Source organism: Aotus nancymaae, unplaced genomic scaffold (assembly GCF_030222135.1).
Source record: "Aotus nancymaae isolate 86718 unplaced genomic scaffold, 86718_ANA_hifiasm-v0.15.2.pri h1tg000020l, whole genome shotgun sequence".
Classification (NCBI taxonomy): domain Eukaryota; kingdom Metazoa; phylum Chordata; class Mammalia; order Primates; family Aotidae; genus Aotus; species Aotus nancymaae.
In genome coordinates, this window is record NW_026988432.1 from 31,413,123 (window position 1) to 31,535,018 (window position 121,896).

Sequence of the window (121,896 nt, forward strand, 5' to 3'; positions counted from 1 at the left end):
GGAGGGTGATTCCAGAAAGTACTTTTTCTGGAGGGTGATTCCAGAAGTGGGGATACAAGATAGGGAAAGGAAGGAAGGCAAAAAAAAAAAAAAAGCATGCATTATCAAGCAAGCTACATGGCAGGCAGCTGGAGCTTACTCCTGTTGAAGACTAGCGGGAAACAGTGCAGAACACACAATTAGGGCCGGGCGCGGTGGCTCACGCCTGTAATCACAGCACTTTGGGAGGCCGAAGCAGGTGGATCACCCAAGGTCTGGAGTTTGAGACCAGTTTGGCCAACATGGTGAAATCCTGTCTCTACTAAAATTAAAAAAATTAGCCGGGCCGGGCGCGGTGGCTCAAGCCTGTAATCCCAGCACTTTGGGAGGCAGAGGCGGGCAGATCACTTGAGGTCAGGAGTTCAGACCACCCTGACCAACATGGAGAAGCCCCATCTCTACTAAAAATACAAAATTAGCCCAGCGTGGTGGTTCATGCCTATAATCCCAGCTAGTCAGGAGACTGAGGGAGGAGAATTGCTTGAACTTGGGAGGTGGAGGGTGCAGTGAGCCAAGATCGTATCATTGCATTCCAGCCTGGGCAACAAGAGCAAAAAGGTCTCAAAAACAAAATAAAATAAAATAAGAAAGATGTTGCGTTAGCTTTTCCACTTGTTTCACCCAAATTCACCACTGGTGAGGCCTCATTAACTGTGATTCTGCAGCACAGTTTTTTGTGGCTGCCTGTGCCTCTTTGATCATGACATCACATTGAGACTGAACCATAAGGGTTTGGCGTTCTAATGGCTTGCATTACATATGAACATAATTGAAATGCACTGTGGTAATCCAGGCATTTACAAAGACCTGTAAAGTTCAAAGGAAAAATAGTTATTTCTCATGAATGGGTCAAAGAGAATGAAGCATTTGAATACTGGTAAAGTGGTATCACAAGGGTTTCTTGTACAGATTATTTCGTCACCCAGGTACTAAGCCTAGTACCCAATAGTTATTTTTTGAGATAGAGTCTCATTCTGTTGCCCAGGCTGGGGTGCAGTGGCATGATCTCGGTTCACTGAAACTCCACCTCCTAGACTCAAGTGATCTTCCCACCTCAGCATCCTGAGCAGCTGGGACTATAGGCATGTGTCACTACTCCTGGCTAATTTCTGTGTTTTTTATAGAGACAGGGTTTGCCATGTTACCCAGCTGGTCTCGGACTCCTGGGCTCAAGCGATCCTCCAGCCCTCAACCTCCCAAAATGCTGGGATTAGAAGTGTGAGCCACAGTGCCAGGCCTCAATAGTGATCTTTTCTAATCCTCTCCCTCCTCCCACCCTCCACCCTTAAATAGGCCCCAGTGTCTGTTGTTCTCTTTTTTGTGTCCATGTGATCTCATCATTTAGCTCCCACTTATAAGTGAGAACATGTGGTTTTTGGTTTTCTATTCCTACATTAGTTTGCTAAGGATAATGGTCTCCAGCTCCATCCATGTTCCCAGAAGGGACATGACCTCCTTCTTTCTTATGGTGCAGCACAGATGTTATCACCATTTCATTTCACCCCGATTGAGACTGCCTTTGCAAAAATAATAACTGAGAAGATTATGACAGTGAAAGATATCAGACCTAACTGACCCCCTCTTGCTTCTAACCCCTAAACTGTCCTTGTTCATTCCTAGGCATAGGCCGAACGAACTTTCGGAAGGAATTTAGTGTATAGTTTATATGATAGCCCTTCCCAAAAGGCTAAATTGTTCTTGTAAAATGGGCATCAGCCACCAAGTCAAGATGAGAAGGGCTGGGATTCTTTTTTTTTTTTTGAGACGGAGCTTTGCTCTGTCACCCAGGCTGGAGTGCAGTGGCACAATCTTGGCTCACTGCAACCTCTGCCTCCTTCACTGCAACTTCAACCTCACTGCAACTTCTGCTCAAGCTATTCTCCTGCCTCAGCCTCTTGAGTAGTTGGGATTACAGGCACCCATCATGACACCCAGCTAATTTTTGTATTTTTAGTAAAGACAGAGTTTCACCATCTTGGCCAGGCTGGTCTTGAACTCCTGACCTCGTGATCCACCCACCTTGGCCTCCCAAAGTGCTGGGATTACAGGTGAGTCACCACGTCCGGCCTTTTTTTTTAAAGATGGAGTCTTGCTCTTGTCACGCAGGCTAGAGTGCAATGGCGCAATCTCAGCTCACTGCAACCTTCACCTCCTAGGTTCAAGTGATTGCCCTGCCTCAGCCTCCCGAGTAACTGGGATTACAGGCACGCACCACCATGCCTGGCTAATTTTTGAACTTTTCGTAGAGATGGGTTTTCACCAAGTTGGCCAGGCTGGTTTCGAACTCCTAATGTCGTAATTCGTCTGCCTCAGCCTCCCAAAGTGCTGGGATTATAGGCATAGCCAGGGTGCCCATGGCCCAAATTCCATGTTTCCTTAAGGACAACAGTGGTATTGGATTAGGGCCTATCCTTCTGACCTCATTTTAACTTGATTACCTCTCTAAAGAGCCTGTCTCCAAATAGGGTTACATTCTGAGGTACTGGGGGTTCGGACTTCAACATAAGAAGTTGCAGGGAGGGACAGAATTCAACCCACAACTGTACACATATGCAGCTCCCATCCGTCATTGACTGAGGGTTGCTCTCAGTTTGGGGGAGTGCGCTATTTCCCTGGCACTTTCAGCCTACTGAACATGGACGCTCTGAGGCAAAGAGATGCTAGTTATTGGAATTTAGGACTGAACATTCAGAAATGGTAAGTGACAAGGGATACAAGTGGGACACCAGCAGTGTCTGGTGCTCTGAGGGTGCAAATAACTACAGTTGACCCTTGAACAACACAGGTTTGAACCATGTGGGTCCACTTATACACAGATCTTCTGCCTCTGCCACTTGAGAGAAGAACAACCCCTCCTCTTCCTTCTCCTCCTCGCCCTACTCGACATGAAGATGATGAGGATGAAGACCCTTTGATGATTTACTTTCACTTCATGAACACTAAATATATTTTATCTTATGATTTCCTTTTTCTTTGAGATGGAGTTTTACTCTTGTTGCTCAGGCTGGAATACAGTGGCCTGATCTCGGCTCACTGCAACTTCTGCCTCCCAGGTTCAAGCCATTCTCCTGCCTCAGCCTCCCTAGTAGCTGGGATTACAGGCGCCCAGCACCATGCCCAGCTAATTTTTTGTATTTTTAGTAGAGATGGGGTTTCACTATGTTGGCCAGGCTGGTCTCGAACTCCTGACCTCAGGTGATCTATCTACCCACCTCAGCCTCCCAAAGTGTTGGGATACAGGTGTGAGCCACCGTGCCTGGCTTATAATTTTCTTAATAACTTTTTTTTCTAGTGTACTATAAGAATACAGTATATAATATATATAACATACAAGATATGTGTTAATTGTTTACTTTATCAATGAGGCTTCTGGCCAACAGTAGGCTATTAGTAAAGTTCTGGGGTGCCAGGTGTGGTGGCTCATGTCTGTAATCCCAGCATTTTGGGAGGCTGAGGTGGGTGGATCACCTGAGGTCAGGAGTCCGAGACCAGCCTGACCAACATGGTGAAACCCTGTCTCTAATAAAAATGCAAAATTAGCTGGGCGTGATGGCGCATGCCTGTAATTCCAGCTACTTAGGAGGCTGAGGCAGGAGACTCGTTTGAACCTGGGAAGCAGAGGTTGCAGTGAGCTGAGATCATGACATTGCACTCCAGCCTGGGCAACAAGAGCGAAACTCCATCTCAAAAAACAAAAAATAAAGTTTTTGGGGAGTCAAAAGTTATATGCAGATTTCAAGTTTATGGCATATCAGTGACCCTAACCCCTGCATTGTTGAAGGGTCAACTGTACTTGTATGACTCATTTAATGTTTGGAGATTATAAGAGGGGGAATAATAGGAAAAAAAGGACAAACGTTATATGCTTTGCTGCCTATGGAAGTAGAGTCTGCTAATGGAAGAAAACTCACCTATGGAAAGGAGTTTATTAGGAAAACATAGGTTGTATATTTTTGGTACTTACTTGCTCTGCGAGCTAATTGTCTCAAGAAACTGAAATAATTTAGAAGTAACCTGATTCTTTTGCAATTTTGCAAAATGTATTTAGTAATGCAGAATGATGAAATAATGCCTTGTGCAGTTATGATATACAGAAAGTAACTACTTTTAGCATGAATGACTTCTCAGAAATCATATGTAAGAGGTTTCACCAATCGGGCATTGCCACCAGATGGCAACAGAGACTCGGGAATGGAATTTTGCAGGGGGGTTTAAGAAGGGTCAACCCAGCGTACCTTCCAGAGTTCAGCAGCTTTCACTGAACCCTGTTTTTACCCTGTTCTACATGCTGGCTGACTTATGAATCATAGTAATATTATAGTATGAAATGCCATAACAGAATATGTGAGTTACAGTCTTTTTATGAATGCCTTGTTCTTGTTTTTTTTTTTTGAGACAGAGTTTTGCTCTTGTTGCCCAGGCTGGAGTGCAATGGCACAATCTTGGCTCACTGCAACCTCCACCTCCTGGGTTCAAGTGATTCTCCTGCCTCAGCCTCCCGAGTAGCTGGGATTACAGGCATGCACCACCACACTGGCTAATTTTTGTATTTTTAATAGAGACAGGGTTTCTCCATGTTGATCAGGCTGGTCTCAAACTCCCGACCTCAGGTGATCCACCTGCCTTGGCCTCCCAAAGTGCTGGGATTACAGACATGAGCCACAATGTCCAGCTGCCTTGTTCTTGTTTTTAATTGATCAGGATTTTAATCATGAGATTAAAAACTATTTTAAATTCTTAAAGCCACAGTGAAAATTAATACAGCCTATTAGAGGGAAATCTGATAAATATTTATCAAAATTAAAAATGAGAATGGCTCTCTGATCAGCAATTTTAAATCTAGGAATTGATTTTATAGAAATAAACATGCATACGAATATATTAGTGATCATGTATAAGCACTGTTTTTAATTGTAAAACATTGAAAACAACTCAATGGCCATCAAAAGTCTGTTTAAATACGTTTTAATAAGTTTATGGAATATTTTATTAATTAAAGGAAAAATGAAGTGGAGGTATCTGTTCTTACAAGGAAATAGCTCTAGGATTCATTAATTAAAAGGTCACGATCTATACATAGACATGGAGTATTTGAGAGTGTGATTTTGCATATGGGCAGAGAAAAGTCTTAAAGGACGTATGCTGAACTGTTAATGTTAACTCTGGGAAGAGGAGTATTAATTTACTATCATGGGTACTTCTATATTGTTTGCAGGTACAGTTAGAAAAATAATTTAATACAAAAATTAGCTGGGTGTGGCGGCACGTTCCTGTAGTCCCAGCTACTTGGGAGGCTGAGGCAGGAGAATCACTTGAAACTGGGAAGTGGAAGTTGCAGTTAGCCGAGATGGAGATCGCTCCATTGCACTCCAGTCTGGGTGTCACAGCGAGACTCTGTCTCAAAACAAACAAACAAACAACAAAAAGAAAGATTATAATTTAAAACGATTATAGACATTTTTGAAGATAAGAAAAAATACATAACCTTGACATCCAGCAGTCAACTCTGTCACTATTATGATGAATACAGTATCTTTTAAATGAAATATTTCTGATAGTAATCTTGGCCCCAGTGTATAAGTATTGAATATTGCAAACATGGAGATAGTAAGCCTGGCTTCCTCTTCGAAGTCCATTTATATCGTATAACTGCCTTCGTTCAAATCCCAGCTCCACCTCTTACATAAGCTGTGCGACCTTAGGCAAATAATTCAATCTCTCTGAGTCTTAGTTCTCTTTTTATAAAATAAAAACAATAAAATCCCCAACTTTGCAGGGTTGTTGGAAGAATCAAATGAGTTAATATGTGAAAAGTACACAGAACAGTGCCCAGCAGAGAGTAAGAGCTCAGGAAATGTTAGTGATAATTATTATAGCCCAAAGTAGCAAACCTTTCTCTGATAATAATGCCAGTGATGAACCTTGCTTGCTGTCAAGGTGGATTTCTTTAGTATCTCTGCAAACAGTACTATGCAGAGAAAAGACATTTGTTGTTATTTTGCTTTTTGAAATTAATATTTTAAATTATTTAAAATTAATCTTAAATTTATTAAACCCATACACATTCTAAAATTAGTTTCCGTTAAGTGTTTTTTTTTTGTTTGTTTTTAGACAGGGTCTTGCTCTGTTGCCCAGGCTGGAATGCACTGGTGTGATCTCAGTTCACTGGAACTCTGCCTCCCAGGTTCAAGCAATTCTCACGTCTCAATCTCTCAAGTAGCTGGGATTACAGGCATTCACCACCTCACCTGGTTAATTTTTGTATTTTTAGTAGGGACGTGGTTTCACCATGTTGGCCAGGCTGGTCTCGAACTACTGACCTCAGGTGATCCACCCACCTTGGCCTCCCAAAGTGCTGGGATTACAGGCATGAGCCACTGTGCCCGGCCACAAATTCTGTTTATAAATATGATAGATCTCAGTTTCTTAGAGATATTCCATGATTATGTAAGCTGTGTAAAATTATCTTATTTTTTACCTAAAAATATATATAATCTAAAATCAGGTGGTAAAATACATATTTTAATTTGGAATCACAAGGTTTGTATCCTTTAATTTCCCAAATTACCTTAACCAGTGCAAGCACTTTAAATACAAAAAGACACAGTTTATTCCCAATTTAACACAAAAGGATTATGTTGTTGGCTTTATTCACTTTGTATTTGATTCTAAACTTTCCTGAGATGATACTTTACTTCCAGGAACTGGTTTACTTTTTTTTTTTTTTTTTTAAGATGGGATCTTGCTCTGTCGCCCAGGCTGGAGTGCAATGGCACCATCTAGGTTCACTGCAACCTCCGCCTTCCAGGTTCAAGTGATTCTCCTGCCTCAGCTTCCCAAGTAGCTGGTATTACAGGATGTGCCATGATGCCTGGCTAATTTTGGTATTTTTTAGTAGAGATAGGGTTTCGCCATGTTGGCCAGGTTGGTCTCCTGACCTCAAGTGATCTACCCCCCTCTGCCTCCCAAAGTGCTGGCATAACAGGTGTGAGCCACCACTGGTGCCCAATTTACTTTTTCAAGCTACTGCCTCAACAAGTTGGGTTTAGCAGCCCTGGAAACTCAGATTGCTTATCAGTCAGTTTTCTAGCTGAGACATGAAATCCTTGACTGCATATGTTCAGGAACTTTTCTGAGTCCCTACTCCCCTTCTCCCTTTTAAAATTATTGCTGTGGCAACAGAGACTTAGAGTCTACATCCTTCAAAAGGAGTCGTTTCAAAACCACCTTCTGGGTTCAAATTACATCACTACCCAATTGATTGTTGCTTTATCGTTTGTTTGGAGTCTACTGATCTCTTTGCTTCCTGATTGAATTTGACACTTTCTCTAATATAGAACTTGAATTGTCTGGCTGTTGGGTCCACTATCAGAAATTATTCCAATGACAGATAACCTCATGATGGAAAATGTACGTCTCCTTAGTAGTTAGCCCTCTGCCGGGCGACTGAGTCCCCACCTCCTCTTGTCTGGTTCCTAAATCTCCGCTTATACAGAGCAATTTTGTTCTCTCTGGCCTCTTCAGTCATCATATTCACATTCACTATCTTGAGAAGTGCAGTAAGCCACATAAACGCAGCAGAAGTACCTTAATGCAGTTCTGGGAGGTTGCGGTGGTGGCTTTTAGTGCCCAGGGTGGTTGTAATTTTTACTTAGTTACAGACTAGCTTCTTTGAGTTCCTTTTTAAATAACCTCCATTTCTTTCCTTCTCCTCTTTTTGCTTGTCGAGCGCAACCCAAGACACCTGCGCGCCGGGCGGAGCCAGGGCTAGGGGCGGGGCCTGGGCTCCGGGAAGGGGGCGGGGCAGCCGTCCTCCAGGGCAAATACGTCCCGGAGTGATTTGTCCTACGTTGCGGCCCGTAGAGGCTTCGAGTCACCGCCTCTTCTCCGGGAGTGGCGGAGATTCGATCATGTGACAGTCCGGAGGCCAGAACTGGGCAGGTTGCGTGAAGCGCAAGGGTTTGACAAAAACAAACGGTGACTGCGCCGCGGCAGGGTCTATGGCCGAGGCGGTGAGGCCCCAGCGCCGGGCCAAGGCTAAGGCCAGCCGGGCTAAAACAAAGGTGAGGATCTCCCCACCCTCCCGAGGCTCTGGCGGTGTGCTCTGTCTTCCTGCTCCCCTCTTCGGCCTCCCCAGCCAACTCAACTCCCGTTCCCTGAGCCATCTGCATGCTCTGCCTCCATCTTCCAAGTATTTGATCCTACCACCCGTTGACACCAGCCCTTCTCCATTCCTTCTCCACATCCCCCTGCCACACTCTGTGAGGAGCCCATTTTCCCTTCTCCCTCCTGTGACTTCACTGGCCTCTTCTTTTTCTGCTTCCTTCTTGGTTTTCCTTATCTGGGTCAGGTTTCCTGCCGTGAAGTAATTTTTCTCTTTCCAACCCCATCGGTGACTCTCACTCCTTTACATCCTAGGAACATTTTCAGTCCCTGCCATGCATAAAGAGGGAAGGTTCCTCTCCACGCGGAGAAGGTACCTTTGGCAAAACTTTACGGATAGTCACAGATGTAAAGTAGACTAGTGATGTGCCGTTTCTCATCACTTTGAAAGTTCAGGATGACAGTGGTGCTGCCTGTTTATTTCTTATTATCTTGATTGTTTATATGGGGCACGAATGGCTAGAAATCAACCCAGAGTGGATCTCACACAGTAGGGACGTATTTCAATTTTCTGGGTTTCCCGTGAGTGATTTTAAGTTGATTTGTTTTTAAGTGCAGTCTGAATATTCATTTTATTTATATATATTTTCTAAGATGGACAGATTAAATGCTGCTCCCAGATGGCCAGACCCCATAATTTTGGCTTACCTGAAACAGAGTTTACATTTGGGAAATATGGAGGATGGTATTATAAGTACAGGAAACTTTTTCCCCAAGAAGTGGATGATGTTCCAAAGCAAGTGTAATTTAAACATCCTATAATCTGATTTTCTCATCGGAACAAGGTTTTAACAGGAGGCTAGTGTTCATAGGTACCATTTTTAATAGACTGTAATTGACTTATGTGGATTCCTTTCATTATGATGCTTTTTTTCTTTCCAACTTTTATTTTAGGTTTAGAGGGTATATGTGCAGATTTGTTACATGTGTAAATTGCATGTCTTGGTGGTTTGCTGTACAGATGATTTTATCGCCCAGGTAATGGGCATAGTACCTGACAGGTGTTTTTTTTTTTTTAATCCTTACCTTCTTCCCATGTTCCACCCTCAAGTAGGTCCTGGTATCTATTATTCCCTTCTTTGTGTCCCTGTGTACTTAATGTTTAGCTCCCACTTATAAGTGAGAACATGCGGTATTTCGTTTTCTGTTTCTGCATTAATTTGCTTAGGATAATGGCCTCTAACTGCATCCATGTTGCTGCAGAGGACACAATTTTGTTCTTTTTAATGGCTGTATAGTATTCCATGGTGAATATTTACCATGTTTTCTTTATATGACTTTTTAAAAGGCGGTAGTGGAGTTAGACACATTGGTGCATCCAGGTCTGCGAGGAGTTATTCTGGTGAGAAAGTAATTTTGGTACTGAATTTCAGAAATATTTTCAAGAGAAATGCTTTTGCATTGTATTGGGTTGGTGAAGAACCATCCAGGCCCAGGAGAAAGAAAAAAGCCATTGACCAGTTATAAGATCCCTGAACCTGCCTAACAATGAGGCTAAAAAAAAAAAATCCCTGAACCTAGAATGCAGTAGTGCATGACACATAAATGTTAGTTGTCTGTCTATGGAGAGCAGAATCTTAAGTCTTTTTTTTTTTTTTTTTTTTTTTTTGGAACGCAGTCTCACTCTGTTGCCCAGGCTGGAGTGCAGTGGCACAGTCTTGGGTCACTGCAACCTCTGCATCCCAGGCTCAAGTGATTCTCCCACCTCAGTCTCTCTAGTAGCTGGGACTACAGGTGCCTGCCACCATGCCTGGCAAATTCTTGTAATTTTTTTTTTTTTTTTTTTTTTTAGAGACACGGTTTCACCATGTTGGCCAGGCTGGTCTTCAACTCCTTACCTCAAGTGATCCTCCTGCCTCAGCCTCCCAAAGTGCTGGGATTACAGGCATGAAACACTGCACTTGGCCAGAATCTTGTCTTGATCTCTAGTTTTTTTTCCCCCAAGATGATGAAGAAACTAAAGCCTCCAGAGGTTAAATATCGCACAATGTCATGCAGTTTATGAGAGAACTCAGGTTAAAGCCAGAAATCCTGACTCTCAATCCAGGAGCTTAATAGTTATTTCATATATCTATATGTCTTTGCTTTTCCACAGATAGAATGTTACAAATGCTTAAAAAAGAGTCTGTTAAGGGGATTCTCTCTTAAGTTATTTTGTTTAAAACAGAATTTCTAAATTAAAAAAATTAAAAATCTTAAGCTTTTAGATCCATGAAAAGCCAATTGATTATATTTTTTATCTTAGGCAACTTTTCTGTACAAACGTACATTAATTTTTTTTGTTCGAGTTTATGAAGAGGCCTTTATTTCAGAGGCATTTGGTCAAACCAAAAATTTTTGACATCTACTTTTTCTTACCCACTAAATCTAATCATTCACGAAGTCTTGCCAATTGCATTTTCTAAATATTCTTTTGATTCTGTGCATTTCCTCTCCATCCTAACTACTACGACCTTCCTCCAAGGGGGGGATTTCTTCTAAACTGGCCTCTTTACATTCATTCTTGCTGCCCATTCTCTAAACTGAGCTGGTTATGTATTTTTCAAAACAAAACTGATCACGTTACTCTCCTCAAAACCTTTCAAAGGTTTCCCATCACCCAGAGGCTAGAGTCCAAAGCATGGACTAAGTGCTTTGTATGATCTTGCCTCTGTCTTCCTCCTCAGCCTCAGTTCTACCACCTTTCCTACCACTCTCTCTCTCTGTCTGTCTCTCTCTTTTTGAGACAGAGTCTCACTCTGTTGCCCAGGCTGGAGTGCAGTGGTGCGATCTCAGCTCACTGCAACCTCCGCCTCCCGGTTCAACCGATTCTCCTGCCTCAGCCTCCCGAGCAGCTGGGATTACAGATGCCCACCACCATTTGGGGCTAATTTTTGTGTTTTTAGTAGAGACTGAGTTTTACCATGTTGGACAGGCTCTTCTCAAACTACTGGCCTCAGGTGATCAATCTGCCTCAGCCTCCCAAAGTTCTCTTTTGATTCTTTTTCTGTTTTGTTTTTGAGAATGGAGTTTCGCTCTTGCTGCCTAGGCTAGAGTGCAGTGGCGTGATCTCAACTCACTGCAAACTCTGCCGCCCAGGTTCAAATGATTCTCTTGCCTCAGCCTCCTGGGTAGCTGGGATTATAGGCACCTGCCACCTTGCCCGGCTAATTTTTTATAGTTTTTAGTAGAGACAGGGTTTCACCATCTTGGCCAGGGCGATCTTGAACTCCTGACCTCTTGATCTACCTGCCTCAGCCTCTCAGCCACCGCGCCTGGCTCTCATTCTTAACCTTTATGTCCTTTCCTGCTTCAGGGCCTTTCCCTGTGTTGTTTCCTCTGACGCCCCTTTCTGTCCCTCTTTACCTAGCCAACTACTCATTTATGAGGTGTCAGCTAAACAGTACCTTGTCAGAGAAGCTTTTTCTCATCACCCTCACGTCACTACCCCCTCCAGTAGCACTCTGCTCCCTTTTCTGCCACTCATTTCATTTGAAGTTATTCTGTCAACATTTTTCTTCTTCCTTAGATTTTGAACTCACTGAGGGTGGGACCTGTCTTGTTCTCAGTACCCTTCACAGCCTTTTTATCACTGGATAATGTTCGTTGAATGATGAAATAAATGCCAGTAATGAAGAATATTTCCAAGCTTTGTCACTCAGAAGAATTTACTCTAGTAAATTTCCTCTGATTAGTATGAGAAAACTAATCGAAAAAGTCCATGACATTAGCAAGGTCCCCATCCTTGTCAATCTAGAAAGTTAATTCTTTTAGAATAAAACCATCTAGATAGAAAGTTAATTCTTTTAGAGTAAATCGATGCACTTCTTAGTGCTGTTATGGTTCGGTTATGGTTATAAAGTCCTACATTAACAACACCTTTACCATCTGTAGTATAATTTGGCAATTATGTAGGGAACTACAAACTGGTTCAAAGGCTCAGTTGAGGAAGTGGATAGTGTCATGTGCTGTTGGCTTCAGACAGTTTGAGTGGCTTCTGGATTTAACCCAGCAGCTGACCCGCATTCCTCAATGTTAATCATCTGGTAGCTAACCTCAGCTGCTAGGTTATGGTTGGGCATCTGGTGCTTATTGCCTGATGCCTAAGAGATAGTCCCAATGTTTTCATTCTTTTAGTATCATTCTCTGCTATAAAATCCCCCCACTCTGAGGACCCTGACTTCATTGATCTTGATAAATTACGCGTTTAAATACAGTAGATTCTTAGATTTGGACTTACTTTGCAGAAGAAGTGCATTTTATAGTGTTTTTTAAAAGTTAATATTAAATTCTGAATTCCAGCAACTTATTAATAGTGAGAGTATCTGGTAATTGCTAAGGACAGGCAGATGTGTCCCAGAAGGTCACAGGAAAACCTTTTCAATCTCCATCCCCTCTTGTGCCATGCCTAGATGATTGATTTCTCCCTCTAGTCCCTTTCCACCAGGAGTGGTTTGGTGTGAAGTTAGAGGGCGCTGCATAGTATTATTTAGCTTCTTTTGTGCTTCCTAAGAGCAAATTCATTTATTAAACACTCACTGATCACCAGTTGTGTTCTAAAAACTATTCTAGGTACTTGGGATGTAAAAGAGAAAAAACCCAAAGATCCTGGCCTTAGTGGAACTTAACGTTCTAGAGGGAGAAGACAAAAAACAAGCAAGCTAAACAAACAAAAACCCATGAAGAATAAAATATATCATGCTTTGTAAGTGCTATGGAAAAAAGAAAAAGGACAGGTTAAAGATTTGGGGAAGGCAGGGCACGGTGGCTCACGCCTGTATTCCCAGCACTTTGGGAGTCCGAGGCAGACAGATCACCTGAGGTCGGGAGTTCGAAGGCAAGCCTGACCAACATGGAGAAACCCCGTCTCTACTAAAAATACAAAAATTAGCCGGGCGTGGTGGCGCATGCCTGTAATCCCAGCTATGCGTGTGGCTGAGGCAGGAGAATCACTTGAACCCAGGAGGCAGAGATTGTGGTGAGCTGAGATTGCGCCATTGCACTCCAGCCTGGGCAACAAGAATGAAACTCCATCTCAAAAAAAAGCGGGGGGTTTGGGAGTACTGTTGAGAGGTTAGGTTGGGTGGTCTGGTTAGTTCTTATTGAAGGTGACATTTAAGTAAAGACATGAAATGGAAGAGGGAGTTCACTATGTGGTTATTGAGGGAAGAGTGTTTCAGGCAGAGGGACTAGCCAGGAAAAGGCCTTCAGGCAGTGGCATGCTAGACCTGTTCTAGGAACTGCAAGGGGGCAGTGTGGTTAGGGTGGAGTGAGTGAGGGAGAATAGTAGGGGGTGAAGTCAGAAACATAGCAGAGCCAGATCATGTCGGGCTTTGCATAAGCTTTTACCCAAGTGACGTATGGAATCAACACAGGGTTTTGAGCAGAGGAGTGACATGATTCCACTTGTGCTTTAAAGGATCACTGTGCCTGCTTTTTGGAGAATAGACTGTAAGGGGGCAAGGGTAGAAGCAGAGACCATTGGAGGCTATTGCGGTCATCCGGGCAAGTGGTGATGGTGGCTTGAGCCAGGGTTGTCAGAAAGAAGGTGGTGAGGAGTGTTTGAAGTCTGAGAGCCAAGAGGGTTTGCTGAGGTTTGGATGTGAGATTTGAGAGAAAAAGTCAAGGAAGACCCTAAGAAGGGGAAAGCTATAGGTGGAACGGGTTTCAGGGGGAAAATGAGGAGTTTGGTTTTAAATATGTTAATTTTGAAGTAAACACGTAAAGATGTAGAATAGGCTTGGACATGTGAATCCAAGCCTGCTCCACATCTCTACATGTCTATTTCAAGTGATGAATAGAAACTTCCCATTTATTTTCCAAAACTTGAGAAAACTTTTATTTTTAAATGATTACTTGCTGATTCCTCATTGCTTAAAGTGTGTATGAGGGCACACACACACACACACACACACAGCACACACACACACTCTGTACAACCCAGAAATGAAATGCCCAGAATTCTGGCTCCTGGAAATAACTGTTGGTAATAGTTTGTTGTATTTTTCTTTAGGTTTCCCCCCGTATACCCACACTCTAGGGCATATTTACTGTAATTTATAGTTAAGCATGTTTTTCTGTGTTTATCAACTCTTTCTGTATAATTTACTGGTTATTATTTCTTCATTTTGAATGATCTAAAAATTGGTATTTTACCTGTATGTAACTTATGTAGAGATCAAAAATAAAGAAATAGATTCTTCTTAATCTGCCTGGCCATTTTTATTGTAAGAAATTTCTTTTGTCAGTGTGATGGTACCAGCCCGTAGACCCAACTACTAGGGAGGCTAGGGAGGAGGACTGTTTGAGCAAAGGAGTTCAAGGCTGCAGCATGCTATGATTGTGCCTGCAAGTAGCCAGTGCACTCTAGCTTGGACAATGTAGTGAGACTCTGTCTCTAATTTTTTTTTTTTAAGATAGAGTCTATCTCTGTTGCCAGACTGTAGAGCAGTGGTGCGATCTTGGCTCACTGCAGCGTCCGCCTCCCGGGTTCAAGTGATTCTCTTGCCTCAGCCTCCCAAGTAGCTGGGAATACAGACACGCACCACCATGCTCAGCTAATTATTTGTATTTTTAGTAGAGATGGGGTTTCACCACGTTGGCCAGGATTGTCTCAAACTCCTGACCTCATGATCCGTCTGCCTCAGCCTACCAAAGTGCTGGGATTACAGGCGTGAGCCATCACACCTGGTCCTGTCTCTAATTTTCTTTGAAAAAGGAAATACCTTTTGCTTAAATTATGTTACTTGATACACATGGAATTGATACACATAGAGTCGTCTGAATTTTATTTTGTGATCTATAATGATTATTATATATACATTATGTCCTCCTTCTGTGTCTTTATTTATTTTTATAAAAACAGAGATGGGATCTCCCTGTGTTGCCCAGACGGGTCTCAAACTCCTGGGCTCAACAGAACTTCTCGCTTTGGCCTCCCAAAGTGCTGGGATTACAGGTGTGAGCCACTGCACTTGACCTTTATTTCTTTTTAACTGAAGTAGGTAGAGTAATTGGAAGCTGGCTTTCTTTTTTATTTTATTTTATATTTATTTATTTTGAGACAGAGTTTTGCTCTTGTTGCCCACGCCGGAGTACAGTGGCACAATCTCAGCTCACTGCAACCTCTGCCTCCCGGGTTCAAGTGATTCTCCTGCCTCAGCCTCCCAAGTAGCTGGGATTACAGGCATGCGCCACCACACCCAGCTTATTTTTTGTTTTTAGTAGAGATGGGGTTTCACCGTGTTGGTCACGCTGGTCTCGAACTCTTCACCTTAGGTGATCCACCCACCTTGGCCTCCCAAAGTGCTGGATTTACAGGTGTGAGCCACCACGCCCAGCCTTATTTATTTATTTTTTGAGATGTAGTCTCACTCTCTTGCCCAGGCTGGAATGCAGTGGCCCGATCTAGGCTCATTGTAACCTCTGCCTCTCAGGTTCAAGCAATTCTCTTGCCTCAGCCTCCTGAGTGTCTGGGATTACAGGTGCCAGCCACCATGCCTGGCTAATTTTGTAACTGCCCAAGGGTTCACCTTGTCTTCTGCCTAGACAGAGCTGATTCATCAAGACAGGAGAATTGCAATAGAGAAAGTAATGCATGCAGGGCCAGCTGTGCGGGAGTCTGGAGTTTTATTATTACACAAATCAGTCTCTCCAGCATTCAGGGAGCAGAGTTTTTAAGGATAACTTGGTAGGTGGGGGGAAGCCAGTGAGCCAGGAGTGCTGATTGGTTAGAGATGAAATCATAGGGAGTCGGAGTTGTCTCCTTGCGCTGAGTCAGTTCCTGGGTGGGGCCACAAGATCAGATGAGCCAGTTTATTGATCACCTGGTGCCAGCTGATCCATCAAGTGTAGGGTCTGCAAAATATCTCAAGCACTGATCTTAGGAGCAGTTTGGGAGGGTCAGAATCTTATAGCCCCCAGTTGCTTGACTCCTAAACCATATTTCCTAATCTTGTGGTTAATGTTAGTCCTACAAAGGCAATCTAGTCCCCAGGCAGGAAGGAGATCTGCTTTGGGAAAGGGCTGTTATTGTCTTTGTTTAAACTATACATTCCTCCAAAGTTAGTTCATCCTATGCCAAGGAATGAACAAGGACAGCTTGGAGGTTAGAAGCAAGATGGAGTCAGTTAAGTTAGATCTCTTTTACTCTCTGTCATAATTTTGCAAAGGCAGTTGGAATTTTTGTATTTTTACTAGAGATGGGGTTTCACCATGTTGGCCAGGCTGATCTTGAACTCCTGACCTCAAATGATCTGCCTGCCTTGGCCTCCCAAAGTGCTGGGATTACAGGCATGAGCCACTGCGCCTGGCCTCTTTTTTTTTTTTTTTTAAATGAGATGAAATTTTGTGTATTAACTATAAGAATAGATTCAGACTTGAGCATGAAAGTGTATTTTCTTCTGAATTAATTGGATTTTTCCCTCTGCTTTTTGACATGCATATGAAAATAAAGTTTTGAGTGTGCCAGAGCTTTTGGTAAATATACATATTCTTTTGATGATTCAACAGTTTCTTTACCTTAAAATTCTAGTACTTAGGACAAATTTTAGCATGGACTTGTTACTCACAGGTCATCACTACTGCCTCAAGAAACACTTAATAAACACAGAGCAGATCAGCTCCAGACAGGCATAAGGTACAGCCCAATGTACTTGTGGTCTATTTGGGAGACAGAACATAAAGATAAATAACAATGAGGTGGCACCTGACCAGGGCCTGATGACAAGTACCTGTTGCAGAGCTCACAGGAAAGCCCATGTGGAAAGGTTTGTATTGGGACAGGATCATAACTGAGTCATCGAGGGCACCGAATGTCAGAGTTAAGAGTCAGTCATTAAGTGAAGAGCTGGGACTGCTTTTGTGGTGTTCCGAGCAGTGATTTAGGGAGACCAGTCTTACAGTGATGTTTGGATTGAATTGGTGGTAAAGCAGAGGCTGGAGACTTAGAGACATTCAGGACCTGTCCCCTATTCTGTACTTTAGAGAAGTGACGTGAACCACAGAGAGGCTTCACCACTGCTCTTGGTGTTCCGTGACCATCCACAGGCGCTCCCTCTTTCTGTATGCATCCCAGAGCTCCTGTTCCTATCTCAGATTTGTAAGGGAGCAGGAACAGGCCTGTGCCACCTGCTCAGACAGTTGTGCTTCCCCCAGCTGTCCACCCCTTCCTCCCGCCTGCCTCCCTTAGTATGGCTAGTCCATTCTTTGAATTAAAGCATTAGCTTCTCCTTTTTCCCTGCCTGCTTCCCTGAGGCAACTCCAGATTAATTCCCTTATTAGATCTAACTTCCTTTGTTGGACCTAATTCTAATTAATTCCCTTATTGGACCTAACTTCCCTATTGTTAGATATAGCCAACGCCAGGTTTCTCTTCAGAGAATTGGTATGTCAGTATGTTCAGCTTTCTTATTCTTTACTTCTCCATTTTAAAGTTTAACTTCAGTAAACAACCTTTTCTACCAGTTCTAATTAGTAGTTCACATCTGTTCCCCTGGTCCCCTGCTCTGTCCTGACTCATTCTGGTCACCTGCTCTGGTCACCTGCCCTGGTCACCTGCTTTGACCTGAGTCACCCCTGGTCACTTGCTCTGACTTGTCCTGTAACCGTCCTTCCTGCCAAACTACCCACCCTGCCACTCTAGCTCGTACCCTGCTCTCTTTAAAATAGCCATTTGGAATTAGTTTAGACTGTGTGCTGTAACCCTATCCAATAGGGTAATGGCACAGCAGTAGGGGCTACCCGCATCAGGAATAAGAACTCCTTCCTCTCCCCTGTTCAGGTGTGCACTTGCCATTGTTCCATCTGTGAGCTGCACCCTTCTATAGAAGTAAATTGCCTTGCTGAGGAAATTTATATTTGAGTGCTGCTACTTTTGTGCCACTGAAAATTTACATATAACACTAACAAACTCAGGGGTAGGAAGTTTTCTTTGGTAACACTTTTGAAACCCTGGGAAGTGAGTTCCACCCTTAGGGAAAATAAAAACCTGAACAGGCTTCTGTGTTCTGCATGGAGGGAGTAGGAAGGTTAAAATAGTCTTTATTGATTATTTAACCCCCCAGCTGTTGCTATTATTATGGTTATGATGATTCCTGATAGGGTAAATCTGCAGGGTGTGGGAAGACAAGTTTGGGAGTTGTAGCTGGTGAAGGGAAAGTGTGAAATTTTAAGGCCAATCTTGGTGTGGGGAGAGGAAGCAAAGAGATGGGTTGGGGTGAGGTGGTGAGAGGGATAAAGGGAAGTTAAAAACTGTCTGAGGGACAGGCTGGGGAAGAAGCTTTGGATTGGCTTGAGGGCTTGTTTGCCATGCCAGAATCCTGTGGCCCAGCCTGTGATTGTCCCCTGCCTTCTGTCTTTCCCCTAGTTAGCGTTTAACATCTCAGAGTTCTCCTACAGCTTAAGAAAACAGAAAAAAAATTTCCCTCTGTTCCACATTCCACCCTCTACTTCCTTTTCATTCATTCATTCATTTTTTTGAGATGGAGTGTTCCTCTTGTCATTCAGGCTGGAGTGCAATGGCATAATCTTGGCTTTCTGCAGCCTTCGTCTCTGGGTTCAAGGTGCTACCTCAGTCTCCCTAGTAGCTGGGATTACAGGCATGCACCACCACTCCCAGCTAATTTTTGTATTTTTAGTAGAGACCAGGTTTCACCATGTTAGTCAGGCTAGTCTTGAACTCCTGACCTCTGGTGATCGACCTGCCTCAGCCTCCCAAAGTGTTGGGATTACAGACATTAGCCACTGTGCCTGGCCCTTTTCATTCATTTCTTAACTCACTAAATACTTGTAATCTTTGTTTTAACAGCGTTATTGAGATATAATTCATAAACTATGCAGTTGACCTTAAGTGTATAATTCAGTGGTTTTTCATATGATCACAGGGTTGTGCAGGCATTACAACCTGTTTTCCATTGTGACTGCATCATGTTACATTCATTTCTACCAGCAGTATTCCTTCTAATTTTTCTATGGCCTTGCCAAAACTTGTTATTATTTGACTTTTTAAATAGTCATCCTAGTGGATGTGACATGGTATCTCATTGTGGTTTTGATTTGCATTTCTCTTTTAATGTACCATTTGTTTATCTTCTTTGGAGAATTATCTATGCAGATCCTTTACCTGATTTAAAATTCAGTTGAGTATCTTTTTATTATCGAGTTAAAAGAGTTGGTTGTATATTCTAGATGTAAGCCCCTTATAAGATATTTGTTTTGCAAATATTTGTCTCCATTCTGTGATCTTTTTACTTTTTTTTTTTTTTTTTTTGAATGGAGTCTTGCTCTGTTGCCCAGGCTGGAGGCAGTGGTGCAATCTTGGCTCACTGCAACCTCTGCCTCCTGGGTTCAAGCGATTTTCCTGCCTCAGACTCCTGAATAGCTGGGATTATTGGTTTGTAGCACCAGGCCTGGCTAATTTTTTGTATTTTTAGTAGAGGCGGGGTTTCAGCATGTTAGCCAGGATGGTCTCAATCTCCTGACCTCATGATTCACCTGCCTCGGCCTCCCAAAGTGTTGGGATTACAGGTGTGTGCCACCGTGCCTGGCCCTTTTTACTTTCTTGATGGTATTTGCAGCATGAAAGTTTTTAATTTTGATAAAATCCAGTTGATCTTTTTCTAGTGAATCTCCAGATTTAACACACTCAATATTGGACAATACGACATATGAAACACATTGCTTGCAAAGTGAATTTAGGTTTCATTTGTTAAATGGAGAAATTTAGATTTTATATACAGCTTTAAAATTCCTCCTGCTGAAAGCCTCAATTATTGTTATAAATTATTTCACATTATATATCTTGTTTTTAGGAAAAGAAGAAATATGAAACCCCTCAGAGGGAAGAGTCCGATGAAGTCTTCCTTCCAAAAACCTCCAGAGAGCAGGAAATCTCTTCTCCAGCCTGTGAATTCAAAGGAGACCATCTGAAGGTGGTAACTGATGCCCAGCTTCAGGATGATGCCAGTAGACAAAATGAGAGTGAAATGTTTGATGTACCACTCACCTCCTTAACTATAAGCAATGAAGAGTCCCTGATGTGTAACACAGAGCCCTCAAAGGAAGGGGAAGAGGCCAGATCCTGTGTGGGGGACAGTGCAGTCAAGCCAAAGATTGACCCTGGAGGCAGTGTTGGAACTAAAGTAGAAACCCCCAAGAACTTTACAGAGGTAGAGGAAAATAAATCGGTACGATGTGGACTTTCAGAAAGTGTACCCCAATCGAATTCTTATACTCAGCCAGAAATGGAAAGTGTACAAGTCAGGGAAACTCAGAATAGCAAAGAAGACAAACAATTCCTGGTTTGTTCTTCAGAGGTGCCACAGAATGTTGGCTTGCAGAGTTCCTGCGAAGCCAAACATGTTTTTCCGACACCTAAAGTGAAGAAACTGTATCCCCAGTTGCCAACTGAAATTGCCGGAGAAGTACCTGCTTTGGTGGCAGTGAAACCCTTGCTTCGTAGTGAGCGACTCTACCCAGAAATCCCATCTCAACCAGAACTAGTACCATTTACTAAAGAACAGCTAAAAATCTTGGAGCCTGGTTCATGGCTGGAAAACGTCGAGTCATATTTAGAAGAATTTGACAGCATGGCTCACCAAGATAGGCATGAATTTTATGAGTTGCTTTTGAACTACTCACGATGTAGGAAGCAACTGCTGCTGGCCGAAGCTGAGCTGCTCACTCTGACGTCTGATTGCCAAAATGCTAAAAGTCGGCTGTGGCAGTTTAAAGAGGAACAAATGTCCGTACAGGTATTTTGATCAGAAGTCTGGGATATTTGCAGTGGAGCTGCTATTCCTGGGATGCCGTCCAGGTCTGGAGTCTGTTCCTTACACTCACACTGACCCTGCCTCAGCCTATAGTAGCACAGGGCAGGGATCACAAAGTCAAATGCCTGCAGGAGCCAGGTGTATAACCTGGAGGAGTGAAGCAGGCTGAGTGGCACAGTGGTCACTGGGTCAGCCCATGCCTGGTTTAGAGGGGACAGCCGTTCTCGAGTTCTGCTTGATTGTTGCTGTGAGGTTGTGATGGTTCAGCATTGCCACATCTTATGATTTTCCAAGAAAAACTAGAAATCTGGATTTTTGTGTGAGGAATACTAATGTGCAAATGTTAGCAACTAATCCGACACATGCACACACATTATAGGCTATGCAAATCATGTCTCCAGCTGAAATTCAGCCCATGGGCCATTAGTTTGTGACCTTGGGCATAATGCCACCAACATCCAGTGGGTAGAGAGTGTCAAGGTTGAGAGGGGAAGAGGAAACTGAAGGTGTTATGATCACTTTGGCCTCCATGGGGTTGCATCTAATGGTCTTCCCCCTCCATTGAGAGGGGATAAGGAATCTGAAGGTAATAACTGATCCCCAGCTCCAGGATGATGGCAGTGGACAAAATGAGAGTGAAACTCACCTCCTGATCTATAAGCAATAGAGAATCCCTGACGTGTAACACAGAGCCCCCAAAGGAAGGGGGAGACATCCTCTCAAGGTTGAGAGGGGATGGGGGAGACTATTAGATGCAACCCTGTGGAGGCCAAAGTTATCATAAGCCATTTCATAGTGGCTTGGGAGAGATGGCAAGGAAGATGAGGTTACTCTTGACAAGTTTTGCAGTGAAGGGAAGCTGGAGGAGATACTGGAGAGAAACATGTGATTCCCCCATCCCTAATCCTTGTTCATTGGCAGACCTGTATATCTCTGTAGATAGGAAAGAGGGAAACATTTGGAAATACTGTATTGAGGAAAAGAGGACAGAATCAAGAACACAGCTGAAGTTAGTATTGGAGAGGAGAGGTTTTTCCTTCTTTTGAACAGAACTACAAAGAATGATGAGGGTAGATTCAGAGGTGTTTTGAGGTACCGTGAAGTTTAGGGAATATCACATTGGCTTTATGTTCATAAAGTAGAAGGCAAGATCATCAATCTGAGATGTTCTGTTATTTGCTTGCAGCTTTCACTGCTGACTACTTCTTAAAGTTATTCTTCCGTCCTCTGAACTTGTGATGTATTTGTGATTGGTTTTGTTCCTTAGCACCTGATCATATATTTGCTGGTAATGTTCTCTACACATTAATATCTCCCCTCACCATGATTATAAGCTCTTTGAAGATGGTACTGAAGCCTGTGTATCTTATACTTGCTGCCTGCTTACTTCAAATGGAAAGAGTAACTGATTTCATACAGTACCTTTTTGTCCACCGGTAGGGTATCTGTGCAGATCAAGTGAAAGTTTCCAGCTATCATCGCTACCAAAGAGTAGAAATGAATGAAAATGCACTTGGGGAGCTGAAGAAGCTATTTGATGCCAAATCTGAGCACCTTCACCAGACCCTGGCCCTTCATTCTTATACTTCTGTGCTCTCAAGGTTGCAAGTGGAGTCTTACATCTATGCATTGCTCAGTAGTTCAGCTGTTCTGAGATATTTAGTAATTCACCAGCAAGGCCGAGGTGTGTAAGTAATGAAGATCTCACTCTTTCCTGTGTTTTGAAATAAAAAAAAAATTGAGGGATGTAGTCTGGTTGAATTGACTGTGTAATAATTGGTCTTATAAGGTGCTATTTGTGCTTGTAGTTTTACCACGCTTCCCTCAGTGTAAGATTGAGATCTGCCTTCATGACATTTCTTGGGAACGTTGCCAGGTCTCTTTTCTCTGTGGCTTTCTTTCTCTGCTTCTCTAGGATGCCAGAAAGCTCACTGTCTATCATTAATGTCCTTTGCTGTCCTAGTTTATGTGCTTGTTACCAAGTTGAGTCCAAATACAGGTTTTGATTATAAAACGAATCATCAGAATACTTCTTCACCCTTTATCTTTTGTGCTTTGTTTGGACTGCTTTTTTTGTAGGGCTGTTTTGTTTAATTTTCCAACAGAGGATTAATAATGTTCTGAATTTTTCATCTTATTTTGAATTTTAAGAAATCAGCCTTAACGACACAATATTAACTATTAAGTATGCTTATTGAATTATGCAGTTTTTATTTCTGGGGGATATATTAGGATACTTTAACATAAAAGTCCCCCTCCCCCATTTTCTTAACAAATCAAAGAACTAGGGGTAAGACAGAGATCTACTGATTTTCAAATAAAAAATAATGGATTATGGCCAGGCATGGTGACTCATACCTGTAATCCCAGCACTTTGGGATGCTGAGGTGGGTGGATCACTTGAGGTCAGGAGTTCGAGACCAGCCTGGCCTACACTGTAAAGCCCCATCTCTACTAAAAATACAAAAACTAGCTGGGCATGGTGGTGGGGGTCAGTAATCCCAGCTACTCAAGATGCTGAGGCAGGAGAATGGCTTGAACCTGGGAGGTGGAGGTTGCAGTGAGTTGAGATCATGCCACTGCACTCCAGCCTGGGCGACAGAGTGAGACTCTGTCCCAAAAAGAAAAAAAAATGAATTGTGATGAGGTTGATTTTTCCCTCATTTTGAAATACTTCAGTGTTAAATACATTTTTGTCTTGGCTGTTTATAAAAATTTAAATATTTTGATATAACTTTTTTCCTTTTATTTTTTAAGGTTTTTTTTTGTTGTTGTTGGTTTAAGTGAAGACACTAAAAATTCCCCCAAAAACACCATTTATGAGAGACTCCTTTAATCTCTTTCATTTACAGCGTCTAAGCAGACAGAAAGCATTCCCTCTGATCTGTGTCAACTAAAGGAATGCATTAGTGTCTTATTCATGTTCACCAGGAGAGTTAATGAAGATACTCAGTTTCATGATGATATTCTTCTCTGGCTACAGAAATTGGTAAGTAGACAGAAATATATTCAGTGGTCTGTTTTATTTCTCTTATAATTTAGGAATTATCTGTTATTTCATCATATTTGGACTTCAACAGCTTTAAGGGGACAGAAATAAACACAGTAGTCTTTGTTTTATTTCTCTCACAATTTAGGAATTATCTGTTATTTCATCATATTTGGTCTTCAACAGTTTTTTTTCAGCTAATTTATTTAATGAGTTAATTAGTGACTTTGATCATGATACGTGGTAGTAAGTTATATAGTGCATTATTGAGCACAAAGTATGTTTCTCTCTAAAAAACATGTTGAATGAACTCTGGACTTCAACTTTGGAAGAAATGGAAATGCAGAAAGTTTGCTAAATTGAAGACTAGATGTATATTCAGAATATAGGCACAGGTTGAGCATTCCTAATTTAGAAATCTGAAACAATCGAAAATTCCAAACTTTTTGAGTGCTGATATGATGCCACAAGTGGAAAATTCCACACATAAGTACTTAATGGAAACTTTGTCTGATGTACAAAATTACAAAGAATTTTGTATAGCCTGACCTTCAGGCTGTGTATAAGGTATATATGAAACAAATGAATATTGTGTTTAGACTTGTGTTTCATCCCCAAATGAATTAATCCTTTTTCACACTGATGTTAAAGACATACCCGAGACTGGGAGGAAAAGGAGGTTTAGTCTGACTTACAGTTACACATGGCTGGGGAGGCCTCGGAATCATGGCGGAGGGCAAAAGGCATTTCGTACATGATGGCAGCAAGAGAGAATGAGGAAGAAGCGAAAGCAGAAACCCCTGATAAACCCATCAGATCTTGTGAGACGTATTCACTGTCACGAGATTAGCATGGGAAAGACCAGCCCCCATGATTCATTTACCCCCCACTGGGTCTTTCCCACAACACATGGGAATTCTGGGAGATAAAATTCAAGTTGAGATTTGGGCGGGGACACAGCCAAACCATGTCACCAAGATATCTTATTATGTTTATGCAAATATTCCAAAATCTGAAAAAATCTGAAAAATTTCTGGTCTTGTGCATTTTAGATAAGGTATCTGATCAAAAAATTTTCTATATCTCACTCTTTTTGTCAGTTGATATTTAATGTTGTGCTTTAAAAAGTTTCTTTTAAGAGAAAGAAGAAAGGCATAAGGATTTGGAAAACTTAGGGAAGATGTTAGGTGTGTCATGGGAAGAGGGGTGTTTGTTTATTGGTTATGTTTCTCAATGGGGCTGCCTTGGGTGCTTTTTTTAGATTTGTACTAGAGTTCTTAAATGTAGGGTAATGTTTCAAGCATACTTATTTGGATTTAAGGAACTACTAAAAACTAGTTTAAATTATTTGACTTATATATCTGTTCACTTGTGGCCAGGAACATTAGTGATTTATAATTTGCCAGAGAAGAAAAATCTAGATTTGTAGAGAAACTACTTGTGATGTTATCATAATACTCATAGATTCATAGGCCTCTGGTGTGCCTCTATGGTGGAAACTCAGCCAGTGAATAGTATATCTTGTGTTTGGTTACTCTTTTGAAAGATTGCATGTATTTAAGCATTGGATACATGACTTTACTAGACCCCTAGATAAATTATTCTTTATTTAAAAAATAGATCATATGACCTTTATTGTTTAGGTATCAGTCCTACAAAGAGTTGGCTGTCCTGGAGATCACCTCTTCCTTCTAAACCATATTCTTCGATGCCCTGCTGGTGTTAGTAAATGGGCTGTTCCTTTCATCCAGGTATGATGAATGGTCATTTCTTTCTGAGGGGTTGGGGGAGAGCTTTTAATTAGACATTTTTCCTGAAGAAATTGTGAAAAAAAAAAGACTTTAAAAAATAGTAATATTTTAAATAAAATTCTTAAAATATATCCAGAATACATTTATAAAAATTCTAATGCTGAAACTTGTTGGGCCACCCATAATTGACAGAATTGTACTAGTTTGCTTGTAGTCTGGCTGGGTAGATTCAGTCGTATTTAATTCTACACAATTTCTGTGCAGGAAGGCTCACCAGGACTTTTTTCTCATGGTATTCAATATAGCTTCCTAAGTCAATCTGTCTTATGCCACAGTTGGTACAGGTCAAACAGAAGCCTCCGCATCTCAGAGTTCTTTAATACTAGCAGAGATCTCAGGTCTGTGTGATCAACTCTTATATACTTAGGAGTTGACTATGTGGTTTTTAGATACTCCTCTCTGCTGTTGCCTTTGGGTCAATTTGTTACTCATAGCAACCACTTAGAATGGGTAGGACCAAAATGTTTCCCAAATTCAGCTTCTCCACATCTCCTTTTTTTTCAGTATTTCTAGTGGCAAGAAGTCTGAATCTTATTAGGTAGAAGGAGGATTTTTTTGGTTTTTGTTTTGTCTCTCTTTGGATTAAAGTAGCAGTAATGTCCTTCATCCCATGTTGTTATGGATAATTGATGGAACTGCCCAGCTACCTCTGTTCTTTGAGTGCAGCTGACTCAGTGCTGTCAGGTAACCCATGGGCTGTGCTTTACTTTTGTGTACTAGGTACCAGTGCCAGCCTTGTTCTCTTAACAGCAACTTTGGTTAGAACACTTGTGAACCAAGATTACAGACACTTGGTTTATTTGTTTTCTACAGTATGCTTTTTGCTTTTCTGATTTCAGATCAAAGTGTTGCATAACCCATCAGGGGTCTTTCATTTTATGCAGTCCCTTGCCCTGCTGATGTCTCCTGTCAAGTAAGTGTGGAAGAGCTTTGCAAAGTAGAGATTGAAATGCTTCCTTCTTCTAAGGGATTGGCTTCTGAAACTGCCTAGATCCAAAGAAGAACAGCTAAGGGAAGTTTGGCTTTCTAGAATTTAACATTGCAGATTTTCTTTGGGTTTGATACTTCTTGTTTCAAAGCGACCCTTCAACTGCTTCTATGCAAACAACCATTTTTATGGGTTCCCCATTTTAGTGGGTTTGCCTCTCTTGTCGTATATACTATTGTGAAAGGTGCTACAGACAAAAAGGTGATCTGTTTCTTGGAAAAAGAGGTTTAGTGCCAGAAGAGAAATAGTACAGAGAGATTTAAGTGTTAAATTGTGAAGCTATGCAATAGAAATGAAGAGAATAAAGAGTTGAGTGGAGGAGTCAGAGAGGGTTTCATGGTAAATGAGCTATGTTTGGAGAATGGATTGGACTGGACATGGTGGCTCACGCCTGTAATCCCTCACTTTGGGAGGCCGAGGCAGGTGGATCACCTGAGGTCAGGAGTTTGAGATCAACCTGGCCAACATGGTGAAACCCCATCTCTACTAAAAATACAAAAAATTAACCAGGTGTGGTGGTGTAATCACCTGTAGTCCCAGCTGTAATCACCCAGCTACTCGGCAGGGTGAGGCAGGATAATTGTTTGAACCCTGGAGGCAGAGGTTGCAGTGAACCAAGATCATGCCACTGCACTCCAGCCTGAGTGACAGAGTGAAACTCCATCTGAAGAAAAAAAAAAAGAATGGATTGGATTTCAGTAGGAGAAAAGGACAAGGGAGAACATGTAGGTGGGAGAACAGTGTGAGCAAAGGCCGCAACACAGGTTAGGATAGCTGTGCAGAGCACAGGTAGATTAGCGTGGCTGAAGCTAAGGTGTGTGCAGGAGCTGGTAACAAAGGTGAAGAACTCGGGTGGGTTTGATTATAGAAGTCCTTGAAATTAAGATGAGGAATTTAGATGTGATGATTCCTTTCCCTTACTGCCTTGGATACAAGGGGCTGCTCCTGCATGTGGTAGATTATGATTTGACTCACAAGTATTTTTGCATTTATATCTATGTTTTGGCCCTAAAGAAGCCTCTCTATTCCCCTTTTTTCACTCAGTAAGTCATAGTTGCTAAAATAGTTTCCCTGGCAACGCTTTGGGAGCCTGGTTTGAGTTAAGGTCCGCAGCATATGTATTGAGGTCCTGCGTCATGCAGGGAGCTGTGCTAGTGTAGCTGCTTTTCTGCAGTTACTCATCATTACTAATTCAGAATAGTTGTATTCTCCACCAAAATTAGTGCAGTTTTAGTAGCCTTGGTTTTTGGCCAGTTCTTATTTCTTATGTATTAATTTAAACCATTTGAAGATGGGGTTGATGTGTGGCTCTTCTTCAGGGTGAGGAGATACTCCAGAATACACTCACGTGGGGCTTCATGTAAGTGATGGGAGTGATTATTCTTGTCCTTTAGAAATCGAGCTGAGTTTATGTGCCACATGAAGCCCAGCGAGCGGAAGTCATCCTCCTCAGGGCCTGGATCTGGGACCTGGACGCTAGTAGACGAAGGAGGAGAAGAGGTAACTTGTCATGTCCGCATCATTTTGATGAATCATTGTGAACCCTTCTTATGCCCCAGGTATTGTTCTAAGCACTTTTTACATAGTAGCTCATTTAACACATAGTATCTCATTTAATTCTTCCAGCAACCCCATGAGATAAAGACTTATGATTCCCATTTTATAGACGAGGAAACTGAGGTGCATGAGTTTGAAGTATCTTCTCTCAAACCATAGAGTCATTAAATGCAGAGCCTCTAGAGCTTGTGCTTTGAGCCAGTGTGCTGTGCTGCACCCCTTCTCTAGAATACCATTCTGTTCAGCTGGGAGAACTTGGCACCTGGAAGTTAAAGTCATATTATGTTAGATGTATATGAGGAGTTTCTTTATGTAGTAACAAGTTTCTGGGGTTCGAGCCTCACCTACAGATGATATGAATCTGAATAATAAAGAGCTGGAGCTTAGCAAGATTTTCCTTTAACTCATAAACTTCTTATCCAGAAATTCTCAATTGAAAGGTAGAAGATTTTCCTTTTGTGGTGAGAATTTAATGATCAAAATCCAGCTTCCTGAGATCACCCTTGTTAATTTTCCTTTCTACTATACCCCTCATGAGTATGTTTATAAGCAGTTTTGTTCTCCAGCTAATTATCAGTTCTAGTCTTTTGTTTTGGTCTGAATCATGATTTGATGTTCTGGTCTAGGATGCTGAGTGACCAGATTTGTTATAATCCCTCTCTTAAAAGGAGATGAAAGTGTGCAGCAGACAGTACTCAGAATGACAGCCATGGCAGCTGTGGGATCACGTCTGTGTATCTCCCAGAGTGCTCCTTTAGAAGTGAGGATCCCCCTTCACAGTTGTTTTTCTCTTCCCGAAACTTGCAGGAGGAGGTGGTCAGGCGGTGGGAAATGATGTGGATGTGCAAGCGTCTTTGCTAGAAACTGAGGAGTCATTCTGAAGCAAGCTTCTCAGGAGCCAGTACAGATTGGTCTTTTAAAGATTGTAGTGGAGCAATATTTTTTTTTTAGAGTGGTCTTTCTTGGGGGAGAAGTCTTTTTTTCTGGTAGGTTTCCTGCATTTAATCCCAGACGGATAATGATTAAGAAGCATTATAAATACTTGTATTGTTTAGTTAAATCATTACAAGTTATTGGAAGTGTTTTAAATACTTCCAGTCAAAGTATTTGATTAATTATCTCACCCTGCGTTGGGTGCCTGGCTCCTGTTAAGCACTCCCTGAATATTCAGTGAATTCAAGAACATGGGGAGTAGATGAGAAAGTTGGGAGTGCCATTGCTTCAGAAAAGCTGTGGGGAGGAAGGCGCTCTGAATTATCCACATCAGTGGTTTCTTGATACTAGCCATGTACTAGAATCACCTGGACAACTAACAAACCTTGCCCAGGCCCATACCCAGACATCCAAATATTTCAAAGCCTCTTTGGGGATTAAATGTAAGGCTGAGTTAAGGACAGCTAAGTTGAGATCTACTGCCTTAAGTAGAGTTCCTAAAACTCTTGTTTGTTAGCCATTTTAGATACATAGTAAGAGGTAAAAATTGAGTGGCTTAAGAAAATTATGAATGACTGGCATCAGTCCCTCGTTGAAATTCAGGTGATATATTCTTCAGGCTCTCAGGATCTTTTTACTTCCTTCGTTTTTTCATGTAGCATATCTCAGGACATAAATCAACTTGGTTTTAAGGTGACTTTAGTGCACTGTGCCAAACAAAAAGACCACGAAGATTTCCCCTATGTAATCATTTTATATGACCTCAGTTATATTATACTGCTTTTCACAGCACTAGTTGACAACAGAACTTCAGTCATCCGTAGCAAATGTCAACTGCTTCCTCTGAAGTCTCTTGAATATTACATAGACCTTGATTTTGGGGGAAGAGAATTGTAGCTAGCACAACTTGAACTCTCATCTATGGTTCTTTTTTTTTTTTTTTTTTTGAGATGGAGTTTCGCTCTTGTTACCCAGGCTGGAGTGCAATGGCGCGATTTTGGCTCACCGCAACCTCTGCCTCCTGAGTTCAGGCAATTCTCCTGCCTCAGCCTCCTGAGTAGCTGGGATTACAGGCACACGCCACCATGCCCAGCTAATTTTTTGTATTAGTAGAGATGGGGTTTCACCATGTCGACCAGGATGGTCTCGATCTCTTGACCTCGTGATCCACCTGCCTCGGCCTCCCAAAGTGCTGGGATTATAGTCGGTTCTTTTTTTTTTTGAGATGGAGTCTCGCTCTGTCATCCAGGCTGGAGTACAGTGGTGCAATCTCTCAGCTCACTGCAACCTCTGCCTCCCAGGTTGAAGCAATTCTCATACCTCGGCCTCCAGAGTACCTGGGATTACAGGCGCACACCACCATGTCTGGCTAATTTTTGTATTTTTAGTAGAGATGAGGTTTCACCATGTTGCCCAGGCTGCTCTTGAACCACCCGCCTTGGCCTCCCAAAGTACTGGCATTACAGGCATGAGCCACAGCGCCGGGCCCATCTGTGGTTCTTTAATTGGTGTTATCAAAGCACTGATCCCTATAGTAAGGTCCTCACTCTACAGAATTTCTTTTTTTCTATTTTCTTTGGGATGGACATTTAATGAGAGCAGTTTCAGTCACTGGCTATGACCCAGTTACATATAAAATTGTGCTTGCAATTTCAGGGGATTTACTGTGGAACGATCTGTGGAACTGAGACTATAAATTTCTGTCCTGGAGAAAAGGTCCATGAAGACTCATGAGGATATCACATGTATACCATTGAGACCTGTGATAATTTAGCTCCTGTAACTCTAGACCATAGTGTGATCTGATCAAACCAGCTGACTTGATTTTTTTGTCTTTTCCCTTAGGATGAAGACCCTGAGACCAGTTGGATTCTCCTTAATGAAGATGATTTGGTGACCCTTTTAGCACAGTTCCCGTTTCATGAACTCTTTCAGCATCTTCTTGGGTTTCAAGTGAAAGGTAGACTAATTTGTCTTGTCATGTGTAAAATGTGGTAGTGGCAGGTGCAAATACAGTAACTCTGCATCGAGTCTTACTTCTTGTGCAGGCTCTAACCCAGGTTTCTTGTGCCGAGCTGTTCTAGGCTTCTCTTGTGCTTGTCATTTCCCACTTGATGTTTAGATGTGAGAAGGCTAACTAGCTTGCACATTGCCCAGCTTAAATAAATTGTTTCTAATTTTCATGAAAAAACTTTGTCTCAAGTTTTTTCCCATTTCATGTTAATATGGGAGCCAGGGTAATAACAGTGTCAGTTCTTCTCCATCTTGGCTTTGGGTGTTCACTAAAATATTTATATAGCTGTATCTGTTCACGTTTTTTCATAGTAATTATGATGTTTTTCTTTTATCTGGTTAACTTCTAGGTGATTATTTACCTGAAACAACAAGACCTCAAGAGATGATGAAAATTTTTGCCTTTGCCAACTCACTAGTGGAACTTCTGGCTGTGGGGTTAGAAACCTTTAATAGAGCACGCTATAGGCAGTTTGTGAAGCGAATTGGTTATATGATCAGGTAATACTGCTGTTGGTCTATCTTTCTCTGTTACTTTCACCCTGGTCAGATGCAGATACTGTATAATTGGGATGATGGACATTTTAGTTGTAAACCTCAGGTCTTATTTTTTATAAAAGTTAAGATTTTTTCCTTCACTATCTGTAAGATGGAATTTCATAAGTGCTTCCAGTCAGAATATTTTGTGAATTATCTCAAATTTAACTGGCTTGCCAGATGATTGCTCTTGGAGTCGAGATCCCCAATGCTGCTGCTGGGTTGAAGTCCAGGCGAGAGAGAAGGTATCTAGGAAGATGCAGGCTCTTAGTGCTTCTGATGTTTTAATAAATTTAGAGAATATGTACTGCTTTTCTTTGAATTAATTTTATACTCCTTTTTTTCTGCTTTATTTTTCTGTCTTTACTGGATTATTTCCTACAGCATATACAGATGCTGTTATTCAACTTCCTTCTCCACCCAAAAGAAACTCCAGAATATAGCTGCGTCTTCCCGTCTTCACTGCTCACATCCCATTTCATTCCTAAGTCTCCTGACTTATCTTCCTGCTTCTGACTGCCCACCGCCCCCTTCTGCCCATTTCCCACTTCACTGTGTTCTCAAACAGCCAGTATTCCTTATGAGTCTTGAGTCAGCCCAGTCACTGTCTGCCCAGAACCCTACCGTGCTCCCCACTGCACTCAGGGAAAAAGCCGAGGTCCTCACCGTGGACTGCCGGGCCCTCCACAATCTGGTTTCCTGCCATTTCTTTGTTTCGTCTCCAGCCAGTCTCCCTCTCCCTCGCAGCACGCTGCCCACTGGCCTCGTTGCTGTTCCCTAAACATACCTGACACCCCTCAGAGCTTTTGCATTGGCCGTTTCTTCTACTTGGGCACTCTTCTCATAGACACTCTTGTGACTCCTCACTGTTTTCCAGACTATCAAATGTCCCTCTTTTTTTTTTTTTTTTTTGAAAGGGAGTCTCACTCTTTCGCCCAGGCTGTAGTGCACTGCTGCAATCTTGGCTCACTGCAACCCCCGTCTCCCGGGTTCAAGCAGTTCTCTGCCTTAGCCTCCCAAGTAGCTGGGATTACAGGTGCGCGCCACCACACCCAGCTAATTTTTGTATTTTTAGTAGATACGGGGTTTCACCATCTTGGCCAGGCTGTTCTTTAACTCCTGACCTTGTGATCTACCCACTTTATCCTCCCAAAGTGCTGGGATTACAGGTTTGAGCCACCATGCCTGGCCCAAATGTCCCTCTTTAGTGAGGCCACTTGTGCTCCCAACCCACCTCCTTACCCTGCCCACCCCTCCATCTCCAGACATACCTTATTCTCCTCTCTGGCTTTATTTCTCTCAGTGTCACTTACAACCATGTGACAGACTATATATTACTTTATTTGTTGTCTCTTTGCCCTTCACCAAATGTAAGCTCCATGAAGGTAGGATTTTATTTAATTTTTAAAATTTATTTTTGTTTCTATTTTTGGAGATGGAGTTTCGCTCTGTCACCAGGCTGGAGTGCAGTGGTGCCATCTGGGCTCATTGCAACCTCCACCTCCTAGGTTCAAGTGATTCTCCTGCCTCAGCCTCCTGAGTAGCTGGGATTACAGGCATGCACTACCACACCCAGCTAATTTTTGTATTTTTAGTAGAGATGGGGTCTCACCATGTTGGACAGGCTGGTCTCGATCTCTTGATGTTGTGATCAGCCTGCCTTGGCCTCCCAAAGTGTTGAGATTACAGGCGTGAGCTACTGCACCTGGCCGAAGGTAGGATTTTATTTTTTCCATTTCATTATCTTCAGACCCTGGACGATAGTAGGAGCTCAATAAATATGTGTTGAGTAAATGAATGTTGTAAATGTAATAGAAAGGTGCAGCTATTGAGCTAATGAAAAGTACTGTATTATCTTTCCTCATGCTCAGGATGACCCTTGGTTATGTAAGTGACCATTGGGCACAGTATGTGAGCCATAACCAAAGCTCAGGATTGGCCCAGCAGCCCTACTCTGTGGAGAAACTACAGGTTGAATTTGATGAGCTGTTTTTGAGGGCTGTCCTACATGTGCTGAAGGCCAAAAGGTAAGACATATGATGATATTTAGTGAGAAGGAACTTCCTCACTAGTGAGAATATTCGAGTGAAAGCCACTGAAGTAGGTCTTTTGTAATAGTTTTTTCAGTGTATTTCACCTATTATCTAGGGCAAATTCTTGGGCCTTAGTTTCCATATCTGTTAGTATCCCCCTGTTGGCTGAAATGATCTTCCTCTCAATTCTTTCTGTTAACACTATTCTGGTGTCTCAGTTTTTTGCCACCTTGAACTTTTGGGGCAGCCTTGAACAGGGGAAAACAAGGATAGATTCTCTCTTTCATATTCCCCCTGCAGTGCCTGCAGTGAGACGCAGCAGGTGTGCAGCATGTGGTACAAATGATTGGCTGATTTTATTGTTCAATTTGCCTTCCTGCAAGGGTTTTAAGTTCTGGGAATATCATGGATCTTGGTCCTCTGTCTGGGCTTTGTAAATGCTGTCTTTGGATCATGCTATCTGTGCCACTGCTTACAGCCTAGGACCTCTTTGAGGCATAGGTAGGGGCACAGCGATGCATCCTGTTTCCCTTCCCTGAGCCACTGGCCAGGTTGAGGAGTGGATTCTGCTGCAGGATTATGCCCTTCACTAGGAGATGCAGGCCCACCTCCACTGCCACCCAGCTCGGCTTATAAACTGCTGGCTCTCCCCAACTTTGGCCATCTACTGAGCTAGCTGTCTACACTCCCTCTTGCCATGTGACTCTTCTCCTCAGTCCCCGATTTCTTCTGCGTTGTGTAGTAAGTTTGAGTCTTGGTCTGCCATTTACTGTTACCCTGGAAAAGTCACTTAATATTTGTGATCTTACTTTCTTCATTGATAAAACAGAGATGGTGATAATAATACTACTGTTCCATTAACCTCATGGATATGTGATAAGGGTGAATTGTGGTAATGTGAGGAAATATATTTTAAACCATAAAGAACTTTTCAAATATGACTAGGAGTTGTTCTTACGTGGTTTCATATGGGGAATAGAATAATCTAGAGACTTAAAGACTAAGATCAGGATTTCTTAGCTAAGTGTTAACCACTTTTAGATACTGTGAAGGTGTGAGTCTAACTTAAATAGAACTTTGGTATAGAAATTTATCTTTTTTATTTTTATTTATTTTTTTGAGACAGTCTCACTTTGTTTCCCAGGCTGGAGTGTAGTAGCATGATTTTGGCTCACTGCAACCTCCACGTCCCGGGGTTGAAGTGACTTTCTCACCTCAGTCTCCTGAGTTGCTGGGATTACAGGCGCTTGCCACCATGCCCGGCTAAATTTTTGTGTTTTTAGTAGAGACAGGGTTTTACTGTGTTGGTCAGGTTGGTCTCAAATTCCTGACCTCAAGTGATCCACCCTCCTCAGCCTCCCAAAGTGCTGCGATTACAGTTGTGAGCCACCACACCCAGCCTTATCTTTAGATTCCTCCTGTTACATGGGTACCATAAATTTGCTGGTCTCATGAGATGCACCAAATCCTGTTGGGAACGGTGTCAGGGCATCAGTGTGGTCGCACCTGCCCACTGACGCCAGCCTGGTGCGTGGAGAGTCTTCCTTCTCTATCTCCTGTCACTTGTTCTTGACCTTGCGTAGGTGAGAGGCAAAGCTTTCATCCTAGTTACTTACTAGGGCTTATGTATTGAGATGTGAACCCTTCCTGTAACATTATGTATATAATCACAAAGATACTTGTTTTAAAATGTTGACAGCCATTGTTCTTGAGTTTATTTTAGGAAACAAATTATATGAAAACCAGATATTTAAAGCTATGAAATTTAAATTTATTTGGGACTCAAATGGAAATTTCTGACAATAGCTATCCCTTCAACCTAAAACAAAAGTAAACTATACTAAAAACAGACAACAAAAATATAAGCTATGGCTGGGCACGGTGGCTGCCGCATGTAATCCCAGCACTTTGGGAGGCTGAGGCAGGCGGATCACCTGAGGTCAGGAGTTCGAGGCCAGCCTGGCCAACATGGTGAAACCTCCTCTCTATTAAAAATACAAAAATTAGCCAGGCATGGTGGCAGACTCCTGTAATCCCAGCTACTCAGGAGGTTGAGGCAGGAGAGTCACTGGAACTTGGGAGGTGGAGGTTGCAGTGAGCTGAGATCGTGCCACTGCACTCCAACCCGGACAGCAGAGCAAGACTGTCTCAAAAAAAAGTACGTATATATACATATATATGTTTTATAAATTCGTGTATATATATATCTATATATATATTTGAGATGGAGTCTTGCTCTGTTGCCTAGGCTGGAGTGTGATAGCACAATCTCAGCTCACTGCAACCTCCACATCCCGGGTTCAAGTGACTCTCCCACCTCATATATTTATATATATGTATATATACCAGACTACCCTGAATGCCTGCCATATAGGGAATTTTATAGCCTGAAATATACCCTGTTTGTGATTTTACTTTTAAGTCCTCTACAATTTCCCTTTATTTTTTTGGGGTTATAAAACAGCATCAGGTCCCATGTGAAGTGTTAGGATAATTAATTTATAAGATAGAAACCTGGCCCACCTGACCTTAGAGAATTTTCTTAATCTCTTGGTCAGGAGTCTAGCTGGTGGTGTTTTCAGAGTCTAGGTCAATGTGGGTTTGGCTGCCAGTTGCCTGTTTAGGTTCATAGATGTGAATTAGGCATACACTATTCATTTCTTTCTTAAATTTGGTTTATTTGTAATTAGATAATTTGTAACTGGATAATTTGTAGTTGTGCCTCAAATATGGCAACAGCTTTGAGTGCCTCATATATATATATTTTTAATTTAACAGTTGGTAAGTTGCTATACATGCCATAGCAGACTTTATTTTATTTTGAAATGGAGTCTCACTGTTTCCTCCAAGATGGAGTGCAATGGGCAACCTCTGCCTCCCGGATTCAAGCAATTCTCCTGCCTCAGCTTCCTGAGTAGCTGGAACTACAGGCATGCACCACCACGCCCAGCTAATTTTTGTATATTTAGTAGAGATGACGTTTTACTATGTTGGCCGGGTAGTCTCGAATTCCTGACCTCAAATGATCTACCTGCCTTGGCCTCCCAAAGTGTGATTACAGGCATGAGCCACTGTGCCCGGCCATTCCTTAGCAGATTCTGACTTCCATGACCGCCATCCTGCTACAAGTTTTTTTTTTGTTTTTTTTTTTAATTATGATGACATTCACATGCAATTTTAATTGAGTGCTGAATGTTTTTGAGATACTGGTTTAGATAGCAGATAATTAAAATACAAGGTTCTAGTTATAAACTGGTTTATATAAAAATGAACAAGACCTGGTTTCTGCTCTCAAATTGCTGTTAGGCTAGTATGTTATATGTAAATTACAGTACCTTGAAGTGTTTCTCACATTGTAGTTTAAGAATCACTTGAGTTCGAGTCACCAAGGGTAACTATTAAAAGGCTCAAATTCTTGTGCGCCAGCTGTGACCTACAAAATCAGGGTCTCTATAGGTGAGGCTTGGGAATCTGCATTTTCTGCAGTCTCCAGGTGGTTTTTCTGCCACTACAGTGTGAGGATCACTGATGACGCCAAAGTCAGGTACGGATAGAGTTTTGTAATAGCGCAGAGGAGGAAGTCCAAGGAGGGCTTCACCCATGGAAGGAGCCAGCCTGGAGGTGTGGGGTCTCTCCAGGCTTGTTGGATTGCAGTGGTAACTGAAGGAAGGCAGAGAGGGCTCTGGTTGGAAATACGGGCCAGAGCCGTACTGTGGAAGCCTTTGAGTGTGGACTGAGGAGTTTGAACTTGGTTCAGTGCTCAGAGAGGAGTTACTGGATGGATTTGAATTTTTCTTCCACCCACTGCACATGTGTCTGTGCGCGTATGTATACCTGTATGTTTGCTCAGACACACACATCCACAGCTGGCCTCTTTGCCATCCACTACTGTCTGTGCCTTAGTAGCTTGTGTGAGTTGGGGCTAATATCCATAATAATAATAATAATTTTTGAGACAGAGTTTCGCTCTTGTTGCATAGGCTGCAGTGCAGTGGTACGATCCTGACTCACTGCAACCTCTGCCTCCCAGGTTCAAGCAATTTGCCTGCCTCAGTCTCCCAAGTAGCTAGGATTATAGGCATGCACTGCCACGCTTGGCTAATTTTGTATTTTTAGTAGAGATGGGGTTTCATCATGTTGGTCAGGCTGGTCGTGAACTCCTGACCTCAAGTAATCCACCTGCCTTGGCCTCCTAAAGTGCTGGGATTTCAGGCATGAGCCACCACGCCTGACCATATCCATAATTATTGTGTTGGTTTTTGTGAGGATGGATTGAGTTCATATTGTACTTATATGTATGCACACACACATGCACACATTGTAGTGGTTAGAACAGTACCTGGCACAGGCTGAGTGGTTTATATATGCTGTTAATGTTATCCATCCTTGAGGTGTTTATGACTAAAGCATATTAGAAAAATCATAGTGTGATTTAAGAATCTTTTTTTCCATGAGAGCCAATGGTTTGTCTACTTTCTTAGTGTAATGAAGCTGACTAATACATAAAATGATTCCTGCTTACATGCAGACTTGGCATTTGGCTGTTTATGTCGGAGATGCCCTTCGGGACGCTGTCTGTGCAAATGCTGTGGAAGCTCTTCTACCTCATGCACCAGGTGGAGCGCGAGAACCTGCAGCAGCTCTCCTCCTCCCTGCAGCCCTCCCAGTGCAAGCAGCAGCTCCAAGGTACGGCCCCTCCGAGCGGGCGGCGTCCAGCAATCCCTGTCATTGGGTGCTTCTCTTTATAGCTTAATTTTTACTTTTAGAAGGACTAAGAGAAAATATTATACTCTACATACTCAAGTGTAATGATTTTGAAATTCAAGAGACTGCTTCACAGTTTCGATGTATTAAATAGCAACTAGCCTATCTGAAATCAAAATTTGGTGAGTCCCAAACAATATGCCAGTGAACACAATATTCTGACTTTTAGGAAGCACTTTTTTGTATGTGTGTGTGTGAAATTATTCTAGTTGACAATTGTACTAACAGAAATGTATTAATTGTCTAGAAATTTGTTAAGGCTTTGTGCCCAGCCGTTCCACTAATATCTTTCTTTTATTGCTGTTTTTTTTAAAGTTGTATTGTTTTTATGAACTAAAGATATCGACAGGTATACTTTAAAAATTAATTTTGTTGAAAACTTAAGTTTTAGCATCATACCACCTCTAAACTATAGGATATTGATTTATTTTTATTTTTTATTTTTTTTTGAGACAGAGTCTCACTCTGTCACCCAGGCTGGAGTGCAGTGGTACGCTCTTGGCTCACTGTAACCACCACCTCCTGGGTTCAAATGATTCTCATGCCTCAGCCTCCTGAGTAGCTGGGCTTACAGGTCCATGCCACCACACCTGGCTAATTTTTGTATTTTTAGTAGAGACAGGGTTTCATCATGGTTCCCAGGCTGGTCTTGAACTCCTGACCTCAGGTGATCTACCCACCTTGGTCTCCCAAAGTGCTGAGATTGCAGGTGTGAGTCACTGTGCCTGACCATGATATTTATTTAAAACAAAATTATAATGTTCAAAATGAAAAACACTATTTAATTGGATGTATGTTGTAGTGATTTCTAAAAGTTACCTTGTACGTTAAAAAATGATAGACAATATACTGAAATACTAACAAGATTAAAAACAAAAACAAAGATAATTATATTTTTGAAATTTTTTCCCTTAACAACAGGAAGTAAAGACTGTTTTCCAAATTTTAAAATGTCTATATCACTTATAACCGTACGCTTTAAAAACTATTGAGCCTCTATTGTTTGCAAAGTAGTTTCTGCAGACATTTGGTATTTGTTTTTTATTTCCTTTTTTTTTTTTTTTTTGAGAAGGAGTCTTGCTCTGTTGCCCAGGCTGGAGTACAGTGGTACAATCTCGGCTCACTGCAACCTCTGCCTCCCAGGTTCAAGTGATTCTCCTGCCTCAGCCTCTTGAGTAGCTGGGATTACAGGTGTGCACCACCACATCCAGCTAATTTTTATATTTTAGTAGAGACAAGGTTTCACCATGTTGGCCAGGCCGGTCTTGAACTCCTGACCTCAAGTGATTTGCCTGTCTTGGCCTCCCAAAGTGCTGGGATTACAGGCGTGAGCCACCACACCTGGCTTCCATTTCTATCTCTCTAGATTGATGTTTTTATTCTTCTGTTTCTTTTTTTTTTTCTTTTCTGGTGCTCTGCATGCATCCCCTTTTGTCTCTTTCTGTTTTTCTTTTTACCTTTTTAGTGACAGCTGTGGACTCCTTTACATATGTTCTGCTTTGTAAAATGCTTCTCCACTGTTCTAGAGGCAGTGCTTCTGTTAGACCATTGCCATGGTTGGACCTGGGCTTACAGAGTGAGCTAGGTGAGAGGTTTCACAGCCATTGTCTGTCCTCTGGCAGCTATTTCTGTGGGTGAAATAGCTAACACAGAAGACAGACATTTCCTTTGGAAGTGCCTGGGATGGTCAGCAGCACTTCTTTGTATACGTGAGTCCTGGGAGGTCTCCTTTGTAGAGTCATCTCCCTTCATTTTGGACTTACTATCTGCCAGGCTCTGTGTTAGCACATGTGGCAGATGGAGCTGGTGTCGAACAGCTCAGCTCTGTAGTGAATGTGATTCCAGACCCTGAAGTGACAGTACCAGCCTTGCCTCAGCCTGGAACTTTGGATTCTGGGGCTGGAGTTTTCTGTCTGGACTCCAGGCTCCTACGGCACTTTTTATCTTTATCTCCCTTGGGGCCTGTATCACCTGACACGGGAGTTACTGTGCCACAGCAGAGAAGTTTCGTTTGCCTTATTACGTTCTAATCTTGAGAGTGGAGTCTTTGCAAACTTTAATCCGCCTGCTCTAATTTGCTGTTTTTTCATCTTCTCTTTTGCTTAATCTTTTATATACCAATTTTTTTAGGAGGCTTGATTTTTATTGTTAATAGAAGAATAAGGCTTCCTAATATATTCGACCTTCCTAACATTTTATATTTAATAAATGCCAGAAGTACTTATTCTTCACAACCAATTCTTACTTATCTGTGGTAATGTGGGTAGGGTGAGCCTGAAATCAGTTTCCAGGGAACAAATTTTAACTAGTTTTAACATTTCCTAACTAGCAGATTTCTCAGCAGTGATTGTTCAAAACTGGTCTGTTTTAATTTGGCTTCTTTTTGTTTGTTTATTTCTAATCTGATCAACATTCTGGCTACTAGTAAAGTGTAGCCATAAGCAAATTTGATGATAAATAAATGTAGAAATGTGTTGATCTTGTTTGTCCTTATAGTTAATATTTTAAAACCTAATTAGAAAGTTATTTCACTTTCCCATTGTTTTTCCTATAGAGTTATTTAAAATATAAGGCCTTTTCCTTGATTTGTACCTTAAACATTGTAAGTTTAAATGATAATTCTTTTTTTTTCCTTTTTAAATATCTTTTCACAATGTAAGTTAGAATAGTCATGGCAATTTTCATTATTCTGGGAATGCTCTGTGTAATAATTTCCACTACAAATCCAGTTTGGAGATGGAAAATGAAAATTGGTTTGGTAAATGTCCCAGAGTTATTTTGAAAATGCAGATTTGGTGAGCTACCTTGGTTTCTCAAATGTGTAAATGTGAGAATGATTTTTGGCGTATTGCCTTCTTACTGTGAAAAGTTCCCTCATATATTTTATATTTATATATATATATATATTTTTTTTTTTTTGAAAGGGAGTCTTGCTCTGTTGCCTAGGCAGGAGTGCAGTGGCATGATCTTGGCTCACTGCAACCTCCACCTTCCAGGTTCAAGAGATTCTCCTGCATCAGTCTCTTGAGTAGCTGGGACTACAGGCATGTGGCACCACGCCAGCTAATTTTTGTATTTTTAGTAGAGACGGGGCTTCACCATGTTGGCCAGACTGGCCTCAAACTCCTGACTCAAATGATCTGCCCACCTCGGCCTCCAAAAGTGCTGGGATTACAGGTGTGAGCCACTGCGCCTGGCCGAGGACATATATTTTTAAAATGGGCTTTTTTCCCTTTCCACTGTAGAACTTTGCAACATCTAGTTTACTGTCATGTATATTTGTGAATATTGCCTTCTAGTGGCAGAATTTAGTATTGCTTACACAGTATCCTTTGCCATATAGGCAAAACATATCACATTTATTATATTGTTTATGACATTCATCAGTATTTCAGTTATGGTTATAACTAATTTCTTGCCCCCAGTTTTTCTTTATAAGCAAATCTCTTTTTTTGGAATGACTTGTTTGCCAAGTAGTTTTCTAGCATTAGCAGTTTTCATTAGTCAGGTCTTTATTTGTTTGTCTGACGGTTACCAAGTAGCTTCAAGTGTGCCTTTGAAGTTGGCAGTACTGCCTTTGAAGGTGACTGCCTAGTGACAGCAGCACTGCTTTTCAGTTAACAAAGTACGTCACCAGTGACATGCTATTTAATCTTCTTATTAAATAACCTTTTGAGACAGAGGTGGGAACTGAAGCTTAGAGATGTTAAATGTCTCCTGTGAGATTACATTATGTTTAGAGTTTGTTGGAATTTCAGAGGCCGTCTGGTCCAGCCTTCTTCCTGATGCCTGCAGAAATCTATTTTGGAACAAAGAAAGATCTTTTGTATCTTTAAATATTCCTAAATCTTTTTCTCTAGAAGAGTGATTAAAGGTATACATTTATTCTTTCCCTACTTTAATTTTCTTGATATGAATTTTCAGACCCAGAACATTTTACCAACTTTGAGAAGTGTCTTTCTTCTATGAATAGCTCAGAAGAGATTTGCCTTCTGACTACCTTTGCTCAGATGGCTCAGGCCAGAAGAACCAATGTGGATGAAGACTTCATAAAAATTATTGTTCTGGAGATATATGAGGTTAGAATGTGAAGTTTTATAAATCAGCTAAAAAGTGTTTTCTTTTGCATCGTCTAGTGATTTTTGGGGGGATTGCTTTTACAAATTGTGACTTATTTAGCTACCGCCTACACTTTTGAGAAGGGATAGAGAATCAGCGGAACATTATTTTGCTATAGGGAATATTGAAAATGTGAATTATATCCATTCCATTCCCCAATACTTATTATCTTTTGAAATTTGTTGCACCAGTTTCAGTAAGGAAGAGACAATGTAGTACAGCCTGATAAAGTTTTTATGCGGTATGTTTTCCTCGCCCCACCCCTTAAACTAAACTCTTCCCCTCCTGCCAGTAGCAGGAACCTAGCTTCCAAGCCTGTTGAAATGAGATGATGGGAAGAATATTGAACCTGGAGTTAGGATACCTGAGTTTTAACTCTGCTATTAATTGGCCATCTCACATCAAAAAAAAAAATAACTTACCACCCCAGGCTTCATTTTCCTCATCTATAATACGAAATTACAGGCTGGGATGAGATCTTTGCTCTCTTTACCTTTTCACTGAAACATCCTTGATGGTGGAAGGGAGTGAAATTTGGACCCCTGAGCATCTCAGGACTAGCCCACAGTGGTTACCAAAACATTCATTGGAGTTTTTTGTATATTTAAACAGCCCTGTACATTTTACACTTTAGGCTGTCATTGATCTGTTGCTCTGCGTACAAAGTATGTCCTCCAAAATATTCAAGTATACTAAGTAAAATTATGTTTGAAGATGATTATTTAGGTTTTATTACCTTCCCTTAATAATCCAGTTTGACAGTGACAAACTTGGATGTTCTTTCCAGGATCAAATACTTGATTCAGCTGTTCCTATACCAAAACTTCATAACCATGCAAAAAGTTAAGATATTGATGGATCTGGAATTCAGACCATTGTCACGATCTGAAAAATCTGGGGAGAGAAGACATATTTTCACATACATTAAGTGACATTCTCAAGATCTATTGCTAAAGTAATATTTATGCTCTTGAGTAATGTTTCCAGTGTTTTGACCAGGAGTCACAATAAAAATTACATTCTACATTACATTCCGATCCTGTGTGTGTACGTACAATTGAAGCAATACTTACCCTTCCTGTGATGCACTATTACATTTTTCTATTTTATTCTCTCTGCTATTTTTCTGTTTATTCCGTTGTGTTTAAAAATACCATTGGCATTAATGGATTGTAACATATACTTTGAAAGACGTAATTCAAAAGGAGTTGGTAAACATTAATGTTTTAGAAGATCTTATAGTTTAGGGATCTTATTTTGTAGGGGAAGATAGGCATTTCCATGAAATGCGTTCTGATTTTCATCATCGTAGTGATTTCCTCAAATTCAGAAAAGTTTTGAAACTGTAGGAACTGTTTTATTGCTACTGACAAACTTTGGGATGTATTTTTTGAATCCACACTTGAAGTCATTGTTGTAAAAAGCTGCCATTCTCTTATATTCCCTCTCCCACCACCTTTCAGCCTGAGTAGACAGTTGCCTATATGAAGTTTTAACATTTTTTGGAAGATAGTGTCAACTAAAGCTCAGTGTAAGATTCTTTCTGTTTTGCTTGAAAAAAAAGTGTCTTTTGACTGATAATTGGTATTAAAAGTGCCATCTTCTTCCCCCTGACCCCCATTTAGGTATCTTATGTCACCCTGTCTACCAGAGAGACTTTTTCAAAGGTTGGTCGAGAGCTTTTAGGGACCATCACAGCTGTTCACCCTGAGATAATTTCTATCCTTTTAGATAGAGTTCGAGAGACCATTGACCAGGTTGGAATGGTAAGAGCACTGATTTTGTTTGTTTTTGTTTTTCTCAATCTTGGGGTAATGGGACATTGGCAAAAATAGGAAGGTTCTTGGGAATTACTTTGTCACTTGGGGGAATAACAGGATGAAAGGAACTAACATTTATTCTGCTGGATTCTGTGCCGTTGACCATGCCAATTTGGGATTAGCTGCTGCTTATAAAAAGCTGTGATTATTTCTCTCAAAATCAAGGTTGACTTGTCCACCTCCTTCAATAACATATCTTTACTTATGACCTATAGTTAATTAACAATTTTTATTTCATAGTTTTTCTGTTTTATACTGGCAGAAACAACTGACAAAGAAGGTCCTATTTAAAGTCAGTCAAAAGCAAAATAAATAGTATGTAGTAACTTAAGTTGAGGACACAGATTTAATTTGTTTCTGTCATTCGTCACAATCCCTTTTGCAATCTTCATATTTTTCAGAAGTTTTCTTGAGATACAATTCTCATACCATACAATTTACCTACTTAAAGTGTGTAAGTCAGTGGTTTTTAGTCAATTCACAGATATGTACAACTCTCACCACAGTCAATTTTAGAGCATTTTCACTACCTCAGAAAGAAATCCCATAGACTTCAGCTATCACTTTTTTTTTTTTTTTTTGAGACATAGTTTTGCTCTTGTTGCCCAGGCTGGAGTGCAGTGGCTTGATCTCTGCTCACTGCAACCTTTGCCTCCCAGGTTCAAGTGATTCTCCTGCCTCAGCCTCCCAAGTGGCTGGGTTTACAGGTGCCCACTACCACACCCAGCCAATTTTTTTGTATTTTTAGTAGAGATAGGGTTTCATCATGTTGGTCAAGCTGGTCTCAAACTCCTGACCTTAGGTGATCCACCTGCCTTGTTTTCCCAAAGTGCTGGGATTACAGGCATGAGCCACCGTGCCTGGCCTAGCTATCACTCTTACTCTTCTGTCTCTTTCAGCCCTAAGAGCTTTCTTAGATTAGGGCCCTAAGCAGCTTTCATAGATTGGGGCCCTATGCTGTCTCTAGATTTTGCCTATTTCAGACATTTCATATTAATGGACCTATATAATATGTGGTCTTTGTGACTGGTTTATTTCACCTAGCATGATATATCCTCAAGGTTCATCCATGTTGTAATATGAGTCAGCATTTACTTCGTTTTTAAGCTTGTATAATAATTCCTTTGTGTTTGTGCGTGTGGGTGTATGTATATATATAACTTTTTGTTTATCCATTCATTCGTTGATGGGGACTTGGGTTGCTTCTGCCTTTTGACTATTGTGAATAATGTTTCTATGAACATGGATATACAAATACCTCTTTGAGGTCATGCTTTCAGTTCTTTTGGGCATATTCCCAGAAGTGGAATTGCTGGATCATGTCATAATTCTGTTTTTAATCTTTTGAGAAGCCATCATAATTGTTCTCCGTAGTGGCAGTACATGGGACATTTTCCTTTTAAGAAAAACATTGTATGCAACTGCAAGATGATTATATTGGGATAAAAAGCTTTTCATATACAATTCAGTAAAGTAGGAAGTTTTCTGTTGCTCCTACTTGAGTGATTATCTAGTGGATGAATTCCAGAGAAATGTACAGTGGATCATATAATTCTTTCAGTTTGAGTTCATGACATTTTTTTCTCAAGGGTTTTCTTGTTTTTGGCTACATTTTTTTTTTTTTTTTTTCTGAGACAGAGTCTTGCTCTGTCTCCCAGGCTGGAGTGCAGTGGTGCAGTCTAGGTTCACTGCAACCTCCACCTCCTGGGTTCAAGCGATTCTCCTGCCTCCCGAGTAGCTGGACTTACAGGCATATGCCACCATGCCCAGCTAATTTTTGTATTTTTAGTAGAGATGAGGTTTCACCATGTTGGCCAGGCTAGTCTCGAACTCCTGACCTTGTGATCCACCCACTTCAGCCTCCCAAAGTGCTGGGATTACAGGTGTGAGCCACTGAACCCAGCCCTACATTAATTTTTTTACTTTGGCCTTTGGCCTTAATACTTCTAGTAGTAAATTGTGCCCAGAGATTTGCTTAAAGTTAAGTGTGAAAATTGAAGCCACAATGTTTTAATGTAAGTTGCCTCCACTCCTGGTTTATACATATGTTTCCATTGTGCTCTATGAACTTGTAAGGTTTTTGGAGGAAATTGTTTAAGCCCCCATGTCTTCAGATGGATATGATGGCTTTGAATATTTTCACAGTGACCTTGGGCTAATCTGGAATCAGACCCTAGCTCCAGAGTTGGAATGTGCTATGACTGGGGGCTCTGAACTTTCAGTGACACACTTAGAGTATGTCTGAAGAGAACTTTCTGTTCTAGAGGCGTAGCATAAGAGGCACATCCTATGTAGAAATTGCTGTGGGATAGGATAATTGTTGATAAGGACAAAACCTTTTGGGAGATCCCAGAGTATAAAATGCAGAAATTTATTTGGTAACAACCTGCAAATTGATGTCAGATTTTTCTTTTGGCCTATTGTATAATTTCACAAATTGGCTCACTTCAGAGGACACATTCTACTTTCAATGGTGAAATCCATGCATCTTTCCTTTAACCTCTTCAAGTAAAATTAGTGATACTTTGACTTTCAGTGAAAGCATAAATATATTATAAAATGTACTAGGTAAATCCTGTTTTGTTGAGAACTCTTAACTAGAATTCTTAATTGGATTTTCTAATTGTTATGCCTTTAATTTCTTTTTCTTGCCTTAGTGCATTGACTCTAAGTGCTTTATTACAATATTGAATAGAATTAGTGAGAATGGACATACTTGCCTGATTTCCTATCATAGAGGGAAGGGTTTAAAAGTTCACTCCCAGCCTGGAGCACAGTGGCACAATCTCAGTTCACTGAACCTCTGCTTCCCAGGTTCAAGTGATTCTCTGGCCTTAGCCTCCTGAGTAGCTGGGACTACAGGCACCCACTACTGTACCTGGCTAATTTTTATATTTGTAGTAGAAATGGGGTTTCACCATGTTGGCCAGGCTGGTCTCGAACTCCTGACTTCAGGTGATCTGCCCGCTTCAGCCTCCCAAAGTGCTGGGATTACAGGCGTGAGCCATCATGCCCCACCCAGATTTATCTTAATTTGCACACTTGGATGTGTTATTTTAAAAGTAGTGCTGTAGACTTTTTGTAAATAGGATTTAAAAATGTTTTATTGTGGATTATCTCAAATACATATGAAAATAATGAGAATAGTGTGGTATAATGACCTATCATCAAGTTTTAACAGTAACTATCAACTCTTGGTCTCTTTATTAATCTTGTTTCATCTTACCACCCTTCCCCTAACCCCACCCCTGGCCTAAATGGCTTGGAAGCCAATAGAGTATCTTTTCAAATGCCATAGAATAAATAATTACTTAAAGTGCTAAATTGTTTTGCACTTTAAGTAATTAAAGTGAATAGCTGTCCCCTGATTTACCATGACTTTAAAAATGTGCATTAGTATGGTGATTTACCTAAATTGAGCATGCCAATTTGAATATTTTAAAATGATTAATCTTTACAAAGGATTACAAAATATACTTTTGATGTATCATCAATTTTAATACCTACTTGATTTGGTTGGCCATGATTTCTATTTCACTTGTCTAAAAATCAAATAAAACCCCAGTTCCTTTTGGAGAATATTTTTTTTTTTGAGACAGAGTGTCCCACTGTTACCCAGGCTGGAGTGCAATGGCGCGATCTTGGCTCACTGCAACCTCCGCCTTCTGGGTTCATGTGATTCTCCTGCCTCAGCCTCTCGAGTAGCTGGGATTACAGGCTCACACCAGTATACCCGACTAATTTTTGTTTTATTTTTAGTAGTGACAAAGTTTCACTGTGTTGGCCAGACTGGTCTCGAACTCCTGACCTTGTGATCTGCCCGCCTCAGCCTCCCAAAGTGCTAAGATTGCAGGTGTGAGCCACCACACCCGGCTGGAGAAAATTTTTTACAAGCAGTTTAATAATATAGTATTGTAGTAATATAGTATTGTTCCTAAGTCTTAATTTTAATGATTATTGTTTTCTTTTTAATAAGGTTTCTCTATACTTGTTTAAAGAACTGCCTTTGTATCTTTGGCAACCTTCTGCATCTGAGATAGCTGTGATTCGGGATTGGTTATTGAATTACAACCTGACAGTGGTGAAGAATAAACTGGCCTGTGTTATTCTTGAAGGACTGAATTGGGGATTTGCTAAACAGGTATGTGTTCAAACCATTCCCTGGAGACTGGAGGTTGTACATGCATCAGTTTCAAAGAGTATCATTTGCAAGGTCCACAAATTCTTTTAGCTGTGTCAGAGTTAGGATTTTCTCTTCAATTCTCTTTTGTAGAATGAGTAACTGAAATGAAGATAAATTTTTCCACGTTGAAAATCTTCCCTTTTTCCTTATGCACTTGTATCTGTTTGTATGTATGTATGTATGTATGTATGTATGTATGTATGTATGTACGTATTGAGATGGAGTCTTGCTCTGTTGCCTAGGCTGGAGTGCAGTGGTGCAATCTTGGCTCACTGCAACCTCTGCCTCCCAGGTTCAGGCAATTCTCCTGCCTCAGCCTCCCAAGTAGCTGGGATTACATGTGCATGCCACCACGCCTGACTAATTTTTGTCTTTTTAGTAGAGACGAGGTTTTACCATGTTGGCCAGGCTGGGTTCTAACTCCTGACCTCAAGTGATCTGCCTGCTTCGGCTTCCCAAGGTGCTGGGATTACAGGCATGAGCCACCACGCCTGGCCATATCTGTTGTTTTGTCTCTAGCTAGTTACTTTTAACAAATGATAGAACAAGAAAAGAGAATGCAGACATAACTTATTAAATATCTTTCTTTCTTTTCGTTTTTTTTTTTTTTGAGTTAGAATCTCTCTCTGTCACCCAGGCTGGAGTGCAGTGTCATGATCTTAACTCACTTCAACCTCTGCCTCCTGGGTTCAATCTATTCTCCTGCCTCAGCCTCCCAAGTAGCTGGGACTACAGGCATGCGCCACCATACCTGGCTAATTTTTGTATTTTTAGTAGAGATGGGATTTCACCATGTTGGCCAGGCTGATCTTGAGCTCCTGACCTCGTGATCTGTCCGTCTTGGCTTCCCAAAGTGCTGGGATTACAGACGTGAGCCACCATGCCCAGCCAGTTTATTAAATATTTTTCTGTTTAACTAAATAAGCATCTTCCTGGTTTGTGGCATTGCCCTTAACCAAAAGTGTTTGTAGAGATTCTTGGGTGGAATGCAGAATGACACTCAAAAGATACCTTTTTTGGCTGAAGTTGGGGTTAAATCACGTTCAAACCTATCTAGGTACAGGTTCAAACCTATCTAGGCTCTTGACAGTTATTTGTCTGTTGTCATTTTATAGCTTTACTGTGTTGGATGTGATTTTTGGAACATTTAGCTTCTGCATCAAAGATTCTTTTTTACTCTTCTGCCTTCTGTACCTTGATTGAAACATATGAAAACAAAGCAAAACCAAGGTTGTATGTTTGTGATTATTCTCTTTAAAAGGGTACGCTTCATCTGGATCAAGCAGTCCATGCTGAAGTGGCTTTAATGGTTCTTGAAGCTTATCAGAAGTACCTTGCTCAGAAGCCTTATGCTGGGATTCTTTCTGAAAGTATGAAGCAGGTATTTCTTTCTCTTCTGTATTGAGAACATGAATCTTTATCTTCCCAAGACATTTAGAGATAAAGATGAAAAACTTATATTACTGACCATTAGGTGTCCTAAGAACATTTCTGGCAATTTAAGATATTATAATTGACTTCTATGGTTTGATAAGATTCTTCCTTAATAAATAGCCTTTATATAACTATTCTAATATTACAGAATTTGAGTTGAACTACAGGGTGTGCTCCAGCTTGGCTGTACTGGCTCTGGAGAACTGACTTAAATTTTTAGGAACTTTCCAAGCCAGGTCATTAAGCTGTTGGTAGCTTAAAATTGACCGTGGCAGGAAATTTTATACCGCCAAAATTGGCAAGTGCTATAAATGAGACTCCTGTCCTGATTTCCTGATTGTTAAATGTATTTATCAGCACACCATTTGTTGAGTATCAACTTTTATGTTACTTTTCTTTTACATGAGCTAAGATCAGGTTCACAAAGTGGCTAGTAAGTAAGCAGAAGGTGTGAGTGAGAAATCACTTCGATGTAGTGCAATAAACATTAATTGGAGACCAGCAAGTAGAATATCTCTCTCCTTTGAGGACATTGTTGGTCACAAAAGGAGATGAGTGTTTGAGCTTACTGATTTCATTTGTGTGTGACTAATGTGGCTTAAAATAAATAATTGTTTTAGGTTTCATATTTGGCCAGTATTGTTCGATATGGAGAGACGCCCGAGACCTCATTTAACCAATGGGCCTGGAGTTTAATCTTGAGGTTAAAACTGCACAAAAACGATTATGGAATACAGCAGAATTGTCCAGCTGTTCCCTTCTCCAGCACTGTGCCCGACATGACAGAGTCACCCACGTTTCATCCTCTCTTGAAGGCTGTGAAAGCAGGCATGCCCATTGGCTGTTATCTAGCCTTATCTATGACAGCTGTGGGCCACAGGTACAGTGTTGGGCTGAACTTCTAGGGTTGCTGAACCTTGTAGATAGTTCTAGAATTTTATCTTTCATATCCCAAGCTCTGGACATCTGTCAAACCTATTGAGGAGTAATTAGGGCCCAATAATAATCCTTGATTAACAGCTTATCAAGGGGAGATGCTGCCCAAATTCACATACTTCAGATTTGTACAAGCAAGTCACCTTGTTGTGTTATGAAGAGAGTTCTGCTTGTCTCCTGGAGTGGAATGTTCATGTAAAAAAAATGTTAGTAATCACATAAAAATAATTGATCACCTATAGTAAAAATTGTGAAAAATTGATGGCAGCCCAACTCAGCCTTCTTAACCAGAGGTCTCCTTAACTGTCCAGAAGAATGAAATGCCTGACCAGGTCATGTGCCTCTCTGGTATGAACCCAGAGCTGTCTGTATTTCTTCCACTGGAGCATTTATCACACTATATCATTGTTAATCTGTTTAATTTTCTCAGAGATTCAGTTATATATAACTTCTATGAGAGAAGTGTCCAGAAATGGCATTTAGCTTGTGTTACCATTTTATCCCTAGTGATGAAGACTGTATCTGGTGCAGTAAATAATTGAATGCATGAATTACTTCTCAGTTGATTAAACATCCTTTTCTTTAAAGTTTCTTTTCTTATGCATTATTTTTCTTCTAGCCTATTCATTTTTCTTCAGACTCTTTGACCTCTGCTTTCTGATTCTTGTGTTTGAGACTCACTGTCTAAAACACAATTTAGCATCCTCATTTCAACATCTTGTTCCACAGTTATTGTAATTTCAGTGGGATACCAGTTGCAATCAGCTGTAGTGTTCAGCCTTGTGTTATGAAGTAGGAGAGATACAGAATTGTTTGATAGCTTCCCTCGGGTTGTTGACAGTTTAGTGGAGATGATAGACGTAAGACAATCGGCAGTACTATAGAATGTAATCGCAGGCTGAATGATATGTGGAGAGCAGTGGTTCTCAAATTCTACTCTTCTTTAGATTCACTTTTAGAGCCTTTAAAAAATCCCAGTGCAGGGAAAAGGGTGAGAATCCTGGCCTAAGTGGGCTGGGGGCCAGTTCTCTAGATATCTTTAAAGTACATCCTGGATTGAGAGCCACTTAGAAGCCGAGCAGAAAGAATGTAAAGGAAGGAGAGATGAGTACAGTGGGATACCTTCATAGAGGAGCCGAGGTTTGGAAAGGAGACTTAAATTAGACAAGACATCTGCTGTAGTTTGCATGTTTGTCCCCCTAAACCTCATGTTGACATTTGATCCCCAGTGTTGGAGATGGGGCCTAATGGGAGGTGTTTGGGTCATGCAGCCTGATCCCTCATGAGTGTTTTAATGCCATCCTCTCAATAACAAATGAGTTCTCGTTCCCTTAGTTCCCATGAGAGCTGGTTGGTAAAAAGAGCCTGGCACTTTGCCTCTATCACACCATGTGATCTCTGTACCTGCTAGCTTCTGTTGGCCTTCTGCCACGTATGGAAGCAGCCTGAGGTTCTCACCAGATGCTCAGTCTTCCAGCCAGCAGAATTATGACCCAAATAAATCTTTTTTCTTTATAAATTGCGCAGTCTCAGGTATTCCTTTATAGCAATGCAACATGGACATCCTAGGCTAATGAACAGAGTGATGATGCATTTCTTTCACAGTTATTTAGTGCCCACAATTTGTTGAAGATTCAGCTCAAGGGCCATCTCCTGCCACCTGCAGCCCCTGTATATTCTGAACAGCATGCTCACTGTGTTTTACTGTCATTGTAATCTCCCCTGCTCCTCATGGACTGTTTAGGAAATTAGGAAAGTGGAGAAAAAGCCACTCACTTCTGCCACTCTTGTACAATGAGTATTTTGTTGTGACATCGTCCCTGTAGTCCCCTCTCTAGTAGTTATGACGAGTATAAAATTTTATGTTTTATTCCCTAGTATCTTTATAGCAGACATGTTTTTCCATATGGCCTTTGGTCATCTTGTACGTTATTTTAAAATGATGCAATAACATTTCCGATTGAATGGATTTTTCTAAAATTTCCTTAAGTCTCTGAGTTTTAGAGTTAAAAATAAACCTGAAAAGCACATCTTTACATGGATCATCTTTTATATTTTTTTCCATACTTGAGATTATTTCTGAAGGATAGATTCTTTGAAGTGAGGCAGAGAATAAGAAAAGTTTTCTGCCAAATTGGTTTTAGCAGAATTTTGCAGTTTATTCACGTCAAGTATCCCTAATCTGAAAATAAGCTTTGAAATGCTCCAAAATTGGAAACTTTGAGTTCTGATATTGCACTCAAAGGAAATGTTCATTGGAGTATTTAGGGTTTTTGACTTTTGAATTAAGGATGCTCAGCTTATAAGTATGATACGAGTTCTCCAAAATATAAATAAGTTCGAAATCTGAAGCGCTTTTGGTCTCAAGCATTTCATATAAGGGATAGTCAACCTGTACTGACAGATTGAGCTCACTTTTGAGGCTTCTCTTTGCTGCGATACCTTGTGGGAATACCCAGATGAGGAGAGCCCCTGTGACCCTTAGGAGAAGCTCTGTTTGAGAAACAAAATATGGTAGTGGAGAGTGCTGTGGATTAGAAATTTGCAAACTGGGGTTCTCATTTTGACCTTACCCTAGGAAATTATGTGAATTTGGGCATGATACTTCTCCTTCCTCATCCACAAAATGAAAATGTAGATTAACTTTTAAGTTCCTTTGTAATTCTAGAATTCTGGGTCTAGTATTTCTGTGTGAAGATTGGGTATAAAACATGTGTTGGAGACCTGAGACAACCCAAGGCATTGAAGGCTGATAACTCACTGGGAGAACAGGATTTTATGAACCAGCTACCTTGTATATTCATTGCCTTTCTCTTTTTTCATAGCATTGAGAAGTTCTGTGCAGAAGGCATTCCACTGTTGGGAATTCTGGTCCAGTCGAGACATTTGAGAACAGTGGTCCATGTCCTGGATAAGATTCTACCTTTATTTTACCCTTGCCAGTATTACCTTCTGAAAAATGAGCAGTAAGTGTGTTCCATCTGTGGCAGGAGACACTCTTTTAGAAACAGTCCAGCAAGTACAAATCACTGTGTCTTCTGGTTTCTTAAGTAAAATAAAGGGAGTGCTATTTCAACAGTGTATTATGGGGCAAAAATATTCTGCAACCCAGTTTAGAATGCAGGTTGATGAACAGTGATTCTAATAATGTCTCCAGTTTTATTACCATAAAAGATATTTGCTTTTCATTTATTAGAACTTTGAATTGCTTATTAAAGCTTATTAGTATATGAAGGAGCAGTTGTTTCCCTGAGATTCTGGGAATCACACTTCTGATATTGAGCAGCAAATGGCTTTGCCATTGTAACAATAGAAAACATTGTTTTTAATTGTTTACATTGTACATAATGCAGTGTTGCAAACAGATAAGATGTGTAGGAAGGTGGGAAGAGAACAGCCTGTCTATGGAGTAGGGAGTGGAGCATCTGGCTGGGGCCTCTTGAAGAGTGATGAAAGGGGAGATGAGACCTCACCCCATGTGGAGGAACCCTGTACAGTGGGGACACTTTGTACATCCAGAAGCACAAGGGGAGATTACAATTTTCCTGTTGTGTGTCTTTTCAAGCAGTATGTCTCTAACTTGCCCAAAAGAGCTTATTAAATATGGATTCCCCCTTTCTCCTTTGGAGATTTTACTTTAGTAGGAATGGGTTAGGTCCTGGGAACTACTCACCCAACCCCCCAACCCTCTTTTTAAGAATCAGCACCCTGGGCATGAGGCAAGTTTGGGAACAGTTTGGAAACATCTCTGCCTTTATTTGTGGAGGTGGGGAGTGTGGAGGGGAGAGTGGCACCTTTGGGTGTTTTTCTTCTAATGCTCTTTAACTAGCATGTGTTTGTGTGCTGTGGATCTGTTCTTAGACCTCTGCGGGTAGACAGAATTCCTCTTAACCCATGTTAAATGTGAAAACTTTATTCTTCTAGAGGCCCTTCTTAAATAGTGCTTTGGTCTAAAAATGAGACCAATTTTGGAGCTTTCTGTTTCCTCATAAGTAATTAGGGAAAATTCTGTTGACTCCTGATCAGAAAGTAAAGTATGGCCTACTGTGTGCTTGGCAGGTTTTTGTCCCACCTTCTCTTGTTCCTACACTTGGACAGTGGTGTCCCTCAGGGTGTCACACAACAGGTCACCCACAAGGTGGCACAGCACCTAACAGGAGCCAGCCATGGGGACAATGTGAAGCTTCTCAACAGCATGATCCAGGTGAGGGCCCTTGCAAGCCCCTAAATACACTCTCGCCTGTCTTCCCAACCAAGACCTCTAGTGTTAGTGCACTTACGCTTTAGTCATTTCAGATCACTTGGCTCAGTGTGCTTTTGGGCAAGAAAGGCAACAGATTTGGGCTTGTAATGGAGGTAGATATTTTGTTGCTATTTAAAAAATGAGAGGCTGGGCCGGGCGCAGTGGCTCACGCCTATGATCCCAGCACTTTGGGAGGCCGAGGCTGGTAGATCACGAGGTCGAGAGATTAAGACCATCCTGGCCAACATAGTGAAACCCCGTCACTACTAAAATACAAAAATTAGCTGGGCATGGTGGCACATGCCTGTAGTCCCAGCTACTCAGGAGGCTGAGGCAGGAGAATTGCTTGAACCTGGGAGGTGGAGGTTGCAGTGAGCCGAGATCATGCCACTGCACTCCAGCCTGGCGCCTGGTGACAGAGCAAGACTCTGTCTCCAAAAGAAAAAAAAAAGAGGCTGGTTGTTACCTTTCCCATCACATGAGCCTTTTCTCCGCAGGCACACATCTCTGTAAGCACTCAGCCCAATGAAGTGGGCCCCGTTGCTGTGTTGGAGTTCTGGGTTCAGGCTCTCATAAGCCAACATCTCTGGTACCGAGAACAACCTATCCTCTTCCTCATGGACCACTTGTGTAAAGCAGCTTTTCAGCTGATGCAGGAAGACTGCGTACAGAAATTACTCTACCAGCAACATAAGGTAGAAAACCTATTAGAGAATTCATCTTTCAGTGATTGATAGTTGCTTTCTAAAAAGATTCCCCCAAATGCAGTTTTCAGAACCACTCTGTGGCCATTGGCTTCTGTAAGCTTTGCCTTAATGGTATTTTATCCCAATAATCATAGTCTACTAGCGTAGGTCCCAGGGAAGTTAAAGGAAAGGACTCCCCAGGAAGAGTCCTGGTCATTATATTTGGTTATAATGCTCTGCCTTGGACTGTTGCTGCTGGTGGACTCATCCTTGAAATCTCTGTCTTCTCAGTCTTATGTTGTAGTAAGACAGTTGCTGATACTCTTGTAAAGGTCATTGATAAGATTTTTCTTAAAGCCTCCTCTCTGTACTCCACATCTCCTGGTGTAGAATGCCTTGGGTTACCACTGTGATCGGAGTCTGCTCTCGTCTTTGGTGAGCTGGATTGTGGCAGGCAACATCACTCCTTCCTTTGTGGAGGGCTTGGCCACGCCCACTCAGGTAGGAAACTGACTGAGAGCCGTTTGTTATCTTTGTGAACTTTAATCTCATGATTATCCTTATAAGAAATTACTAACAGTTTAAATTAACTTGTATTTCGCACTTATTCTAGTATAAGTATACTTTTTCATTTAATCTTCACAGTAGCCCTTTGCTGAGGTTGTGCTATTGCCATTCCTATTTTATAGAGGAGTTAACTGAGTTTTTTTTTTAATTAAAAAATTTTCTGGAGACAGAGTCTCACTTCGTTGCCCAGGCTGGTCATCTCAATCTCCTGTTGTTAAGTGATTCTCCTGCTCCCAAGTATTTGGGAACTACAGGCACACACTACTGTGCCTAGTAAACTATGACTAAGGTTCAGTGGACTTAAGGGCTGTCTCAGGAATAGACAGCTCTTGATCAGACTCCAGCCAGCTGATTGCAGAGACTGCCCCGCAGCACTGCAGAGAGGTTTGGTGTAGGCACTGGAGCCAGACAGCCTGGGTTTCAATCTGGGTTCTGCTGTTTGTTAGCTCTGTGCCTTGGGCAGCTTGCTGCCTACCTCTCTGTCCTCAGTTTTCTCCATTGTCAAATGGGAATAATGATGGCACCTATGTGTAGAGCATTTAGAACGGTGCTTAGCACATAGCCAGTTCTCGCTGTGTGTTGGCCATTGTTATTGTTGTCATCATCATTATCAGCAGCATTATTTTTATCATTACCACCTCTTAGACTTTGTGTATAGAATTATGTCTGTTTCATCACTTCGGTCAGCAGTAACATTCTTCAACCTCCTATCCCTCTTACTTCTTGCCCTTCTTCCCACCTGAGTCTCATGGATTGAGCTGTAACAGATTCCTTGCTGTTACCTAGACACATCCCTGACTTTTCCTCTTTTTGTCTCTGCCTAGCAGATTCTCTGACCAGCATTCCTTTCCCTCTGATCTCTACATAGAACCATCTCTGATATAGCACTTCACCTTGACTCAATCCTCACCACTGCTCAACTTCACATTTTGGTTACTTTCATATTAGTCTTGTCTACTCCAGTAGATGGAAAAGTTCTTAAAGACAGAGCCTCTATCTGGTCCTCTTTCCTGTCCCTCTTGCACACAAATGTTGCCCAGTAAATATGGAGAGATTGAACATCTTGTACTAAAGTAGCCTTTCCAAAGGAATGTAATATTTTCCGGTGATCTATTTTATTTAAATTTATATCTGTGACAAGAATATAGCTAGGTATAAAAATGTGTTAATTTGGCCGGGCGCGGTGGCTCAAGCCTGTAATCCCAGCACTTTGGGAGGCCGAGGCGGGTGGATCACGAGGTCGAGAGATCAAGACCATCCTGGTCAACATGGTGAAACCCCGTCTCTACTAAAATACAAAAAATTAGCTGGGCACGGTGGCGCGTGCCTGTAATCCCAGCTACTCAGGAGGATGAGGCAGGAGAATTGCCTGAACCCAGGAGGCGGAGGTTGCGGTGAGCCGAGATCGCGCCATTGCACTCCAGCCTGGGTAACAAGAGCGAAACTCCGTCTCAAAAAAAAAAAAAAAAAAAAAAAAAAAAAATGTGTTAATTTTAGAAACTGCAAATATTTGCTGATTGAGATTGAGATAGGAAGAGAGTTGAAATTGTGGAATATCAGGATGTGTTTTGTCAGTAGGTTGAGCTGCTCATTCCCCTCCCCTTTATCTGGTGTCATGGCAGGTCTGGTTTGCATGGACAGTGCTGAACGTGGAATCCATCTTTGAAGAGGACTCCCAGCTTCGGAGAGTTATTGAAGGGGAGTTGGTGATAAACTCTGCTTTTACCCCTGACCAAGCTCTGAAGGTATAAATAGCAGTTCTGCATTTGTGTGGTAGAAGGTGGCTTAGACTTTGATGCTGATTGATTCACCCGTAGCTTTTGGGCTTTTGTGTTTTCTTTTGTTGTGAATGTTTGGAAAGCTCAACAACCAAACCAATACTTAAAACTGTGCAATTGAAGAATACTTGCTTCTCAATGTTTGTTTAACGAGAGTCTCAGCCTAATATTTGCAGACTGGATCATTGCACATGTGACAGGACTTGCCATTGCATCCCACATATGTCAGAATCCCCTGGAGAGCTTGTTAAAAAGCAGATTCCTAGACCTCACCTTCTGAGATTTGGAGTCTCTGAGTCTGGAGTGGGACCAGGAGTTTATTTTCTAAAACTCCCTAGCTGATTCTTAGGCTTACTAATGTGTGGGAAAGACTGGAATAAGTCTTTAAAGACCTTCTATCTTAGTATAGATTTTGCTTTTGGGTTTCAAAGTCTGTCAAATAATTCAGCATTCTTGAATGTCCTTTTGAAATCTGAATTTTCAAAAGATTGATAAAGTTTGACAGTCTCATAGTCACATTTACTTTTTTTTTTTTTTTGAGACGGAGTCTTACTCTATTGCCCAGGCTGGAATGTTGCAGTGGTGCTATCTCAGCTCACTGCAACCTCCATCTTCCAGGTTCAAGCGATTGTCATGCCTCAGCCTCATGAGTAGCTGGGATTACAGGCGTGCACCACTACACCCAGCTAATTTTTGTATTTTTAGTAGAGACAGGGTTTTGCCATGCTGGCCAGGCTGGTCTTGAACTCCTGACCTCAAGTGATCCACCCGCCTTAGCCTCCCAAAGTGCTGAGATTACAGGCATGAGCCACTGTGCCTGGCCTTACTTCTGGTTTTCATATTATTCTACTCCCTTGCACTACAATGTTGTATTTGCAAAGGAATTTTGGAAATGAAAATGACGTTAGACTAGATGACTTTTAAGACCAATACCCCATTCTGGGGTCTGTGAAATGTTTTGACAGAAAAACGGCTGCCTTACATGTCTTGCTACCAAGGGGGTTAAAACATTAACTAGTGGATAGGAGAAGTGAGTTTATATGACTTTAAAAAATTATCATTGAATTGAAAACAGAATGTTGTGTGTTTCATTTGGATCACTTAGAGCAAACGTTTGCATTTGTGTTTATTTTGTGGTAACTCAAAGCCCTTCCTTTTCTGTAGAAAGCCCAGACCCAGCTGAAGCTCCCCATCGTGCCATCCCTCCAGAGGCTGCTGATTTATCGCTGGGCCCACCAGGCTCTGGTCACGCCTTCTGATCACCCTCTCCTGCCACTCATTTGGCAGAAGTTCTTCCTTCTGTATCTTCACCGCCCTGGACCACAATATGGGTATGGAACCCAGTATTGTAGTAGGTTTCTGTGAATCCATTTCTGCCTTTGCACTGCTCTCATTCTATGTGTTCTTAGACTGTGGAGTGTGAGTTGGAATAATTCTTTGGTGATCTCTGGCAAGGATTCTCTCTGTCTCTCTTTAACATTTATTAGACTGGACCTTTTTTGAGTTGGCAGTGTCTTATGACAGCTTCTCTTTACCATCTTCCATAACCAGTGTGGTAAAGACGACACTCTGGAACTGGGCAAGGCTTCACATAGAACGTCTGGAGATGCAAAGGGAGAACAACCACCTCAAACTGAGGCTTTCTGTGTGACCGTCATGGGTCTTGTGCGAAGGGACTTTGTGATGAGTGGTTCAGGTGTGAACAAAGGCCAGGTGTGTCTGATACCTGTGGGTTGTGCTTGGGAATATTCAGCATATTCGTATGAAGATACTCCACCCAGCCAGATGCATCCACTATTACCAACCATTGCTCTCTAGCTCCTGCCTCAATTCCTCATTCCCTTACCTCATTCATTTGAAATATATAGATATTGGCCAGACATGGTGACTCACGCCTGTAATCCCAGCACTTTGGGAGGCCTAGGCAGGTGGATCACTTGAGGTCAGGAGTTTGAGAGAATCCTGGCCAACATGGTGATACCCTGTGTCTACTAAAAATACAGAAATTAGTCCAGTGGAGTAGCATGTGCCTGTAATTCCAGCTACTCTGGAGGCTGAGGCAGGGGAATTGCTTGAACCTAGGAGGCAGACAGAGGTTGTAGTGAGCCAAGATTGTGCCACTGCACTCCAGCTTGGGCGACAGAGTGAGACTCTGTCTCAAAAAGTATATATATAATATAAAAAATATATAAAATATACATAAAAATGTATATATAAAAATATATAAAATATACATAAAAATGTATACGTATAAAAATAGATTCTTAGTCACTTCAATTTTTTTTTTTGCCAGATTGCAAGTTCTTCAAGAACACAGACCATCTTTAGTCTATGCTGTACCTCTGAGTAGTGATGATGTCTTAAATTTGTGCAGCATTTCACACTTTTAAAACTACTTTCATATACACCATCTTGTTGGATCATCAAAATAATCTTTGAGGTAGAAATAATAGGTATTAATATAATGGTGTATATACACAATCACAATAAATTATCTTGATAATTGACAGCTATTTTATGCCATACAGAAAGTGCATCTTGTGTCGAAAGGTTATAGATCTGTGCTTGTGTTTTTTAAGGTTACCCATAGATGGTTGTATTGGGAGAAGGTTTTTTCAAAGTCCTGCATATATCAGTTTGTTGAAAGAAATGAAGAGACGTTTGACGGAGGTGGCCGACTTCCACCATGCTGCAAGCAAGGCCCTCCGCGTTCCAGCAGAGGGCAGTGAAGGGCTGCCAGAGAGCCAGGCTGGCACCCCTGGTTACCTGACTTCACCAGAACTGCACACGGAGCTGGTGAGGTGAGTATGGTTATTTAGCCACTTACATTGTTGTTTACAGCACAAGTACTGTGCTGGCACAGTAAACTGTGTTACAAACTGCTAGATGTTATTCTCTTAACACGGTTAGATTGAATATGCAAGGTGGCTTTGATATAGATTTGCATCTTGAAATGTTTCTCTTTTATGTTCCTCAAGAGAAGTGAATCAACAGTTTGGATGTATTTGTATCGAGTGGCTGGAGTCTAAGTGATAAATCCTCTTCTATTTCTTTATGTAAAAATAGAAATAAACCAAATTTTATCATAGCAGGTAAACAACTATTAAAGCCTGCTAGACAGCCTGGGCAACATAGTGAGACCCTGTCTCTAAAAAAAAAAAAAATTAGCCAAACCTGGTGGCATGCTCCTGTGATCCCAGCTACTTGGGAGGCTGAGGTGGGAGGATCCCTTAGGTCAGGGGAGGAGGTCGAGGCTGCAATGAGCCATAATCATGCCACTGCACTCCAACCTGGGCAACAGAGTGAGACTGCATTTCAAAAAAACCTTGCTGAATAGTTCTTTTTACTTTTTTTAAGAAGGAGTGTCTCACTATGTTGCCCACGCTGGAGTGCAGTGGGTTTTCGTAGGCACAATCGTAGTGAGACGATTATAGCACACTTCAGCCTTGAACTCCTGGGCTCGAGTGATCTTCCTGAGCAGTTGGAACTGCAGGTGTGTGCCACCACACCTAGCTTAGAACAGCTCTTCAAAGGAAACACTTGACCAAGGCAGGGCTCTTTAAGTGTGGTTCACAGATCCTCCACGGGATTCCGGGATCCACCTGGGATGGGGGTTTAGTGATCTTCCCAAAATATGTGCCCTATAAAATCAGGTTACAATATTTGCCTCCTCTTAAAGGTTAAGAACGCTGAAGTAAGTTTGGATTCTTTTCACACTATTCCTTCACCTTTCATTTATAAGTTTGGTATAAACCAAATACTAGTCTTACAAATAAGACTTAATAAAAATGGCTCTTAATAATTGATCCTGAATACACAATAGCTTGGTGAGGCCTGCATTTCATCTAGCACTGAGGCCTCAGGCTTGCTTGCCCTCAGCCTCTCAGGGCTCTCTCTCAGCCTCCAGAATGATTTCTCCCCTTATTTTACTTGTTGAAGGAAAGCTTATTTTTAACCAGCCTTAACCTGTGGAAGGCTTTCTCGGTGAACATTTTAGATAAGCCAAAAAAGTCTTTGATATTCCCTTCTGCTTCTCTTATATTCCCCTTCCTGGGATGTGTTCATAATGTGGCCGTCTGTTTCACTGAGTCAGAAGCTGTGGGAGAGAACTACCTAGCAGTCTCTTCCCTGTAAGAACCCCAAAGCCCTCTCCTTGTCTCTCTTCCTGGGCTGGCTGTTACAGAGGTAAAGGAGGAAATTTTCCACTTTATTAAGTAAAGTCACGCCAGGCCACCTCCCAGTCCCCCACGCAGTAATTTGTGTATTCCCGACTATTTTTCTGGTACTGCTGGTAAAAACAAAATAAAAATGAAGGAAGTATCATATTTTTATGAAAAGTTTTTACTGGAAAATTGAACTCTTTTTTTTTTACTTTTTTTTTTTGAGACAGAGTCTCATTCTGTCACCCAGGCTGGAGTGCAGTGGTGCAATCTAGACTCACTGAAACCTCCACTTCCTGGGTTCAAGTGATTCTCCTGCCTCAGCCTTCTGAGTAGCTGGGATTACAGGCACATGCCACCACACTCAGCTAATTTTTGTATTTTTTTTTTTTTTTTTGAGACGGAGTTTTGCTCTTGTTACCCAGGCTGGAGTGCAATGGCGCGATCTCGGCTCACCGCAACCTCCGCCTCCTGGGTTCAGGCAATTCTCCTGCCTCAACCTCCTGAGTAGCTGGGATTACAGGCATGCGCCACCATGCCCAGCTAATTTTTTGTATTTTTAGTAGAGACGGGGTTTCACCATGTTGACCAGGATGGTCTCGATCTCATGACCTCGTGATCCACCCGCCTTGGCCTCCCAAAGTGCTGGGATTACAGGTGTGAGCCACCACGCCCGGCCCAATTTTTGTATTTTTAGTAGAGACCAGCTTTCATCATGTTGGTCAGGCTGGTCTCGACTTCCTGACCTCGTGATCTGCCCGCCTCGCCTCCCAAAGTGCTGGGATTACAGGTATGAGCCACTGTGCCCGGCCAGAACTTTTATTTTTTTAAGTCTGATTTTATTTTATTCCTTCTTGATAAGAGCAGGATACACACACGCTGTGAGATTTATTTGCGATTCTTTGAGATGGGAGATGGTTCTGGAGCCTAAAGCTGGAAAGTTCCTACAATGCATAAGTTTAAAAGAACTCTTAATATTTTCTCTGAAAATGTTTTTATTTGAATGTTATTATGTTATTTTTGCTTTTCTAAGCAAAAATAACTGTGACTGAATTGCCCAGGAAAGAAAAGCTCCAAATTCAGATCCTAGGTCTGGTAAAAATCACCTTTTCCAGTTATTTCCTTCTGTGTGCTGTGTTTAAATCAACTTTAAGAATGGTTGGTAGAGCTCCTGCTTCAAACGCTTTGTTTGAGCAGTTATCGTATCATATTTGAATGATACATGAACATGCCTCCCCTGCTGGACCAAGAGTTCCCTGGGAGCCGTGGTGTTTGTTGGCCACATTTTCTGTATTATGGGCTTTCTTTACTCTCACGTAGTGGTGCCAGTGTTCCTAGAGATGTAAGAAACTTCATTTGCATGCTCATCTTTTTATATTTCATATAATTATGTTTTTATCTTTTAGGCTCTTCAATGTATATATATTATGGCTAGAAGATGAGAATTTTCAAAAAGGAGATACCTATATCCCTTCTCTACCAAAGCATTATGATATTCACAGGCTAGCAAAAGTGATGCAGAATCAGCAGGTGAAACTATGGCACTGTCTTTCTTGTAATTTGAACTGATCATATTCATAATGGTAAAACCGTTTATTGATAAGAAAATGGATAGTCACTCAGATGGTCATTGTTTCTGTGGGTTTTGTCAGTATCTAAGTGATTATATTGAGGGAATATTCCCTTTTGAATTTCCTGCCTCGCTGTGTCTTCTACCTGAAGGCTTAAAGCTTGTTCTAGGGCTTTTTACAACCTCATAAACATAACCTTCCTCTGACTGTGTTTTTAATTTGAAGTTGTTAGTAGCTGAACACCTTTAAGCAATTATCTCTACTCGCATTCTTACAAGCAGTGTAAGAATTTGTAAGGCTCCAAATGTGATGCAGGAGGTCAGTTGCATGGAGGAGATCAGGAGCTCACCTTTGATTGGCTTTGGAGGTGCTTACTTGTCATTGTCACAGTTCTGGCGTCTCTTCTGGAGTCACTCGATTTCAGTCTCCTAAGCTGTTCTCTCCCAGGCATTCAAAGATGTCTGTTATCCTTTTTCAGACCAAAACTTCTTGTAATCTCAGTTTTCTCTAAGCTTCTCTAGCCATCTTGGGGATAGGGAAAAGGGGTTGGGAAAGACAATTCTCTTCTATTCTAGTTCTTTTTTTTTTTCTAGGATTGCACTCTCTTGAGCATTGTCCACCATCAGGGTGGGATTTAGGACTCTCTAAAACTTGAGACACTTTTATTTGGATCCTTAAACCTTCCTACTTTCTCATTGTGTGTATATTTCATCTCAGTAGGTATCTTTTTCTTGTTTTGTTTCTTTCTTTCCTTGCCTTCTTTCTTCTTGCTTTCCTTTCCTTTTGTGAGTATTTATTGAGTGTCTTCTAAATGCCAGGTGCCAAAGATACAAAAAGAAATCTGATACAGTCCCTGCCTCCAAAGAGCTTATTGTCAAGCAGGAGACTAAACAAACAATTATTACATTTTGTGATCAAGATTGTGGGCTGGGCACATGGCTCGTGCCTGCAATCCCAGCACTTTGGGAGGCCAAGGCAGGTGGACCACCTGAGGTCAGGAGTTTAAGACCAGCCTGGCCAACATGGCGAAACCCCGTCTCTACTAAAAAATGCAAAAAATTAGCCGGGCATGGTGGTGGGCGCCTGTAATCTCAGCAACTTAGAGGCTGAGGCAGGAGAATCGGTTGAACCTGGGAGTCAGAGGTTGCAATGGGCCGAGATTGTGCCACTGCACTCCAGCCTGGGCAACAGAGAGACACTCTGTCTCAAAAAAAAAAAAAAAAAGGATTGTGAGAGTGGAATGCACAGGGTACTGTGGGAACATAGAGGAATAGCCCCTGATTTGGATTGGACCTGGAGTGGTGACCTTTGAGCTGACCCCTGAAGGACATATCGGAGTTGGGCAGGTGGAAAGAAAAGGCATGGTGTTAGCGAGTGGCAGAGAGGATGTTAATGGGCAGAAAGACCAGTGTGTGCAGAGACATAGCAGGTGAGAGAGGTTAGGGCATGTTGACAAAGGTGCAGGGTAGGGCAAAGCACCTGAGGTGGGGCAGATGAAACCAGAGAGGTGAGTAGGAGTGAAATCCCTAAGGGCCATGTATGCTTTTCTAAAGAATTTGGATTGTATTTTGAAATCTTTGGAGAGCTCTTGAAATAGCAGCAGTTATTAATTAAATGGATGAATTAAAATATATCAAGGAAGAATCAGATACCCAAAGACTTCCACATTTCTAACTTTGGTCCCCAAAGATAAACACTGGAAGAGGAGGTGTCTGAGGGCCTTCAGAGAACTCTCTATCAAGGAGTTGGTCAGAAGGGTGATAGAGATCTAGAATTCAGGAATGAGGCAAAGAAAGGTATATGGATTTAATGGTAAGAGAATACGTAAACAAAGAAGAGGACTGAAGATGGAACCCTGAGAAATAACAACATTTAAGGCATGGAGAAACAGGACTGAGAATATAGAGCCAGAGGAACGAGAAAAATAAACAAGAGACCTTGATGTCCTGACATTCTTTAGTGCAGTTCCATCCTTATCTTTTTATACTTGACTCATCCTTATCCAAGGCTTGTACATTGTAGGTACTTGGTTAGTGTTTTTTTTTTTTTTAATTCAGCCATAGCTTTCTTGGTTCTCTGAGATTTATCCTGGTTCCTCAGCAGTTGCAGAATTAATTGCTCTCTTTCTCCCTCCTTTTCTTTTTAAGTCAGTCTTTGCTTGATGTTTGAAGTCTAATTTCTTGATCTGTAATTCAAGCTTAGGGTTGTTTTGTATTTTTATGGTGTCTAAGACATCTCTGCTTACCTATCATTAATTCCTAGTATTTGCTCTAATCATTAGCCTCTGTTAACAGTTACTTAGCATAGAGGCAGAGAAAGTGACATAGTGACCCTCTTTAAAGGAGTGTGTACACAATAGGAGGATCTGGCCCAGCACATTGAACAGTCAGCTGCATGTAGGATTCAGGATTATGATCAGGATTATTACATTGGAGCTGCTCCTCTGAGTCTGGAATGCCTTGCACTGTGGGATTGGTTTGGAAATAATGATTTGGGACTTCACAGCAGCGTGCTTATTGAAAAACGAGGGACATTTTTTGTTTTAGACGAATTCTTGAGCCTTTAGAACACTTAAAATCCAAAAAAAAATTGTAGTCTACAAACTCATAGTCTCGTTTGCTCACTTGCTATTACTATTTGAAGTTCATTGACAATTTGATTTTTTTGTTTTTGTTAAAGGCAGTCCCCCATTCTAATATGTAGTGATCACCAAGTGAAATAAATATAATTCAGAATATATAAGACAGCCCACAGGAGTGTAGGGAGAGGATACTAGGGCTGCTATATTTATTTTTTTCTCATTTATTCACTTGTATGACACCTGTTATTATGAAAAAATACAGGAAAATAGGCAGACCAGTTAATGGGCATGCTATTCTCCCCGTCTTCGCACGTACCATGTGTCTAGTTTCGTCTATAGCCCATCCACTTCCTCCTCCATATTATCTCGGAGGTAATCCCGATATTATTATCCAGAGAGCACTTGATACATGAAGATTTTAAAAGATAAGGTTAAAAAATGATATAACCCAATAGCATACCTAAACATATTAGAAATAATTTCTAATGTCAAATATTTAGTCAGTGTTCAAGTTTCCAGCTTTCTCTTAAATGTCATAAAAGTTTTATTTTTATTTATTTTCATAGTTTGAATCAGGATCCACATGTGTGATTGGTTGATATGTCTTATAAATCTATTTAATCTTCAAGTCCTCCCCTATCCCTTTACTTTTCCTTGCAATTTATTTGTTGCAGAAACTGAGCAGTCTGTCCATAGAGGTTCCCCACAGTATGGATTTTGCTAACTGTATCTTCATGGTGTAGTTTAACATGTTTTTCTGTCTCCTGTATTTACTGTAAATTGATAGTTGCATTTAGTGTCTTGATCTAATTCAGATTTGATTATTTTTAATATTTTATTTTTTCTCTCTTAAAGATTTGCTATTTTTTACCTATGTCTTATAGTATATGTAATGTATTGGCTGTATAATGTATGTATGTAATTTATAAATATACATATGGGGCTGTTAAAATTTTTTCTAATCATGATACACAATCAAAAAAGTTTTATAGCTACCTCGGAGATTGTTAGAGTGGTCATTTTCATGGCAATTTATCCTAATCTTGGAGAACTTGGAGTAGGCCACTTCATGTTGAAACTTACTGGTTCAGTTTATAGTTAAATATATAGTTTTATATGTGAATCTGTGACTTGTCTGTCAGAGTTAAAATACTGTCTTTCTGTTCTAGGATCTGTGGATGGAGTATTTGAACATGGAGCGCGTCTATCATGAGTTTCAGGAGACTGTTGGTCTGTGGATGCAGGCCAAGCTTGAGTCCCATTCCATACCCTGCAATTTGTCAGTGCAGCTGGACTTCACTGATCCTTTGCTGGGTGGGTCCTGTGAGCACCTGCCTCTTCCGTTGAGTGAATGAACGATTGAATCAGAGCCATTGAGGGTTGAGGCTGATATACTTTATTCCTCCAGTGTCCCTTTTTTCCCTGGTGCTTTCAGTTTACTTACACAGTGGTGTAAAATGCAACTGTAAATGCCATTTCTTTGGGTTTGCAGTTTTAAAAATCAGAAGTCTGTCTTTTTCTTTTATAAACTCTTTTCTTTTGTACCTGGAACCCTTACCATACAAATGAATCAGATTCGTGAAGTTTTTAAGGTGCTTGTTTCTCCCAGTACATTTTTTTTTTAGAGAAACAGTGTTATAAATTATCAGTTAGTTTTCTCTCAGGCCACAAAAGCCCATTTAACCCATAAAGTTGCTGATATTTGGGGTCACCTATTAATTTTAATACTGAATACATTTCAAAAATATGAGACCTACAGTTGTAAATTCAATTGTTGACCAAAATATTTATTATAGTATATAGTGTAATAGGACCCTGAAGTGATTCAGAGAAATGCAAAAATACCTTCTTATTGCAGCTTGCCACTAACCAATGCATTAGTTGTATAAAGAGAGAGAAGTAAGAACTTCTGTGGACCTCACATCATTTATCTGTAAAATGATGCTGACTGGTCTCTTCTAAGGCTCTAAAATTTTTCCCTCCAATGTTCCTCTCCCTGCATTTTTTCTTGAAACAATAATAACTTTTTCTGATTACAAAAGTTATATATATTAATTTAAAAATTAAATGATATAGAAAGGCATATAGAGGAAGGGATGAAAATTGCCCTCAAGCCACCTACATAGATTCTCATTTTTCTATTGCTAAAAGTTTGTTAAATGAGAAGAAGAAATATGTGAGTAGATCTGGGAACTATTAAATGCTTTCTGTTCATGCCCTTTTATTTGTAGTGTTTCCACGTTGCCTGAACACTGCCCTAAAAGGCGAATTGTTTTCACCAGAGTTAAGCTAGTAGTTTATGAAGCCCTTAGTTTGTTCCAAGCACTGTCTCAGTGCTTTATATGCATAAACTCAGTCCTCACAAAAACCCTATGTTGTGAGGTTATCCCAACTGAGCAGATAAGAAACCCAGTTTGTAAGCTGGTTGGCTGACCTGCCTGCATGGGCCACATAGCTTGTTGTTGGGCAGAGCCGTCTGACTCCAGAGCCCTGCTGTTCACCACTCAGTATTCTACCTCTTGGGTCTGGCAATCGCTATACCTTGCACTTCTAAACAAAATTAGGGCCTGATTTCTAAATAATGAGTTTCAGGTTTTTCTCAGATACAAGAGTTAGTTGATGATTATATTAAATGATTGAATTTGTGGTTGTGATTGGTTGTAGGAAAAATTTCACTAGCACTCTTTTGATAACAATTTCTTTTTCTTAAACTAAATTTGTTTTATTGGCTTCAACATTTTTATCAGTTGTGGTACAGAGTGGGGCTTACTGTTAAATATGAACTTAGATTTTTTGTTTGTTTTTAAAATATCCCTGGTTTTTCTTTTATGGTAACTTACATTGGGTTTGAAAGAGCCCCCAGTTTTCCTTTAACATCATGGCCTCTTATGTTGCTTGAAAGGAACTTTAACATAAATAGTCACAAGTCTTATCCATTGATGAATACCCAGCTTGGTTACATCTGTGCAAAAAGTAGTAGTTCTAATGGAAAAACACCAGCTATAAGGGACAGTGCTGTATTCGATCTATTTGTAATGCTAATTCTGTTTGGGGTACGAACAATACAAGTCTCCTTATGCCAAGTAAAGTCATGGCTATTAATTTTTCTCAACAAGAATAGAAAATTGAATGTTTCATCTAGAATGTAATCGGAAATTCATAGTAGACCCTTAAGTACTTGTTGACTTTTTGACTTGAAATTCCCTTGAACACTGCCTTCCTCTGTTTCTTGCTATTGAAAAGAATTGAGTAGGTAGCAGCATTTTTCTTCATGTTATTGAGTCCCCACCTGCTGTGTGGTATATGTATAGTGTGGTGAAGGGAGCGGGAGGGAAGAAAGGAATCTATTGGATACCTACTGTGTATTCAGCTCTGTACTAAGTCTAGAAGTATGAAACATTTAAATTTGATTAAACAGTGTGAGATCATGTGTAATCTAGGGCAAAGTTGTATGGTAGAGATTCACTTTTGTGTGTGTGTGTGTGTGTGTGTGTGTGTATGGCACTGGATTGCTTATTTGGACCCCATTAATCATTTGTTGACTGAATGAATAAGTAAATGACTGATGGACTCTATGACTGCATAAATAGAAATGCTGAAGGAGCTTATGCATATGTCTTTATTAATTTTATCTCTTACTGCATCCAGTTTTTCTGTTCAAACCTTGACCTGATTGCAGATTTTTCTTCTATTCCTCTGAATTCTGGATGATGGCATTAAACCCTTAACCAGCCTCCAGATCTACTCCATTCACTTAAACTATTATTCAGATGATAGCTACCATCTGACTCAAGCTTGCATAGAGCTGTTCATTAGATCCACATGATATTATTGTAAAGCACTAGATACTAATGTTACACTAATATCAAGTCCAAACTTCTTAGCATGTCATGCACGACCTGTCTAAGATAACAATTTAAGATCATGAGCTTTAACTTTATCATAAGACTATCATCATTTTGAGGATAGGAATTCTACTGAATTGTACTACATGCTTCTGATCTCCTGCTAATTCACCTGATTGCTCAGTATATATGACTTACTTTTCTTTCAGCTAAAGAAAGGGTTTTAAGTAACTTGCAGAAGCATGAGGCTCCCCAGCCTCCCCTTGTTCTGCACCCGATGAAGCCTCCCGTGCCAGTTATTTCCTCTGCTGCGCTATTGAGTCAGAAGGATGCCATCCAGCTGGTGTGCACAGACCTGAATCTGTTGCAACAGCAGGCCAGGTAAGACCGTGCAGCCTCAAATATCATGTTCCCATGCTGGCGGCTTTGACAGCCTGGATGATTTGCTACCTGGAGTGGCTTCCTCATCAACATTTTTACCATGAGAACAGTTTGATCAAACTGGCCTAGACGGTTCACTTGGTTAACCAAGTTGTGACAGGTCTTACAATTTCACCTTGAAATTATTTGGTATTCTTACCAACTATCAATTTCACGTTTCCTGTGGTAGCATTTCTGGGGGTCGGTAGTGCCAGTTAAGATTTTCTTACGCTTCTCATGAAGAGATCTTATGATACTGGAAAGATGGTGTTGGAAAGGTATGAAATGAGAGTTCCTTTCTTTTCTCATTGCTATACTCTCTACCTCTCCATATTCTTTAAAAAATTGACATAAACATTGATTGAAGTGTGGAAAAGTCATTAAATGTTTTGATTTTACATGGTGGATACAAAATGATCAACAGTTTAAGGTTTTGATCCAATTTGAGTTCTTGTGTGAAGGAGCGTATGTGGAGTAAGTCTGTTTCATTAACAGTAAGTGAGCCTCACTGTTACAAATCCTATGTGAATCAATTTCTTATTGATATTTTTTTCCTTGGCTATTTTTGGTCCAGACATTTGTTGAGTGTGTGTTGAGTACACATATAAGCACCTGCCCATTAATGTAATGATAAATACAGTTAGACCAGTTTTGACACCCCATGAATGCCATTAGCTTTCTTGGGCTTTGACGTTTCACTTCAAGTTGCTAATACCTAAGAAGTCATTGGCACTTACAATTAATGCACCCCATAAGGATGATTAAGTTGGGATAGAATTCTCATTTGTTCTTGTTGGGTCTGTTTAAAAAGTGTTGTTGATAGAATATGGATTCTAAATGGAGCTTTGTTTGTGGCTATAAAGTTGTCTCACTTTTCCATAGGCTTTTCTTTCATTTCTTAGCTTTCTCTTTGGCCTCTCTGCCAGGGAGATGATTTTGGTAAGTCTTGGCTCACAACCTTTGGTCCTCTGTTACTATGGAGTATGCATATCTTGCTGCGCTATAATGCTGGCTGTGGGTAACTAGCAGCCTTTATCACTTATCATACAACCTTTCCTAAGACTTTCTTTTACCTCCTGATGGTGTTTTTCAGAACTGCAGCTCTTCGGGAATCTCAGCAGGTTGCTCTGGATGGTGAGCTGTTGGACACAATGCCCAGGCAGTATGTGAATCGTGAAGAACAGGCCACACTACATTTGGAGTGCAGAGGCAGCAGCGGTAAGAAATGCCAAGGAGCTGCAGTTGTCACGGTTCAGGTAAGTGTTTAAATTTCTTCAGAATTTAGAGAATTTTAATTGAGTCTGTAATGTTGGCATATCACTGAGAAAGATCGAAAGACATATATAGCACACTGTCTGTGTCCCAAACATTTACTAGTTTTGGGGGACATGAAAACACTCATAGAGCTAATCAGACATTTCCGTAATGTCTGATTAGCTGAGTACCAGATGAGTCCTGTAAGACAGATATTCAAATAGGAATTCAAAGAAAAATAGACTCATTGAGAAGATTTCTAGAGAGAGGGGCTTCAGCTGATTCTTAAAAGACTTTGGTGATGATACAGTTGGAAGGAATGTGGAAATGGAGTGGCCATGATGTCATTTAGGGGTCAGTGGCTAGGTCAGCCTGTTTCAAGTGTTTTGGGGGTGATGGTGGGAATTCATATTGGAAAGGCTGGTGTGCACCATCATTGGGAGCTCTGGCTGTCTGCTGTGTATGGCAGGGAGCCCCTGAAGATGAACGTGGGAAGGGAAGCAGATTAATTGGGTGGAGCTTGCTGATGGGCAGAGGAGAGACATGCACCAACATGACTGAAACTTGAACCGCCTCTCAGAGTTACCTTGCACTGGAATAGAGGCAGAATTTGGATCTGTGATACCGTATGGACTTCACAATGGAAGCTTAGCTGAAGCTAACGTGTCATAGCATTTACTTTATGCCAGGCCCTGTCTAAACACTTTAAAACTTATCCTCACAACTCTGTGAGGAGGCCGTTATCATCTTCATTTATCAGGTAAGGAAGTAGAGTCACAGAGAAGTTAATTAAGTCACGCACCTGATGTGCCACAGCCTGTAAGTGGCAGAGCCAGAAAGATCCAGGCATTCCGGCACCAGAGCCAGTGTTCTTTTAAAAAAAAAAAATTGTAGTAGAGATAGGGTTTTGCTATGTTGCCCAGGGTGGTCTCAAACTTCTGGGCCCAAGCAATCTGCCTGCCTCGGACTGCCAAAGTGCTGGGATTGCAGGCCTGAGCCACCGCACCCGGCCAGCCTGTGTTCATTAATCCCCGCACTGTATTTCTCCTTCGAGTGAAGTCATGATTCCCTAAGCTGAAAGAGCAGTGCTTGGAGGTGGGCACTGCCCATGGTCTAAATCTGTCTATACACAAATGACTCTTTTTTGTTAGCATTTGGAGATTGGAGTTTATTTTCCTCATCCTTGTTTGTCTTTCAGAAATTTCCCTTCTTATTTTTTTTTTTTTTGCTAATTTTCATTATGACTATTTCAATGTATTCTCCATCAATTTCCTTGGGAGACTCTTTCCTACAAAATTCCTTCTCTCAAATAATCTTCTATATGTGTTGTAGTTTTCATTACTTTCAAAATGTATCTCTAATTTTTCAACAGTTGTATAAGTTCAGAAATTTGACCTAAAAGTTAGGATGAATCCAACTTATTTTCCTGGATGTTATTGTAATATGTGTGACTCCTAAACATTGTTATCTTTGGCCAGGTGCTTTATACAGTTGGTTTTCTTTTGGTGTATTTTTGTGCCAGTTACCAACACTGTGGTAGTAAGACCAAGGTAGAAATATTTACGAAAAGATCACTTGCCGAAGTAAAACTGGGAGAAAAGTTTGCCAATTTTGGGTGGAGTTCGAGTTAGTGAGGAAAATACTGAAAATCCGGTTATAATAAAAAAAGGAATGTCATCACCAATCTGTGTTTTTCCATATTTTAAAACTACATATCTTTACCAGGCTGTTAATTTTATATAGAGAAGAGAATTCTAAAATGCATTTTTATAAGTGACAAGTGAGATAACTATAAAGAAATGTTTTTCTAATTCTGGCTGATAGCTTGCTCTGTGAAGACTTGTAAATATTTGCTGCCTTAGCCAAGGAACAGGTCTCTTACCCTGCCTGACCTCCTGTTAACTCTCTGGGTCTTGCAGTGGAAAATACCACCAGGCAGGCCAGGGAGCTGTAGCTCTAAGCCTACCAGTGACTTGTCTCTTTTCCTTTACAGAAAAAGGGATCATAGTATTATATTATTTGTCTGAACCCTTGAATTGAGATTTTAAACATAATCTTTTGCTTTGTTAATTCTGAAATAAAAAGTTACACCTTTTCTAAAATGTCTTCTAGGCAATTTTGATTGGAGGGAGGTAAAAAAAAAAAAGATGGTTTATGATAAGGACTGATGTGAACATGGCTTAGATGTTTTTACAAACATACCGAAGTTCTTGTGCTTTCCTTTCTTAAAAGAAAATTGGGCTGGGTGTGGTGGCTCATTCGTGTAATCCCCGCACTTCGGGAGGTCGAGGTAAGCAGATTGCTTGAGCTTAAGAGTTCAACAGCCTGGGCAACATGGATTAACTCTGTCTCTACAAATAATATTATATGAAAATTAGCCAGGCTAATGATGACATATGCCTGTGGTCCAAGCTACTTGGGTGGCTAAGGCGGGAGGATCACTTGACCTCAGGAGGTCAAGGCTGCAGTGAGCTGTGATTGTGCCACTGCATTCCAGTCTGGGCAACAGAGTGAGACTCTGTCTCAAGAAAAAAAGAAAAATTGGTAATTGCTAATATTGCTTGAAGAAAGAAGGGGAAAAAGTAATGAAGGACAGAGGGAAAAAAGGAGATTTTGCAGACACCTGAAGAATTGGAAAAAGTAGGTGTATTTTGTGACCTTAACCTCATTAGTAATCAAGTATTATTAAAGCAGGTTTTAATTTCCTGCTGGCCTCACTCATTTGCCTAGTGCCCTGACTTGTAGTTCCACTTGGGTAGTTCCATAAGCTTGAGAACCCCTACTGATGGCACCTAGAAGTTCAGTATCAATAATAGTATCTGCTGCAGGCACTATTTTGCCTGAAATGCAGATGTGCCAGAGCAATTAAAAATGTGAAGACAGTGAACAACTTTTATAGGCTGAGACTTAAATAATCTTGAAAGTTATATAGTACCATCATTGCTAGTTGAGGCTATTCCAGGCAGTATTTTGCTGGTTGATATTTCTAGGACTTGAAGATAAAAATATGTTTTGTTATACATTAATGGCAAAGGGCAAGATAGAGGAAAGCTGAACCTCTACCTACTGTGAAGTTGGGGCATTAGCTATGCAAGTTGATTGTTTTGCTCTGATTTTTGGCCAAAGATTGTGCTTAAATATGAAGGCATCCATTACCTAAATGGATAACTTTGGTTATGGATGACTTTAGTTGTCGAAAAAGAGGTGTTAATGGAGCATAGAGAGGGTGAGTTCTCAGTGTTTATGACTCATCATGAGACTGTCACTGGGAGGGAGTATATCCTGCAAAAGGCAGGTTGTGTTATTTTTATACATAAAACTGTAGCCCTCTATATAGATGTGTCCAGTGACCACCTCATGGCGGTGTCCAGCCGTTTTGATTCCTTTTAACATCCTTCTATCATTTGGTGATATTGAACTTTACGTAGTCTCATCTCTTCCCTCTGAATCTCTGACCACTTCTCAGTTTCCAGGGCTGCTGCTTTCTCAACTCAAACCCTTAGATTGCTAGTTGCCCTGATTCCCTTAATATGACGTCATCTTTTTTTTGCCTACTGTCTGTGCTGGAGTTCTTAATCTGGGGTCTGTGAATGGTCTTTAGAGAATAGGTGGAGTTCCTGAAAGTGTATGTAAAATTTTTTTCTGGAGAGTTAATAACTCTGGTAGATCTCAGAGTAGTTCAAAAAAGAACCATTTACTAATATGTTGATGATCTGTTCTGTTTCTCTAGTCCAGAATTCTCTTTTGAGTTCCAAATCTAGATTTCCACCTGCCTCATTCAACCACAGATACCTCAAACTCCCTATTTCCCAAATTAATCTCACCTTTACCTTCCAAATCTCTTCTTGCTGTAATTTCACATACCTGGTCTCCCCATATAGAAACCTATGCATCAGTATCATCTCTTCCGGTTACTCTACCCTACTTCATTCCTGTAGTTTCCATAGTTGCTTCCTAAATCGTGTTGGTTCTGCCTCTGAAATGGCTTTAGATTGATTCCCTTCTCTGTGTTTCCGTTGCCATTTCTCCATGGTAGGCACCCTTGCTTCTCCCTTGACCTATTGCATTAGACTTCCTGTCCATATCTCTCTTCTTGCCTAGTCTGTTTTCCATTCTTTCATTACTCATCTTGTTAAACACAGATCTGATCACATTTCTAGGCTAAACACCCACACTTCCTTGGCAGTATCAAAAGGAATATGACTCTTAGTGCCCTTCATAATCTGTTGTTGATCTTTTTCTTTCTTTCTTTTTTTTTTTTGATCCATGCAGTGCAAGAATGTTGTTGGTCTTTTTCTAGCAGCATCACTTATCCTTTCTCCCATTGCGCAGACATTTTACTTTCCAACCATTTAGACTTTCTCCATTTTCTAAACACAGCATGCACATTAAAATCGTTGTTCTTTGCATATGCTGCTTCTGTTCTCCTCCCACCCATTTCTGACCTCCTTCCTGCTCAGCCTTCAGTACTTAGTTCAGGCCAAACCTCTTCTTGAGGTCTTATTGGACTCATCCAGTCAAACTGAGATGTTCTCTCCTTCGTCACAGCTTGTGCCTAAGCGCAATTGTAGTCACTTACTGGCAGTTTTGTCCTGCCAGACTGAACTCTTTGGGAATAGGGTTTCCGTCTTTATTTGTTTTTATTATTATTCTTTTTTAGATGGAGTTTTGCTCTTGTCACCCAGGCTGGAGTGCAATAGTGCAATCTCAGCTCACTGCAACCTCCGCCTCCTGGGTTCAACCAATTCTCCTTCCTCAGCCTCCTGAATAGCTGGGATTATAGGCATGTGCCACTGTGCCCAGCTAATTTTTGTATTTTTAGTAGATGGGGTTTCGCCATGTTGGCCAGGTTGGTCTTGAACTGTTGACCTCTGGTTATCCACCCACCTCCACCTCCCAAAGTGCTGAGATTACAGGTGTGAGCCACCATGCCCGGCCTGTTTTAATTTTTTTAGCACACCTCTGCTGAAAGGAAGCATCCTTATTTGTAACGCACCACTCATTAGGTTGCGTTGCAGCTTGTTTTGTGTTATGATTAGTTCTATGCTCTTACTAGATTTTGAGTTACACAAGGTCAGGGACTTTGTCTTATTCATGATTATATCATCAGTGCCTCATATAGTCAGTGCTGCAAAATGGATGTGTTTGAAGGAATGAACAACTCTAGATGTATGCCTTTCATAAGTAAGTTCCCTGATTTTAACTACTTTCAGGAATTTTGTAGGTATTATTTGGCCATGACAGATATCATGGAAATTGGAACTTTTTTCTATTAAAAATTAATAGTTCATTATTTGTGCTTACCTTTGCTTTTAAACAGCTTAGTACTTTCTGTACTTAAATATCATATATTGCTTACTGTATGTTTTTACTCTAATATAAATGTCTCCCAAATTCTCAGTCTTGGGAAGCAGTAAGGATGGTTGCACTGTCTTTCCCAGCCATGTTCACAGACTTTTTGTCACTTGCTTGGGCACTGTCATATCCCAGATATTATGGTAGGTGTTTGCTTTCATTATCAAACTTATTATTTTTCTTTTTAGACAGAGTCTCGATTTGTCGCCCAGGCTGGAGTGCAGTGGTGGTATCTTGGCTCACTGCAGCCTCCGCCTCCTGGGTTCAAGTGATTCTCTCTGAGTAGCTGGGACTACAGGGGTGTACCACTATGCCCAGCTAATTTTTGTATTTTTAGGAGGCATGGAGTTTTACCAGTTGGCCAGGCCGGTCTCGACTGCCTGACCTCAAGTGATCCACCCACCTTGGCCTCCCAAAGTGGTGAGATTACAGGCGTGAGGTACTGTGCCTGGCTTATCCAACTTAATCTTCACAGAATGAGGATAAGTTCAGAGAAACATGTTCAGAGACACTATGAGACTTGCCAGAGTCACATAGCTAGTGAGTAGCTCCATCAGGATTCAGGTCTGCATGTGTCTAAGTTCAAGGCCCCTACTTTTCCCATTCAGTATTGCTAGGCCATTTTGCTTCAGCTGTTTCAGCTGCAGGTTCTGAATACTCACAGTGTGATTCTGAGTAAGCTGATCATGACAGTTAAATCTTCTGTAAGTGAACATAGGTACCATTTCATTTTCTCTCTGAGTCTGCATAATAGTATTGCCTTCTTTTTTCATTCTTAACATTCTTAACATTTCAGTCTTAACATTCTAGATTAGATCAGTTTTTTAAAATTAGCTTTATGGGAAATGCATCAGATTTTAAATATAATTTTTTTTTTTTTTGAGACAGAATCTCGCTCTGTTGCCCAGGCAGGCATGCAATGGTGCAATCTCAGTTCACTGCAACCTCTGCCACTCAGGTTCAAGCGATTCTCCTGCCTCAGCCTCCAGAGTAGCTGGGATTACAGGTGTGCACCACCACACCCAACTAATTTTTGTAGTTTTAGTAGAAACGGGGTTTCACCAGGTTGGCCAGGATGGTTTCCAAAGCCTGACCTTAGGTGATCCACCTGTCTTGGCCTCCCAAAGTGCTGGGATTACAGGTGTAAGCCACTGTGCCCAGCCTTAAATATATAAAGAGTTCAGGTTATATCATGAAAATATTTTGTTCCTTAATAGAATTTTTCTGGGAAAGAATGTCCTGGAAATTTCCAACTATTTGCAAGTAGTTGAACTATGTATGACTTGTTTGGGGTATACAAAGGCAAATATATTTTATGGGAAGTGAGACGTGCTTCTTTGTGTGTTCTGTCTTCCCAATAGAAGCCTCTAACAATTCAGTGATGTCCCCTGGGGAAATAGGGTGATTTATAATTGTTTTTTTTTTTTTAATGTACTTTGGTATTGTGGGTATGTTTGCTGGTCCCAGGATTGATTTATTATCATGTGAAAAATTTGTTCATTCCTAGAAATAAATGCTGGAAAAGACCCACTGAGGGCCTCACATTATTGTAAAAACTGGCTAGAGGACATGCTTTGTCAGACTTCTAAATTTAGACAAGGAAACTTTTAAATTTCGGTTCTACTTAAAATGACTCAAGTGGAGGGGCTTCCACCATACTACTTTGTTCTATCGTCTGCGACTTCTTGTAATTATGAACTGATGGTCATTCAGTTTCTCTCACCTTCATTATAGTAATAAAAGAAATTTTTCAACAGTAGTGGGAACAATAAACAAAAATAAATAGAATGGAAAATAATGGTAATTTGGGGATGTGTTTCATGAGAGAGTCTAAACTTTCCTAAACTAGCAGGTTTTCTTTTAGTAGTTTCTACAACATGGAATGGCAATTGTAAAGTTTGGGTTACAAAGCAGTTTTAGTCCTATCTCTGCATTTTCCAATCAAGTGGTTTCTGGATCCTTCGCCTTTCCACCTCCCTTCATTCTGTGTCTTCCTTCCTCATCTCAGATTCTCTCTTTTCCTGTTTGCCTGCTTTCTCTCCAGGTCAGCCAGGCAATTCTGTGACACACATGGTCCCAGTCTAATTGTATTTGGTGACATACTGAACAAAAAGGCTGACTGCAGATACTCCTAATCACATTTTAGGATATTAAACATTGGTCTGTTATTTGAAAGATTTCAAATTTAATTCAGATACTTGTATTGATTTATTATTTAGTTAAATGCAAGTAATTTCTTTTTTAATCTTTCATTTCTCCAATAGTAAAAATTAAAGTAATTATTGTTAACATTATATGTTCTTGAGTATTTCATGCATTTTGATGTCATGGAGCGTTTTGTTTTTTTTGTTTTTTTAAAGAAGTTTTGTAAAGATTTTTTGGTGAGTTTTATACAAGAAAGTTATCACAGTCATAAAAAATAGGTGCTCAGTGTATTGTCAGAGTTATGCTGAGCTGGGGTTCTGGGTAAGTAAAACAAATAGGACCATTGCCCTTCAGTAACTTTTTTTTTTTGAGACTAAGTCTCATACTGTTGCCCAGGCTGGAGTGCAGTGGCATGATCTCAGCTCACTGCCACCTCTGCCTCCTAGGTTCAAGCAATTCTCCTGCCTCACCCTCCTAAGTAGCTGGGACTACAGGTGCCTGCCACTACATCTGGCTAATTTTTGTATTTTTAGGAAAGACAGGGTTTCACCATATTGGCCAGGCTTGTTTCCAACTCCTGACCTCAAGTGATCCACTTGCCTCAGCTTCCCAAAGTGCTAGGATTATAGGCCTGAGCTGCCGCCCTTTAGGAAGTTTTAATACAGAATTTGTGATGATAACCCCGGGCCTCATAAGTGACATAAAGGCCTCAGGTAATAAGATTGTGAATTAAATATTTACATTTTTTTTACAAAGGATACCTTTAATCATTTCAGTGATGGCTAAAGATGGGGTTTGGACAGGGAAATGTAAAGGAAAACTGTAGACCCTGCTGCTCACCCGTGTGATTGGGGAAGACAGTGTAGAATTTAGAACTTAGAATTTAGAACTTTAGAATTTAGAACTCTTGCCTTCTAAATGTTCTGGTCTCTTCAGCTGTGCCTGTAAGAAAAGTCCAGACTTCCTGGCCTGCTATTCAAACCCTCCCCAAGAGAGCTCTCCCAGCTTTGCAGTCAGATTTTACTGCACCCTGCAACCCTGGCCAGGCTCCTCCTCCCTGTTTCTCTGTCCCACATTCGCCACGGCTGTCATGTCAGTCCTGTGTTTGTGTTGCAGCCTGGGCCCAAGATGTCTTCTCTTTTCTTCTGCCTCTATCCGCATCCAAAAAATGACACAAACATTGCATAAACAAACCAGTTATGTATGTCACTGTCAGAGAAAGGGTTTGTTGATAGCTCCTCAAATAGGAAAGGCTAATCTTAAAAAAGAATAATCTTTTGAGTTGAAAAAAGTTTAGTTTTTTTTTTAAAGTTCAATAAATTCTTATTTTTCACACTTTTACTGAAAACCATAAAAATTTTATCAAAGATCAGTTTTTAGGAACCTAAATTGGTGAATTTAGGAATTAGCCAATTGCTCTTTCCTTGGCATGCAGTTGGTTTAGGCATTCCCCCATATTTTATCTTATTTTGTTGTTTGTGTTATGATTGTGTATATTTTCTTCCTTTCAAAACTGCATTTGTGAGCAGCATCTGTGTCATCTTTTTTTCATGCTGGGCACACGTGTCTGCAGCCCGAGCGTTTCGAGTTGAGTTGTGTGTGTGTTGGATTGAGAGCACACAGAAGGACTATGGCTAGGGAGGCATGGTCAGCAGAGGAGAGGCTTTCTGTGCTGCAAGAAAAGCCTCGGCCAGGCACAGTGGCTCACACCTGTAATCCCAGCACTTTGGGAGGCTGTGGCAGGTGGATCATGAGGTCAGGAGTTCGAGACCAGCCTGGCCAATATGGTAAAACCCCATCTCTACTAAAAATACAAAAATTGGCCAGGCGTGGTGGTGCATGCCTATAGTCCCAGCTACTTGGGAGGCTGAGGCAGGAGAATCACTTGAACCTGGGAGGCGGAAGTTGCAGTGAGCCGAGATCACACCACTGCACTCCAGCCTGGGTGACACAGCGAGACTCTGTCTCAAAAAAAAAAAAAAGAAAAGCCTCTCTGGTGGAAGACATGGGGTCCGTTTTTGATGAGGACTTGAGGAGTTGAAACTTAAGTGAAATAGTATCCTACAAAACACTTTGAACTATTGATAAATTAATTCGAGATCTTATCAGTTTGTAAGGCAGTCATATAAAGAGATATACATTTTAGTATTTTTATAAGACAATAATTCTGTTTAATTTAAGTTTGATTCTTCACAGAAAACCTGAGATTCTTTTTTTCTTTAAGTAAAGATGCAGTTTCACCATGTAGTCCTGGGTGGTCTTGAACTCCTGAGCTCAAGTGATCCACCTGCCTTGGCCTTTCAAAGTTTTTCCATCACCTTGAAGTTCAACTGAAAGTTTTAAATTAAATTATAATATTTGTTGTAATAGTATTCTTTGTCATATGCCTAGTGTATTTGTAATAAAATACCTGTTCTAGAAACATGAGGGGAAATGTCATTTGGTATCTTTACTTTTTGTTAGTTTGAAGGCATGCATAAGAATGAAGCAGTAACCCAACAGCTTCATGTTTTACGGAAAGAAGTGAAGCAGTTGCAAGCAGAAGCTGCTAAACCACCATCACTTAATATTGTGGAAGCCGCTGTACATGCAGAAAACCTGATCACGTAAGTTTTTTGGGCATTATAATTTGACGTTTTGTTATTATTAATAGTAATTATACATGCTACTATGCCACTACCACCCTGCAGCACCCATAGATTAATTTAGTACAGAGATCGGCAAACTATGGCCTTTGGGTTAAATCTGGCCTGCTACTTATTTTTATAAATAAAGTTTTACTGGAACACAGCCATCTCCATTTATTTATAATTTCTATGGTTTTTATGCTGTAATAGCAGAGTTGAGTGGTTGTAACAGAGATATAAAGCAGAAAGTATTAACTATAGAAAAAGTTTGCTGACCTCTGAATTATGAGATGATGCAGTGCATTAAAATTCAGTTGTGGAGAGAATTAGTGCTTATGTTTTATAGCAAAGTCACATTTACCCAGGAACTTACTATTGTCAACTCAGATTACTGAACAAAGTTCATAGCACAGTTACTTAGGGGAATCAGGGCCCTCAAGTGTGGTTGTGAACTTGGATTTGACCATTGTGGTTTTCATTTGGATTTCATTGTGGTTTACTCTCACTGTTCTCTTTTCTTTCCAAAGCCACCATGACATGACTTGGGAGGTGGGGGTTGAGTCTCTGCCTTTACTTTAAGGTGACTGACTCCACATTTAGTTCCAGCAGCTGATCCCCTCAGTAGAGTAGGATGGTGTATGGAGGGGAGCATTGAGTCCTTTTGTGTGTTGGACTGGGGAGCCTGGGAAAGAGAAGGAGACCAGGCAAACAAGAGGTTGATGTTTCTTTTACTGGGAAAGGGACACAAAAAGGTATGAGAATTGGAAGGGATATCTTTATTCTAGGATCTTATTCTATACAGAAATCTTTATCTCAACTTTAGTCAGTGTTTTGGATTTTAAAACGTAGAGAAATCAGGGTTTGTGTTTTAAAAAATTATATGAAGAATACAAAAAGTTAAATAACCTGAATTACATGCAAAAGGTGAACATTGTTAATAAGGATAAGAATGTTAAATTAGTTCTTAAAGCTAATTTTTTTTCCTTAGGAGAATATGAAGTCATTACTAAATACTGAAAATTGACCAGGCACAGTGGCTCATGCCTGTAATCCCAACACTTTGGGAGGCCAAGGTGGGCAGATCACTTGAGGTCAGGAGTTCGACAAAAGCCTGGCCAGCATGGTGAAACCCCGTCTCTACTAAAAATACAAAATTGGCCGGGTGCAGTGGCTCATGCCTGTAATCCCAGCGCACTTTGGGAGGCCCAGGCAGGTGGATCACCTGAGGTCAGGAGTTCAAGACCAGGCTGGCCAACATGTTGAAACACTGTCTCTACAAAAACACAAAAAAATTAGCCAGGCATGATGGCGGGTGCCTGTAATCCCAGCTCCTTGGGAGGCTGAGGTGGTAGAATTGCTTGAACCTGGAAAGTGGAGGTTGCAGTGAACTGAGATCATGCCATTGCACTTCAGCCCGGGCAACAGAGTGAGACTCTGTCAAAATAAATAAGTAAACAAGTAAAATAAAATAAAATAATAAAAAATTAACTGAGCGTGGTGACATGTACCTGTAATCCCAACTACTCAGGAGGCTGAGGCAGGAGAATCACTTAAACCTGGCAGGCAGAGGTTGCAGTGAGCCCAGATCATGCCACTGCATTTTGAGACTTTGTCTCAAAAAAAAAAAAAAAAAGAAAAAATATCAGTTATCAGTGAAGTTTGAAGATACATATTTAGTCCATGAAATATTTCTAAAGTGACATTTTCATGGGAGCTCTGAGAACTCTTAGGAATATTTCCTGAGAAACATAGGGTATCAAAGAAGGTCTTGTGAGTATGGAATCTTTCACTGTGAATGGTAGTCTTATCCACATTTTCCCACAGGGCCTTAGTGAATGCCTACAAGTTGCAGCCTACACCTGGGATTCAGAAAGTTGGCATTAGCCTTTTCTTTACCATTGTGGATTATGTCAGTGATGAGACGCAGCGTCATCCCCCCACAAGGCAGTTCTTTACTTCATGCATTGAGATCTTGGGACAGGTAAGGTTGTTTGTACCTTTTGCCTTGATCAGATGAAATGAGTCCCCGAGGTGTCTTCATTAGAGATAGTCAGCATTGACTTCAGACTTACATTACAGGTTCAGAGTCCTACCCAAGTCAGAAGCCCCTTGGAGTTGTAGGCTTCTCAAGATATGATTAGAATTTTTGGTATAGAATTTTGCTTCTCATATAAGGGAGATTAAATTATTCGTGTTTGAAAGTCTGTGGAGATGTCAGAATTTGTCATATATGCTTGGTGTTCTTAACAATAAAGCTCTTTATTGCTTGTAAAAATACTTTCCAGTTTGCTTATTTCATCCTCATGGGGAATCTGTGTGAGATTCCCATCTTAAAGATGAGAAAACTAGGTTCTAGAAGATTAAGTGACTGGCTTCAAGAATTCAGCTGGTGAGTGTGGAGCTGAGACTGGATCCCAGGGCTTCTGACAACACTCAGTGCTCGCCCCACGTCCCCACTGCTATGTCCCAGTTGCTACTCTTGTTCAGCATTTATTTGTTTGTTTATGTATTTATTTGGCTTACAGTTGCATAGATGGATATTTAACAAGGTCAAGGCTGGCTAATCATGCCAATTTATGAAATGTGTCATAAAATAAAGGAAAACCTCTTGTTTAAAATATGTGAACACTAATTAACCGTGTACTCTCACCCAAATTCAACTGAATGAGTACTTATTTATTGGATGCTTTAAGAAAGTGATGCTGAACAAGTATTATCATTGATTTTTTTTTTTATATAGGAAGTTTTTTATCCTGATCATACAATTAATGTGTGCTGGCCGGGCATGGTGGCTCACGCCTGTAATCCCAGCACTTTGGGAGGCTGAGGCAGTTGTATTACCTGAAGTTGGGAGTTTGACACCAGCCTGACCAACAAGGAGAAACTCTATCTCTACTGAAAATACGATATTAGTCAGGTGTGGTGGCACATGCCTGTAATCCCAGCTACTCGGGAGGCCGAGGCAGGAGAATCGCTTGAACCCAGGAAGTGGAGGTTGCAGTGAGCCAAGATTGCGCCATTGCACTCCAGCCTGGGCAACAAGAGCGAAACTATGTCTCAAAAAAAAAAAAAATTAATGTGTGCTTATTATAAGCAATGCAGACGGTGTAGAAAGTATGAAGAAGAAAAATTTCTTATAATCCTAACCACCTGGAGATACTGCTTACATAGCTAACATTTCATTATAGTTTGTCTTGTGTATGTGTGTCTATTTGTGTGTATTTATATGTAAACATGAGATTTCATTTCTACATATATAGAGATAAATAGAGAGGCACTTAAAAATGGGCACATGCTATTTTGTAACCTCCTTTTTCATTTAAACACATCTCTTAGATATGATTTTGTGTAATAAATACAGACCTATATCATGACATTGCATGTCTGTGTAGTGTTGCATGAGACAGATTTAGTACAGTGTGTTGAGCTAGTTCTTGATGGATGGATATTTAGATAGATTGTTTTGTTACAATAAGGCTGAAGTAAATATTCTTGTATGTCTTTGTGAACTTCTCGGGCTATTTTCTTTAAGATAATTTCTTAGAGGTATGATTGCTGTGTCAGAGGAATTTGATATACATTGTATATTTGATGTTTTACATCATACTTGATATATATTGTCACACTGCCTTCCCTGGGAAGTTTGCACGTATTTATGCTATCATAGCAGTGTTTGAGTTTGTTATTCTTCATAGCATAACCAACATTAGGAATTCTCTTTCTTTTTAAGTTTTGCTAATCCAATAAGGGAGTGGTATTTCATTATTATTTTAATTTGTACTTCTTTAAGTACTTGTTAAGTTATATGCCTTTTCATGTGTTTACTGGCCATTTATATATGTTTGTGAATTGCTGATTGTCATCCTTGGAACACTTTCTGTGAGAGTTTCTTGTTTTCTGATTGCTTTGAAAGAGCTCCTCACACTATTAACCTGGCATCTGGAATGTGTTATAAATACATTTTTCTAGTTTGTCATTTTTTGTCTTTAACTTTATGACACTTTTTGCCTTATAGAAGTTAAAATTTTAATATATTCAAGCTTATCAGTCTTGTTCTTTTATTATTTCTGTTTTTGGTCAGCCATATGAAAGCCTTCCTGCCAGTGAAATTGTTTCAATTTTTGCTTATATTTTGGTACTTTTTAATATTAGAACCAAGTTAAAACAAGATGATGTTATTTTGATTATATATTACTATGAAAGTTAGTTTTTGAAAGGTGTTAAATATGCCTCTCAATAAAATCTGTAACCTAGAAGTTTTGTTTTCCTGACGTAATGCAGCACCACGTTGGGTACTTTAGTAATCGTGGTGAGCACATTGCATGTTTGTGGATTCCAATTACCTCAATATTTTAATCTCTTAAAAATCTTGTAGTACAGTTAACTCAGCATTTTCTTTTCTTTTTTCTTTTCTTTTTTTTTAAATTGAGACGACATCTCACTCTATCGCCCAGGCTAGAGTGCAATGGCATGATGTCAGCTCACTGAAACCTCTGCCTCCCGGGTTCAAGTGATTCTCCTCCCTCAGCCTCACGAGTAGCTGGGATTACAGGTGCCTGCCACTGCGCCAGGCTAATTTTTGTATTTTTAGTAGAGACGGGGTTTCACCATGTTGGTCAGGCTGGTCTCCACCTCCTGACCTCAGATGATCCACCTGCCTTGGCCTCCCAAGTGCTGGGATTACAGACAGGCATGAACCACTGCACCTGGTCCAACTCAGGATTTTCTATATATGGTTTGTCCAAATCAGATTAATGGATTATCCAGAATTTCTAATATTACCTACATTGGAAGCAATAGGCTTATCTATGTTGATTTTAGCTCTTTTGATTGTTTCAGATTTTCATTTAGAAAAAAAATCCTATTCACTGTATTTGGTACCCCTTAAAAATGTGCTTGCTTAAATAAAGTTTGAGAGGGAAGAGTCTGGTGACATTTTTCCTTTTGATTTTTCCAAGGTGTTTATCAGTGGCACTAAATCAGAGTGCAAAAAAGTACTTGCGACCATTCTGAAGAACAGCAGGCTCTGCTCCCTGTTGTCTCCTTTCTTCACTCCCAATGCCGCGCCCGCGGAGTTCATACAGCTGTATGAGAAAGTGGTGAAGTTCCTAAGTGAGGACAATAGTGATATGATTTTCATGCTGCTAACCAAGGTAAGATGTGATTCCGTTCTCATAGTGTTGTTGAAATGTAGCAACGATTGTTCTTCCTACTCCATAGAAATGAAAGGACCTCTGAAGTTTTGTTTCCAGGTACAGCAGAGGCTGAGAGCCTTTTTCACATTTTGCATGAGCTTCAAGCAGTCTGACCCTACAGCCGCTTCTTAGGCAGGGTGGGGCATTGGTTGTGTTGCATAGCAGTGGTCTTCAAACTTTTTGGCACCAGAGACCAGTTTTATGGAATACAGTTTTTCCATGGACTGGAGTAGGTAGGATGGCTTTGGGATGGTTCCACCTCAGATCATCAGACGTTAGATGGAGCGTGCACCCTAGATCCTTCACATGCAAAGGTCACAATAGGGTTCATGCCCCTATCAGAATCTAATGCCATGGCTGATCTAAGTAGTCTTATTCCACTTAGTATAAAAAGGACCAAATTCCCGCCCCTCTTAAAAACTTAATACAGTTTTGAAAATATTCATAATAGTAGTTTAGTACATCCTTCTTTTAAGTTTATCCTGAATTTATGCCTAAACAGTGTTTGATAAAAGTTTTAATTTGTTAGTCTTTCTCATATTTAGAATAAGCTGGATCTAAGCAAATTGTCTTTTATCTCATTCTGAATAGAATATTAACTCTGGTAAGGTAGTGAGTTTACTTAATCAGTTAACAATTTCAGAGTCTTAGCTACTTTGCCTTCACTTGTATTTCTCTTACATCTATGAATCAACAAAACCTTGGCAGTTTTAGCCGCATGTGGTGGCTCATGTGTGTAATCCCAGCACTTTGGGAGGCCAAGGCATGAAGATTGCTTGAGCATAGGTGTTTGAGACCAGCCTGGCCAACTAGAGACCCTGTCTCTCCAAAAAAATTAAAAAAAAAAAAAAAAAAAAAAAAGCCAGGCTAGTGATACTCTCAGCTACTTGAGAGGCTGATGTGGGAGAATTACTTCAGCCCTGGAGGTTGAGGCTGCAGTGAGCTATGATTGCACCACTGTACTCCAGCCTGGGTGATGGAGTGAGATCTGCTGCCAAACAACAACAAAACACAAAAACCCTTGGCAATTTTAGGACCTGGAGATTGAGCTCAGTCTGTAATGGAGGAGAACATGTTTTGTAGTTTGGGATTTTGGAAAAGAATATCAACAGTCTGAATTGTATTAACTGAGACAGATAACTGATGCAGACCCAGAAATATGGCTGTTAAATTGAGACAGTCCCATAAAGTGGCTGCTTGTTTGTGGCATTGTGACCAGTGAAGGAGAGCTACAAAGTTCTGATCCAGGTCTTGGAGAGGAAACTTATTATAAGACAGAAATAATATGAGTCTTTGAGGAACAGTATAAAATGACAAACCAATAATGAATGGTCAGTAAGATTTTTAAGTTGTAAGAAAAGCACACTGAGCTAACAAAACTCTGCCTCTGAGATTCTAGATAGTAACATAGAAATAGATGCATAATGGCACCAATTAGTGAACTTCCTATATGCTTTTATGTACTTCTCTATTTATTTATTTATTTTGCAATTAGCTTCCTCCGGTTGACTCTTTTATGTACTTGTTTATACATTTTAGTTTTAATTTTTATAAAATGCTAGGTAATTTTTTGGCCTTTAAACTGAATTTACACAGACCTCTCTCCTCCTAAACTCTTTTTCTAGAGTAAATAAAACTGCTTCTTGTTTCTTTTCCTTTTTAGTTCGATCTTAAACAATGGTTAAGCGCCACTAAACCTCCTCTGTCTGATCGTACCAGGCTTCTGGAGTCCATTCACTTGGCACTTACTGCCTGGGGCCTTGAACCAGATGAGGATATTTTGATGCCATTTAATCTTTTCTGTAAGCACTGGACTTATCTTCTTCTCTACCAGTTTCCTGACCAGTACAGTGACATTCTCAGACTGCTGATGCAAAGTAAGTGTCTTCATATAATTGTAACTAACTAGATCTTAGTGAATATTTAATATCACATTTTTCATTTTACGGATGTCATTCAAAGATATGAAAGTAATACTGGGATGGGCATGGTGGCTCGTGCCTATAATCCCAGTACTTTGGGAGGCCAAGGTGGGCCACCCAAGGTCGGAAGTTCAAGACCAGCCTGACCAACATGGAGAAACCCTGTCTCTACTAAAAATGCAAAATTAGCTGGCTGTGGTGGTGTGCACCTGTATCCCAGCTACCCAGGAGGCTGTGGCAGGAGAATAGCTTGAACCCAGGAGGCAGAAGTTGGGGTGAGCTGAGATTACGCCATTGCACTCCAGCCTGGGCAACAAGAATGAAATTCTTTCTCCAAAAAACAAAAAAGAAAAATGGAAATAATACCAGTATAGGAGTTTAGAATCACTAGCTGTCACCTAAAGGGCTTGATGAACAATGCCCAAAGAGTTATTACTGTAAATAGTCAATTGTTGTCCTAAGTATGAGAGTGGGCTCTAACTGGGCAAGGCAGCTCCTAGAATTTGGTGGAGTCCACTGTCATGCACCTACTTCTTTGCCTTGACTTTTCAGCTACCTTGAAGTGGAGTGGGAAAGGACTGGCTTACTCTGCACACGACGGATCTTGCAAGGGAGGGAGGTTGTGCCTTATGATATGTTTAATATGATGATTTGTTTCTCTGTAGTTCCAAATATTTGGGGATTTTTTCCTTTCTAATTTTTTTACTCTTGTTTTTTTGCAAGCTAATTTTACCCATATATAATGATAGACTTTATATTTACCGAGGAAAAGAGCAGCATTAAAATGTCCACATTCCTACTATTTCTCTTCCCGCCTTCTTTTTTTTTTTTTTTTTTTTTTGAGACGGAGTTTCGCTCTTGTTACCCAGGCTGGAGTGCAATGGCGCAATCTCGGCTCACCGCAACCTCCGCCTCCTGGGTTCAGGCAATTCTCCTGCCTCAGCCTCCCAAGTAGCTGGGACTACAGGCACACGCCACCACGCCCAGCTAATTTTTGTATTTTTTTAGTAGAGACAGGGTTTCACTTTGTTGACCAGGATGGTCTCGATCTCTTGACCTCGTGATCCACCCGCCTCGGCCTCCCAAAGTGCTGGGATTATAGGCGTGAGCCACCGCGCCCGGCCTCTTCCCGCCTTCTTACAATTTTCTAAAGGAGTTTTAGAGTTTAGAGGAAAAATAAATAGGGTAGGCTTTTTTTATTTTTGGAGTTTCACTAGGCAGTCATTTTATTAAAGTTTGATAAATGAGATAGTATTTGCTTTTTTCATGCAAACTTTATACGGTTTATAGATGTAATAGAAAATGAAATTTTGCTTTATACCAAATTTTTGTGTTACATAATAGGAATTGTTTAATGGATAAGTTAATGATCCAGTGTATTGGTTTACCCAAAGGACCCTGAAATGTGCAGTCTCTCATTTTCAAAGCACTTCAAGCTTTAATTGTTTTCTCCAGAGGCAACTTGCAGGGTGGGTGGAGAATGGTGGTAGGGAAATACATTTGTACAAATTTCAGTGAATATGTGCCTAGCTAATTTTTGCTCTAAACTTTTAAAGTTTGATACAGTGTGTGTTGTGGATTTTTCCCTGAAATCTTTTAAAGACATTGTACACTGTTTATATTAGACCAGCATTGACTTGAATTTAGCAGGAAATTTATTCTTACCAAGAAAAGAAATTCAGACCTAAGAACAACAACGTGACACCTCTCAGATGTCATGACCTGCTGTCTCCTGGTTTCTTTCTCCTCCCTGGCTACCATGTTGATGTCCCCCTGGGAACACCCTTTGCTGTTCCACTGCATTCATTCCCTCTGGGTGAGCCCATCATTTTCCCTGATGTCACTGCCGTCTTCTAGGCATGTGTGATTTCCACAGTGATAGCTTAATTTTGGGGTGCTGTTCTAAGATCCAGACCCCGGTGGCCATTGGACACAGACTGGTCACTGTCCCCAAGTACCTCACACCGGACATACTGTACTGGCCTCACCATCGTTCCTTTCAGACCTGCTCCTGTGAACCTCTGTTATTTTATTTGATTCCCATGTTTGCTCTGGGTGGAAAGTACTTTAGGAGATATTATTCCTGTCCTGTGGGATGGGAGGTTATTAAGTAGCGGAGTTGAGACTAGGTCAGATTACAGGCTACTGGACTTGCCCAGCTTTTCCATGCTGCCTCTGGGTCTTGGTTTCAGGGAATTTGGGGGCCGGTAGGAGATTCCTTCCGGAGAGCCCAGGCCCTGAGTCGCCTTCCACACATAGTCTCTGTTGTCCTCTCACTGTTGCTTCTGTCACACCCATAGATAGCTGTGGTCCCCCAGCCAGGAGAGCGGCACTGCCGCCATTCCCCAGTTAGCGTCGGAGGGTCGGGTCCCCTCACCCCTGTGAGTGTAGCTCCACCAGCTTCAGCAGCGCTCACTCCCAGCAGGGTCACCAGGAATGACGAAAACCAAATGTGCGGGCGGTCAGTTCTTCTCATAGGTTCTCTTGACTTGGGCCTCCTCACCCCAGGTATCCCTGTGAGTTTGTTTTGGATTTTTGCTTAATTTTTATTCCTTTGTAAGGTACTCGTGTTCTTTGATACAAGTCAAAACGCTTCATTTGGGAAAGCTGACTTGCTGTTCCTGTCCCTGCTGGCAGGCTCCGCGGAGCAGCTGCTGAGCCCCGAGTGTTGGAAAGCCACTCTGCGAGCCCTGGGCTGCTGCGCCCCCAGTTGCCAGCAGGGGGCAGCGTCTGCCGAGGGCACCGTGCTTCCCAGCTCTTCCGATGCTCTGCTGTCAGACAAGCAGGTGTGTAGCTTTTGGTCTCTGACGTGTTTGTACATTTCTTTTTAATTTCTCTTGCTATTTATTTTTTTAACAGTTGGAAAACTTTTGTGCATTATCTTTAGGAGCCATGTGTTTTTCTTTAAGTCCTTTGCTTCCCTCATGTCCCCTTTGTCCAGCCCACCCTAGTCCATTGGACTCCACCCTGAGACCACTGGTCAGGTTTCTACGATGTAGTGTCCCATGGAGCTCTCTGTTTTATCCGTTCCGTCTGATAGGAGATTGCTTGAGAATTTATTTGAAATAATGGTTCCACTGCTTTAGAAAAGGTTTGAAACCCATTGATGGATGGACGCGGTGGCTCACATCTATAATTCCAGAACTTTGGGAGGCCGCGGTGGGCAGATCACTTGAGGCCAGGGGTTTGAGACCAGCCTGGGCAACATGGTGAAACCCTGTCTCTACTAAAGAATATAAAAGTGAGCTGGGCATGGTGGTGCACACTCAGGAGGCTGAGGCAGGAGAATCCCTTGAACCTAGGAGGTTGAGGTTGCAGTGAGCCAAGATCATGCCACTGCACTCCAGCCTGCGTGACAGACTCCACCTCAAAAAATAAAAAAAAATAAAAATAAACCAGAAAAAACCCATTGATTTATTTCTCATATGCTTTACATCTTTGCAACTCTTTTATAAAGTCAAAGACCTACTATATATAACCCCCATCACAGGGTGTCATAATACTTTGCTAAAAGTAGACATTTAGTAAACATTTTTTGACTAGTTGTCTCTTCTAGGTAATGGAGACGATACAGTGGCTGTCAGACTTTTTTCATAAGCTTCGGTTATCCAAGTTGGACTTTAAAAGCTTTGGTTTATTCTCAAAATGGAGTCCTTATATGGCTGATGTGAAGACATTCTTGGGCTATCTTGTGAAAAGGCTGATTGACTCGGAAATGGCCTGTTTGGCCCAAGACCCAACTGCGAGCAGGAAAGCAGGTAATACTTTTAGTGCAATGTGAAGTTAGGTGTTTGGACTTTTCATTAAAGAAGATTTAAATAGACACACCAATGGATTTATGATGAGTGTCAAGAAGAGAAAATACATACAACAGGCATGAGCCCATATATGTGTCATATATGTGTCATGGTATCTGAATGGATATATTCATTGCATAGTGAATGTAGGGTGCTTTCTACAGCTTGTCTCTGCCCCTCCTTTGCAGAGTGGGGTATAAAGAGAGAGTTTCAATTTCCATCCCTTTCTGTCATTTGTCTTTCTAAGGAAAGGTTCTGAATATTTATACATTTATCTTTTTTTAAAGTATAAAATTATCCGTGATATTGTGTTGTAATACAAATTCTTCAATTCAGAGAAATTCCAGTGTAGCAAATGAAAACGTAAACATACTTAGTTACACTAAGCGTGTTGTTTGTATATTAACATAGGTTTATGAGTCTAGCGATAGTAAGAGGTGGATTTTTATATATAATGTGATCAGTGATATTGACAAATGATGAGCTTGGTTTTTTGTCTCTGAAAATTTTTAGTGCTGAAATCCCTACATTCAGTAATCGTTCAGCTCTTTAAGCCATGGATCTTGGTTTTGGAGGACAATGAAAGGTAAATAGTTTTTCAGATATTCAGATTCCTTTGGCATTTGTAGACTTACAATCCTAATGGTATTTGGTAGAAGTGATGAGTTCACAGATTGAATTTTTAGTGTAAGGCCATATTTAAATTTAGAAAAGGCTTCTTTTCAAAACATAAGACATATTCTATTTATGAAACTGCTAGTGTGGGTGATCAGAGATATTATCTTGATATTAATTTTGGAACAAAACTGGGCACTCATTTCTAGTTTTCCACAATAAAGAAGTTGAATAAATTTTAATGTTTAATTTCAGAAAAACAGATGCTATTCTCCTGAGGGTTCTCTTAGAATTTTATGAGACTGATTTTTCTCTGCTACATCAGTTGTGTTTTGGAACTAAGCTGGCTATAAAATTATTGGGTGGGAATTACCTTTAAATATGGAACTCTGCAATTAAAGCATTATTTCACAAGCATTTGAAATATTTAGAGGTACAGAGCTGTCCAAATTCAGTGAGTTGCCTTCTGAGTCTTTTATTCCCTAAAAGTATACAAGCAGAAGCTAGTTGAACTTGTCAGGGTTTTATAAAAATTATGACAGTGGTAAACATCACATTATAGCAGGTATTTTCAAAAACACGAATTTGATTTTGAGACTCAGAGAACATGAATGTCGTACTCAAGTCTCATAGCTGGTTGCTTAGTGCCGAAGCTGGGACTAGAGCTGAGGTCTTAGACTTCCGTTTCTAGACTCTTCGCATTAACCCATCCTGCTTTAGGAGCCACTTAGGGAAAGTGTAAAAGGTTCTGGATCTTTGCGTTTGCTAGAAGGCTATCTGAATAACTGGAAGCTTCAGGATTTCATAGTGACTCTATATATATAGACTGCTTACCATAGTGCTAGCTGCTTATTTCCAGTAAGAATTAATGGAACTTATTTGGATATAGAGTTTTCTAGACCTGAGTCAGAAAATTAAAAAAAAAAATTTTTTTTAAGATGGAGTCTCCCTCTGTTGCCCAGGCTGGAGTGCAGTGATGTGATCTTGGCTCACTACAATCTCTGCCTTCCAGGTTCAAGCGATTCTCCTGCCTCAGCCTCTTGAGTAGCTAGGATTACAGGTGTGCGCCACCATGCCTACCTTCACCTCTGGGGTCCAAGCAACTCTTCTCCATCAGCCTCCTGAGTAGCTGGGATTACAGGTGCTGACCACCACGCCCAGCTAATTTTTGTCTTTTTAGTAGAGATAGTGTTCTGCTATGTTGGCCAGGCTGGTCTCAAGCTCCTGACTTCAAGCAGTTTGCTCAGTTCTGCCTCCCAAAGTGCTGGGATTACAGACATGAGCCACTGTGCCCGGCCAATTAAAATTTTCATATAAGGAATTTATTTGGGCTAGGCACAGTGGCTCACGCCTGTAATCTCAATACTTTGGGAGGCCAAGGCAGGCCGATCACTTGAAGTCAGGAGTTCAAGACAAGCCTGGCCAACATGATGAAACCCTGTTTTTACTAAAAATACAAAAATTAGCTGGTTGTGGTGGTTGACGCCTGTAATCCCAGCTACTCAGAAGGCTGATGCAGAAGAGTTGCTTGAACCCCAGACGTGAAGGTTGCAGTGAGCTGAGATCACATCACTGCACTCCAGCCTGGGTGACAGAGAAAGTCAGTCTCTCCCTCTCTCTCTCTCTCTGTATCTCTCTCTCTCTCTCAAAAAAAGAATTTCATTGGTCATTTTCTATCTGTTAATTTTTGGCCATCTCTTTGTTACATGAATTTGATTTTTTTTTTAATGCTTTGAGTAGGGAAAACTGTTGAAGCTGCCTTAGGGTGCTTTTCTAAGGCATTTGAAATGTAACCAAGATGTCCAAGGGTCTAAATTCGATGTAAAAAGATGCTAATTTAAGGATAATTTAGATCGCACATTTTTGAAATCTAATTGCATTGGAATAAAGGGTAGGAAGGAGAGGAAATAAAATTATATAGTTTGGATTACAAGCTACAATTTGCCTGCAAGTATTTACAGCCTTTGAAGTGTTCTAAATGTGTGTTAGACCTACATAATGGTAGGTTTCCAGGACTTAGGCCAGCCCTAGACCCTGGGACTTAAAGTAATTTAATCACAGTTGCATTCCTAAGTGTGTGTTTCTTTTTTTTAAAGCAGCCAACAGCGCCATTACCCCTGGCTAGAGAGTGATACTGTGGTGGCCTCAAGCATTGTGCAGCTGTTCACTGGCAGTATTGACTCACTGCATGAAAGTTTTAAAGGTAAGAAGATGTCAGGCTGTCTCTACTTAGTTTCATTTTTCTCTCAGTCATTCAATCAGTCTATTCCTTCTACTTTTCTCTATTTAATTTTTAGTTAATAGGCAGTTATCTGTGACTGAAGAAAGGTCACTGATATAATTATTTAGTGTTAAGTGTGTTTGTGAGGCTGCTCTCAATTTCTCAGGTGTGTTTTGTAATTTTGTATTGTGAGCCCATATTTGGAGAGACTGTTGGGAATCCTATAAGACCTAGGCTGAGGCTATGTAAGGCCTCCAGAGAGGGTCTACATTTGTTGTCAATTGGAACTATTTAACTTCTTGACTTGGGGTTTTTCACGCTACAAGTTACATGAAGTTAAACCCCAGACTCACTTGCAGGCTGGCCTCAATTCTCACAGTAAACTTTTTGATCTCCCCTGACTCACAGAATAGAGTAAAGCAGAGAAGTTTCCTCTTTTCCCACAGTCTGCCCTTTCGATAAGAGTGTATAGTCCTTAGAAAAGCTTGTGTTCTGTCCTCTTGCGCTGTTAAAACTCGGTAGGCAAATAGTCCCAGGTTGGCTGGTTTCAGGTCTGTTTAACATTCTGGCTTCCTCTTTGCTTCTGGCCCATGGTATTTTCTTCCACTGAATAAACCTAGTGCCTCTGTGGCTGCCATGTGTTTGTGTGGCATTTAGTTATAGAGTGATATGGTTTGGCTGTGTCCCCACCTAAATGTCATCTTGAATTGTAGCTCCTATGATTCCCATGTGTTGTGGGAGGGAGCCGGTGGGAGATGATTGAATCATGGGGGTGGTTTCCCTCATACTGTTATCATGGTGGTGAATGAGTCTCACAAGATTTGGTCGCTTGGCTCTCATTTTCTCTCTTGCCTGCTGCCATATAAGATGTGCCTTTTGCCTTCTACAATGATTGTGAGGCCTCCCCAGCCATGTGGAATTGTGAGTCTGTTACATCTCTTTTTCTCTGTAAATTATCCAGTCTTGGGTATGTCTTTATCAGCAGTGTGAAAACAGACTAATACATAGAGTTAACCATATGTCATCCAGTTTTGTTTTTTTTTCCATGATAGATTTTATTTTTTGTTTAACAGATTTTATTTTTTAGAGCAGTTTTAGGTTTACAGCAAAATTAAGTGGAAAGTACAAGAATTCCTGTATAACCTCTGCCCCCACATGTGCTCAAGCCTTCCCTACTCACTTTTTTTTTGAAAGTCAGACTTCCAGCTTCTTTTTACCATCCAGAATATATTGATTACTGAGAAAAAGATTTGAGCATTGAATTATAGTCATAAAGGCTATATATTTAATTTCTTAGTGTAGGGGAAAGCATCCCAAGGCTCTTTTGCCTGTGTATATAAATAAAATAAGAAAGTGGCAAGAGGGACAGGAGGGTACACAGACAACATCAAGACTTGGTAGCTGGGTTCAAAGAAAGGAAACAGGAGAGCTTTGCAAGGTAGGATGAAGAAGTATTGTTACCTTTTTAGTGAGATTATCTGATCCACTAGCTCCTTCTATTGATGAGAAAAGTGAGGGCCTGAAAAGTGAAAAGAATTTACCTGACATCACAGAATTTGTGTCTTGGCTGGAACTGTTAGCTCAGTCTTATCCTAAGACATCCTTCTGGATATCTTCTACGTACTTATCCAACTTTATCTAAACAAAACTGTCTTTTATCTATATTTAAACAAATGCTATCATTAGCCTCTGTCTTGAAAGTTATTAAAAATGTGCATTCCTGTTTCATGCTGGGTTGTGGAATTGAGGGCACAAGCATGTTAAAAATGAGAGTTGTCTAGTACAATGCGTTGATGCTCATTTGGCTTTTATTTTTTGGAGGAGTCTCACTCTGTCGCCCAGGCTGGAGTGCAGTGGCATGATCTCGGTCACTGCAACCTCTGCCTCCTGGGTTCAAGCGATTCTCCCAACTCAGCCTTCTGAGTAGCTGGGATTACAGGCGCCCACTACCACACCTAGCTAATTTTTGTATTTTTGGTAGAGATGGAGTTTCACCATGTTGACCAGGTTGTTCTCAAACTCCTGACCTCAGGTAATCTGCCTGCCTTGGCCTCCCCAAGTGCCGGCCTTACAGGCGTGAGCCACTGCACCCAGCCTTATTGGCCATTTTTTAAAAGATTTGTGTGGAGGGACATCATCAGGTGTCTATTCCTACTGTGTGTGGCTCTCTCTTCTTTGACTGCATTCCATTTGCATAGAACCAGAAAGTCTGAAACCACTTGTTTTAGCTAAACGTTTTGTATATAGTCATTAGACCTTGAAGACATCAGTGGAATCGATACTTGTGAAGTTCATATTGAGTAATAATCCAGGTCTCAGAAAAGCATGAGATTTATTTTAGAATGACTTATATGAGTGACAGTTATTAGGCTAGTTTCATTGCACCAAGGGTTAATTAAGTTTTAGTCATTTGGAACATTTCCACCCTTTTTAAAATTAAAATATTATTAATGTTATCTTTGACAAATCATAATTATAAACATTGGTGGGGTACAATGTGATTTACAATGTGGTGTGATTAAATCAAGCTAATTAAGATATCCATCACCTTGCTTACCTATCATTGTTTATGGTGAGACATTTGAAGTTTGTTCTCTTCTTATTTTGAAATATGTAATGCATTGTTATGGACGGTAGTCACCCTGCTGTACAATAGATCCTGAAACCTCCTGCTGCTCTGTGAAACTTTGTACCCTTTTGATCAGAAACTCCTCATTTCCTCCCTCTTCCCCTGACACCCCACAGCCTCTGGTAACCATCATTCTACTTCCTACTTCGATGAGTTCAACTCTATTAGAGTCCACGTAGTAAGATCATGTGGCATTTGTCTTTCTGTTCCTGGTTTTCTTCACTTAGCATGGTGTCCTCCAGACTCATTCATGTTGTTGCAGATGACAGGATTTCCTCCTCTTCTAAGGCAGACTGGTATTCCATTGTGTATATCCACCACATTTAGAAAAATCCATTCATCTGTTGAGGATGCTTAGGTTGTTTCCCTCTCTTGGGTGTTGTGAATAATGCTACAATGAACATGGGAATGCACTTATCCCGTCAACATATTGACTTCCTTTCTTTTTGAAATATACCCGGAAGTGAGATTACTGGATCATATGGTAGTCTATTTTTAGTTTTTTGAGGAACCTCCATGCCTTTTTCAATAATGGTTGTGGTAATTTACACTCTTACCAACAATGTTTAAGATTTCCTTCTCTCCAGATCCTCTCTAACACTTGTTATCTTTCATCTCCTTGATAACGGCTATCCTAACAGCTGTGCAGCGATATCTCGTTGTGGTTTCAGTTTGCATTTTCCTAATGATCAGTGATGCTGAGCATTTCTTCATGCACCTATTGGCCATTTGTATGTCTTCTTTGAAAGAAAAAAAAAAAAGGAACATTTCCTTTCGAGGAATATTGGATTTCTCCTGAGTGTCAAATGAATGAAGCACTAAATGTGTAAGACTGAGTAGATATTGAGGGCAACAGGCTGTAGGAGAGTATTTCAGTTAAAAAGTCATGTATTTAGAAATCTTAAAGAAAAGCTGATTATTTCCCACACACCATCTGCTCATGCCAGTTACCCAAGTGAGTAATTAAATTACCGTTCTTTATTACGAATCCACCAGTAGTCCCCTTAACCACTCTCCCCACACAAAAATCTTTGAAATTGGGTCAGTAATGAGAACCTTAGATTTTAGACCTTTAGTTCAAATTTGCATTTTGTCTTTTTTTTTTTTAAAGGCAAACCAAAGATCTTTAGCTCTACTTTTTTTTTAATTTATTCTAGATAAGCTGTTGCCAGGTGATGAAGGAGCCCTTTGGTTACACTTGATGCACTATTGTGAAGCATGTACAGCACCCAAAATGCCAGAGTTCATCCTGTATGCTTTCCATAGTGCATACCAGAAACTACCGTGGAAGGACCTGCACCCTGACCAGATGCTCATGGAGGCCTTCTTCAAAGTAAGCCCTTCAGTCCCTGGGTCGCAGCCTAGAGAGATCTGGCTTCTAGGGAGCAGCCTGGTCACTGCGGTTGTTAGGCATAGTTGCAGTGTGAGTGGACTATGAATACATTCTGTGTTGCCTCAGTGGTGCTTGTGGAAAATGGTGTCCCACAAAAGTCATTTCATTGTGTTAAAACATCTACAGGACCATTTTTAAAACCGAGAGAAAGATCTTATCTATAATATGTCAGTCATCCCCTAGACTTTGTAATGTTGAGTGAGTACATAGTTTAATGCCTCCGTCACACTTAATCTTGGTTGTTGTTTATGGGTTTGTGTCATTACAGTTTGTGTCAACAACTGCTTATTGTGAAATGTTCTAGTAAAGCAAAATGTAAATTGATACTGAAGCTATTAGTTTCTTTTAGCAGTTATGCAAGTGAACGATTATTCACTTATTCGATTATTAAAATGCATTGTGACAACTGATGATGCATCATAATCATGTACAGACCTGAAATGACCTGAACAAAGTGCCAGTCAGTGCATGCGAGCCTTTGCAGTAGAAGTAATGGTTACAAAAGCCAGAAAACAGTGTGGTGTAACTTACATGCCAGTCAGGTATTTGGAGCTGTTACTGTTTTTCTGTTTTTTAAAAAATTATACTCTAGTCTTAGGTTTTTATGGTGGTTTCAGTTCATTTGTTCATAGTCTCATGAGTTACTTTGTGTTTACTCTTACTGTCAAATTGATTATTGAGACACCTTAAGTGCTTTGATACAGATCTGTAGTTATTTATGACAGTCAGCAGAATGTACTCAACTTTTTTAGTGCCCTTAATGGAACCCCATCTGTGCTGCTCTTGTCAGCCACTCCTCGGTAGCTGAAATGCAAGGAAAGCTGAGGGCAGTTGTTCTAGAGAAATCCAAGGCTTAAGAATGATTTTATAGCTAGATTTAGTATATGAGACAGGCATTAAGTAAGTATTTGTCACCGTTATGAACATATTAGAGAAAGGTGGTTTAAAGAACTATAAGATGGAGTTTTAACTAAGTAAAAGGATGGCCTTAACTATAAGACAGATTAAATAGTAGCACGGCCTGCTAAGGGATGCTGTAGACTCTATCTCTAGGAGTTTTATTCTAATGGTAGATGACCCTGACCTCCCCAGAAGCTGGGGATCTTTAATTCTTTGTGCCTTGTTGGCATAATAAACCATATTTTTTTGGTGAGGTTGAGGGTGAGGATAGAGAACAGATTATAAAGGACGATGAAAAATGATTTTCTAAAAGGAAGAGAATATAATAACAGTAATGGGAAGAAATGAATCATCACCAAATTCCATTGATCATGCTTTTATAAATAGAATAGAGCTTTTAATCTTCATTTTGAAAGGAAAAATTCATGAGTAGCCATGTTTTATTTTAAACAAATTAGAAGTATTGAAATAGCTTGTAAAAGATCTTTGAGGTTTCTTATATACTTTATAGTACATCTGTTCCTCATTCTCTAATATATTTTAAATGGAATTTAAGCATTATACAGTCATGAAAAATTATGAAGACTAATATAGAGACATTGTTATAATAGAAAGTTACATTAAAAAGGCAATATAAATAACATATACTAGTGTAGTGCATCTTAAAGTAGTGTGGTTGTTGGGACAGCAGCATCAATATTACCTGGGAACTTACACATTCCTGCTCTCCAACCATACATGCAAAATTAAAAGCTCTAGGGGTAGGCCCAGCAATCTCTTTCAATATACCTTCCACTTGGTTCTGATACACACTTAAGTTTGGGAACTACTGACTAGTAACTTCAGCTTTGCCCTGTCCTGGGACACCTGAGGATTCGGATACACTCCCTACAGCTCCAGTGACTTACTGTGGCAGTGATTCTCCACCCAGGTTGGGGTTAGGAAAGGTCATTTCTCTCTTGATAACAATGATTGGAATAAATGATGAAATCCAAACAGACAAACTAAAATATATACACATACACTGCAGAAGGAAAGATATTACAAATATCAAGTCTAAATCTCTAGGAGGTAGGATTATAAGTGGTATAATCTGGGGAAAAAGTGTTTTTTAAAAACATAATTATGAAACAATTTCCATACGTTTTCCAGGTACATAGACAGCACAAGGCAACACATTGATTTTAATTCTTTTCTTTTTAGGTGGAACGAGGAAGCCCCAAGAGCTGTTTCTTATTTTTGGGGTCTGTACTCTGTGAAGTCAATTGGGTTAGCGTGCTCTCTGATGCCTGGAGTCCCAGTCCCCACCCAGAAACCCGCAAGATGATTGTCTGCCTCCTTTTTATGATGATTTTATTGGCAAAGGAAGTTCAACTGGTAGACCAAACAGTAAGTTTGGGAAGTTTATGGCAAAAACCTGGCGAGGCTGCTTAGATCTTTGCTTTCTGCTAGGTTGTAGTTTTTCAGTTGTTTTTCCAGTACCCCTATCAGTACGAACAGATGCTTGGCATATGAGACATACCTTTAACCAGATGCCTGATTTTCTTGGATAGCTCATTATCTGATTCTAAATTATGCAGAGAACCTCACTGAGTTAGAATATATTAATCAACCTTATTTTACATCTCATAAAATCTCTTGTATGCTTCTTGAAGTCCATTTTGGCATGTCCCACCAGAACAGAGAGTTCTTTTGAAAGAAAAGAACATTGGTTCCAAATACTTAATAAATCTTAATATGAATGTGTTTTTGCCAAGACTTTGGTTATTGCTCTCACTAGTACACCTAACTTGGGTAGATACGTACTTGACGTCATAACTGTTCTGTGCTTACCATAGGCCGTCTCAGTGGTTATTCCACAGACTAGTTAGCAACACATATTTCTGGAAAAACTGAGGCTCTGGAACTAAAGGAATATGTGTTTTATTTTTAGGATTCACCTTTACTTAGTCTCCTTGGACAGACAAGCTCACTTTCATGGCATCTTGTGGATATTGTGTCGTACCAGAGTGTGCTAGGTTATTTCAGCAGCCATTACCCACCATCCATCATCCTGGCAAAGGAATCTTTTGCTGAATTAATCATGAAGCTCCTAAAAGTGTCTGCAGGCCTTTCCATTCCTACTGACAGCCAGAAGCATCTCGTAAGTTGAGAGGTAGTTTAGAAGGTGGGGACTGTTCTTGGAGATTGGTAGTAGCATAAGTGCTACAAAGGACAGTCCTTGAACCTAGGAACTGCTCAGCAGAGGAAGTCACAGGATGTGTATTATTGTATACTCATATTTTGGCCTTGTAGATCTTTTGGGTTTAGTTCTCCCTTTGGGTGAGCCTTTACTTACTAACAGTGTCACATGTTGATGAAAGGTCAAAAGGATTGAGAGCTGCCAGTAAGCTACTGGTTTCATGATCTGAACGTCATTGGCATCAGAATAGCAGAGAGGGAAGCTGGGTGGTAGTATGAGCTTGAGGTCTGACAGGGCAAGTCTTTCAGTTTTCTCATCTGATTAGAAATAGTACTTTGCAAAGGCTGGGCATGGTGGCTCATGCCTATAATCCCACACTTAGAAGGCTGAGGTTGGCAGATCACCTGAGGTCAGGAGTTCAAGACCAGCCTGGCCAACATGGTGAAACCCCATCTCTACTCAAAATGCAAAAATTAGACAGGCATGGTGGCAGGTGCCTGTAGTCCCAGCTACCTGGGAGGCCGAGATGGGAAAATTGCTTGAACCCGGTAGGTGGAGGTTGCAGTGAGCCAGGATCACACTGCACCACTGCAATACAGCCTGGGTGACAGAGCAAGACTCCATCTCAAAAAAAAAGAAAACGAGTACCTTGCCTCAAAGTAGTGTTGTGAGGATTGAATTAGATAATGAACATAAAAGTTTTTGGAAAAGTTTCTGGCAAGTAGTTAGTGTTTGGTTAATGTTGTTATTCTTACAGTAAAAAAGGAAGAGTATTCTGCCAGAATTTGGGAAAACATGGGCCCTGGCCAAAGTGTTACCATAGATTTGCCTTTTACTAGAGACAGGGCCCTTGGGCCACATGGGACTAATTCTTCATGGGGCTTCTTGTTCTGTCCCCTCTACTCCCTACCCCAGCATTCAGTGCAGTGCCATGCTCCCAGGAAATATGCAGTTAATGCTCCTTGCTTGGATTTGTTCGAATGATGTTTTTTTTTTTTCTGTCAGGATGCAGTTCCAAAATGCCAAGCTTTTACTCATCAGATGGTTCAATTCCTCAGCACTCTGGAACAAAATGGAAAAATCACCTTAGCAGTCCTAGAACAGGAAATGTCTAAGCTCTTAGATGATATCATTGTCTTTAACCCACCCGGTAAGTGACCATTCGGAAGTCCTGTATTCATTCAGTCAGTGCATTCCTGCTGTGTGTGAGGCATTGTGAGATCAGGAGGACATTCAGGACACTGGCACTCCTCTTTCCAGAGAAGCAATGGTCAGACAGGTGTTTGGACACTAGGGACTCAGTGGTGGGGAAGGATTGACACTGGCAGATGCTGGTGTGTGTTGGGCGAGACTGTGTTAAGTTAGTTGATGGAATCTAATGATTAGGAGATTCAGACACCTTCCAGTGAGCCATATTTCTAGGGATTTTGGCCTTTAACTAGGAGGGCACTTCAGAATCACCTGTAGACTTGTCAAGAACCTGTGTATGGAGAACTTGTGCTCCTGGCAGTTCGGTGGACTAGACATGCTGACTGCCTCTCCTTCTGAAGACAAGTGGGTGCTGGATGAAATGCTTTTAAGAAACCGGAAATTAAATTTATCAGTGGAGTGGCAAAAAGGTAAGGAAATCTCAGAGGCCAGAACCTAAGTGAAAGGAGAAACCCATAATTGTAGGTGGAGTACTGAGGCAGCTGTCACCCTGAAGAATTTTGCTGAATATGTTTGGATATTAGGGGAAGGCGGTAAAGCCCAGGACCTGCCTAAGATAGGAGTCTAAAAGGAAATCCCATACATAATCTGTAGGGTGACATTTTCACTGTAAAGATGAGCTAGAAGTAAACCTGCTCCTGAGAGAGTAAGGCAAAGACAGTTATCTGTTTTTGCCTTGTTGTTAGGTTAAATGTTTATGTGGCAGGAAAAGAGATATCTATTTTAAGAATTGATAACAAGCTGACCCTCATGTGGTTTTGAAGTAAGAATTTAGACTACCTAGATTGTTAAAGTCAGCAAAACCTAAAATGCAATAAAATAGATATATAAGTCAGCAATAATAACAACAACCTCTTGGTTGGCACTGCCACCAGCATTTGGCAAAAAGCAACCATAGATCCTGTTTGGAGAAACCCGTCTTTAACTCAAGCTTCAAAGTTCCAAGAAACTCATAGTAAAAAAAAGTCACAAAACACACAAGGAAACAAGGCACCATGTGCAAAATAATAGAAAACAACAGCAGTGACAGATATGAAATGATTAAAAGTAGTGGAATAATTAGTACAGTAAGCCAAAAAGGTATTTTTATTATATGCTGAAATAAGAGAGGATTGAAGATATCGGTAAGAAGCAAGGGACTGTAGAAATATGCAGAGTTGAGAGATATATTTATTTTAGAAATGAAAAATATGAAGATAATAAACTTAACAGATAAGTTCAAAGATAGATTAAACCCATCTGAAGAAAATTGGTAAGCTGGAAAGTAAATCTGAAGAGAATACTCAGATTGCAGCACAGAGGGACAGAGAAGGAATGTAAAAGTGAGCCGAGCATGGTGGCACATGGGACTACTTGGGAGACTGAGGCAGGAGAATTGCTTAAGGCCGGGAGTTCGAGGCCACAGTGTCCAATGATTGTGTATGAATAGCCACTGCACTCCAGCCTGGGCAACATAGCGAGACCCCACCTCTAAAACAAACAAAAAGACTGTGAAAGTGAGGTTAAAGGGCACAGAGAGTAGGCTGAGAAGGTTTAATATACATCCTGTTATCTAAGTAGAATTCCAGAGCAGAGGAGATACTTAACTGGGGAGAAGCAATATCTGAAGAGTTAGCATGGGTGAAAATTTTCAGGGCTGATGAAGACAACAATCCTCAAAGTCAGTAAACACAGCAAATCCCAAACAAGATATAGAGAAAAAAATTCAAACTTGTGTACACTGTAGTTAACCTGCAGAAGCACCCGTGGCAAAGTTAAAAAAACAAAAATAAAAAAACCCTTTACATCCAGGAAGGAAAGGCAGATTGCCTACCAAGGAGCAGCGTTTAGACTGATGGCTGACTTCTCAGTATCAGGTAACAGAATCTGTGAGGCAGTGGACTAACAGCTTCAATATGCTGTGAGAAAATGACTCATAACCTAGAATTGTAAGCTAAGAAACCACCCTTTAATGCCAAAGATGAGGTAAAGAACCATAATTTCGTTGAGCACTGAGAGAGTTTGTCCCAGTAGATGTCATTAAAAGAAATACTAAAGCATGCTCAGTAGGAGGTTGAGTTAAAAATGTTCTAAAGTTCTACTCTTTAGTGGGTCAAGAGATTAACTTGATACCTTGATAAAGTATGACTATTAAAAATGTCAAGAACTTAACCAAAAGAATAGAAATTAAAATGGACAATTTCCAAGTTAGTAGAGGGAGATAAAAAGGAATGTCCAAAATATGTTCAGTCCAAAGAAGGCAAGAAAGGAAGCCTGGAGAAAGTGAGAAAAATAACCCAAATAAGGTGATAAAATTCAAATGTGTTGGTAAAGAGACTAATGCTCAAGTTAAAAGACAAAGATTGTTAAAGTAGCTTAATAACCAACATCTAGCTTTAAGCTGTTTATAAGAGATACATCAAAAGCATAAGGATATAGAAAGCTTTCCACAAGGTGATTATATCAGGCAAATATTAAAATACAAAGCTGGCATAGCATATTAACATCAGATAAATAGAACTGTAAGGCAGAAAACTTTCTAAGAGCCAGATGATCGCTAACTGTGTATTTCTGCCCAAGTTTGAGACAGATAAACTGTTATTATCTCTCTCAAACTTGTTTTTTAAGTCCTGGCTTGATAATAAGTAGGTCACACAGGAAGATTAAGTGAAGGTTTATTTAACCCTGCGTAAGTAGATGAATTTGTTTTGATAGATGCGATGAATAAGATCTCTCTCAACTTTTTACCATTCCTATTGTCATAAATACTGAATCCTTGTTGTGTGAAAACTACAGTTCTACTCCTTTAAAAAAAAATGTACTCAAGGAAAGCTAGAAAGAGTTGGCAAAAATTATTCTAGTTAACTCTTAGTCAACTATATTTTCTGTTCCTGAATGTGAAAGAAGGAATCTACCTCAGTGACCTTCTCTTATTTGAAATTCTCTTGTAAAAGAAATTTGTTCTTTTTCTTGAATTCTTCTTTGCCTCCAATTTTTTTGAAAAATTATCAGTCTGTTTACTTTCCTTATTTAAATAATGAAGAAATAATAGAGTTACTATTAGGAGCCTTTACAAAGGTTTTTCCTTATATTTATATTTAGTTTTAAGTAATAACCTTTCATGTGTGTAAATCACCCTAGAATATTGACAGTGGTGGCAGTGATAGTGAGTACTGTTGCTTCTTGGTTTACTGAATGATTGGTGAGATCTACATATTTGGTTTTCCAGGAGCAAAGGATGGAAAATAGAGACTGACTAGGCATGTTCTGATAAGTTACTCTTTCACGGCAGCTTCAGATTTGTCTATTTATTAAGGTATTGCTCTGCTATGCTGCTGTACCCAGGGAACTCACAGTAGTTCCTGCTCTTACTGTTATAAACTGTGTGCCGCATTCTATACATAGAAGCTCAATGCCATCCAGAACCTTCCTTCCGTACCCTTGCAGTCAGCTACTAGCACTGTAAAATCTGCTTGGAGAGCAGCTAAGATTGAAGCACTGTTATTCTCCTGATCGCATGGATATTACCTTTCTGGTAGCCATTCTTGAGTGTGTCTATGTTCCTTTCAGACATGGACAGCCAGACCCGCCACATGGCCCTCAGCAGTCTCTTTATGGAAGTCCTGATGATGATGAACAATGCGACTATTCCAACAGCAGAGTTCCTTCGGGGCAGTATCCGGACCTGGATTGGCCAAAAAATGCATGGGCTGGTGGTGCTGCCGCTTTTAACAGCAGCCTGCCAGAGCCTGGCGTCCGTCCGCCACATGGCTGAGACTACAGAAGCCTGTATCACTGCCTACTTCAAAGAAAGTAAGAGGAGGTCATCTTACCCTCCCATTGTATTGGTCTTTTCCAGAAAGATTAAAGCATTGTCATCAGGAGATATCTTTCCAGACCCTTCCCAGTGAGGGATTTGCCATTCTAATTTTCTGCTCTGCAAATGTTGTGGACATTTCTGAATATATGTATTTTTCATAAAGATCTGCAGTTAGCATGAGGACCTGTGGCCATGTCTGTTGGTACAATCACGTTTCAAGGGAAAAAAGCTCTAATTCACTTCACATTTGTTTGGGAGTGTCAGACCAACCTATTATGACATGCAAACTGTGTTATGTCACAGGCCAAGTCATAGTCCTCAAAACCCCAGAATCTATGTCATCATGATCCAGGAGGTTACTTTTCCCTGTTTTTGTCACTTTTGATAAAAGGAGTTTTCATAGAAGTTTTTAAAATTGCTGCCTATGAGACCTTTTTAAAGCATTATGAAGGGCTCATTCATACTCCTTTTTAAAAATCTTTTCTATTTTCTACCTCTAAACTCTCAGACTCTGGAAGCGGCTTAGTCTGATTAAGAATTGCTGAGAATAGGCCAGGAGTGGTGGCTCACACCTGTAATCCCGGCACTTTGGGAGGCCAAGGAGGGCGGATTTTTTGAGGTCAGGAGTTTAAGAGCAGCCTGACTAACATGGTGAAACCCTGTCTCTGCTAAAAATACAAAAAAAAAATAGCCGGGCATGGTGACACATGCCTGTAGTCCCAGCTACTTGGGAGGCTGAGGCAGGAGAATTGCTTGAACACAGGAGGCAGAGGTTGCAGTGAGCCAAGATTGCGCTGATGCACTCCAAGCTGGGCCACAGAGTGAGACTCTGTCTCAAAAAACAAAACAGAATTGCTGAGACTAGCACTTCTCAACTCTGATATCCAGATAACACATCACACTGCAGTCAGTGGGAGAGAAGGAGGGGTGAGAAGGAGGGCTATCAGAGCGAGGATCCAGGAAGTGCCCACAACCTGCCATCTGCCCTGTCCTGACCACCCATGAATAGCACATGTCCACCCATGGAGGTGCTGTGCATGGCACCATGCCATCCTCACTCCCCCAAAGAGTGGAGAACCATTAGGATAACACTGCTATTCCAAACTCATCAGTGTTACTAAAAATCAAACAGATTCAATATATGAGTTAAACTAAGCTTTGGTAACTAAAACTACTCATGGATTAAGTGGTAACAGTTTCCTGTGGGAAAGCATAAGTGTTCATATGTTCTTAAAAAGGGTATTAAAGTTAAAACTCTTAACTGACCAGTCCAGGCAGTGTCTACATGTGGTTTTAAGGATCATAATGTGATAGAAAGCTGATTTTTACCTATGCAGCCCTGAATTCTGATTTCTTAAATCTTTCTCATGACTATGCTGGGGACAGGCATCTGGCCTGAGGGCTTCCCAGTCTGAGCCCTGAGGTATGTTTCACTTTTGCAGCCTCCAGGGTCACTGTAAGAAACGTTGTCTTGACATGAAGCTTATTATTTCATAGATTGCTATGTCAAAAAAAAGAAATGAAGTTTAAAGTGAAAATATTTGCTAAAGTTGTCAGGTAATTAGATTCTTGCCTGTATCTTGATGTCTCTCTCCCCTTCGTGTTCTAGGCTCTCTCAATCAGAATTCAGGATGGGGCCCCATTCTGGTGTCCCTTCAGGTTCCTGAGCTCACCATGGAAGAGTTCCTGCAGGAGTGCCTCGCCCTGGGCAGTTACTTGACACTTTACGTCTACCTGCTTCAGTGTTTAAACAGCGAACAGACTCTAAGGAACGAAATGAAAGTGCTGCTTATCTTAAGCAAGTGGCTGGAACAGGTGTACCCAAGGTACGTTGGCCCTCAGGCTGTGACATCAAATTTGCCGTATCTGGTTAACTTGGAATTTAGAGTTTAAGTGTAGATTTAAGTACACAGAACCAAGTGGTGCATAAAATATTAGATTTTAAGGTACGGTGACATATGTTTTGGAAATACTCTTTTTTTTTTTTTTTTGAGATGATCTCTCACTCTTTCACCCAGGCTGGAGTGCAATGGCGCAATCTCAGCTCCCTGCAACCTCCATCTCCTGGGTTCAGGTGATTCTTCTGTCTCAGCCTCCCAAGTAGCTGGAACTACAGGCATGTGCCACCATGCCTGGCTAATTTTTTGTGTTTTTATTAGAGACAGGATTTCACCATATTGGCCAGGCTGGTGTCAAACTCTTGACCTCGTGATCCACCCACCTCGGCCTCCCAAAGTGCTGAAGTTACAGATGTGAGTCACTGCGCCCGGCCTGGAAGGATTCTTAATTTGATGGGCCAATTTTCTGAGCAGATTCTTTGTTTCCTGAAACTGGCATTATGAAACAACAATCATGAGTTTTCTTACCGGTTAAGTCGAGATAGTAACCCCTACCTGATAGGGCTGTTATGAGGATTAAGTAGAAGCACAGAAAGTCCATGACAGTGGCATGGAGTAAGTGTCCATAGATGGTGGTGGTTACAATCCCATTGCTTTATTAACATTGGCCTTTAGCCTGTGCTTTTGAAGTCCTGAATGTCTCCTATCCTTAAAACTCTGATGTGGACTTGCAGTTAAATGGGAGTGGAAAAAATCCATTTCTAATTTTATTCTCCTCCGGTGCCTCCCCTAGCTCCATGGAGGAAGAGGCAAAGCTGTTTTTGTGGTGGCACCAAGTCCTGCAGCTGTCCCTCATTCAGACAGAGCAGAATGACTCCGTCCTGACAGAATCTGTCATTCGAATTCTGCTCATGCTTCAGAGCAGGCAGAGCCTCTTGGCTGAGGAGAGGCTCAGCTCTGGGATCCTGGGGGCAATCGGGTTGGGCCGGAAGTCGCCCTTGTCTAACAGGTAAGGAAGTGCCTTTCTAATACTGTTCTTCTAAATAGGCCTCAGACATTTGTACCTACTTACAAGTTGTGATACTTTAGTAGGTTTTTTGACTTAGGATCTAGGTTTTCTAGAAAGATTAATGGAAAAAAAAAAAAAAAAACCACCAGAACCTGATTACATCTTTACATTCTAAAAAGCATTTTTATTTTTTCTTACTTTTTAAAAAATTTTAAGTTCAAACAGTATTTTTAATAGTATCTCCTGTTGTGTTTTGACTTTGTTACCTAGCTGCACTACTGGTTTCTTTTTGGTTTTGAGCCAGTCATGGATGGTATGTGAGCTTAGTTTAAAAGCCAAGTCAGGCCGGGTGCAGTGGCTCACGCCTGTAATCTCAGCACTTGGGGAGGCCGTGGTGGGCAGATCGTGAGGTCAGGAGGTTGAGACCATCCTGGCCAATATGGTGAAACCTCATCTCTACTAAAAAAAAAAAAAAAAAAAAAATACAAAAATTAGCTAGGTGTGGTGGCGTGTGCCTGTAGTCCCAGCTACTCAGGAGGCTGAGGCAGGAGAATTGCTTGAACCTGGGAGGCAGAGGTTACAGTGAGCCAAGATTGCACCACTCTACTCCAGCCTGGTGACAGAGTGAGACTCCATCTCAAAAAAAAAAAAAAAAAAAAAAAAAGCCAAGTCAGTTGGGCACTTGATGCATTCAGAAAAATCCAAAACCTGTGAAGGACTAAGGTTCGTGAACGTTAAGTTGTCAAGCTGGGTTAAGATCTGCTATTGGCCAGGTGTAGTGGCTCACGCCTGTAATCCCAGCACTTTGGGAGGCCAAGGCAGGCAGATCACTTGAGGTCAGGAGTTTGAGACCAGCCTGGCCAACATGGTAAAAGCCCATCTCTACAAAAAAATACAGAAATTAGTCAGGCATGGTGGTGCACGCCTATAGTCTCAGCTACTCCAGAGGCTGAGGTAGGAGAATCACTCGAATCTGGGAGACAGAGATTGCAGTGAGCTGAACTTATGCCACTGCTCTCCAGCCTAGGCAACAGGGTGAGACCCTATCTCAAAAATAAATAAAAATACAAACACAGATACAAAAATTAGCTGGGTGTGGTGGCAAGCATCTGTAGTCCCAGCTACTCAGGAGGCTGAGACAGGAGAATTGCTTGAACCTGGGAGGCAGAGGTTACAGTGAGCTGAGATCATACCACTGCACTCCAGCCTGGGTGACAGAGCAGGACTCTCTCTCTCAAAAAAAAGAAAAGATCTTTTGGTAAGAAAGATAAGTAATGAGAAACAAGTCTGGATTTTTGTTGCAAAAAATCCCAAGGCATGAAAGAATTTGCCAATAGCTTCCCATTTTCTCTCATAATACTTACATCATGGTTTTCTTTTCAAGCCCCTGTCAGTGTTGAAAAGAGTTTGCAAACTTGATGATGTCAGCATTCTTGTGGAATAGCCCATTTTGGTGTTGTTACTTTGGGAATCATCATTCCAAACCAGTTAACATCATGTTTCTTTGTTTGTGTTGAACTTAGCAGGACTGTTTTGATTTTATTTTACTTAAATTTGGCTTTTGTCTTTTATTCTTTTTCTAAAAAATTGTGATAAGATACACATAACTTAAAACTTTCCATGGTAACCATTTTAATATGCACAGTTCAGTGACATTTAGAATGTTCACAATATTGTTGCAGCCATCACCACAATCTAGCTTCAGAACATTTTCATCACTCCAGAAGGAAGCACTACACCCATTAAGTAGTCACCTCCATTCCCTTCAACCCCCACTCTCTGGCAACCACTAATTGACATTATGACTTTATGTATTAAATCCTGTTTTGGACATTTCATATAAATGGAATCATATAATGTGTAGCCCCTTATGTCTGACTTTTTTCACTTAACATAAAGTTTTCAAGGTTCATTCATGTTGTAGCATGTATCTGCGCTTCATTTGTTTTTATGGCTGAATACTATTCCATTGTATTCCACGTTCTGTTTATTCATTCATTAGCTGATGGACATTTGGGCGTTTGGACTGATGGACCTTTTCGCTATTGCAGATAATGCTGCTATGAGCATTTGCTTACCAGTTTTGTTAGAACATCTGTTTTTAGTTTTTGGTGTATACCCATGAGTGGAGTTGCTGGGTCCTATGGTAACTCTATGCTTCAATTGTTGAGGAACTGCCAAACTGTTTTCCCTAGAGCCTGCACCATTTACATTCCCACCAGCAATGTGCAGGGGTTCCAGTTATTTCCCATCTTTGCCAACACTTTCATTCTTGAATCTGAATTATACATATATTGTTTGGATGGTGATAGTGGATAACTTCTTCTTGATATATTTAAGATTTTCCTGAGAAGGTGAACAACACAGTAGATCTTGAAATGTGTTAATCTTGTTTGATGATAGAAAATATGGTGTTTATTTCAAAATGCTTACTTTACTAATCATTTACTTTGCCTGACCTCTCCCTAATGCCGAAGGTTTCGAGTGGTTGCCCGAAGCATGGCTGCCTTCCTTTCAATTCAAGTTCCTATGGAAGATCAAATCCGTTTGAAGCCTGGCTCTGAATTACATCTGACTCCCAAAGCTCAGCAGGTCAGTATATACAATGAAGGGTTAGAAGTTTGCTTGCACATCTTCCCTAGAAGGCAGGCAGGTGGCAGCTGTAGCCTGCGGACATCATGACATGATGGTCTGTGGTAGTAGCACAGTGTTCCCTTTCATGTGTCCTACTTATTAGAAAATGATTACATGTACCCCCCTCCAGATTTTTGTAGACAGTTGTCTAGATCACTGTTACTGTCACTGCAGAAGAAGTAAGGTCAAAGGAAAGCCTGTCTAGGATTAAATTTGGTTCTGACAGCGTGAATATGCACTGATCTACCCCAGGCTTGGGCTGGGACAGGGGCTGGAGCTGGGGGCTAGGATCTCGCACAGAACATGTGACTACAGATGGGACAGATGGAAATAAGCTGTACTTTAGCTTAGAACCGAGAAAGTAGTTCTGTTTTGTGAGTCTGAAGGTTGGCTATTGTTGGCTGATGCTAGAATAACCTAACATGGACAGAATGGTAACTATGAGAGATTACAGCTTCTTCTAAAAACATGGAAGGCCACATTCCTATAACCTGTGGATGTGCTGGTCAGGTACAGAGGTACACAGTATAAAATGATGGTCAGCATTTGTGAGTACTTCCTATGTGCCAAGTATTGTTGTAAGTTTTAACTTGATCAATATTAATGAGTTAAAGCTTTAACTACTTTAATCCTCATAACAATGCTATAGCATGGAAACTATTTTATTTTTTAAGACAGGGTTTTATTCTGTTGCCCATGCAGGAGTGCAGTGGTGTAATCATACCTCACTGCAGCCTTGAACTCCTGTGCTCATCGATCCTCCCACCTCAGCCTCCCAAGTAGCTTGGACTACAGGCATGCACTGCCACTACTGGCTAATTAAAATTTTTTTTTTGTAGAGACAGGTCTCACTTTGTTGCTGAGGTTGGTCTCAAACTCCTCCTGGCTTCAAGCGATCCTCTTCGCCTCAGCCTCCCAAAGTGATGGTATTATAGGCATGAGCCATTGCATCCAGCTGGGAAGTGTTATTATCCTGGTTTTTTGGATGAGGAAAGAGAGATAGAGAAAGGCCAAGTAATTTGTCTCAAACCACACACCCTAAGTGTTGGGGCTGGAATTCACACTGGCCGGTCTGGCTCCTGGTCTCTCCCATTCCCCACTCTGCAGGACTGTCTCTGTAAGTGGTCAGAGCTTAAACACTGCAGCCCCTCTGCTGGGGCAGCTTTATCATGTTTAAGCCAGCCACGTGCAGTGTCTTGGTTATTAAGAGCAAGGATCAGACAGAACGATTAGCAGGGTCTTCATAGGTATCTAGGCTTATAAAATACCTGTTAGTTGTCATTCACTGCCTAGGCAGCTGCTGTTTGAATCCCCTGTTGTCTTACATGAAAAATCACAGTGGGCAGATTAATATCCTGGGGGCAGGTTGTGAAGTCAGTGAGATGCAGGGTGTATTTGAGAGGGCCATGTCTCCTGTGGCCACCAGTACCTGGAAGGTCAGTTTCTTGCTTTAGCTAGGGGCCCCAGGCTGCCGAGGCCTGGCCTCTTTGCCTGCATTTCTTAAGACTTCAGGTGATGACTCCTTCTGTGTCCCATACATATTTGTCATCAGGATTTTCAGATTTAAAGAAAGTTATCTTTTTAGAAAATGATTATTCTTAGGTAAACTGTCAAAGTAGACTGTTTGGGGGACTAAATTTAAAGAAGGAAAGGAGAGGGAGAGGGAGACTGTGGTTCATGGGAATGCCTATCCCAATTGATTGCTATTCTTAAGTTAAACTCTGTTTACATAGCTCTTAATTTGGTGCCCAGATGCCTTCAGTTTATTTTCAACCCAAAGACTTCTATCTACAGCCCTCCTGGTAGTTAATTTCTAAAATTTCAGTTTATTATCGTCAAAAAAATCATCTCATTGTTTTTGAATCAAGCACATTCCATCTTCTAATACATATTTTCTAGTGCAGTGGTTTCTGTAAAAGGAACAAGGAGGGAGTGGGGGACTCCATGGTGGGGGATGTGCCCCAGTGAGCAGGAGAACACAGTCAGAATCCTGGGGGTGGATGAGCTTATTAAGTTGGGAAAAAAATTCTCCACCCTCAAGAGCCACTGTTGATTTTTTGTTTTCTCCATATACAGTCTCTTCCCCTTCTCTTCTCCTACTCTGAAGAAAGGAATAATCAAAATTATGAAGTCAAAGAATGTTTTTCTTTCCTTCCTCTGAAGAGAGGCATGGGAACACTTTCTGCCATGATTTTGTGTCATTTGTCAGATGGATTCAGGAGGAATCTGATCTGTACTTTATGCTTGTGGGTTGATTTAACAACCTTCTCACTTGTTCTTGGCAGCAGTTAGTAACTGGTTCCTCTAGAATTCCTTTCCGTTATAGTTTCATGTGACATTATCTCATAACCTAGGAACATACCCAAAAGCAGATTGAACAGATCTCACCTTAGCGAGATGAGGCTGGTGCCTGGGATTTCCGGTTGGGCTCTAGGAATGGAAGGAGCAGACAATCTGGTGGGGAAGACCCCACAGCTGGGACTAGGAGAACAAGGACAAGGCAGGCTTTAGAAACGGGTGTGGCAGGTGAGGCGCTGGCAACAAGAGAAGCCTGCCACAGCAGTGGCTCTCAGTAAGGAAAGGTTGGCAAATAACACAGAACAGGAAGAGGGAAGGCTGGGTGTGGGATGCTGACCTCATTCTGGTTGTGGTAATCACTGTCTGCCTTCCAGACTCCTAACCTCAGTTCTGTAGGCTTCCTTCCCACAGGGCTCACAGTGGAAGTACATAGTAATAATGGGTGTGCTGCACCTGTGGCAGTCATGTTACGTGCCTCTATGGAGTTAACCCTCTCGTCTTCCATGTCTTTTAGGCTCTGAATGCTCTTGAATCCATGGCAACAAGTAAGCAGTACGTTGAATACCAGGATCAAATATTGCAAGCCACTCAATTTGTAAGGCATCCTGGCCATTGCCTTCAAGATGGGAAAAGCTTCTTGGCTCTTCTCGTTAACTGTCTGTATCCAGAAGTGCATTATTTGGACCACATACGATAGTAACACTGAGGCTCTTGGAAAACCCCATTGCTGTTTATGTTTACATTTAACTCTGCTGTTGCACAAGTAACTTTGCTCAGTTTCACTGCAGAACTCAGTTCGGCCAATGTGTAGTTGACTGAGATGCAAGTTGGGAGGCATTAGATATTAGATAATTCTGTGTGTGCGTGTGTGCGTGTGTGTGTGCACGTGTGTGTGTGCATGTGTGTGTGTGTGTTTTCTTAGCTCTTAAGACCTTCTGGGGACTTTTTAAGTTTTTATGTTTATCCACAAGAGAAACTTACTAAGTTCCACTTGGGTCCAGAGCCACTCATGGCTGTCCAGTGTCATCTCACAAGACCTCCAGATGGAGTTCTTTGTATGTTTCCACTTCTGGCTCCATTTTATTTAAATGTTCCAGATCTGACAACCTTGGAAGTCACATAGTATGCTTACTTTTAAACCCCATTTGTGTTCCTCCAAAGTAAAAAAGTCAGTTTTTAAAATTTCTTTATTTCTCAAATGTGGGGAAATACACTAGCTTTAAAGTATTGTTTTTCTCAGAAGGGAGATAAAAATGCTGAGTTAGTTAAAGTGGGTCATGTGTAAAATATGACCACTTGATCGTGGTTATAGTGGGCAGTAGAGATGATGACAAGTCCATTTCCATCCAGCCATGTGTCCTCATGGAGAAGAAGCTGCCTGTCTGAATCAGGGTGGCAAGCTGGCCGTCTGGGAGGAGCATGTTTTGCACAGATGTTTTGTTTGGTACACTTGGTGAGGAGTGCAGACAGGGCTGACTCTCTCCAGTCACCAGAGTCCCTGCATTCCGTCGGGCCCTGACCCTTGCCTCGTTCACATCACTTGCCCCTGTTGACACCTAAGTTTGCACCCTTTGATAGACACCACATTTGGTATCTGAAAGGCTTACTGTCAGGAGACTGAGACCGAGGGAGACTGAAGACCTGATTCTCTGTTCCCTGCTTGTTTTCTCACTTCATATTTAAACTCAGATGAAGCCAGTGGACCTGCTGAAACACTCGTCTGTGGAAACTGGGTCAGGTCAGGAGCTCTACTGAAATTTGGCTTTTTTTCAATAGCCACGTGCCTTCTGTTGTTGACAGTTCATTCATTACCAAAGCCTGTGTGTAAACTTTGCCTTGTTCTGTGGCCATCTTCTTGCTCATGTTATTTCTCCCAGGAATGAGCAGTTTGACTTCTGTCATCACGTTCCTCATTCTGTCAGCTCTAGATGGATTTTGCCTGCACCGCTGGCTTAATGTGTCTTTGTGTATGGGTAGTTTGTAGCTCGAGAATATTTACCTAAAATTATCTAAACAGCTACCAAGAACATTTATAGGGGTATAGTGATGAAGTTAACAGAGTGCTAATCTCTTCTCAGATATCCTTTTGGAATGCTTCCCCCAAAATTGGGAAGTTGGGAGGAGCTTTTCTTTATTTCGAATTTCTTTAGTTGGACAAGACTATTCTGCCTCACACACATGCTTTGCAGCTCTGATGAAGAACATCCCTCTTCCGTCTCTTGAGTTTTACAGGCCACAAAATGTCCATCTCAGAGGGATTGTCTCAACTTTTCTTATTTTTGCTTTTCTCCATTTTCAAAATCAGTCATCTCGTTCTGTGTATATGAAAATTTGAGAAGCTGTGGACAGTTTAATAGTCTGATCAGGCAACAGTGATTTTTATTTGGAAATATTTTGTGTTTTCTTTGAGGAAGATATAATTATTGATATCCTAGAATGTGAAAGTTTTGAGTGACAGTATGTACATTTTAAAGAAAATTATGATCTGTATAATGTTTTTGGTCTGTAAAAATTATAAAAAATAAATCAATCTTTGGTTGTAACTGGTAAGAACTAAATTATAGGGATATTATCTTGTAAAATGTTTCAGCTGTTAAAGTTTATTGTTTTTATGCCTGATGTCATCTAATTTATTTGACATTGAACTTCATTCATCGTCAGAGATGGTCAGTAAAAGCTCTTCCTCTTTAACTCCTCTTGCTTAACCTTGGAAGGTTGACTCAAAACTCATAGGTTTCTATGGGAAACTCTGGGCTAGGAACGTGTTATAAAGATACTGAGATAGTTCAGACATGGCCATGCTGCTGTAGCCTCCTGGGAAAGAAGGGCGGCGGAGAGACCAGCCTGCCCATTGTCTTACAGGGATAATGAACCTTTGCTTGAAAAAATTGTTGGCCTCCAGAGAGCATAGGGCTGTGGTTTCAGAATCACTGATGGGTGCTGCACATCAGTATTGGAATCAAGCAAGACCAAGGCCTCATGGACTGAGCAGCGTGGAGAGTGAACTGCTGCAGGCTCCAGACTTCACCTTAGGGTGGCCAACAGTGGCATCGGGACCTGATAAGGATGTCTGACAGCTTCCTGGGAGCAGGAGGAGGCAGCCTTCCGGTCACCATGAAAAGCATCTCTCTGGCTGTCCATCACTCCCCATCCTACAGTGCACAGGTGGGTTGCAGAGGCAGATTGCATCTCTGAATCATGTTGTCCCACCACCTATTAATAGAACAAGGATGCTGGAACACACCAGACATGGAGGGAGGTCCTGCCTGATGAGTCTACACAGCTGTCTACACAGCATGACAGTAGCAATAGAGCCGGGACCCACCTGTACATGTTTCCAAAGCTCCTGCACACTTGAGTCCTCAGCTCCAAGGCATGACTTATTTCTTAGACTCACCACCCATTTGTTGGTTCAGTCATCGCATGCCTCTGCCCCACTGGGGTTGTGTACCTGAGTCTCTCACTTCTTTGAGGTTGGGGGAAGCCTAGTCCTGAAAACGAAAACCCATAGACCAGCCTATTGTCGTTTCAACCAAGTGACGGCCTTCTTCTTCCTTCCACTTCATCACCAAAAGCAGCATGTCCGTGTCCTACAAGTCAAGAGTGTTTATGTCCTTGTTCCTTTCAAATGAAGGTGATACACACTTTTTAACTGAGTTTTTATTCCTGAAATTCTTTCTTCTGGAGCAGGAAGCAAATGTCCTGGAATCATAGACTTTTAAAGTCAGAAGGGTCATTGAAGTTCATCTAATGCCGCTCTCGCAGGGATCTTCCCGCCTCTCCTTCGCCCCTGTCCAGTGCCTGGTGGTCCAGCCTGTGATGGGCAGGCCCAGGCTGCCATTGGCAGGCTCTGTAGTTCTACTTTCTATTGAACTGAGATGTTTCCTGGTCACATTGCCTATTGGTCGTGGTTCTGCCTAGAGCAGTTCAGGCTGGGGCTACTCTCTTGCCCCTCCTTGAGGCAGACTTTTAGACATTTTCAGTTTTCATCCCATGTCTGACACCACTTCCACCCTACCCCCCGACCTTTGCGTCCTCTCCAGGCTAAATCCCCCAGTGTCTTTTGTTAGTCCTTTTCCACCATCACATCAAACTGGGCTGCAATTTGGGGAAAGTGTCCAAATTAGTCCATGTTATCCTAAGAGGGGTATGCCCAGGATTAGCAAGGCCAAGGCTAGGGTGAGACAAATGAGGCACCGGGGCACACATTTAAGTCGGTGCTTTCCTGCAGGTGCCAAGAGAGCTTTTCCTTGCATTTACACCCGTGGTGCCTCCCTTACCTCATTCTGGCCCCAGCCCTGGGGTTAAAGTCGTGCCAGTGTGGTCCAAGCGGTGTAATTCTCTCTCCTAGATGCTTGGGCAGCATCAGCTTTCAGTAGCTGTGCCCCGTGGTGGGCACATTAAGCTAGTGGGAAGTTCAGACTGCAGACCTGAGCTTAACATAAGCTGTTCCCCAAGACTGATCTCATCCCACATCTTCGTGACAGGCCTAACAACAAGCACTTTGCCCTTCATCCTCTACTATCGCCTGCTCTTCACTTTGGGCCAACTGCAACAGCTCATTTTGAGATACTAGCTGATCATTTTTCTGATCAGTTAACCTTGTCTTATTAAGCAAAATGGAGAATATAATGTTGGGAAATAAGTGTGTTGCTTAAAAAAAAAAAAGTGTCTCCTTCTGCCATCTTCCATTTGTGTCTGGGTTGTGCTGGGTGAAGTTCTAGACTTACTAACGCCGACTTCATTCTGGTCCAGTTTCCATAGCATGCCTTGGGCATCAGTGTCCAGGAGTAGCTGTATTTGAGGTTTCTTTCACTCTGGTAGGTTCCTGATTAAAATAACTTGAAAAAAATAATTATACTACTGATCCTCTTTTGGGATAATGAAATTGCTAAGGAATATTGTTGATTATAACTTTTATTTTTTAATGTACAGATGTAATATCTCTCACTGAGCACTGAGAGTTAGAATTTATTTTTCTTTCAGTAGTTTAAAATCTTTTATGTGGAGACACATACTTCTTAAGTATGTTCAACTCTTTTCTTCCCACATATCTAGTGTGACCTTTAAAAACCACAACATTATTTTGAACTTTAAATGTGCAATATTCGCTACTTATTCATTGTTCAGCATTTTTCATACTTGTACAAAGGGTGAGTTTTTATATCATGGTGAGAAACAGGAAGAAATGACAATTGGTTAAGTAAACTTCTGCAAATAAACTAGATTCAAGTTTAATTTACACACAGTGGGCGTGTCTCATTGTTTCCTGCAAGTTGGTTGACAGTTTTTTCATCCATAAATCACAATAAGAAAAATTTTGTATGAGAAACTTTGAAATGGATAGAATCTTTATCCTGTGACCTTTCACCACTATGGGTGAGGCCTCTAATTTCAAATAGAAGTTTTAACTTGAGAATTTAAGAACTGGCAGGGACAGGAGGCCACCTGGTGATCCCAGCGAGGTCAGGAAGGTCTGTAACATGGCCTTGAGCTTGGTAAGAGCGGGGCCATAAGAGTTGCACAAATGAGGTGGGAGTGGGGGTGCTTCTGGCAGCGTAACCCCAGCTTGGTCCTGGTCTGCTGGGGAAATCCACCTTCAGTGATAGGATGGCCACGGAGTTCTCCTTAGTGTTATTTTTCACTCACATTTGTAAGATACACTTTGAATGGGCCAAGGTATGGAGAAGGGTCTGCACATTCCATTTGAGAATAACAGCAATTTGGGATTCCTTAGGGACAGGCCTTTCTGGGAGTGGGTTATGGCTCCTTCACCCTTGTCTAAGCTTGGCAGCTTTTTAAACCAGATGGAACCACAGGATTTAAGGGTTGGAAAGTGGCCTAGAGGCAGGTTGTCTCACTTCCTTCTCGTGCAGCAGTCAACTTAACTGCCTCCAGACCAGTGGGGACACTCTGAAAGGAACGATCTTTCTCCGAAAATGCTCCTCTTCTGAA

General features: G+C 40.9%; 1 protein-coding gene across 2 annotated transcripts; it reads left to right on the top strand.

Annotated features, from left to right (window-relative positions):
• Positions 1–7,949: 7,949 nt before the first annotated feature.
• On the top strand, positions 7,950–121,185 carry EPG5 (ectopic P-granules 5 autophagy tethering factor). Of its 2 annotated transcripts, none has more exons than XM_012440833.3 (44): positions 7,950–8,102; positions 19,992–20,933; positions 22,392–22,635; positions 23,804–23,940; positions 25,584–25,691; positions 26,591–26,664; positions 28,134–28,239; positions 31,075–31,189; positions 31,593–31,743; positions 33,651–33,806; positions 38,341–38,498; positions 42,501–42,655; positions 44,321–44,461; positions 48,492–48,656; positions 49,960–50,079; positions 50,753–51,012; positions 53,894–54,034; positions 55,128–55,272; positions 55,809–56,006; positions 56,388–56,498; positions 58,187–58,309; positions 59,507–59,673; positions 60,922–61,143; positions 63,909–64,032; positions 67,824–67,968; positions 70,709–70,880; positions 72,013–72,175; positions 82,137–82,279; positions 84,125–84,281; positions 87,259–87,453; positions 89,159–89,372; positions 92,055–92,203; positions 92,974–93,175; positions 93,728–93,800; positions 95,926–96,032; positions 99,837–100,012; positions 102,176–102,361; positions 102,906–103,115; positions 104,160–104,304; positions 107,913–108,155; positions 109,772–109,988; positions 110,794–111,009; positions 113,487–113,601; positions 116,456–121,185. In XM_012440833.3, exons 1-44 carry the CDS (start codon positions 8,040–8,042, stop codon positions 116,636–116,638), a joined length of 7,737 nt encoding a protein of 2,578 aa, XP_012296256.2. In that variant the 5' UTR covers positions 7,950–8,039; the 3' UTR covers positions 116,639–121,185. The 2 variants fall into 2 exon arrangements, with proteins under 2 accessions (XP_012296256.2, XP_012296254.2); XM_012440831.3 differs by having other exon boundaries at positions 7,974–8,102; positions 95,929–96,032.
• Positions 121,186–121,896: the final 711 nt, after the last annotated feature.

Bases quoted from the DNA above. Each gene is read 5' to 3' on its own strand.
- EPG5 (XM_012440833.3), top strand. From the start codon at position 8,040: ATGGCCGAGGCGGTGAGGCCCCAGCGCCGGGCCAAGGCTAAGGCCAGC. The intron at 61,144-63,908 runs GTGAGTATGGTT...TTTATCTTTTAG, and splicing joins CTGCACACGGAGCTGGTGAG to GCTCTTCAATGTATATATAT. The intron at 100,013-102,175 runs GTAAGCCCTTCA...TTTTCTTTTTAG, and splicing joins TCATGGAGGCCTTCTTCAAA to GTGGAACGAGGAAGCCCCAA.